The 144179-nt window shown below is 38.5% G+C and overlaps 3 protein-coding genes across 3 annotated transcripts; 2 read left to right on the top strand and 1 right to left on the bottom strand.

Annotated features, from left to right (window-relative positions):
* Positions 1 to 81: 81 nt before the first annotated feature.
* LOC149843638 (homogentisate 1,2-dioxygenase-like) lies at positions 82 to 13669 on the top strand. Its single transcript, XM_089999983.1, has 9 exons — positions 82 to 362; positions 2061 to 2291; positions 6109 to 6188; positions 11791 to 11958; positions 12065 to 12240; positions 12562 to 12631; positions 12739 to 12893; positions 13020 to 13103; positions 13198 to 13669. Exons 1-9 carry the CDS (start codon positions 181 to 183, stop codon positions 13480 to 13482), a joined length of 1431 nt encoding a protein of 476 aa, XP_089856109.1. The 5' UTR covers positions 82 to 180; the 3' UTR covers positions 13483 to 13669.
* Positions 13670 to 26190: 12521 nt separating this feature from the next.
* LOC149843637 (zinc finger CCCH domain-containing protein 40-like) lies at positions 26191 to 36272 on the bottom strand. Its single transcript, XM_089999981.1, has 4 exons — positions 36107 to 36272; positions 28014 to 28283; positions 27519 to 27742; positions 26191 to 27183 (listed from the first exon to the last, which is right to left on the bottom strand). The coding sequence occupies exons 1-4, from the start codon at positions 36209 to 36211 to the stop codon at positions 26373 to 26375; spliced, it is 1410 nt and encodes a 469-aa protein (XP_089856107.1). The 5' UTR covers positions 36212 to 36272; the 3' UTR covers positions 26191 to 26372.
* Positions 36273 to 45464: 9192 nt separating this feature from the next.
* Positions 45465 to 137397, top strand: LOC149843636 (RNA helicase family protein). Its single transcript, XM_089999980.1, has 23 exons — positions 45465 to 45642; positions 45774 to 45918; positions 46575 to 46649; positions 63695 to 63784; positions 64008 to 64087; positions 74911 to 74980; positions 75092 to 75177; positions 76555 to 76624; positions 76794 to 76889; positions 77925 to 78030; positions 79859 to 79905; positions 79992 to 80075; positions 80150 to 80203; positions 96499 to 96599; positions 96939 to 97029; positions 100037 to 100201; positions 118253 to 118342; positions 118451 to 118522; positions 119968 to 120066; positions 120193 to 120279; positions 121878 to 121931; positions 122522 to 122601; positions 137107 to 137397. The coding sequence occupies exons 1-23, from the start codon at positions 45524 to 45526 to the stop codon at positions 137252 to 137254; spliced, it is 2109 nt and encodes a 702-aa protein (XP_089856106.1). The 5' UTR covers positions 45465 to 45523; the 3' UTR covers positions 137255 to 137397.
* The last annotated feature ends 6782 nt before the right edge of the window (positions 137398 to 144179 follow it).

The following is a 144179-nucleotide window of genomic DNA, read 5'->3' as shown; positions in this document are numbered from 1 at the left end:
ATCAAACATCATTTTCGATTCCATGAATAAAAAGCAAGCACAATATATATATATATATATATATATATATATATATAAACCGCTTCATAGCGGAAGAGATCTTTCCCACAATCTCGCTTGCTTGCTACTGCTGTGAGAGAGAGAGTGAGAGAGCAACATAAATTGGAGGAGCTAAAGAAGATGGAAGAAGCCAATAAGGAGTTGGAGTACCAATCGGGTTTCGGGAACCACTTGTCGTCGGAGGCGCTGCCGGGAGCGCTGCCTCGTGGGCAGAACAGCCCGCTGGTCTGCCCGTACGGCCTCTACGCCGAGCAGATCTCCGGCACCTCCTTCACCGTTCCCCGCAAGCATAACCTCAGGAGGTCTCCCTTTTTCTCTCCCACCAACTTTATGCTTTCTTGCCTTCTTCATGACCCACTTTCCTTCTGAAGACGATGATGATGATGATGAATAATCAATGATATGTTGGTGATGAATGCTTCAGCATGCATGGGAGTCATCCTTCTTTTATTAGCGTTGTTGGTGATGCATGATGTTAAATACCCACTGAATTTTTAAGTGTTTTTTATGAATCCCCATTATTGAAGAAGCCCTGAATTGTATAGATTTGAACTTTATTTGGGTGTGCTCGTCTGATTGTGTGCATCTTGAGTATGGTGATTACTCAAGGAACACTCAAAGGGAGAAAAGTCTCTGCCCTCAGTCCTAGATCTTGTTGCCAAAGAACATTTTCAAGTAAAAGCTCCACATTCGTTCAATTGTTCACTGAAAACCAACCATGCATTACCAACTTTCAATTAATTCCAGCTAACTTCATCATGTTGTCAATCTTATAGTGATAGCATCAGAGAAACCCAATCTCTATGTTCTAACTCTTAGCAGTGATGTCCTCAATCTCGCATCCCAAAACCCCTCCTCCCAACCAGCAAGCCTGAGCATGGCCTATTATAAGCCAAATTAAAGATCCTTGAGAAAATTGATTTATGCATCCCTTCAAAATGTGTTCCATCTCCTATTGCCTCTTTGGGAGAGATCTTGTCTACGAAAGCCTTCACCTCCTTCAACCAGCCACTCCATGTGCCTGATATGGTTCTTCATCTTCTATTCATTTGGAATAACTACCATCGATCTTCATTGACTACCAGCCACCAGCATTTTATAATCAAGACCCTGTTTATATGGGACTCAGACTTCTGATCCCAGCTGATAAAAACTATGAGTTGTATAACCTATGCTCAGGCAACCAAGTGCAATCCCTCAGACACTCTGCTGGCCTCCCATAAGAATGGGGAAACGATTTCTACCATTGTTCTCTCTGCCATTTTGGCATTATATATATAGAAAAAGAGCAAGGAGAAAGGAATGAAGAATAGTCACCATTGTTATTGTTACTCTTCTTCTACTTCTTATTCTTCTTTTAGTAGCCACAGAGTTGCATATGCAATAACAGAAAGTGGCCCTGTTGATGTAAATATAAGATATTGATGAAAATAGGTGGACTTTGATCTTGAAAGTTACTCTTGTATGACCCACATGGCCACTCTAATGAAGGGTCCAGATCGGATAAGAAAGGTGATTGGTAGCTTTAAAAAGTTAAGAAAAACGAAAAAAAAATCTTTTTTGCTTAATAGCATATTTTGGAAAGTCAGGATTGAACTATTAAATTAATTTATAGTTAAAAACTGAGAGAAACATAAGAAAGAAAAAAAGAATGTGAAAGAAAGAGTCGACTCGTTTTATTTTCTTAAATTTAGGGAAAATTTGAACATATGTGATATCTCCCTCTCTCTAGCGAGAGACATTCCTCCAATGTAGGTAACTATCCATGATACAGAGAAAAGTTTAAATGACCCTCACCCCATTACCATTGGAAATTTTTATAAAGGAAAGCAAATTTGTACTAGCTATCACTGCATCAGCTGTGTTGGGGTACATTATTAATCTGTTTCATTCTTGATATGCATGATTCATGTTATGGAATTTGATGCATTAGGTGGAAAAGATAGTAGCTTATTAATTTCTGATTCTATCTTATGTATGTGTACAATTTGTTTTGGCAGTTGGCTTTATCGGATTAAACCATCTGTCACACATGAACCTTTCCAACGTCGAAATCCATGCCACAAATATCTGATAAGTGAATTTAACAATTCCTTAACATCTGCTACACCAACTCAGCTACGCTGGAAACCTGCAGATATTCCTGATTCGCCCACTGACTTCATTGATGGGATTTACACAATGTGTGGAGCTGGAAGCTCTTTCCTGCGGCATGGCTATGCTATTCACATGTAATATTTACCTCACAACTCTTTTTCTTTTCCATTTAATGTTTGCTAACTGCTTGTCTCTTAGTTTTGCATTATTGATATTTCTATTTTATTTGTATTGCCAGTTTCTGTTTTTACTTTTATTCTCATAATGTTATTCAAGTCTCCTTAACAAGTTGAAGTATGTATTGTGGGTCCAAGTCTTCTTTCTGTTTAGAGTTAGCACTACGTGTGTGTGCATTTATATATTTATATATATAATATAGATAAAAATGGACTTGATTAGGGTTAATTGAATCTACTTTTGGATAGAAATGGACCTTAGTGTGGTTGACTTCACCTAACACAAAGGAAGTTGTGTCCAAGTGTCGCACCTGCCTGGGTGCGGGTGCGACGCAGGTGCAGCGCCCTGTTAGAAGAGTCTGTGTGACATAGGAAATGATTGGTTTGGGTTTTTTTTTTTAATTTGTTCTTGGTATAGAAGTTGCTTATTCTTCTAGAGGTTATCTGCTGACTCAATCTGAGTTTACTTTAGATATTGTTGACAGGTCTGGTATCTCAAATGATAAGAAGGTTGACACTCCTGAAGTTGTCAATGTCAAAATGAAGATTGTTAATGGAGAACCACTTGAAAATTCAACACCTTATAGACAACTTGTTGGGGCATTGTCATATCTCTCAATTACGAGACCTGATATTGCGTGTTCAGTTCACACAACAAGCCAATTTTAGCATTCTCCTACCTCTATTCATATGAGAGCAGTTTTGCGTATTATTAGATATATTAAAACTTTTATTTTTTTAGGAGTTTTCTTGTTTGCTTCTTCATCCTTAGATTTAATTGTTTATATCGATGTTGACTAGGGAGATGATCCAAATAACCGACACTCAACTACTGGTTTTTGTATATTTTTTGGTGAATCGTTGATTTCTTGGAGGTGCAAGAAGCAACAGAGAGTCTCTTTTTCATCAACTGAAGCAGAATACAGAGTCATGACTACAGCCAATATAGAAGTGATTTGGCTAAGGAGATTATTGGCTCACATGGGTGTTGAGAGTAAATAAGCATCATGACTATGTTGTGATAACAAAAGTTTCATCTACATTGCCAGTAACTGGACCTTCCACGAACGAACCAAAAATATTGAGATGGATTGTCACTATGTACGAGAGGAATTCCTATACGACATTATTGATCTTTTCTATGTTACTTCAGAATATCAATTGGCAGATTTTTTCACCAAACCTCTCGTTGCTCCTAGATTTCACTTTCTCTTGGACAAACTTTCGGTTATCCAACCGTAAGTTTGAGGGAGAGTATTAAAAATGTATATGTGTATATATATATATATATATATATATATATATATATATATATATATATGTGTGTGTGTGTGTGTGTGTAACTAGGTTACTCTAGTTAGGATTAGTTTTTTATTTTTTGTTAAGATAGGACTAGTCAACACTTGCTGACTAGTCAATATTGAGAGTCGTTGGAGGTCCAACGACTCTATTTAGATTTGTTGCTCTTGAAGTCTCTTTCCTTGTGTATAAATATGGGGGCAAAACCCCACCATTTGTAATGCTTCTTTCATGTGTTGAGATCAATAAAAACATTTATTTTTTATCTTTTTGTTCTTATACTCCTTTGTGGGTATTTATAAGTGAACCTATTTGTGGTTCTTTGTGTGTTCATTGTGATATTTTGGTGGAACTCTCTTGAGTATCCACTTTTGGTGATTTAGTGAACACCTTCGCAAGAATTCATTTCCTTACATTACCAACCATGAGTGTGAGGTCACCTTTTCATCTAATGATTGCTTGGTATAGGATCTCCGATCCAAGAAGCCGATTGGACGAGGCCATAGAAGAAGAGACCTCTACTACATGGACAACTTGGAACTATCAAATCAAAATTTTTGTAGTTTTATTGGAAAGAAAAGCATTGAACATTGGCATAAGAGATTAGGACATCAAGTATGGCAAAAATATATTTTTTTCCTTTTTTTGAAAATTATAATGTAAAAGAGTTGACTTGTGAAGATTGCATACTTGGAAAAATGAAATCTCTACCTTTTGGAAATAGTCAATTTATATCTAAAGAATCTTTTGAGTTAATACATTCAGATGTGTAGGGATCGACACCGGTTATATCCAAAGGAAGAGTTTCTTATTATGTAGTTTTTGTGGATGACTATAGTAGGCACACATGGGATCTACTTTCTTAAACTCAAAACCGAAGTATTTGAATGTTTTCAAAATTTTCATAGTTATGTTAAAAATCAATTCGAAACATCTATTAAAATATTTAGTTCTGATTCAGGAGGAGAATTTTTATTAACAGATTTTAAAAGCTTTCTTGATCAACAAGAGATTACTTAAAAAAATCTTGCCCTTACACCCCACAACAAAATGAGTTGGTTGAAATGAAGCATCTGTTAAAATGTATCTCCGAAAATCCTTGTTGTAAATATAAATATATATATTTATATACTTAGAGATACATATACATATAATATATTATATGTATATGTATCTCTATATATATAAATATATATATTTATATACCTCTTTAATTTCTTACCCAAAAAGGGTATTATTGTAATCTTGCGCATATTCCATTTGGAATATGTTGTATTTTTCCTTTTTATTTTCCTTTTGTAATTCTTTTTATTTTTTCATTTTTTATTTTAGTTTTTATTACGGTCACAAATGTGACCGTTGGGGGCTTCCCAACGACTCCTTTGGAGCCCCCCTTTTGCACCTCTTGGCTCTTGTATAAATAGGGGTGTTCCCCCTTGTAATTCTTAAGCTTGAGAGTCTCAAGCATTTGCTCTTTTTTTATGAAACACATGCATTATTGCATGTTTATTATTTTTACGCTTTTTGCGTATTTTGTTCAAGTGTTGTGAGAGTGTCTTCGTACACTTCTTTTATAAAGTATGTATGCTTGTATGCATATTGTCTCTTCATAGACAATTTCACATGGTATCAGAGCTTGGTTGGTGATAGAGGATTGTGGGATTCTCTTCTTTTCAAGTGCCTCGAAAAGCGTGCCTTCGGATCTTTGGAGGTTGGAGTGGTGGATCTTGCTTCTCAAATATTTTAGAAGGATCTTGCTCAAGCTTGCATTTGAAATTTGGTGTTGGTACGCCATTTCTCCCTTTCTCTTTACTTCATAATGGGCGAAAAGGAGTCTCATTTTACTCTTGGCTTCAAATTAAATGGATCCAACTATCATATTTGGGCTAGAAACATGGAGGCTTACATAAAAGGAAATGAGCTATGGGGTTATGTGCAAGGTACAATTCTGGAACCGGAACCCAAGATAACGGTGGTAAACGAAAGTGAAATCAAGATTCTTGAAGGAGAAGAAAGGGTTAAAGCTCTTGAAGAGTATTCTAAGAAGCACGATGAATGGGAAATGAAGAATTTTAAGATTCTTTTTTGGTTCTTTTCATCCGTTGAGACTAAGATTAATGCCAACATTATTAAGTTCAAAAAAGCATCCATGATGTACTAAATTTCCTTCTACTTTTCAGCTAATAGAACTTTAATGTCTTTTTCGACCCTAGTACAATGCTTGAACCTGACAATCTTACTCTCTTACAGTAAGCTATTGAGTTCATTTGTTTTCTCTTGTATTAATAAAATCATTGCTTCATCCATGATGATGCATCTGTTTAATGCTATATGCAGCACAACAAACTGTTTCAGCAACTGTAGGTGCCAGATTTAAGTTTCTTGTCATCTCTAATGGTGTTCTGAGCTCTTTTTCTTTATTTCTTTTCATAATGCACTAATTTCTATTGAATCTGATCCAAGATTCTTCTTACAGGTTTGCAGCAAACAAGTCTATGGATAATTGTGCTTTTTGTAATGCTGATGGTGACTTTCTGATTGTTCCCCAGTTGGGAAGTAAGATGGTCTTTTGTGGCTTCTAATCGATGTTTCTTTTGTTTGATTGACTTTAAGTTGCTCTTACAGCATTTGTGTTGGAATTGTTCTACACTGATTTAGGCCTTATTTGGATATGCTGGGGACAAATGTTTTCAATGACAAAAAATGACATTGTTGTAATATTGGCATACTTGTAACACCATTATAAAAGGGATCCACTAAATTGATCTTAGTCATGATTAGGATATATATATATATATGAAAAGTGGTAGCTGCCTACCACCAGCAAATAGGTATTTCCGGGTTGTTTTTCGCAAATCTGACCCTTCAGATGTGTTTGGCATGGTCAATTTGTTTGGAAATGATACTTGGATCATGTTTTTTTTCAATAAAAGAACATGATTTTTTAAGCATTGAGTATTTATGAAAATTGTAGAGCAATTTTTAAATCTTATAAAAACCTACCCGCATGTCGGAATCGACCGATCCAATAGTCGATTTCTATAAAATCAAGCATGTAGATGTAATGAAGTAAGGAAAGAACCCACAAAGTGCACATGCACAAGCCACTAAGGGCACACAAACACAAGCCACCATGGGCACAAGCACAAGAGCCACTAAGGGCCAAAGAGAGAGCACAATAGCACTTTAAAAAATAAATAATTTATTAATGTTCAAATGCACGAAGAATGCATTGAGAAAGAATGGGAAGATCCCATTCAATATATTCAAAGAGGTCAAATGGCTAGCCTTTAGGCTAGTCTAACAACTCTATTGAATAGCCGTTAGACTAGCTCTAACGGCTAGTCAAAGAGCTGGTCAAACCAGAAAACAATATAAAAAACAGAAAAATAAAAATAAAAAAATGTACAAAAGAATGATAATCCTAAATACAAAAATACTACCCAAAATATGTAATATATATACATAAATACATACATGTAATTGTATATATTTAAATATATAAATACCTATACATAATTATGTACATACATACATATTATAAGAGTATATCACATCTATATGGTCAGATTTTAAAAATAATAGAAAAACCCTTCAAAAGCCTGGTAGGCTAGAAAAGTGGTAGGCAGCTACCACCTACTCTCTCTCTCTCTCTCTCTCTCTCTCTCTCTCTCTCTATATATATATATATATATATATATATATATATAGGGTAAATATTAGCTACTAATGAAGGTAAGGAACTAATGAGTAGAAATCACTCTTCAAAAAACTTCATTTTTTTGTAGATCAAATGTTACGGATCTGATCTACATGGTTTGTTTAGTAGGAAACTTGTTTTGAATCATGTGATTATGACAAGTAATTAGGTTTTTAAAGGAGTCCAAAAATCAACGTCCCACAATGTGCCAAAATTTCATAACTCAAAAGATCAGATTTTTATATCAAAAAACATGATCCAAGGCTTGATCCTTAGTAAGCAAAACATGATGAACACATATATGTGGTTAGATTGAGTCGATACAACTTGCACCTATGATTTCTAGCTCGTTAGCTCCTTACCTTCATTAGTAGTAAATATTTTCCCATATATATATATATATATATATATGAGAAGGGGGATGGTCCACCCCCTGTCCTCCCATTTAAAATCTGTATGTTAGATATGTTTTTTGGCAAATCTGACCATATGGATGTGATCTCCATGGTTGAAAACATATGAATATTCTCTTGGATCAGACTTTTTTGATGTGTACATGGGATTTTAACAAGAATAAAAAAAATCAACGGTTCTAAAATTGTTGAAATTTTCTATGCTATAAATCTTATCTACACATCAAAAAACTTTGATCCAAGAGTGTAATCATATGTTTTCAACCATGAAGATCACATCTATAAGATCAGATTTGCCAAAAAAACGTCCAATATACAGATTTTGAATGGGAGGACAAGGGATGGACCATTTAGTGGGTGGACCATCCTCTCTCTCTCTCTCTCTCTCTCTCTCTCTCTCTCTATATATATATATATATATATATATATATATATATATATGAAAAGTGGTAGCTGCCTACCACTTTTTTGGTTTACCACTAGCAAACAGGTGTTTTCGGTGGTTTTTTGATAAAAAAAACATGTTTTTTAAGCCTTGAATATTTATGAAAATCTTGGACCATTGAGTTTTAAACCTTATAAAAACCTATCTGCGAGACAGAATCAGAAGATCCAAGAGTTGTTTTTTGTAAAATCAAGCATGTAGAACACATCTGTATGATCATATTTAATGAAAACATGGAAAAAACCCTTCAAAGCCCGATAGGCTGTGGCTGTAGGTTAGAAAAGTGGTAGGCAGCTAATCTAATATGCCAACCCCTAGATAATTGTTCTTGGTTGATTTTTTTGTAAATAGTGTGGTGTTTGATCCTCTCTTCTTCTTCTTCCTCTCTTCTAATTCCTTAGAGTACTAGGGCATACTAGCTCTAGGTAGTCCCATATCTTTAATCTCTCTCTTTTTCGTACTCTTCTTTTTGTTAACCTTATTTTCTTTTTTACTCTTTTCCAGTCTCCTTTTTTATTCCTTCCTTGTCGCTATTTTATCCTTTCCTTTTTCAGTCTTTCTCCAGTGACATAGTTGAAAATACTTTATCTATGATTCACATGAGTAAAATGCCACTAGAATTATTGATTAAAGCATCCATTTTATTGTGCATAAATCAATATTCTGCCATGAAAACTATATCAAGGCTTAAGGAATACATTTTCCTTAAAATATGTTCGCACTTGTGGAGGGGTGACAACCAATTTTCCTATAACGGTTGGGTTACATCAAGGATCTGCTTTAAGCCCTTTCCTATTTGCTATAGTGATGGATGAGCTTACGAGATCAATTCAAGAAAATGTGTCGTGGTGTATGTTGTTTGCTTATGATATTGTTTTGATTGATGAGTCTAGAGCTGGGGTTAATGCTAAGTTAGAATTATGGAGACAGACATTGGAAGCAAGAGGTTTTAAGTTGAGTAAGAGTAAGACAGAATACATGGAATGTCGGTTTAGTAAGCAACGGAGTAGTGATGGGAGTGTAGTGAAGCTTGGTGAGCAAGAAATACCGGTGGATGATTGTTTCAAATATTTGGGATCTATCATTCAAAAGTATGGAGAAATTGATGGAGATGTAAATCATAGGATAAAGGTTGGGTGGATGAAATGGAAAAGTGCAACTGGAGTGTTGTGTGATCGTAGAATATCATTGCGGTTGAAGGAAAAGTTTTATAGGACGACTATTAGGCCCGTTTTACTATATGGTACGGAATGTTGGGCTGCCAAGAGACATCATATTCAAAAAATTAGTGTAGCTGAGATGCGTATGCTGAGATGGATGTGTGGAAATACAATAAAAGATAAGATTCGGAACGAGAAGATACGTAAGAAGGTAGGCGTTGCACCCATTGAAAATAAGATGAAAGAGAATCGTTTACGGTGGTTTGGACATATTCGGCGAAGGCCTAATGATGCTTCAGTTAGAAGGATGGAGAAATGGGAAAATATATTAGTTAAAAGAGGTCGGGGTAGGCCTAGGAAGACATGGATGGAGGTGATAGGAAAGGATATGAATGCTTTGAACCTCACCGAGGACATGGCATTGGATAGAAATGATTGGAGGAGAAGGATTCATGTTTTAGACCCAGAATGATTTTCTTTTTTGGTTCATATCGCCGACCCCAATTGTTTTGGGATGAAGGCGTAGTTGTTGTTGTTGTTGTATGAGGTACATCTTGTTCTGGGTTATGCAAATAATTGCAAAGAATGTCAATGCTATAACCTTATTAAAAGATGCATCATTATTTTGTATCACATTCAATTTGGCAAGAATTTTGATAGAAAAGATGCTCAAGAAAGGCATTTTTGTATAAGAACTGCAAGAACACTAAGAAAATATAGATGACCACTATTGCTCCAATGAAACTATAGCAAGGTTTTAAAACCCAGTGACTCATCACTCGACTCGCCCTTGAGTGGCTCGTCACCCAGCCGGGTCAACTCGGTGACTCGGTCGGGTCATGTTAACTTTATATTTTATATAAAATATATAAATATATGTATATATTATCTATATTTTATAGTATTTTACCAATATATTATATATAATATACATTATATGATATTTTTATAATATATTTAATGTATAATTATTTTTTATATATAATATACGTAATATTTATATTATATTTCATATAATTTATGTAACTATATATAAAATATATTATATATGTATATATATGCATGACTAGCCCATGATACGGTTGACTCTCCTATGACTCGGCCAAGTCAACCCATGACTCAGCCGAGTTTTGTAAAAGCCGAGTTAAACCTGTTTTTTGACCCGGTGACTGGGCAATCCGGGCCGGGTCACCGGGTCAACCCGGCGAGTTTTCAAACTATGAACTATAGTACCCATGGTTCATCAAATGGGCAAGATGCTTAAAACAAAGAAATCAAACGGACAAGAAGCAATATACTTAGCGAATGCAGAGAATGTTGAGAAATCAAAATTGTAAATAATTTTCACTTATATGTAAGGACCTACATGTGAAGAGGAAACTCACTGAGGAACAGAAATGAAACTCTACTGCTTAAAATAAGGTTGTGATAAACAAAAAAAAAGTTTAACTTGACAAAGCCTAATAATTAGATAGCTGATTGTTGGCATTGCTGGTGTTGGCTTTTAAGTGTAGGCAATGGGTCAAGCTGCTTGTGAGGACTGGCTTGACTCTTTGGAGTTCAGATTTTCTTCTCAATAAGCCAAGCTCAGGTCCAGGTTCTGGTAGAGCCCTGCTTTACGCCTACTAGGTATACCGTACAGCAGATATGTATCCTTTTGCAGTTTCTTGTAAAACATATGGTGGTTGAATTCTTTTTAGTATGGTTTGTGGTGTGAAGGTCATGGTATCAAAGCTTGTCCCTTCCATCTTTACAACAAAAACAATGAAAAATGTGTTGTTAAAATATTAGCTCGAGCTCAACCCAGCCAAGCTTGAACAGCAGGAGTTTTGGCTCTCCTTATTTATAGCCCTATTGTCCGATGCAGTTCCAGTTTTATTGTGTTCTTATTATTCCAGTTTGTGTGTGTCTATGGACTTCAGCACTTTGTGGGTTTTTTCCTCCTTTAAAATGCACTGATTTTGAATGTTTTTTGTTGATGAAACCATGAATAACTGTTGGACTTTGGTTATTTTGTTCTTTAATAGTAATTTGTAAAACACTTTTAAGCCCTTCAGAGACTCCTCTACATTATCTGCAATGGAGCTTGCTGGCTCCCAAGCCTTTTAAGTTTTCATAGCAAGTTTCAGAAAACTATGAATATCTGTTGGGCTTCAATTCTTATTTGTTCTTTAATAGTAACTCAGCAGGGGTACATAAGTTTTGGTCCTTCAGAGAATCCTTTCTAAACCTCAATTTTTTGTTTGTTTTATTTCGGCATGGAAGCATTTGAACATTCATGTGAAACAACCAAGGCCTTTTTTAGATTTAGTAGCAAGTTTTTTGAAGTATGTATATGTCTGCTTTCTTGCTGATATGAGTGAGTTCCTTGATTTTTTATCCTCTTTTGTTTTTCCTGCTCTATGTGCTAATGCAATTATTATATACTTTTCTTATGTAGGGCTATGGATCACAACTGAATTTGGAAGATTGAAAGTTTCTCCTGGTGAAATAGCTGTTTTGCAGCAAGGTTTCCGTTTCTCTGTTGACATTCCTGATGGTCCATCACGTGGTTACATTGCCGAGGTTTTTGGTACCCATTTTCAGCTGCCTGATCTTGGCCCTATAGGTAATTGGACATTCGTTGTTCTATGACTCGTGGATTCTCATGATCTGTCTACTCTAGTGGACTTTCATTTACCTATGACTGATGATAGTCTCTGCTTGATGTTCAGGTGCCAATGGCCTCGCTTCTGCAAGAGATTTTCTGGTCCCGATAGCTTACTTCGAACAGGACTCTCGCCCAGGATACACCATCGTTCAAAAGTTTGGAGGTGAACTTTTTACAGCCAAACAAGATTTTTCTCCTTTCAATGTGGTTGCTTGGCATGGGAATTATGTCCCATACAAGGTAAAGATAAGTTTTTATTTGTATAGGCAGCTATTTAACCTTGGAAAGAAAATATCATGCCAAATGTTGAAGCTTTTATCTTCTGTCTCATCATTTGGGCAAGCACTGCCCTTCAAGAACAACAGTTCTATTATAACTAAAAGTTAACAAATAAATGTCAAGTTTAGAAGCCTGAAGTTCCTGTTCTTGCTGGAATATTCAGTTATTAATTCATCACTGTATCCGCATTTTAATCCTACAAATCTTTTTGCAGCTTCTTTTATAGTTGGTGATGAATGTAATATTTTGGACATTTTTAAAATGTATTCTTGTTTAATGCAGTTTGATCTGAGTAAGTTCTGCCCTTTCAATACTGTTTTAGTTGATCACGGAGATCCTTCAATAAACACAGGTAGAGTTGAGACTCAAAAAGCAATATCTGCATGTAAAGTTTTTTTCTTTTCTCTTTGTCACATTTACCTTCTTTTAATTGTCTTGGCCTGTATATTTCTATTACAGTACTTACAGCGCCCTCAGATAAGCCGGGTGTAGCTCTGTTAGATTTTGTAATCTTCCCTCCTCGATGGTTGGTGGCTGAGCATACCTTTCGCCCCCCATATTACCACCGGAATTGCATGAGTGAATTTATGGGATTGATTTATGGTGGCTATGAGGTCTGTTCTTTCTGTACCATATCTTTCTCTATTTCACAATTTTTGAACTTTGGCTGAATGATGATCATTGAACAAACAAAAAAGAAGCTATATCTAAATTAACATTTGCTGGTCTGGTGGCAATAGGCAAAGGCCGGTGGGTTTCTGCCTGGCGGTGCGAGCTTGCATAATTGCATGACTCCTCACGGACCTGATACTAAGACCTTTGAGGTACTGTCTTTTCTCTTGCTTCTTTTTCTTTGCCTTTCCTTTATTACAGTTGTCGAACTTAATCATAGACTGCTCTTTGTTCCCATGATAAAAGGCAACGGTGGCACGTGGGGAGCATGTTGGCCCATTCAGAATAGCAGACACAATGGCCTTTATGTTTGAATCATGCTTGATCCCCAGAGTCTGTCAATGGGCATTGGAGTCTCCTTATATGGATCATGATTATTACCAGTGTTGGATAGGCCTGAAATCCCATTTCTCACATGAAGAAGAGGGCACAGTGAAATCAAGCAAGAAACCTATCCTTGATGATACTCATCAGCATGCAGAAAGTGATCCTTTCAAGAAGACTACTACCAATGGGTGTCTTGGTAACTAAGGCACATTCCTGGCCCGTGCTCAGGATTCTTTGATACATAAAGAAAGTTTGTACATGGAATAAATAAATTGTAAATGACAAAACTGAAGTTTTGCCTTCGTATATAATAAGATATTGGGGCATCTCGTGTACATAATCAGCAACAGTAGATATTTACTGGTAAATCCTGAACCCTTATTATTCATCATCATTATGTTTTCGTAGCTGGGGCTTGGCTTTCTTTCTCTGTTGCATGCATGAGGTTCTGTGGACAAAGGTTCTGTGGTTGGACAAGGATTTGAAAATGTCATGTACTTGAGGAAAAAAGGTTCAGTCCTAGCTGCAGTTTTCATATGCTCCACCGTTGCTTGCTAGTGCATTGTGCTGTCAATATGGTTCTTTCAGTGTTGCTTGCAGAAACCATCCATCTTGAGGACAAGTAGGACTGAGTGTGGTGATTTGATTATGAAACACATAATGTGATCTACAAGCTCTGATGTGAATAAAAGAAAGTTTTGTCCTTGATCACACTTTGTTTGCGAGCTCATAGTTGGTGGGTGCTGCAGGGGACTCACCGAATCCTCAACACCCACCACATTTTGGGAGCTTTGTTGAGAATGGCAAGGTTATCACAATGCTTGCTGCAAATGGCAAGGGAATTGAGATCGGGTGAAATGTGATTGCACACTTTAAGTGTGCTGCTGCACCTGATAACCCACCCTGCTGTTGGGCCGCACAGCTGACAGGTTGTACCTCAAAGATGGTGGGTGATTACCAACCATGTTCTAGTAGAATTATCGATTAAAGATTTGCATTTTATTGTGCATAAAATCAATAGGATTCCCATGAAAACCCTAGGGTGCAATGATAGCAGTCGTCATGTGAAAAGTTGAAGGTTTAGAAATGTGAATGTTATGCATACATTGATCAAGGCTTAAGGAAAAAAAAATCCTCAAGAACCGGGATTCATCAAGTTGTCCGATTATACCAATGATTGTAAAGAATATCAATGCTAGAACCTTATAAAAAGATGCATCATCATTTCACTTCAAGTTAAGTTTTTTTTTTTTGAGAATTTAAGTAAAATATTATTAGAAATCTAAATAGACGATGAGAAATCGTCTAGAGAAAAACAGCTTACAAAGGCAAGGTACCATTTGCAGGTTCATGTACAAAGGGTCCTAACAGACGGGATCCCAACTAAGAAATGTCGCTCTTAGGCCAAACCGCGCGAGCAGAATGGTATATGTTTGACTGTATAGCATAGAGCACACTTTGTACATTAGACGTATTGTCATTAAGGAGTTGCCCATCGCGTTCCTTCCAGATTCTCTACCACATAGAGACCAGCCAACACTTCCAAGCCCAGCCCTCAAGCAAGACGCAGCTGGTAGCTCTGTTGCTAGGGTCGGCCAGGCTGACTTGAACAACAGCTGAACGAATGGATAGAACCAGAAAAGATGCGCAGCTGACTCCAATTCTCTTTCACATAAGCAGCATCTATTTGCTAGTTGAATACCCCATTTTTGACATCGATCCAATGTATTATTACCTTTTCATCCTTGTTCTCCCTTAGTAGCAAGAAAGGAGTCTATCCATGCCAAAGGAAGTACATTTATAACCACTTCCATCTCCCAAAATATCTTTAATAAAGTGTCTTCCGTACAGCATTTCCACAATATCATCAATCAATGGGACTTGGCCGGAAAGTCTTATCATTAGCTCCGGCGGTCCCCGTTTATGGTGCTCCATTCACCTTTGAATGGTTCCCTTTAATCTGCGTGCTGGGAAGCTCGCATATGTGCTAACGTCCGAAGTGCCACCGAAGAATAAACCTAAGCAGGCTGGTTATGATGAGTTAAAAGCAGAAGAGAAGAAAAAGTGAGGAGATTCCATTGACTTGATCCAAGGATGAAAACTTCTCACCTCCAAGCCAGCCGGTGAAGAAGTTGATCCCAGCCGGTGAAGAAGCCTGGTTCATGGTTGAAAACAGGCGTCTCTGAAGCCGCGGACATGCTGCTCCAGTTTCACACAAAGGCAGTCTGGTATTGTCGAGGGAGGGTGGTGTATGTTCGCCCCCGATGATTCACTGAATCCCACGTCTGTGTTCGGGGGTCCCAAAAAGCAACACGTATAGAAGCACATGGGGCTCGTATTCCCGTGTATGTTGACATCACTCAGCATCGGAGTCTGGTTTGGTTGCAAAGACTTAAGTACCCTTTCTTGCTATTCTTGTTATAAAACGACGGTTTGAGAAAATAACAAAAATGTACTTCATTCAAAAAAGGAAAACAAATTGTTCAAAAAAAGGACAAACATGTCCTTCATCCAGAAAGTCGAGGATGATGTTGACTTTTCAAAGTCTACACAGTGAAACGAACATTAGCCGACGATCCGATGGTGATCCGGCGAAACGATGGTGAGTCGGCGATTCGATGGTCATCAAGCGAAACGAACCTGAGCCATAAAAAATGTCTGTTTGAACTTTTCATCGTCATCTTCTTCTTCTTCTTTCTCCGTAAAACACTGTAACCCCCCCACCCCTCTCTCTCTTTCTCTCTCTCTCTCTCTTTCTCTCTCTCTAGAGAAGAAATCAAGGGAGGCAAAGAGTTCTCCCTAGAGAAGGCCATGAACATCAACCCTCTCACTCTATCTCCCTTCTCTTTTTACTTTTGTGCACATCCAGCAGACGATCCTATATTGCTCCATCAAACACCGACTGACATGCGCATTGACTGTAGCATCGTTCAACTTGATTCATTGTGGAGCCTGATTCAGAGTTTTTGCCCTTACAGGAGGGGGGTTCAGGGGCTCATATTCTAAATCCGTAAAAAGTAGTGTCTTCGTTATTGAGTCTAGTTACAGGAATGACCTCCGGTAAGGGAGATATGACCCTGACAAGTTGGTCCTAATTCGGTTAGCGATTTACAGCGATTTACTTACTGAATAACACTACAAATCGCTATAGTGATTTGCGGAAGACACTACAAATCGCTGTAGTGAGATCCAACAACACCATAAATCGTTGTGGGGCTCGTTGGAGACCCGAAAACACTATAAATTGCTGTAAGAAGGCCCGACAATACTACAAATCGTTGTTGGAAGACCGGACAACACTATAAATCGCTGTAAATCTCGTTGGAGACCCGACAACACTAAAAATCGTTGTAGGAGAGTCATTGAAAAAAGCATGGGAAAGAAACAGAAAAAGAAAAATAGAAAAATCGTAGGAAAGGGTGTTACGAAAACCTCGAGCAAGAAACAACCGAAGGAAACATGAGCCCCACGATTAAACAAAACGCTTTATTGTTCTTTTTTTATAGTTAAAAGAGGGAAAGAAAATAAAAAATTTGTACAAGGCCCCAAAAAATTTTGGTCCGAGGGGCGGTGCCCCCCGAACCCCCCGCCAGGGGCGGCCCCCCTGGACCCGCTGACCGCGTAGCAGAACCCGCGCCGGGGGGGAGCCCCCGGACCCCCCTCTTGTAAGGGCAAAAACTCTGAATCAGGCTCCACAACGAATCAAGTTGAACGATGCTATCCACGCCGGAAGGAGCCCTCATACCCCCCTTCTGTAAGGGTAAAAACTCTAAATCAGGCTCCACAAATCTTCAAGTTGAATGATGCTACCCACGCTGGGAGGAGCCCTCAGACCCCCCTTCTGTAAGAGTAAAAACTCTGAATCAGGCTCCACAACTCTTCAAGTTGAATGATGCTACCCACGCTGGGAGGAGCCCCCAGACCCCTCTCCTATAAGGGTAAAAACTCTGAATCAGGCTCCACAACAGTCAATGTGCAGGTCAGTCGGTGATTGATGGAACAATGTAGGATCTTCTACTGGATGTGCACAGAAGCAGAAAGATAAGGGAGAGAGAGAGTGAGAAGGTTGATGTTCATGGCCTCCTCCAGGGGAGATTTCTTTCTCGGATAATCCTGCAGTGCAGAGACTGAGTCTTAAATAATCATCTTCAGGGCACTTAAGTCTTTACAACCACTCCTTTTCTAGAATCGTTATTTTTTTTGCACCAATGAAGGAGAGGGTACTTAAGTCTTTGCAATTGCATCAAACTCCAATGCTAATTAATGCTGACAAACATGGGGATACGAGACGCACAGGCTTAAATACGTGGTGTTTTTTGGGACCCCCGAACATGAGATGCCCTGTTCGGGGGGAGAACATATAACCTGCTCCGTGTTGTCGAAGGCACCGACCTTGTATTTGTGGCGCGGGATTGGGCCTGACCTCCCGATTTCGTTGAAGATCACTCCCCTGAAAATCTAGGGGGTGTCATTTTTATTGTGCATGGCCCCTGCCTTGAATCGGAAAGCATTCAGGTCTTGTTCAGCACGACTGGACCCCGATAACTTAAGAGAGGAGTCAGCAGTCGAGCAAGGCGGCCCGAAGGATGCTATGCCCAGCTAAGTAGGATGCTCATCTGACATGGTTGGCAACTCCCCAAGAGACGCCTGCTGGTCCACTACCAGTTAAACAATTATACCATTGGGATTTTGGGTTTTGAACCTGCAACGTCCAAATACAAGGTGAACTAGCCACTCCTACCACCCCGTTGGTAAACTCCATGGAAAAGTTATGCAAGCGTTATGGTATCATTTATATACTCTCGAATATAATTACCTCCCCATCAAAGTATAGGACTTGACAACTTGCTTATTTTTTGGTGTTTTTTAAAGTTTTTTTTTTATTTTTACTGGGAGAAACTATCTTAGGATCATAGACCTCATTGCGCTGGCTTTGCCTTCCATTGCAGTTACTATCCTTCCAGTGTAAAACTCCGAGGGCTTACCCACCACGCTTAGGATTGCACAGGGGTGACGTTCATAGGATTTGAGCATAGACCACCCGCCTAGTGGCTTAGGCCCCATCCCACTACACCAAACCCCTTGGGGTGCATGTGAGAGAAAGAGTGTGTGTGTGTTGTGATCAGCTGAAGAGAATAATAAATTTAAATATATGAAGATAATATCATAAAAATGCATGGACACGAGGACGCATGACGTGGGTTATACTTGGAAGTTGGTTTTTTGGAAAACAGGACATGAGGGCAAGAAAATTTGTAACTTTTTGTCAATAAAAAACTAAGTTTTGATATTTTAATAGAAATGCATTTTTATTGGAATAATACTAGAAACATTATACAAATAAATAATATTAAAAGTATTGATCGTACATGCCAATGCCCATATCCATACGTCTGAGTGTGTCCCATTCATCCAAAAATGTTTGATGAAACTTACATTCCAAAACTGTTTGACAAAGATCCACTTAATTGCATATTCAATCCAGATCACCTGAATACCTAAAGAAGTACTCGAAGAATATTGAAGAGTGTCAACATATGTTACACGAACCCATATATGAAAATATCATGAATACATGATACAGATTCCAGATTTTTTATGAAAATCAGGACAGGGACTTATCACTGTGTATGCACGCTATCAGAAAGAACTAAATCCGCAACTTACCAAAAAAATGTCAATTTTAATGAGGTTCAGTAGCTCTGATCCATGAAACTTTACATTTTCCTAGTCAGTCAGAGATTCAACACCTAGAACATTTGTACGTGGCATCTCCAATAACTTGAAAGAAATAGTGAAAAGAGCACACACTTAAAGTCAATAACGGGAGAGAGAGAAATTTTTTTTTTTTGAAAAGCAAGCTGGGGTTGGTTAGACTCCTACCATTTATACAACGATACCATGGGATTTGAAGTTGCAACGTCCCAACACAAGGAGACGTGCACTAGCTGCTCCTACCAAACAAGCGGAGCCCCGTTGGTGAGAGATCTCAATGCTAGTGTGCAAAGATTTCTTACTATGAGTCTATTCTACAGCCATACGCCACACATTTCCCCACATGCTCCATTATTATATTCAGTGTCACTACAGATTGTATTGCCAACAACCAGGGGTAGGAACCAGTATATTGCTTTAAATTTTTAAAACAGTAAAAAACTGTTTTTTGATATTTTAATATTGAAAATGCAATTCTATTGAAATAATCACAAGGACACGCCATTTTGCTGGTGCAGCCCTTATGATACGACCGGACATGTGGATATGGACACTGACAAGTACAGTAAATATTTTTATTATTATTTTAAAGTTTTTTGTATTTTTTGGTATGATTCCAATAAAATGCCTTTTAATATTAAAATATCAAATAACTAGTTTTTGTCAATAAAAATAAAATAAATCCTTGTCCTTGTGTCCTGTATTCCAAAAAATTTCCGCACTTGCAAGACAAACCAGAGTCCACCGATCTTTGTGATACAGGCTATTTGATCTGCAAAAAAATTAGTTTACTACTCTCTCTCTCTCTCTCTCTTCCTAGTTCTGCCTTGCCATGTAAAAGATCTTTAGAAGAAGCCCCAAGAAATAAACAAGTTGGAAGTTTACAACAATAGAAAAAGAAATATAAGGATTACATCTTGGAAAAAAATATAAATGGAAATAATATACATACATGTGAATCCATGTTATGAAGCTAGCTCAAGTACTCTTGAAACTGATGCTCACGGTATATCAAGAAACAAGAAATAACAGGAATGATGATCCTCGAGCATTTTATGAACAAAGAGAAAGCCCAAGAGAACAATGAAGAAGAATCAATCACGTAAATCAGCTTCATGTATACAAATTCATGGCTTGGGGCAAGAGAAAAGGAAGTTAAGTTCTTTCTTGAAAGTTGAACTTGAAACCGTGGTTCTTAACAGAACTTCAGCCGGATCCGGACGTCGTTAGCTCCATGACCGCTTCCTGCGGCTGCGGCACCGACGTCTCGATGCGCAGCTCCGACATCGGCGGCGTGATCAGGGACGCAGAGGTTGGTGGTGCTTCTCGTTGCCGCCGGCCGTAGAGGCGAACCAGCTTGCTAATTCCAACTCCTCTGTCATCGCTCTTAAGGTACTTCCCATAAAGAAGACGATCACTCCACTGTTTCTCACGATGGTGGCAGTGGAAATTACTCTTTCTTCTTGTTGGTGGAATGGAGGGATGGAAAACGGCGGTGGTGGTAGTGGTACCCTTCCTTCGGTGATGGGCACTGCACTAACAGGTTTGCAGGGTCTTCTTCTCCATGCCTTTTCGTTCCTCGGGGATCAGGACGACGGTTGCTCTCTCTCCATCAGGCGAGTCTGGGATCTTTCCTAGGCGGTTTGTGAGGATCCGCACTCCTCGGGAATTTTCGGACTTTCAGTTATGAAGATCTTGTGTTGGAATATTTGGGGACTGAATTGCCCCACCAAACGTCTTTTTCTGGCGAGTTGGATCCGTCAAGAAAAGCTCGATCTAATTGCACTTTGTGAAACAAAGATGGCAGATATCTCGAGCTTCGTCGTCTCTGAAATCTGATGTGGTGCAGATTTCTTTTTCAAGCCTGCGACTTAATATGCGAGAGGCATCCTCATCCTCGGGAAGCATTCTCTAGCCTTACAACGGGTAGACGAAGGTACGTTTTCCATTTCCATCACTCTTCCCTTACCTCCTAAGACTATTCTAGCAGTGGTCACTATGGTGTATGGTCCCCACCGTCAAAGCCGTCGGGAGGAGTTTTGGTTGGACTTGAATAGGGTCATTGCATCATTTGGGAACCAACATATTATCATGGGAGATTTCAACTGCCTTCTGTCTCCTATTGATTCTAGCATTCTGGTTACCTACTCGGCTTCAATGAGGGGCTTCCAAAACTTTATTCAAATTAACCGGTTGTATCACGTTCCTTATGTAGGTGAAGCTTTCTCGTGGTCCAATCGACGATCTAGATTGTGCTTCCGTCTGCTAAACAGGGTGCTCGTTTCGTCAGATTTGCTGAGTTCTATTAATGACATTTTTTGTTGCCTTCTTCCACCATATGTCTCAGACCATAGTCAGATTGTTATCCGATGGGGTCAAGGCTTCATCCGCGACAGATCCTTTAGATTTGAGCAATAGTGGCTTAAGGAGGCGGGTTTTGAGTCGTTAATTCATCAATCTTGGAGTAAACCTTGTTTTGCGGTCCGGGCGGCTACAAGATGCATGGTTAAGCTTTTTCGACTATCCTGCGATATCAAATCTTGGCTTATCTTCAACAGAATAAGCAAATTCCAAAATATGGGAGATTGGGAGCGAGAGTTGTCTTTTATCAATCAGTCTCTCTTGGATACGACCTTTATAAATGCATCAGATATTGAAAGTCTCAATGCTAGATCGGCTGAGCTGACCCTTCTAGTGCAATCTTGGCGTCTAAAGGATGAGATTCGTTGGAAGCAGCGGTCAAGGGTGACTTAGCTTAAAGCGGGTGACGGGAATACAAGGTTCTTTCATTCTTTAGCGTCTCACAGGCATCGAAGACGTGTGATTCACACTCTGTATATCAATGGTGTCTCCTTTTCGGGCGATCAGGTAATCAATGTTGTCTCCAACTATTTTTTTAACATGTATTCCTGCAACCAAGTTGTAGGTGGCAATATGGGTACAACTTTATTTTGTCCATAGATTGAGCGCTATCCAACTCGATTTAGGGGTTGTTCACCGAAGAAGAAATCGTCTCGACGGTGCGGGATTCGTCTGGGTGGAAAGCTCCAGGATTTGATGGGTATTTAGTGGATTTCTTTCGCATATTCTGGTAATGCGTTAAGAGTGACATTCTTAGTGTCTTCGTCGAGTTTCATCAAAATGTCCGATTGTCGATTTATTCTCACCTAGAAAATGTGTTGCTTATTCCTAAGGAGGAAGCCGCATCGAATATCTCACGGTTTAGACCTATATCAGTGTTAGGGAGTTTATATCGCATTATCGCCAAGGTCTTGGCTAACAGGATGCGGTCGATTGCTCCTAGAATTTTTTCGGAGGCTCAGTTCGCCTTCATTCTTAACAGAATACTTCAACATTCATTCATTTTGGCCACAGAAGTGTTGCACTCTCTCAAGATCAGCGGAGGGGTCTTCTTCACTCTTAAGCTTGACTTTCATAAAGCCTACGACTCGGTTCATTGGTCGTTCCTCTTCAACATATTGGCAAACTTGGGCTTCGGTAGGCGTTTCTCTAGCTGGGTGCATGAGCTGGTAACCAATGCTCAGCCACAGTTTTAGATCAATGGGGTCAAGGGAAAACAGTTTAAACTTGGTCGTGGTCTTCGACAAGGATGTCCTCTGTCTTTGTTACTCTTTAACGTCGTTTTTGAAGGCCTGGTGGTTTTGGTTAAGAGGGCAGTGGAGGGTGGTCTAATTGAGTCTCTCGGTATTCAAGAGTGTCGTAGTCAGATCCTGACCTACGCTAATGACATAATTATCTTCGGAAGGGCTTCCATCCAACAAATGTTAAGATTCAAGCTTGTCCTTTTTTTCCTATTGATGTCAGGTCTATCCTTGAACTATGATAAGTGTTGTCTATCCATGGTCAATGCCCCTCCATCAATGTTGGACATGGGCCAGCGGATGCTCGGTATCGAAAAACTCTTTTTCTTATCTGGGTCTGCCGCTTCAAATCAGTCGTGTATCAATGGCAGCCTGGAGCACCATTATCCAAAGGGTTCAGAATAAAATATCGGGCTGGCAAGCGTCTTACCTTTCTATCGCGAGTAGACTGACTCTCATCAAGCACGTTTTATCTGCTATACCAAAATTTTTTATGTCTATGTTCCTGATGCCTATGGGGATTAGTAAGAAGATAGCTCAGGTAGTGACGCACTTCTTGTGGTCTGGGCGAGGTCCCAACAACAAGCATCACCTAATAGGGTGGGACACACTTCGACTACCATCAAGGATCCCCGGCTGAGAAGTATGATTCTTGTCGTGAAGCAGAGCTGGCTTGCACACCAACCTGGGTCTCCATGTGCAAGCGTGCTTCTAGCTAAATACGGTGGTGTTGAATCATTGGTGGGGGCCACAAGCGTGCGTCAGCGAACAATGTCAAAGCTTCGTCGATCATGGATCCAAGCATGGTCTGCAGTTTTGTCTCATAATGGAAATGTTGACTCGTAGTCTCAGTTCTTTGGACGCAACTTTGCTTCGAATGGATCTTTTCGCTCAAAAGAAGGCTACCTCGCTCTTCTTCCATCGGGGGTGGACCGGTTCCCGACGAGCCTGATCTGGGGCAAGGGTCCCACTCCGAGATCATGTTTCCTGGCTTGGCTAATCTTACACAATCGGGTGCAGACTGACAACTTCCTCAAATCCATCGGATTTCATCTGTCGAGTAAATGTGTGTTGTGCGAGGCGACTGAAGAATCTGTGTTTCACCTTTTTTAGGAGTGCTTTGTTTTTCAAAACATCTTTAAGGTGACTTGGAATAAGTCGGGGGTCAGCGTGCGCCCAGAATCGTTCGCCAACGATTTGTTGTGGGGTCCTCAGCCAGTTCGTCATTGCAACAAATGGCGAATTATTTGGCGAACTTAGCTTCTCTCGTCATGGTGGGCCGTATGGATGACTCGCAACAACGCTATTTTTTTGGCATATTCCGGCAGTGTTCAACAAAATGGTGAACCTTATTTTGGCGGACGTATACGTCATTCTCCGCATCAGCATCCCTGATCTGCAACACCATCTGCCTCCAGGGACCATTCATGATCCAGGGTGATGCTCATCGCCTAACTGTATTTGTTTCTTGTTTCTTGCTTCTTGTTTCTTGTTTCTTTTTTCCTTTTTCCCTTTCATCTCTTCTTTTCTTTTCTTTTTCCTTATTTTTGGGGCTCCTTGGCATGTCTTGGGTCCGTGTTTGGTTATTTGGTAGGTTCAATGTTGGTTGAACCTGCTTTTGTATCGTAATGTTGATGGTTATAGTTTCTCTCTCTCTCTCTCTCTCTCTCTCTCTCTCTCTCTCTCTCTCTCTCTCTCTCTCTCTCTCTCTCTCTCTCTCTCTCTCTCTCAGGCTGCTATTTTTATAATTGGCCTTCTATATGAGCAGTAGAGATGTCAACGAGTCAGATTTAGCCCTATATCCGATCCTAATCCATTAGTCGGATTAGTAACCTAATTTGGATTCGGACTCGGTATTGATTTTGCATTGAAATCTAAATCCAAATGCGATTAAGTGTAAATCTTGAGTTCTAAACTAGTCAGATCCAGATTCAGCTTTATAATTTTCTATCCAACTACGGATCCGATTAGGTCAGATCCAATTAAGTCAGATTCAGAAATGACTCGGACCCATTGAAACCCCTTTTGAGCACAAATCAAGAGCCTGCTTGAGCCTAATTGAGCTGGTTGGCTGGTGTTTGAGCTCATCTCCATAAAAAATGAGCCTTGCGCCTCTGCTCAAGCTTGGCGCATCTACAACCTACATAATCAAATAAGTTTGAGGCGACCTTGGGTTAGCTCTCCGGTCTTCATGCACCCCCTACATACAACTTAATGATGCTAAAGCAATGGAACTCTAAACTTTGAATCAGTTAAACTTAGGGATGGCAGTGGACCGGGGGAAAGTGGGGCCCCGCCCCGCCTCGCCCCGTTTGGACTGGGGATGAAGGGTATGAAACGGGGATGGAGGCGGGGACGAAGGTTAAAATCCATCCCCGTTCCGGGATGGACATACCCTTTTCCCCGCCCCCACCCCGTCCCCGCCACGATCCCTGCCCCACCCCGTCCCTGCCACTTTTCCCCGCCTCATCCCCGCCCCGCCTCGCCTCGCCTCATCCCCGTTTGAATCAGGGATGGAGGACATGAAACGGGGATGAAGGCGGGGGTGGAGGTTAAAATCCATCCTTGTCGGGGATGGAGGCAGGGATGGAGGTTCTAATCTTGAGGCGAGGCGGGGGTGGAGACCTTGTCCCCCGCCCCGCCCCACTGCCATCCCTAGTTAAACTGCATCAGATTTTTTAAACTTGACTTGGAGATGAACCTTTTGGATGCTTTAGATAGGAGGATGACCCCTGTCCAAGATCAAAGCTGCGTTTGGGGTTCCTTTTATCACATTTGGATGCAATGTTTAACCCAATCAGAGTAGGCTGCAAATTTACCTGCTATTTTCAGCTAAAGATAGGACTGTGCGCCCAGTGAAAGGATATTTGACAAGGAACTTCTGATTCCCTGCCCACAAACCAACAGTGCACAGCCTTGAGAACAAGGGAAGAACATTAGCAAGTGAATAATGATATCGATCTAGCTCAACTAAAACTCAAAACGTATCATTGATGCTACAACATGGCCTTGAAACAAATCTTAAGGTACTTTTGTTTGCTAGCACGATTCCACGGCTCTCATCTAAACAGGAGGTGTAAGCATATTAATGGACCAGCCAACGGGACTAAAGGGACATATACTTGGAATTTTAAGATGGTACCAGTTAAGAGAAATCTCCTGTGAATTCGAAATGTACGTAACTGTGAATTCTGACTGGAGAAAAGATGTTTTCATCTCTCAAGAGAGTAATAGAAATAGGACAAAACAAGTATGAGATCCAACGGCTTCTAATGTTAAAGTTCCTAAATCAAAACCATAAAAGGGGACTCTTCACCACCGATCATCCTTGCCATTTATGGTGCAACCCGTACGTGGCCACCTGCATGAGGAATCACAGATATCCAAAGGCGTGCAACGCAAGGCACAAGAATCGCGCACTAGACAGACTGATACCATCAGAACAATTAGCTTCACAGCACATTTTCTTAAAAAGAAGAAAGAAAATGCCATGGAAGCTGCTGCATATTTAGGCCACCTGCATATGTAAAATATAACGTACAGCACAGCTTTCTTACCAAATCAAACAAAAATGAAAATTGTGAAGTATGGGAAATTTTCAGAAACTCCTATCATAGAGTTTTTTTTTTTTCATAACACCTATCAATAGAGTTCCAACGATCATCTCCATTGAATGTCTAAAAGTACAACCTTCGGATCAGTCATGCAGAAACTTGTACAAGATCACAAATTCTTATATTTTTCAATCATTTAGACTAGGAAATAGATATCAAGTTCTTAGAACTGCTGAGCCGGATATTGCTGCACAGGCTGAGGTGGTGGTGGTGCAGACTGATGTGGAGGGTACCGAGGATAAGGTGGTGGCATATAACCATAAGGTGGGTAGAATGGCGGGTATTGGCCATGTTGAGGTGGTGGTGCTGGATAGGCGAAGTGGGAACCATCTGGAGGCCTGTAGGATCCTTGTTGTGGCGGCTGCTGCTGTTTCTGTTGCTCTTGCCCTTCTGTTGATCCACTTGATGTGCTGCTGCTTGCTTCTTGAGAAGGGACAAGGGCTCCCATTCTCTGAGGATCCATTGATGGGTAAAATGTTCTTTCTGGCAAGAGTGGAGCAGGGATATTGAAATAATGCAAGGGGGGCTGTTCCTGAATACCTGGTGGCTGAAGCTGCTGATTCTGTTGTTGAGATACTACTGACCTTGGAAGCATGCCACCATGGGACACCACCCCTGCTTGTTTTGCAGCTTCATCGTCTTGGACTTCTGACTCTGGCTTTGGAGCCTGAGGCTTCCCCCACATTAGCTTTAGCCTCACCCCTTTTATGACAAGCTTGTTTGATAGTTCTTCTGCTGCTTTCTCAGCACCTTCTCTAGTTGTGTATGTAACGAAAGAACATGCCCTCTGGAGCACTAGCCTTATTGATTCAATCTCACCAAATGCATAGAAATTGTCTTTGAGGTTCTCTTCTGTGATTCGAGGATCCAGCCCACCAACATAAAGTGTCCTTATGCTCTCATCGTCAGGAGGAACAAGAGATGGCATTTCTCCTGCCTTGTTTAGAAGTTTCAATGCAACAGGATCATTCACTCTGCAAACATGTTAAGCATGGCAAAGAAAAAAAAATGATGAGGAACAAAGTATTCTTTAGAATATGCGTTAACAACTTCTGGCCCCATAGTTCAAGACTTCAAGTAAATAATCTAGAGGGTCATTTCAATATTGGAAATAGAACAAGGAAAATTGAGAACCTATTTAATTATGGGCAACAAAAACCCCCAAAAAAAGGGTCCAACTCATTTGTTTTGTTTCAGATTTGTCCTCGTATTTACCAAATGCCAAACTGCACATGCTATGGGCTAGAAATTCATATGCAGGCTCAACTAACGAGAGAAAAACAAAAACAAGGTTTACCAAACATAATACCCATAGTAACGATCTTTAATGTTCTGCTGAGATAACTCTCCGGTTTCTGGCATCTCATGCCGATATGGACATTCAGCACCTCTTGTACATTCACCTCGTACATAGAAACTACAAACATGTGCTCGATTCCTTTTATAATATGGAGTGGTCCTTTGAAGCTTCAATATAGTATCATTAGGGCGTGCCTTGCCATAAGAGGATTCATAATCGATGCCAGCCCTGGCCTGTAAAATGAATCAGTGGATTTGCTCAGACAGCTGTAGTATTAACTGTTTTGTACAATTGACACACTAGTATTAGTCCATAGCGCTCTGAACATTCAATTATGAATGAAAACATTAACGTAGATAACATACCAATGTAGGTCCAGGCAGATGCAAGAACAAGATTTTGAAATAAAGATGCAAAGTAGTTTTAATTTGAGACAGTACAGCATTTAAAATGCCCAAATTACATAAGGGGGGGAAAAAAGTCACGATGTTTTATGAAGCAAACCTTACGATCATGTTCTTCTGCAAAGTATTCCCTATTTACATCACTTCTTGGAATAGAATCGTTTGAACTTATGGACAGAGCTGTGTCACGAACTTGCACAGGCAGCCCATACTCAAGGTCCAGAAGGCACACCTGGCACACATTTTTAAGCTTACAACATGTTTGGCAAATTTCTGTCTTCTTGTATCTTGCATCTCGTCCAGGCCTCCATCTGAAAACTGTAAATGGCCTTGTACATATCTTGCACTCCTTGTCAAAATTTGCTTTTGTCTGCAAAGAAACACTCAAATATCATAAACTGCTTGTCAAATGCATGCATGGTTAAATAACCATATTGCTGACAATTTCATGAGTACAAGAATGAACAACAAAATGCAAAAGGGCTCTTACTCCTAGGCATGGCCGAGACTGTCATGTTACATGTGTGCATCACACTTCTCAAGGTGAAATAACCTTGACGCTACAAGTTAATAACATAAATATCACACATCATTTTCAGGGCATACTGGGGAATGCTTAAATCAAGTAACTTAAATATTACTTACTGTTGGAAGATTTATAATCATCCATGTCCCAGATGAAATATGTTGCAAGTACATGGTTCAGAGCATAGTTACTTGTTTGTCAATTTTGCCATGACACAAACAGCAATAGCAACTTATGCCCTAAACCATGGGTCTCTAGCGCACTAGCTCCAGATTCTCCTTAATATGCGAACAATGACCTGAAAAATCCTTACATATGTGCATGTGGATGTGGGAAGAGATCTCAGTTGTCAGACCCTTCATTGAATTCTCTTTAAATGATAGATGCCCAAACCTCCTTAACTTGGCCATAAATAATCTCAGCTGCAAACTGCTAGTCGGGAGAAGGTGCCTGGAATATAGTCTTTAGATGTTCAAGAGATGGGACTCTCACAAAGGAGCTTTTTTTCACTAAGACTCACAAATGAGCTTGCAGATCAGAGAGAGAGAGATTTGGAAAGCAGCATTTTCAAAGTTAATCATAATTAGAATCTTTGAATGCAACTTTGGAAATCTGAGGACTGTGTCACTTGCTGTAGTCTTTTCATGGTTGAGGTCAATTGATAGGGTGCCTTCTCAAAATCATCTTGATGCTTCTATTTGACAAGTTGCTGTCCAATGTGCTCCATGGAGGAGTCACTGTGACGCGAGGGTTTTTCCTTGCTTCAGTGAGGATTCCTCATCACAAAAAAAAAAAGAAATATGTTGGCAACTGGGCTGGAAGACAGATGCATAAAATTTGCATCTATGCAGCCAAAATCTTTGGCACCGTGGCAGTGAAGAAGGGTAAGAAGGGTTCATTTGGAAATGGTAGTTTTTTCTCTCATGACAATATACATGGCAGGAAAGGTATAGGAGATGTTTTTATAATACTAGATCCACACTTGATTCACTTTTTATTTGAGTGCAATTTATCTTTTTGTTGAGCATAAGCAGTCCAAATCAGATCTTAGATGGGTTGGTACTCCAAGGTTAGGACCGTTAGGGTCCCCCCCCCCTCCACCTGGAGTCCCGATCAGATGCCATATGATGGCACAAAATTTGTAACTTACGCATCTGATCGCCCTCCATCAGGTCTTGGGCCCCACAACTGACAGGCCCTAACCCCAAGATGGAGGGTGATCAGGTGCATAAGGCACAAATTTTTGTGCTATCATATGGCACCTGATCCGGAGCGCCCTACCTGATACCTCTGTTTCTTGTGACATCTCATCACTCCTCTTTTAATGAACTTTTTTTCTCTTTTTTCAATAAAAGAATTTGCTATTCCAGTTGTCACACAAGTTTCATACTCAGGAAAGCAGAAATTTTTTATTTTTAGAGAAAAAGAAGTTATATATCATAAATATAAGAAGTGAGAAGTACAAAGTTGCAGCAAGTGATGAGATATGACTTGCTGCGTCTGAAAAACACAGCAAGCAATGACAGTTACTGTCCCACCCATAAAAACAAATTCAGCAGGGGACGAAAAGTGCCAAAACAGAGTAACAGGAGGAAAGAAACATAGCATCCGAAGACCATGAATTCGTTGAGAAATCCGTCCACACGAATAATTCAGGAAAATAGCGTGGGCTAGTTCTCAAGTCATGGATCTGCACTCCCCAATCCAGTCGATGGGAATGTCCGGCCACTTGCTTCGAGCCCTCACATTAACTTCCCAACGCAAGTGATCAAGGATACCTTCTAAATCACATTGTTTACCCTTGAAAATATGTTGGTTTCTCTCAATCCACAATAGCCTCCAAGCGGTCAAAATCCATACATGCTATACGAATTTCAATAGGGGCCCTTCGAGTTTAGATGAGATGCAATCAGAACATCACGGGGAAAGGAAATGTTTTCCCAGTTTGTATAAATATCATGTCAAGCTCGACGCAGCAATGAGCGGATGAAGCTACACTCCCAAAAAAGATGAATTGAAGACTCCTCCACAAAAACAAAATGACGACTAGCAAGGTGAAATCCCCATCTCCTGAATCTTAGTTCTGAATTTACCACGTCATGAATAATCAACCAACCCATAAGAGATCCCCTAAGTGGGAGTCTCACATACCACAATGTATGCTTCGGCCAAGGGGAAGACGAAGACCCGAGTAAACAATACATCAATGACATAGTAAAGAGCCCATTACTATATTAAGCTTCCACCATACCAAGTCCTCCCATTGAGATAAGGAGTAGCCTGACTACACATTCATGAGTGCAGTCCATTGTCGTAACACCATGTCCGATAGATATCTTCTCAAAACAATGTCCCACACCCCCTCCGAACAAGACAAAAAATCACACACTTTACAGTACTTGGCTCTAGCAAACTCATATACTAGCTATGTCACATGGGTGCGGGTGCGGGGGTGCGGCACTTTCAAAAAACTTGGGTGCGGGGGTGCAGCAAAATATATATATATATATATATATATATATATATATATATATATATATATATATATATATATATATATATATATATATATAGTCCAAAAGTTGGACATAAATGACCCTGGGTGTGTTGACCGCACCCAGGGTCAGGTTGACCACACCGGGTGCCGCACCCACACATGCACGCGCACCCGCACCGCGTCGATGCGGGTGCGGCACCCAGTTAGTCGAGTCCCTGTGACATAGTATACTAGCATAAATGAGTCTGTTAGCCTTGCTTCACTGCACCACACATCTTGCCAAAAAAAGGGTGTCATTACCACTACCCACGTTAACCCGAACCACTTCATTGAATGGGTCCAATGCCATTACCCATCCCTTCCAAATACTGTGGACCTTTTTCCATCCATGATTTTTGGACCAGCTCCAAGGCCATCCAACCAAGCCTTATTTTTCTTTGAAAATTAAGCTAAAGCGACCTTCTCTCCTACATATTCATCATAACCATTTGGCTAAGAGCGCGGTGTTAAATCTTTCCAAATTATGAATCCCCAAACCCCCAACTTCCAATGGTTGTGAAATGACCAACCAATTAATGGGCGCACTAGATTTCCCTTACAGGAATCCATTCCAAATAAATTTTTGAAGCAAAGAAACAAGGCATTTTTCAACCTTTTTAGTAATTTTGAAAATTTGTAGGAAGTGATTCACCGAGCAAGAGATGTTAAAGGAATAAGGTTTATACTAGTCGTCCTAGAGAGCAAGCGAGAAGCACGTGACTGAATTTTTTGGCAAATTCTACCCTCCACCATACTCCAATGAGACTCTTGGGAGATCTCCAAGTGAAGTGGGAGGCCCAAATATTTCATTGGGAATGATACCACTTCACAATTGAATAATATGGGTGCCAACGTTTGGGACTCAACGGAGGGATTGTTGAACAGCATTACTTGACTTTTCCCCTCATCAATACGTAGGCCCGAGATTTCTGAGAAGCACTTGAGCACCACCCACAAATCCCACGTTCTTTTCTGATGCTTCCTCAAAAAACAACAAATCATCTACAAAAAGAAGATGGAAAATAGAAACCGACTCAAAGACTTTGCAACCCCGAAAAACCCCCTCATCCTCCGCGTTAGAAATCATCACTGAGAGAGCTTCCATAGCCATAATAAAAAGAAGAGGAGATAGAGGATCACCTTACCTCAACCCTCGTCTAGGTTTGAAAAAGTCTCCCTTCTCCCCATTAATGGACACCGCAATCGAGGTTGCAGACAACATACCCTCTATTCAATGCCCCACTTCTCGCCAAACCCCATATTATGCATACACCCTTGCAAGAATCGCCAATCCAAAAAATCAAAAGCTTTTTCAAGATTAATTTTCAAGAAAAAGGATTTTGTACCTGCAAGCTTGATTGAATGGATAGCCTCATGAGCAAGAACACATGCAACATGTATTTGTCGACCCGAGATGAAGGCGCTTTACGAATCCAAGATAAGGCGACCAATAACTCCCTTGATTCTTAGTGCTAAATCTTCCAACATGCTCGGCTTGGGCATCCTTAGGTATAAGGACAATAGTAGATTTTCTCACGCTTCCAAAAATTTTTGCATTGGAGTGAAAGTCACCCATCATGTGTAGTAGATCTGCGTTGACACACTCCCATATATTTTTATAAAACTCAATAGGAAAACCATCCAAGCCCGGTGTTTTCCCATTGGGAAGGGACCATATAGTTTTCTTGATTTCCTCCAAAGAGAAAACAATAGTAATGCTCACCCTATCCCCCTCACTTAGGGATCTAAAAGCCAAAAAAGAAATATCATAATCCATAATCACCGCATTTGAGAAACACACCTTGAAATATTCGGTAGCACTAATGTTTTGAGAAGATAAGAAGACTCAGAATCAATATTTAAAAGCTCGTCGAGTCAACCCGGTCATGACTCAGTCAGTTTTAATATGACTGCCCATGTACCCATTCATAGTCACAAATATCACCGAGTGAAAAATCTCACGATATTATTGTGATTTAATCATAAAATGAAAAAATAACAATATTATGGCAAGATTTTAAAAATCTCACATTTTAAAAAAATCATGAGATTATCATATTCTTTTTGCAATCTTAAATGTGAAAAATGAAACACTTAACGAGACCAATTTGACACACCTTTTGCAAGAGCATGTGCTCTTTTAAAAAGGTAGCACCACGTGAACCAGTCCAGCCTGTTATCCATGTGAATGGGCAAGTTTGTAGCACGTGACCATGCTTTGAAATTTGAAGCATGAAAACTAAAGGGACACAGCCTTTAAATAGAGGTGGAAGGAAGACCTCCTCCCTCCACCTGATCGATATGGGACTATCATTTGGTAGTTTTTTTCCCTAAAGCTTTATGAAAGGTTTGCATTCATACTAGGATATAACTTATATTACCCATACTACCCACCCAGATGTGATATATTAAGCAAAACCTGTTTTTGTTTACATCATCCACCCATTATAAAATTTTACAAGTATTTTATGCATATTATTTGTAATCAATTTTACATGACGATATTTTTCTGAGATTTTTCCAAAAAAAAAAGTATTTTCAAAATCTCCCTAGAAATTCCCTTGCCAAGAAAATATTGAGAATGATGTTTGTAACTATGATACCATCCATTAAGAACCATGATTTGAAGTGCACCAACCTCACGGTATGATTCATGCTAAAACTAGGGCCTTGTGCGGATATGTCATTTTTTTCAATGACGTGAAAAGCATATTATAACACATCAGAAAGTTCTTTCAAAAGAAACACACACACACACACACATCAGAAAGGTCTAAGATGCAGATTCATCATATCATATTGCATGTCAAACAAAGAATAAAAATAGCAAAACAAAATTTTAAAACTTTATTAGCAGCTCAATAATATAAAATTTTAGAAATACAAGTTTTAAACTTTTAATCAAAAATATGTATTTGAGACTTTTACCACAAAAAAATGATGAACAATTGGATTTAACATACAAGGAAAAAACAAAAATTGCAAATTTTGAACCTTAACATTCATAAGTTCATATTCATGACAGACAGGGTTACAACAGATCCAACTTAAAAAACATTATCTAGTTTTCTAAACAAGCTAAAGTTGGTCCAGTTCTTTTTTTCGTAACTAAGTCTCTAAAGTCTTGTCACTGACTCTGTTCATGACTTCTTCCTATACTTAAGAACCTTTTTTGAACTTCATATGCAAAATGTACATGTTTTATTGGCAATGACCAATGATTGACCTTCCTCACTATCTCGCATTAATGGCTTCTCCCATTAATAAACAATTGGATTAACACATACAAGCAAATAAAGAGAATTACAAATTTTGAGCACAACCTTTAACTCCTAACATTCATAAATTAAAGTTCACATTCATGATAACATAAAAGACAACCTTGTGATAGAAAACAAAGACAGTATTAGAATAGATCCAACTCAAAAAGGATAAAGTATCTAGTTTTCTAAATATACTAAAGCTGATCTACTTCTTTTCTTTGTTCCCATAACTAAATCTCTAACATCTTGTCACTATTGACTAACTCTATTCATGGCTTCTTCCTATACTCAGGAACCTTTTTCCAACTTCTTATGCACAATCTACATGTTTCACTGGTAATGATTGACAGTGCTCACCTTCTAGTGCTAATGGTTTCTCCCTTCAATGTCTTTTACTATGATTTCTGGCAAAAATTCCCGCGCCCAGCCCCCACCCCCCTCCTCCTCCTTGTTTCTTGCAAACTAGCTGTCATTTTTGTATGTTATCTAAAAGATTAAGATAGTAACATAGACCCACGAATCACCACTCACCTGCAAGGTGACATTCAACCTACATATAACACCTTGAATTTTAGTTGCACAGAAAAACACTACCATGTCATGGTCAATGCAATATACATAATCTTCATGCCAGACAATTTTTACATTTTATGTTTCTTACTAAACAACTTGTATGTATATCATCCAAAAGATTACGAGAGGAACATGGAGTTATAAACTGCCTTTCACCAATAACATGACATTCAACCTAGATATGCCACCTTGAATTTTAGTCTCATATAAAATGTTCTCTATCACATCATGATCATCCATCCACATGTAATCCATGATGGATCATTTCTAGATTTTGTCTCCTGCTCCTAATGCCATCGGTATATCAAATATGCATTTTATTTAAGACAAATTAAGCACATTTTTGAAGTCATGTATGTTGCATAATCAAATTATATTTAGTCATAGTAACAAAGGGAAACTGAAATATGTAAACTGGTATGCACAGAGATTTTCATATGTTTTTTTGCAAATCTAACCCTGCATATGCATTCGGGGTGGTCCATTTGCTTGGAATCCACAAACCTTAAAAGATCCTTCTTATACATTGTAAACGGATGATCTAATAGTCCGTTTGTGTAAAACCAAGCATCTAGATCGCATCAGTACAGTGGAATTTTAGAAAAAAATGAATACCCTAGTAACAAATTTCATGTTTTCAAGAAAATGCAGAAAAATTATGTCCTGCCAGCAACTTTAAGCTATTAAAATATTGCAATATATTCAATGTATTGTGATACTCATTTAAATGAAAATATCATCTTCTTACTATGATATACAACTTCTAGAGGAGTCTTAAAAGCATTTACTTTATTTTTTTGCAATTTCATTTTTCTTAACATTTATATATTTGTTTATTTTTCCAATATTTCTTAATAAAACACAAGAAAAACATACTGTAAAAACCAAAATTTATGCAAAAACCAAATCATTTCTCAAGCAATAAGAACAAACCACGACCACCACAAACATCAATCCAACCGTTCGTTCGAGGAAACGGAAAACACAGCGGCCAATGAACCAACATGTCCAGGGGAACCAAATACAACTAAACCATTACGCAAAGAACCGACCACAAAAATCAGCCTCTAAAGATCATCAATCAAATATTGGCAACCAAAACATAGGAAAAAGAAAAAGCCCTTGTTTTCAAGGATCAGATAGGGAATCTGACGAAACAAACACCAAAGTCATGCACAACTCAAGAGAGACGGATGTAGTTGGTTGTTGCTATGTGCACAAATCAAGAATCAAAGAGGGCAAAATAATCAGAATGTGAGAGAGGTAACGAGAAGTGAGGAGTGGATGGGATGTACCATTCGGACGTAAGGGTTGTCGCCGAGGCAGGATTCGCAGATGATGGGGAAGTCGGAGCGCTCCCATCCGTCGGCTTCCACGTCCCTCAGCAAACGATGAGCCATCTCCCTCTCCCCCAAATTGATCTCTCTCTCTCTCTCTCTCTCGTTGCTGATTCAAGCGGATGTAATATGTCGGTCGTTGACCCTTCTTATGAACCAATACAAACGTGGTTCCTCGTACGGTCAGAAATCATTGGCCCTAACTCAACTGTACATCAGGATGACACGGCTAAAGGACACGAGACACGTTCTTTTTTGTGTAAATTTTACTTAAGAGCAGTATAGAAAGCAATACGACACGGCGTGTTGGAGTATCCACGTGACGTAGCTCCTGTGTTACAAATGGATCGGATATGGGTTGAATCATATTAATTCTAAATCTTTATATGCAATGCAAACAGTAGATACAATTCCAGAACTAGAACCCGATATGGATCGGATCTAATGAGGTAGGGTTGAATCACCAAACGTAACTAAGGCAACCGCACATTCCCTCGATTCCAAACCCTAAGCGAAGAGAGAGAGAGAGCATGTGATATGTCTTCATGAAGCCATAGACAAGCTCTATTGGCAATCCTTATGTGCATCAGAACTTAAGCTTGCATTTTATACCCTCAGATCTCAAGATACGGGATATTAAGATACGGGATATGTTCAAAACAGTGACAAGATGATCTGGGGTCTGACCCTCTCTGTTGGGATTTGAGATCTAAAACTTAAAGCATTCAAAAAAATTTAACATATTGAATAATATTTTTTTGTATGACAAATAAATAACAATAAATATAAACAATTGTAGACTTGGCTCTTTAATGTTTTGCAAAATCAAATACTAGTGAAAATTGGATTGTTTGAATTCTATTAATCAACATAATTGTTAAGTATTAATCTATATTATTATTCAAATTGAAACAAATGTTTACATAAAAAATTAACTCATTATTAGTAATTTCTATCAATTTTATAAATCAATCATGTAAAACAAAAAATAATATTTCAAGAGCAGGATGAAATGAAGCTCTCTTTTTTTAAGTTTTTTTCTCATTTAAGGTCATGAAGCCTTTATATAGTATTCATAAAAGTGTTAAAAAATAGCATTTGTTGCCACTAAATAGTACTTAGTATGAAATAAAGTTAATCTCTTGCTTAATATTTTTTTACTCTAGTTAACTATGATAGTTATGCGGCCTAATTATTATATAATGGTGGATGTCAATCATTATAAGAGTTGTCTACTTAAATAAAGCTTGAATATATGTTATCTATGTATTTTATTAATGGTTATTTTTATTTAATTTAATGTATAAATTTATTTTTTATCAACACAAAATTTGATGTTACCATAAGATTTTTTTAAATTTTTTAAATAACTTAAGTTTAACTAAAAAATAAGATCTTAAAAGTAACTAAATTTTACAAAATAAAAATAAATGAACAACTAATTTTTTAAAGTCTTAAGCCTTTCCACATGTAAAAGCTTAAGCCTCTTAAGCCTTGAGGCACAAGAACCCATATGGCCTAAAAGGGGTAAGCCTCAAATATAGCCACTAAAAACCATGCTCCTGCTAGGCCCAAACAAACTGAGAGAGAGAAGAAGAAAAAAGAATTCGATTACTTTTTTTTTATTCACAAGCTAGGGTTAAGCAACCAGATCTCTCTTAAACCCCATGTGTCAGGGCATTTGAACTTGGGCCTTCAGCTTGGTACAGGACCCTGCTTACCACATGGGATACCACCTCGGTGATGAAAAAAAAAATATGATTACTAGAATCAACTGACAAGTAACCTCATCAATATTCCACACCCACACACAACACACTGTTTTCTCAGCATAAGAAGAGCCGAATTGAAAAGACGCAGGTTCACGAAAGATATACAAAAAAAAAGATCAAAATCATAGACAAGATCGACCTGGTCATAAGAGCTCTCCATGCAAATGAATGGTATCTTCCATGCCAAACCTAGAGTCTATTTCTTATTTGATCCATGAGGAGGGCGGGCAGGTTATATGTTTCCCCAGGAACATGCACTGTAGCTGTTCCTGGGTCCCCACTGAGCGCCGTGTGACAATCAGTGGGGTGTATGGGGGAGCTGTACACTGCCGTACATCCTGTAGGATGGCGTACGGCACAGGGCGCTCAGTGGGGACCCTGAAACACACACTTTAGCTGTTTGGGGGTGCACACACAACACCCTCCCATGAGGGGGGCGCCATAGAGGTGCCTTGATTCGGGAAGCCAAGGAGTTTTACACTGTCGGCACGATGACAGTAGGTATGGCATGCTGAGCCAGCGTGATCAGGTCTTCATGCCCGGTGTGGTTTATTCGGGTTATAAATTAAAACAAACAAAAAAAGACCAAGAGCAAGATGAGCATGAATCTTGAATGTCCTCCCTATCGTGATGCTTTGAATTAAGAACCATAATAGATTGATTTGATGCTCTCAGAAGTATCTCACTAGCACTCAATGGTGGTATCATAATGCTGCCAAATCCATGAACTCCAGATTTATTTTGTGGCCCAAACATTGAAATTCCATGATTTTTTTCACGTTTTACTTGACATCGTAAGAAATGCCAATATGAATGCTATGAAAAAATCACCGTGGATGTGGACTATGGCCACAGCCACCAAGCCTTGAGAACCTAATGCGGTAAGGTTTTCATACTTATATTCCAACATTCTCTCATGTCACAAATGGTAAATTTTGATTTGGTTCCATCTAAACATGATCCAAGTCGAGGTTGGGTTGCAACTATTATTTAAATTAAATTATATATAACATAAATAACTTTAATTAGATTCGTTGATCACGGTCTTCCATGTATTCGGCCCAACATACCCTAAGCCTAATTACATGTAATATGGTCAGGTTCAGGCGCAACCTAATGAGTCCAATTTCCTGCTGAATTGCTGGTAGCTCTAAACATGTTGAGAAGTATATTAAAAATTATGAAAAATAAAAAATTATATATTCAAGGTTGGGCTAGCATGGAAAAACTTGATATTTGTTTTAAATATAAATATACTATATCTTAAAGTTAGGTATGTTTTGTATGCAAATAAATACACTTAAAATGTAGCGAGTCACAAAGATCATTGAGATTAGCACTTATTTTTTTTATAACCAATTAATCACAAATTTACTAGGAACTGACTTGATGAGTTTCACCAATTTTTTTTCGATTAATCTCAATCTAGGGCACGTTTGGGAGCCAGATAAATGGTAAGAACAAGCGAGTAGAAAATAAAAATTGATAACTTCCTCAACCATTCCAGTGAAGAGAATTTTTTTGAAATCAACGTTTTTCTAAAAAGTTTAATTTTTTATAGGAAAAAATCCTCCATATTGGGGGGTGGAGAAAATTTTTCTATGAAAAATTATTTTTGTTTAGGGCAATCATTCACCCACAACACATCTCATGTACTGCCACAATAAGAGCTTTCAAAATCATCTTCCTCCCACTCACCACCATTTTCTGCTCTCATCTCTATTATCTCTCTCAGGTGAGGTGGACCATATCTCTCTCTATCTAACCTCTCTCTTCTGGCTGTGGACAATTACCTATCTCTTTCTCTCATTCTCTTGGATTGACCCCCTCTCACATTTTTCAATATGTTTTTCTAATGTTATACAAACAAGTGAAAAAAAAATCAATTAGAAAAGTTTTCATATCAAATCTTTATTTTTTTCTAAATGCGCCAATATTATAGAAGTATATATGTGATTAATTACAATGAAAAGATAGGCTTATATGACTACACCCAACAAGTGGTTGAACACTATAATTTAGGGCACTTTTGGAAGCAAGAAAGATGTAGGAAAATTGATGCAAGATGAAAAATCCGTACAAATTTTTTAACCATTTAAAACTAGTGATAGACTTTTTTCGCTGAAAGAGTTTTTCTAAAAAGTACACTTTTTTATAGGAAACATTTCTCCATGAAGAGGGTGAAAGAAAGTTTCATACCAAGAGAATTTATTTTTACACTATCCACCACCCACCTCACCACATCTCACCGCCACTACCACCATCTTCTCTCTCTCTCTTTCGCATTTTCTCACATTTTTCTCTTGCTACACAAACATGTAGTTTTTTTTTTTTTTTGAAAAAAATCGCATATCAAAAACTCTTGTAGGTAAAACTTTCTTTTCCTACGATAACTTTTTCTCTCATCCAAACGTGCCCTTAGTCACAAAAGTTAACCCCCAATTTGTTGGAGCAAGGGCAACGGAAGCAACTCAAGAAGAAGCAGAGGCATATTGGATACCCGACTATATCCAATCCATTACACAAGAGAGAGAGAGAGAGGGGGGGCTCAACTCAACCACAACCTGTACTAATTGAATAAATATTAAGATGGTGGTTGAAAGGCTTAAGGAAAGTGGTTCTGCTACTCACAAAATTTATCTATAATTAGGTTCATATTGGACAAAGACTGAACATGACAACTGAGGTTCTAACAAGTCAGAATTTGGTTAACAATTAAAAAATCCACACCTAACATTGCATATGACAATAGCAAACCTATAAAATAAGGCTACTTTGATGCGCAAATATATTTTATATTCATATAATAAGTTGTCCTATTGTAGCTCAAAAATCCAATATATGGAAAAGGTCAACATCAATGTGCATGAATTTTAAGCTCACACAACATCAATTTATCTATGACTGTGTTTGAAAACTTATGATGAGAGGGAGCCAGAGCTAAGAAACCATTTACAACCAACCAGTTTCATTTATTCAGGAAGTTCAGTTAATTCCCATACTTGGTTCTTTTCGATGGATTCAATTTCTTCATCCATAGCCCTTTTCATTCTGATGCCTTTTTCGAAATAATTACATCAGCATATGAGAGATTATCGGTCATTTCATCAAGGTCTACAAAGTAGCAAAGTTCCTCACATAAATATATATAGTAGTCATCCAAATCAGATGGAGGAGCTCTAGACCTTTTATGACCACTTAGTCATTGAGAAGTAGAGGGTTCAAAATCTGTCAGTTCATTGTCTAACTGTTCCACAGTTGGTTCATTACCTAACTATTCATCTTGATCATCAAGATCATCCAGCAAAACAAATGGATCCTTAATTGGATCACTGAATTCATTGTTGAGATTTTCTAAAAATACAACATCTCTACTCTCAATCTTTGGTGGTACAACCTATAGTCTTTTGATCCTTTTGGACAACCAAAAAATATACACCTTGCAGATCTGTTATCTGAATTATCCATAGTTTGATCCAAGATCTTCACATGAGCTACATATCTCCATCTTCTAAGATAATTTAAATCAAGTTTCATACCAGTCAATCTTTCATATGGAGTTGTTGGGACAGTCTTGCAGGGCACTCTATTTAAAGTATACGTAGCTGTATTTATAGCTTCACCCCAAAAAACTTTGGGTAGTTGTGCACCTGCCAACATGGATCTAACCATATTCAAGAGGGTTCTATTACACCTCTCAGCAACACCATATCATTGCTAAGATCCTTGCAATAATCACAAAATTCATTTGAGGTATATTCACCACCTCTATCAGATATTATAATTTGAGTGTATCTCTCAAGTTGTCTTTCAATTTCATTCTTGTATTTCTTAAATTTCTCAAGTGCTTCAGATTTGAGTCTGATAAGATACAAGTATCCATATCTTGAGAAATCATCGATAAATGTTATAAAATATAACATGTCACTATGTGTTTGGACTCTAAACGATCCACAAATATCTTTATGAATTATCTCTAATAATTTGGTGGCTCGTATAGCATTAGGTGGAAAGGGGTTTCTTACCATCTTTTCATATATACAGAACTCATATTTTTCCTTGTTGTGTCAGTTTTTTCCATTTTCTTTAGTCTTATATGCCCAAGTCTTTTATGTCATGTATTCATATCAATAATTATGGCACAACCAATATAAGAGAAAAAGTTGTTTTTATTATCGCATAACTTAAATATGCCATGTTCTTTATCAAATTTTCCTTCAAACAGCATCCAACCATATTTTTTCATTATGACATCTTCTGAGACAAAACGGACCTCAAAGCCTTTTTCCAGACAAAGTTGATACAGATACAAGGTCCATTCTCATTGAAGGAACGTAGATAACATCTTTAAGTAAGACATTAGTCCCTCCAACATTGAGCATGTAAGACCTGACTTCTAATACATCACTGTAGGAGTTATTGCACATGGAGTTATTGCCCATGTAGACCTTGTGCTCTCCTAAACCCAGCTCTTTGAGATCCATGGCTCCATCAGTAAACTTGGCAATTTGGTGCGTAGCTCCAGAGTCCACCCACCATCCAGAGAGTTTTTCATTCGTGAAGTAGCATTCTGGTACAACACAACCAACTTCGTTTCCATCGTTCTTCTTGTTTGAGGTGTTGTATCTTCCATTGTTTTCGTTGTTCTTATTATTGGAAAACCTTGTCCTGCAAGTCTTCTGAATGTGTCCTATCTTGTCACACTTGAAACACATGACTTGCAAACTCGTGTTGCCTTGAGGTTTGAAACCTGTATTTTGTCCTTTGTAGAACTTACCATTACCCTTCTTCTTAGAGTTGTTATGTTTAAAGGGTACTCGACTATTGGATGGTGTGTCTTGAGCCACCATTAACTCGACCTTCTTTTATTTAAACATATGTTTTTGCTCTATGACTAATTGTAAAGGAAACTCGGTCAGATTTAGGTTATTTGAGTTCAACCTCAGTGCAGTTGTCATCATTTTCCATGAATGCGGGAGACTACAGTATAATGGACACTTGCATTATGTCTAGAATGACATTTCCAACAGTGGCTAGGTCTTTAGCCATGACCAACATCTTATTCACATGGTCTACTACACTCTCACTTTCTTTTATCCCATACGAATTATATTATTCAAATAGTAGTTGAACATGGACTTCGGATGTGGTATCATACTTCGTGGTGATTGCTTCTATCAACTCTTTAGAGGTTTTATAGTCCTCAAAGACCCTAATTAGGTCATCGTCCATATAGGTGAGCATAATTGTTCTAGCCATTAGGTCATCATTTTGATTTTTTCTGAATTTATTGATATCATCTTGGGTTGCTTTGACACTTGGTTTGTCCATATAAGTGTTCAAGACATATTCTAGACCTTCGAGGGTTAAGGCCAAGGGTATTTGTCTATTTAAAACCGAAAAATTAGCCTTGTTCAGTTTGTCAGTTTTGGCTAGCTCAGAAGCACATACTTGACTTGTCATTTTATACAGAAGTATATTGTTTTATTATTTTATGGCAAGTCAGCACAAAAGGACAAATAAAAATAATAATAAAAGTTTTTTTGTTAGGCTAAAAAATAGAAATAAAATTTAAAACAAGTCTTTGTTCGGGAGACAAAACAATTTCAGGTCTTAAAATGAAATTTAACATAAACCAAGAGCTAATTAGTAATAAAAAAATATTTTTTTGCAAGACTGAAACTGCTGCAGGTATTGATTTGGAATTAAGTCTAATTTTAAATATTTGCTGGCAAATTCAACCGATGCAAGCCTGTTTATGAAAATTAAAAAAAAGTAAAAAGGTGCGGGTTACAAATTTAAGAATTATAACAACCTTTTTAAAAAATGCACAAAATCTCATGGCAAAAAAGTCTTTTTGCCCACTCGGATATAAAAACCCCAAACCCTGTCAAAAACTTTATTTCGACAGGGGGTTCTCTCTCATCTTTGTCGAAGCTCCAGAGTGATCAAAACGACCGAAGAGTTTTCAATCGTTCTCTGGTGGTGACAACCCAACTCTGTGGTTGAGTTTGCTCATCTCGATGCAGTTTTCCTCTACACACAAACCCAGGGCCAAATGATGGATAAAAACCATTGTTTCGGTAACTTAAGATTTATTCTCGAGTTTTTGTTTTGCCTCCTGTGTTCGGTTTCCCGAGTTTCTATTGTTTCTCTTGTTCTGTTTTTGTGTTTGTTATGTGATTTTGTATTTGCAGGTTGCTGTTCGGCCACTGAGGGTTTTACCCTCTGCAAAACCGAGAGCACAATGAATGATGCTGGAAAGGAGAGGGCTTCTGTTTATAGAGCCCATATCCACTCGGTGTTGCTGAAAAAATGGCACTCGACCGACCTTAATATGGCAAAAAAAAACTTGCATAGACAAACAGGAAAAAGACTGCCTCTTTCGTGAAGAAGCCGAACCTTTGTTTGCCCTTTAGGGTTTTCAGAGATAGATAGAGAAAAGAAAAAAATGCCTCTTTCATGAAGAAGTTGAGTTTCTGTTTGCCCTTTAGGGTTTCTAGAGGCAGAAAAAAAGCATAAAGGAACAAACTCACTAGTTAGCGCTTTTCCTTTCTCGCAGGTTGGAGGCAACACAACTTGGAGAGCATCCTCAAACCACAACTTTGATACCACTGTTGGAGCAAGGGTAGCGAAAGCAACTCCAGAAGAAGCAAAGTCATATAGAACTTTTCGAGTGATAAAAGAAAGAAAAAGGAAAAAATGAGGAATTGAGTGGCGTATTTGAGGTTTGCTTCGAAGGCTTGTAGTTACAGAGGTAAATTTCTTTGTATATATTTTTAGAGGCCGAGTCACTTAGATTTATAGCCTTCGGTTTTCCTCTCTCGGCTCAACATTCAGTTGAGAGAATCACGGTGAGACAAAGTTTTTGATAAAGATAAAATACAAATTTTGAAATGCTTTTATAGAACTGACTTTGCTTATCCATGAGCAGGCCTACTCATGGATAAGCATAACGTGCCACACGCACCGACATAATTTAGTTGAAGAAATCGACAAAGCATTCTATTTGAGCTTCAAACAGCCAAGCATATCCCATGTTTAAAAGTTGCGGTTAATCGTGATTTTCAGTGTGTTTCGAGGTTGAGGGGGACCAGGCAATTGCAAATGAAAATTGGCACCTGCTCATCGTGGTTTATGGAAAATTTAGTCGATTACTCTTTGAGGATGAATAGAATTAGAATCAGGTTTTAAATCTTATTGGTCTTCAAAAAGATTAAAAAAATCGTCCCAACTCAGATAGTTTTGTTTCGGTATATTTAAAATTTGTTCTTTTTAATTTAAAAAACAATGTTCTAGAACAGGGGAATTACATAAATGAAGTAAATATATATGAATTATAGAGTTCAGTCAAATTATAATACCAGCATTTAACGGTCAAGCAACATAATAGCAAATAAATATCATAATTATCACAAATAATGTGAATGAGATACGTTTTTAGAAATCGTGTCGTTTCACACAAACACGTAAACTTATACGGCGCGTCCTTGCTACTCGGAGGTCACCCAGAAACCCCCTACTCAAAACGGAGGGAGGGAGCAGCTGAGCAGAGGTACGGTTTCAAAATTCCCCAACACAACCGAGCGGGAGCGGGAGAAGGATGTCGCAGTTCTGGAAGCCAGGCTCCGAGAGACCCACCTCTCGTCTTCTCGACGACGAAGAAGGCGGCTTCCTCTACATCCCCCGCCCTTCTTCCTCATCCTCATCCTCGCACTCTGGGTATTACCTTACCTGAAACCCTAACCCTCTCGCTATCTCCTGAAACCCTAACCCTACCATCATACTCTCTCTTTTTCTTTTTTGTTTTGTTTTTGTTTTTGTTTTACTGACTTCTGGTTTATCGTGGACAGTTTTGGGTATGCGAGCATCGAGAAACAGAGGCAGAGGCTCCCCGTCAACAAGTACCGGACGGCGATCCTTTATCTGGTCGAGAACCACGCGACCACCGTCATCGTCGGCGAGACCGGCAGCGGAAAAACCACTCAGATTCCTCAGGTGTTCTCCCCTCCTAATGTTTGTTTCGTTTGTTTGCCTTTGAATTCCGTCGTATTGCGGCTGCTAGACGGGATCTTTCCCTAGTCTCGTGTTCGATAGTGGTGGAACCTGAACGGATAAGGACTGAATGTTTGTTCTCTAGTGTCAACGCTATGGCCGGAACCGCTTATTGTCGATTTCGTTGGAGCAGTTGTTTGATCTCTACAAGGCATTTAAGTGCATATGTGTATGTTTTTATAAGACTTGGGATCACATTGGATGTTACTTTACTCTGTGCCCTATGTGCAGTAACCCCATTTATCCCACTTTTTGTCCATAAATGGTGCATCTAAAGAAGCCCTAAGGGCATTTTCAAACACCATTACTGAGAAATTCAGTTGAGGCTGCTTTACTAGTTGACTTGAATGCTATGGTGGATAGTTGAACTTTGATCTAACGTATTGGATTTTAAAACCTGGAAGTTGGGAACCATTAAAAAATCTATAAGAAGCAAGTGTTTTCAAAATTTTTACTGACCATTGAAAAAAGGAAAAACATTGTAGAGATTCTTTTGTTTTCTTATGGGTTTTTATGTTGAAGTATGAGCTATCTGAGACTGTTCTTTCAAACGAATATAACGGAAAATAGTCATTTCATTTTTGTATTTTATATTTCAGTATCTTAAAGAAGCTGGTTGGGCAGCTGGTGGACGTGTAATAGCTTGCACTCAGCCTAGGCGTTTGGCTGTTCAGGTGCTTTATAATCCCAATTGCCACTTCAGTTTTAAAAAAACATTCATTATACAGATAGCTGACATGTCCTGTTTGGGTAAAGTATCTACGTAGTCATAAATTATGTTCTGAATGTTCAGTGATTCATTTATTTTGCTTACTCTATTGTTGGTTTATTTTTGTTACTGTACCGTTTCACTTCTATTCTGAAGTTTTCATTATACAAATAGCATTATCTTCTGTACGTAATACATAAACATAAAATTATAGTCTACTTCCTCTTCTACTATCTTCATCAAATCCATTTTCTTTTTCCAAGAAGGTCACATATTTGGATACATAAAGTTTGTTGTTTTTATAGTCAAAACATCTATATCATTTTTTATTTTCTCCATAGCCGAAAACACATTCAATGGCTTTCAGGGATAATTTATCTCTTTTATGTAAAAAAAACAAAACAAAACATTTACATCAAAAAACACATAATCTTTTAAAATCGGGTGTCATTTGGAATATTTTTCGCATGGAGAAATATTTTTTAAAGAAGATGACATTCTATTTATTAAATAAGCTGATGTTAGAACTGCCTCGACCCAAATACATTTTGGAATATTTTTAAAGATAAGAAGGGTTCTATCAATTTTCATAATATGACTATGTTTATATTCGGCTAACCCATTTTGTTGAGGTGTTAAGGATAAATTTTTTGATGACAAATGCTATGTTTCAAATAATTTTGAAAATCATTTGATAAATATTCACCACCCAAATCAGACTTAAGTGTGAAAATATCACTTTCAAATTGATTTTTGACCATCATATGAAATTCCTTAAAGAAGAAAAAACATCTGATTTGAAATTTATGAAGTAGATGCATACGTATCTTGTGAAACATCAATAAAGGCAACATAATATGAATATCCCCCTTTTGATATAACCGGAGAGGGCCCCCAAACATCGTAATGCACTAATTAAAAAGATCTTTTGGAGACAAAAGTTCTATTAGAAAATGAAATGTATTTCATTTTGCCAAACACACGATCTTTACAAATAATATTTTTTTCATTACAAAATTATTTTTCTTAAAGTAAAAAGATATGGATGTCCATGTCTCTTATGCTAAGTTTCAACATCTTTATCTTGGATATAATTACAAAAAGTTTTCATGTGAGGAATTAACGAATCCATGAAGTAGAGATCTCCCCTCCTACGACCTTGTCCAATCTGTTTCCCGGATCGGAGATCCTGCTCCGAGCAACCTTTTTATGCGAAGGAGATTTCACATCCATCATACAAAATTTGAGAAGCAGAAAAAAGATTTAAATTTAATTTAGGAACAACCCTTACTTTTGGAACACAAATTTTTTGAGAATTTTTTAAAGTCCCGATGTTTTTTATTTTCAAAGCAGTTCCATCCGTGGTTTTTGAGTTAGTTCATATGTCAGATAAGGCATTCTCATGAGGCATCATATAAAAAGAGACTCTTGAATCAAGAATCCAAGAGCACATACGTGGGAAAGAGGACGAAGCTATAGTGGCACCCAAAGTTGATGAAGTCTTTTAAGATTTGTTGAAGTACAATAGTAATTTGACTAATTGGATCCTTGAGATCTCCATCTTTGCTTCTTTTCCTTTCTTGGATGTGGATTCTTCTACGGAAGTCACCTTGCCTTTAAGTTTGAGGGATGCCGGCTTGATGTGACCCATCTCATTACAATAATGACAAATCATTCTTCTTGAGCCTCCATTGTATTTTCCAAAGTGGGAAAGCCTATACGTCTTAACATAGTTGCCGGGTCGAAACACAACCAAAACATCATTTTCTACTCTTGTCATGCGAAGTTGAGTTCCTTCTTGGCATATTTGAGTAAAGACTTCTTCTATAAGCAAAGAAGTGGTCCTATGTAGAAGATGAAAAGAAGTGTTTTCTCGGTTACGGGTCATGAATCTGAAGATCCAGGACCCGTGACATCCACTTCTTCATTAATGGCATTATGTAATATTGATTATTGTAATGAGGGGTATTTTAGTACCCTAAAATTTTGTAATCACTTGTTAATATGAAGGAATACACAGCAGCCGACCCTATTGCTAAAGGGGTATCGGTTTCTCCCAACTTCTCTCTCCCTTTCTCTCTCTGTTTTTCAGATCTCACGCGTGGAAGGACCTGGAGATTCAAAATCTAACATGGTATCAGAGCCACGCTTCAGTTGAAACTGGAATCGATCTCAAAGGTACGTCCGATAGATCTATCCTTCTCGATTTCTTCTTCTAAGTCAAGAACATATCCCTCCGTTCCCTATTTTCATTTTTTTTGGTTCACGAACGACCCATTTTTGTCTCCCCACATTCCTTTCTTCTCTATCAGATCTGATATCAATCAGATATGAAGATAATCAGATCTGATTCAGATCTGACTTCTTCTTCCCACAGTCTTCTTTTCGCCTCTTTCTATTTTTCTTTTACCTCGGTGGTGGCTGAACCTCGGTTCCCCCACAACCTTCTTTCTATCCCCTGAGTAACTCAATCCAGATTTGGATTTTCGAATCCACAGCCTTCTTTCTATCCCTTGAATAACTCAATCCAGATTTTCAACCCAAATACCTAGTTTATCGCGGTTGATAACAGCGTGATCTAATCACGCAGGGTCCTATTTCTCACTCTGTCACTCGCATACCTAGTTTATTGCTGTTGGTAGCAGCGTGATCTAATCACGCAGGGTCCTATTTTGATTCACCTGCATCCTTAATCAAGCCGATACATTCATTTTCTGTTTCATTCATATCAAATCAGAAATCTGATTGACATTCAATTTCTGTTTCATATCAGCAATCTGAATTAGTTTCTGCAGTCTGATAGCATCGATCTGAGTTAGTTCCTGCAAAAAAAAAAAAAAACTGCAGGTGTAAGCAGATTGTGCTGAATACTTTCTTAATTCTGTGAAACATGAATTCACTTCCTAGTCAATCAGTTCTTTCTTCCAGTTTTCTCAGTCAACTCGTGTCTGAAAAATTAAATAATGGTAATTTCTTGACTTGGAAGAGGCAAATCATACCTTTCATTAGGAGTCAGGATCTTTCTGGACACCTGGATGGATCTATTCCAGTTCCTCCTGAGTTCTTATCACAAGAAGAAAGGGACAACAAAGGGGAAGCTACTACTGTATATGTTAGAAATCCTGAATTTGTGGCTTGGATGAAAAGAGACCAAGCGCTTGTTGCTTATATTACATCAACACTGTCACAAGAGGTTCTTGTAGCCATTCCAGATGACTGCACTGCCATGCAACTTTGGAACAGACTAGTTCAGACATACTCACAGGTTTCTCTGGCCAGGATTATGTTTCTTAAAAGAGAATTTCAAATGTTAAGAAAGGATTCCATGTCCATCATGGAATATTTGAACAAAATGAAGGTTATCACAGATCAGTTAGCAGTTGTTGGAAGTACAATTTCTGATAAAGATTTGGTACAACAAACCCTCAGTGGATTGGGACACGACTATCATATGATTGTCACTTCTCTATTATGTTTACCTGAGCTGCCCAACTTTGAAGATCTGCGCGCAAAATTGTTACAATATGAGATGAATCTAAAGGGATTTTCTGAAGAATCATCTATGCAAACTGGGGCACAAGAAGTTCTTGCTACAGGGGTTACTTATGCACGAGGACGAGGAAGCTATGATATCAAGGGAAAAGGAGCACAAGGGAGAAGTAGCCATGGCGGTCGTGGATTATTGCCTACACCCAACTCATATACCAACTCACAAAGACAGAGGCCAATCCCTACTTGCTTTCTGTGTAATAAAATGGGGCACATCAAAGCCAACTGCTGGTTCAATACCTTAAATAAAGGAAAATCAACACAAACTGAAGCAAAAAGAGGCACAGACAGTACAAGGACCAATGGAGAAGTAAAAGAGTTGTTGTTGTCAGCCTTAGCAGAATTGAATCTGAAACAGAATGAGCAAGGTACTTGGTATGTGGACTCTGGCGCAGCGACTCATGTTACTGGTGATGCAGGTAAGCTCCTAAAACTTGTTCCTTACATTGGTAGAAGTAGTATAGTTACTGAAGATGGATCACACCACTCTGTCTCGCATATTGGAAACTCCATCATACCCTTGCCCGAATCTTCCATCAATCTTTCAAATGTTCTTTATGCTCCTAATATCAAGAAAAATATTGTTTCAGTTTCTAAACTTGTTGATGATGTCAAAGCCTCAGTTGAATTTACTCCTTCTTCTGTTCTTGTTAAGGATCTCTACACGAAGGAGACGTTCGCTAGAGGAAAACGACAAGGCAATATGTATGTTTTTCAAGAAGATCCTTCAGCACATGTTAGCTCTGCAGATCCAAACTTGAAGCTCCAATCATCGTTGTCTTCTGAAAATCCTACCTGCGTTTTTAGTGTCTCTGAAATCAATAAGCCAAATCTTTGGCATGGTCGTCTAGGTCACTGCAGTAGTAGTTTCATTGAAAAGCTTGTTTCGAATAATCTTATTCCCAAGTCAAGTCTAGGAATAAATGTCAATGACAATAAATGTTCTAGTTGTCTCTTATGTAAGAGTCATGTTTTACCATTTCATTCTATCAATAAAAGAGCTTCAAGACCTTTTGAGACTATCTGTTCTGATGTTTGGGGGCCTGCTCTAGTTGCTTCCATGTCTGGAACTAGATATTATCTTTTATTTGTTGACAATTATTCTCGATATTCCTGGATATTTTTCATGAAACATAAATCCGAGACTTTCAAGTTGTTCCGTAACTTCCATTCCTTTGTCAAAAACCAATTTTCTGAAAACATCCTAAGTTTCCAATATGACGGAGGAGGTGAATTCTCTTCCATTGACTTTACTAACTTTTTTCAAAGTAATGGGATAAGAAAAAAAGTGTCTTGCCCACACACACCTCAGCAGAATGGGATTGCTGAAAGGAAGCATCGCCATATTGTGGAGAGTGCGATGAGCATGATGCATGACAATAATCTTCCGATCACTTTATGGACAGAGGCTTTTCATTCTGCAGTTCATGTGATAAATCGATTGCCCATGACTATTTTGGAAAACAAGTCTCCTTACTTGTCTCTTTTTGGTATACACCCCAACTACTATAATTTGCATGTCTTTGGATGTTTATGTTATGTTCATGTTGATAGTTCAAGGAGACATAAGTTTCAGGACAAGGCTTTAAAGTGCAGGTTTGTGGGTTATGCTGATGACTATAAAGGGTACAGGTGCTATGATCCGGTGAGCAAGCACATCAAAATATCAAGAAATGTCATCTTCGATGAATTGAATTTTGATTGTCGATGTACTAGTTCTTCAAAATCAAAACATAGAGTTGAGGCTTATTATCCTTGGTTGAATTATGAACTTCTCTCAGGAGCTAGTGATGCTTGCTCAAATTGCATTCAAAAGGATAAGAAACTTGTGTCTACTGATGGAATGATTGATCATGAAAATACAGACTCAACTTTGAATCCAGGAAGGTATAAAGGTCTTGTCTACACTCGACGAGGAAGAGAGTCACCCACCATAGTTGATTCAGATATGGACGCATCCTCAACATCCAACATTGTTGATACTATAAGATCCACACGTTCTCGCCATCCAATTGAAAGGTGGGTCAGTTATTGTGATCATCGCAAAAAATTTTCCTCTCATAATGTTCTCTCTCTTCCTTCTCTTCTCCTTTCCAACCTCTTATTTTCCTCCTTTTTGAAGGGAGAAAGATAAAAGACGGAAAGAAAGAGAGAAGAGAAAAGAAAGAAGAGAAGAGAAGATGAACTCTTTTGCGGGTCTCACTTGACCTTAATTTTGAAAAATATTTTGAAATAACTCGCCTCCGTTTTTGAAATATTTGCGGGAAAACTGGGAGACGGGATCCACTCGTCGGTACGAGGTTCGACCGTTCCTGACACCTTTACCAGGGGTAATCGAACCAAGGGTCGAATTAATGCCTTTTGTTTTGCTAAGAATTTATCTAAGTATTCATCTTAAGTCTAAATGCACAAAGAATCATGCTTGTGCAAATGCAAAGATGTATGCTCTTTTGAAAAAATGTTTTGAAGAATTTCCAAGTGAATATGATAAAGTTAAGAAACGATTTCCAACTTAGAACTTAAGATTAAAAGTTCTAAGTCTTTTAGAATAATCATGAGCTTGGGAAAATGAATCTGGATTTTGGAAAATGATTTTGAAGTTTTTGAGAAAAAAAGGAGAATTTTCAAAGTCATAAATGGACTTTAAATTAGAATAAAAATGAAAAATGGAATTGAATCAGAAGGAAATATAGAATTGGGAAATTTGAACAAAACTGAGAAATGGAATTGATTTAAAAGTTGGATTTTCAAGATGAAATCCGAATCTAAGATCTGGATTCTGAATAGAGTTCAAAGTTGAATTTGGAATTTAGGATCTGAAATGAGAACTTGATTTGGGAACTGGAATGAAATAGAATTGGTTTTAAGAATTGGAATTGAAGTGGAATTTGGATTTTGAACTTTAAATGGAATTGGATTCAAGATTTGGAATCCAAGATGGTATTTGGATCTAAAATCTGAGATCCGAGATAGGGTTGGACTCTAGAATTTTGAATGGAATTGGATCTGAAGTCTGAGATCCAGAGTGAAATTGGATTCTGGACCCTAAAGAAATGGATTTTGGATCTGGAGTCTGAGACCCAAAGTAGGGTTGGATTCTGGATCCTAAGAATTGGGATTTGGATCTGAATCTGAGATCCAATGGTAGAATGGGGATCTGGATCCTAAATGGAATTTGGATCTGTAATTGGAGATCCAAAATGGAATTGGGATCTGAAGTTGAAGATCCGAAGTAAAGTTGGATCTTTGGATCCTAGATGGAATTTGGATCTGTAATTTGAGATCCAAAGTGGAATTGAGTTATACTTGGAAATTTGGATCCAAGTTGAGACTAGGATTTAACTTTGGATTCGGATTATGAAGAGTCCAAATAGGACCTTTAAAAATGGATCTGGGTTTTAGAAACCCAAATTTAAACTTGAGATTCAAATCCAAACCTTGATTTGAAGATAAGGGGATGAACTTGATTTTGAAATCAGAAGATAACTTCAAAGTTAAATTGAACTTTGAATTTGAATTTTGAATTGAGTTGGGATTTTGAACATAAAAAATGATTTTGGAATTTCAAAGTCAAATTGGACTTTGAAATTGAATTCTTGAATCTTGAAGTGAGATAAAATTGGATTTGAATTTTGATCTGAGAAGAAGAATTACTTGGAATTTTGAAAAGAAAATTTTGAAAATATGATGCAATTCTATCTTATATGATGAATGAATTTGAATAAGTTTGAAATTTGGAATTTAAAAAAGTTATTTCATTCCTTAAATGAATTAAAATAAGATTGAAAATATAATACATCCTTGACTATGGTCATTGAATGTATTATATGATAATCTATATTTAAATTCAAAAGAAGAATAAAATACATTTTTAGTGCTTTTATAGAATTTAAAATGAAATTAACCCTCAATATACCTATTTTGAATTAATTTTAAGTTAAATTCTAATAAAAGAATGAAATATTTTAGGAAAAATATGATGAATTTTGAAAATGGATCCAGTGTTATTTTGTAAAAGATAAAAATGCTAAGTTTTGTCCACACCCTGACTATGGCCATTGATGTTGATCATCAACTTAGTATTCATTATCTCTTACAAAATGGTGCACATGCCATTCGTGTTCCCATTTGTGAGATTTTGAAAAATAAAGGTAAGAATCATGAAGACAAACAATTCATGATATTTACAGTGCTCATTCATTCTATCTAAGAGTTGGAAACGTAAATTCTTACTTAAGATCTATCTTATTACACAAATCGAAATACAAACCCAAGAAATAGCCTTTCCCACATATTCCCTGTAAAGAAACGAGTTAGCATAATGCAGGAGAAAACACTTTGTTGAGAAAAAAAGAAAAAAAATGAAGGTATTGATTCTAATACCAGATGCTATGCTTATATTGAATGAGAAAAACATATACAATGGATGAAGTCAAAAACCAGGATGGTCCAAGATGAGTCAGTCTGAAATAAGGTAGTTCCTGATGACCCACCATAGAAAAGAAAGGACACAGTGGTTCATTGCGAACCACTATGAAAGGAAAACTATTATAGTAGTTCTTAATGAACTACTATAATAAAGAAGGATTGCAGGGGTTCTTTGTGAACCATTGCAAAGGATAACTACTGTAGTAGTCCCTGATGAACTACTATAAAAGAAAGAAGACTTCGGTGGCTCATGGTGAACCACCATGAAATGTAGCAACTATGGTGGTTCTTGATGGACCGCCATAGAAAAGAAAGAATATAGTGGCTATGTATTATCATGCAAAGCACGATGGGTGCAATGATTAGCAAAAAAAAAAAGTACAACTAAGAATAATTAATGACTAGCAAGATGCACTACTGGATTGGAGAATTTCAGCAATTTAATGAATGTAAATGTATTACTGATCCACTAATAAATTTTATAGCCAATGAATTTAAATACATTGCTAATATACAAAACTGAGAAATACTCAGCAAAATACATTGAATAACAGTGTGAATGTTCACTAGTGGAGACATATTGAAAGTGCTGAATGGGGTGTAAGCATACGGTAAGTGGAAAGGCTAGAAATTGTGATGTGTAGGGGAAAAGAACATACATCCACCATGAACTGATATTACCAGGGTTTACATAATATAAGAAATCAACTACATCTCAGAAATATACGTCATAAAGAATCATAGCTACTCACCTTTTTGAATGAAAGAAAAAGTTAGATCCATATAGACACAAAATTACGAACCTGAGCATCGAAAGGTAATATACAAACTTCAAATATTCCAGCACCAATTCATGAATAACCCGAAAATGCCCTAGAGATCTTTTAGAATTTGAATGCCAACCCTTAACAGTGTATACTCAAATCAGTAGCTCCAGTGTATTATGAGTATAGGTAACATAGACCAGAATCAACTTTTCAAGGTCACATGATCACTTGTATATGGGATGCAATGATAGCACAGAAAAATGGGCAGCTGGGAACTATATAGGGCTGTAAAGAAACTAATCTGGGAGGAACCAGACTTCGCAATCCAAAATGCACGGAACAGAGGAGGGTTATTTAGACCTAAAATTTCAGAAGATTGCAAAATTTGAAATACCTTTCAACAGGAGGGCTATCAGATAGCAGAGGGATTCGTGGTAATAGTGCAACAGCTAGCGGCCGAAACAACCCGAGGCAGGAAAACACAATATTCAGCTAAGCTCATTCATTCTCCTGGCAGATGGCATCTGGTGACATTACAGGTGCTGTTGTTGAACATTGGTTTCATCCTGCGAGCTTTTTGAAGATCTTCATTAAAATAATGCTCCCATTGTATGCGAGCTTTAATCCGTCAACCATGAACTCAACAGATTTCTCCTGAATTTCTTCTTCTTGAAAGATAATCAGATGAGTCTCTTGAATTATGTCAGATTCAAAGATTTGGCGAGTTCAATTGAGACTTCTTATAGTAGCTGTGAATCTTTTGATAGGCCCTGTAACTTTAGGATTGACTGACTCCCCTTAGTCGACCATAGCTTGATCGATCGGGTGATGCTTTTTTTTCGATTCGTTTGCTGAAGGTGCGGAGGTCTTCCCTAATCCGACATGGGAAGAAATGGGGCTGCACAGAGGTTCTAAAGGAGAGAGGTGTGTGAGGGACATTAAACGAAGCAGAGACAGCGAGAATATGCGGTTGCTTGAGGTCCTTGCAGAGGTGGCCGACCTCCTTCAGCTTGCTTGGGAAGAAAATCGTAGATACCAGGAGAAGAAGAAGAATGAAGAAGAAGGGGAATCAGGAGCGTGGTGGGGTGAAGGCGGATCGAGAAGAGGGGTTTCAAGGGTTTTGTAAAAGAGAAACCGAAAAGGGGAGAAAAGGAGAAGAAGAAAGAAAGGGTTTGGAGGGGTTTATTCGTAAAAATTTTTGGTTTTTCCAAAAAGAGGCTCCTTCAAAAAGTTTTTCATAAAAAGGGTTTTAAAATGATTTTTTTAGCAAAATTGATTTAGAAAGCTTAAACTCATTTGTTTTTCTCGTAATTTTTCCAATTTTTTGGTTTTTTGCGTTATTTTCCATTTTTTGTATTTTTAGAATAAAAATCTTAGAGTTTTACGAGAAACCAAAGGTCAAAACTATTTTTTTTGTGTTTTTGTAAAATATTTACAAAAAGGGAGTTTTTCTGAGAATTTAAAAGCTATTTTGAGAAAACTTCTTCAGAAATGGGTTTTGATCCGGATTTTGAAGAAATATGGTTTTAAAGCACTAGATTCAGATCCGGAATTGATTTTGAACATATCAACGTGAATTTTAATCCAGGAAATCTGAAGAATAATTGAAATTTAGCTTTGAAATCGTTTCGATCTTCTCAGAAAATAGAGTCAGGGGCAAAAGGGTCATTTTTACAAAACTTTGAAAAATTTGGGGTGTTCACAGTTATGAAAATTTCTCATTAGATTTTCAACTCTTTCTAACAGCCTTGAATAAAGAAGATGAACCCACAACGTTCTCTCAAGCATCAAATTCTAGAAGATGGATTGAAGCAATGAATGAGGAGATGGAAGCTCTACATGAATGTGGTACGTGGGATGTCGTATCAAGACCACCTGACAGAAACGTTGTTGGTTCGAAATGGGTGTACAAAATAAAGTATAAACCAGATGGGACTATAGAGCGATACAAGGCAAGACTTGTAGCCAAAGGTTTTACACAGGAGCAAGGACAGGATTATGATGAAACCTTTAGTCCAGTGGTGAGGATGGGGACAATCAGAGTCATACTTTCTCTAGCTATTGAATATCAATGGACTATTAGCCAACTTGATGTGAACAATGCTTTTCTTCATGGAGATTTGAGAGAAGAAGTATACATGGAACAACCCACTGGTTACGCAGAAGGCCATCCTACAAAATATGTCTGCAGACTAAAAAGGGTGATATATGGATTGAAGCAGGCATCTCGATCTTGGTTCGACAACTTTTCTCTTGAAATCCAAAAATATGGTTTTAAGAGATCTCTCCTTGACCACTCCTTATTTATATTCAAGAACCAAGACACAATTACTCTGTTGTTGATATATGTAGATGATATCATCCTCACTGGTAATTCCAATGAGCATATTGAAGAAGTCAAACATCTCTTGAATCAGAGGTTCAAAATGAAGGACCTTGGCAAACTACGGTACTTTCTTGGAATTGAAGTCGACAGTTCCTCTGAAAAAATGACTCTCACTCAACATAAGTATACCATTGATGTTCTCAATAAATCGGGTATAAAAGACTGCAAGCCCTTGAGCACTCCTAGCGTTCTTCATCAAAGGCTTAGCTCTCAAGACAGAGATCCATTTGATAATCCCACACAGTACCGTAGCATAGTGGGTATGTTACAATACCTCACTTTTACTCGCCCTGATATAGTCTACTCGGTGAATCAAGTTTCTCAGTTTATGCATGCCCCATGTGAAGGGCATATGGAAGCAGTTAAACGGATACTACGATATCTGAAGGGAACGGTTGGGGATGGTCTCACATATAAGCGAAAGACAAATGGGCAAAGTGCACATGAGATCACTATTTATTCTGACGCGGACTGGGCAGGAGATCCAGATGAACGCAGATCAGTATTAGGCTATTGTGTATTTGTTGGGATGAATTTGGTTTCTTGTAGTAGTAAGAAACAAAAGGCTGTTGCCAGATCCAGTACAGAGGCTGAATACAGGTCAATGACAGCCGCCACTGCTGAGGCTACTTGGGTTAGACATCTACTGACAGAAGTCGGAGAATCGATATCTCGATCACTTCTTTTGTGTGACAACCAGAGCGCCATTAGTATGTCTTTTAATCCAATCCATCACAGTCGTGCCAAACATATTGAAATAGACCAGCATTTTGTGAGACAAAAGGTAGAAGAGAAAGAGATTGAGCCTGAATTTGTTCGAACTACAGATCAAGTGGTGGATATATTTACAAAAGGATTGACAAAAGACAAATTTTGGATGTTAAAAGGCAAGTTCATGATTCAAGATCATGCACAACTTGAGGGAGGGTGAAAAGAAGTGTTTTCTCGGTTACGGGTCATGGATCTGAAGATCCAGGACCCGTGACATCCACTTCTTCATTAATGGCATTATGTAATATTGATTATTGTAATGAGGGGTATTTTAGTGCCCTAAAATTTTGTAATCACTTGTTAATATGAAGGAATACACAGCAGCCGACCCTATTGCTATAGGGGTATCGGTTTCTCCCAACTTCTCTCTCCCTTTCTCTCTCTCTCTCTCTCTGTTTTTCAGATCTCACGCGTGGAAGGACCTGGAGATTCAAAATCTAACAGAAGAGAGGACCTAACTTGCTCATACTCAGGGTAGAGGCCATGCAAAAATTGGAAACAATATTCATTTTCCATTTGCTTGTGCTTTAGTTCAACATCTTTGGGAGCCACCCACTTTGGCTCAAAGAGTGCTGACTCATCCCATAGCAGGGATAAGGCACTAAAGAAATCCCTTACGCTCATATCTCCTTGTTTTGTAATTCTAATTTTGTCTTGCAAGACCTCCTTGAGTGTACATGCCTTTCATGAATTGACATGCTTCATTTGCCTTTTTAATTTTGGAAATATTGACACAAATCTTAAGATCAACATTGTTCATGAACCAAACAAGGATCTTGGCATGATTGTTCTCCCAATCTTCTACTTTCATTTGATAGTCATAAATGGCTTTGGTTCTTTCTTCTCCTGACGTGACTTTTGAACACCTCCTTCAAACTTAGTTAGCACAAGTTGAGGTTCAAGAATGGTGTCCATTACATATTATCATAGCTTTATGTCTTTGAGATAGTTCTCCATTATGGAGGACCACATCATGTAGTTGCTCCCATTGACCTTGAATGAGAGCTCAATTTTAGAGTCTCGGTCCATGGAGAAGGAAAAAAGAGAGATAGAGAAAGAAAGGGGAATAGAAGAATAGATAAAAGATCTAAATCACTTGATCACAAACACGTCCTTTACAATCACCACTAGGTCTTGGTTCCTTGATCAATCACGAGCAACACGTTCCAAGGCTCCTTCTCTCTAATACCATGTAATGAAATAAGCGGAAATAAAAAATGCAATGTGCACATGCACAAATACAAGTTCACTTAATAGACAATACAAAGGCACAAAGTCACTAAGGCACTACACAAAACCAAAGTGCAAATAAAAGCTTCAGCAAGCTAAAAGAGAGTACAACACTTAAAAAATACAAATCTTATTGAGTGGTAGTTACTTGAGACAAGCATACAAAGAATGGGGACAAGAGTCCCTTTATATACAAACATCAAGGGCCATTGGGAGCTCCCAACAACTATATTTATAGCCATTGGGATTGCTCCCAATGTCTATGGTTCAATGACCATAAAGCCCCTAAGATCTACACAAAAGGCCAAAAAAAAGCAGAAAAATGACAAAACTATCCCTAATTATTATTCGCAAAAAGACAAAAATGTCCTTGATGGGCATTACCTACCTATTACAATGATGGAAACACACACACACACATATAATTTAACACACATACACACACACACACACACACACACACATATATATATATATATATATATACACACACACACACACATAACGACCTATTTTAACAATTCACCTGATTCACAAAAATAAAATGGGACCTGCTTTGCCTTGGTAAAACAAAAATCTGTGTGGTGCTTGTATCCTATGAAAGTTAAATGCACTCGTGCCCTATGTTTTGAGCATTGTTTTAAAAGGCTATAGAACTTTAGTGCCTTATGGTTCTATACCTTAGAGGCTGAAGCCCTTTGACATGCAAAGTGGCCAATGCTTCTTAGATAGGCTCAAGCCTTTACCCGAGGCCTAAGCCTCTATGAGAGCATTGTCTAAAAAACTGAAGATTTTATTTAATGTCATGGTGCGATGTACTCATTTTAAAATTTTGTTTGCACTTGAAAATAAAGCTTTTTAGAAGTACACAACCACATTTTAAGCACATATACAAATGTAAGAATGAAAAAAGACATTTATTAAGATAAAAGAAAGGATACATATAAACAATGTGAAGAAGAAAATTGCACCAGATAAACCTAACAATTATCAATCCCAATTTGAGTATTGGTAACTCGCAAGGAGGGCATTTCTTTGCATTTCAACTATGATTAGATTGAACTGTGCGGCCATTAGTTTGATAAACTCATACAATTAAAAATTAAGAAATGACGAGAAAACAAGAACAAAAAAATAACAAGTAAATACAAAAATGCACAATAAATGAGAGTTTGATACGGTTTGTATGATTATTTGCATTTATTACTATTTGGTTTTACAAATAAATGTTTCTTTTAGTATTTCAAAATTCTGGTGATATTTTAAACTTCATGCTCAAAAGTATAGAGGCTTACACCTTGTTTATATTTGTGACGGACAGTCATGAAGGATTATATGGAACCCAGTGTTATTAAAAACGCGCCTCAAGGCGCAAAAAGCGCGCCTCGCCTCAAGGCGAGGGCCTTTGTGCCTTGAGGCGCAGGTATAAAGCGCAACACCCATGAGGCATGCGCCTCATAGGCCTTGAGGCGCACGCCTTGAGGCGAGGCGCGCCTCGGACTGAGGCGTACACGCCTCTTTTTGCTGTAGTTCATGCACAGAAAATGCATTCAACTATTCTTTTGGTTTTCAGTTAATGTGGAAAACCATAAGCCCCCTTAGTAAAGGTGCTGCATCGCGCAAATTTATACCCTCCCGCAACCACGCACCCCAATTTTTTTAAAGTGCCGCAACCACGCACCCACACCTATGTGGCATAGATGATCAACATGGGAACCTGTGGAATTTCTGTTTAGGTCTGTCGACATGGGCTAGGTGACATGTTGACAGGCCTAAAAGAATGAGATAGCTGGATTGTAAAGTAGCACTGTCACAACAAAGAGTCTCATGTTCAAGACCTGAGAGGCTAACCCCAGCCTGCATATCATAAAAAAAAGGAAAATTAAAAAGAAAGGGCTGGCTGACATTTTGCCTTCCTTCAATGGCTTTTGGATTATCAACTTTTAACAGTGTGAAGGACTTTGTTCATTTTAGAGCCTCTGCTACTTAAGGGCATAGTCACCAATCAGTCATGATGATGATTGTGGAGTGCCACAGCTCTTCTGCTTCTGATGAGCCTTTTGACATGATTGACTGCAGTCACCTTGATTGAGTTGCTATTGTTGATCTTGTAGCATGTTTATGCTAAACTTTAACATTTAAGTTAAGGGGATACATAACCTACTGACTAAGATATAATTTTTGAGCTAGTCATGATATCACTATCAATGTTCAGTGAGTCGATTAGATGAGATAACTCAAGCACACCTATTTTCCACGAGAAAAGCTTAGCAATTGTGGATAGAGAGAAAAAATGGAAAAGTCAGGAAACAGAATAGAAATAGGCTGTCTTTCATGCCGAACTATGGAAAATAGAAAAAAGATAATAGATAGAAATAATATGAAATTGAGAAAAAGATGTTAAATCAGAAATCTAGGAAGGGGAAATATCACAATGTTTCATGATAATATCATTGCATGCTTCAAATTTTCATTATTTTGAAAAAATGATGACAAAATACTTTAATAATGTTTCATGAAAATACTGCTAAAACATTGTGATAGTTTGAAAATATTGGAGATATGTGTGTTGTGCTTATGAAGAAAAATCCTAAGGCTTAAAGTTTTATTTTTGATGAACTCACTATTCTTGTTTGGGCTTAAATATTGGAGATATGTGTGTTGTATTTTCAAGCTTATGAAGAAAAATCCTAAGGCTTAAAGTCTTGTTTTTGATGAACTCATTCACTATTATTTTTTATGAACTCACTATTTTTTGAGATTTTTTATCTCCTGTTGGTTGTTGCTTCATCAATAAAGATTTTTTTATTTATTTATAATTTTAGATATTTTTTTTTATAGTTTTTTTAAGTTTTTAAAAAAAAAACTTTGAGGCTTACGCTTTACGCCTCGAGGCTTACGCCTCGCCTCAGATTTTGGTGGAGCGCCTCGCTACGCCTCAACGCTTTTCACAACACTGATGGAACCCTTCAGAGTATTGAGATGAAAAATCAGTTTTGATTTCCAATTGACTGAAGTGGAACCTGATACTAAGTGAGATTTGCACCTACATAAAGTTGCACTTTTTTTTTTCTTTTCTCTTTGATCACAAAGTTCCCGTAATATCTGGGCTTGGGTCACTGACACCCAAGCCCTTATGGAGCCCACAGTGAAATGCACCTGCACACCCGGTGGGAGTCGAACCTGGGAAACCTTCTCCCCATGCTCACGACCACTCGGGCGACCTGGGTGGGTCTTGATATGGTTGCACTGTTATTTGCTGATTTGCAGCTCCTAAAGATTTGAACCACTGCATTAAGTATTGGTACATTTGGACAAAGGTGGTTTAATTGGCGTTTTCTTACTCCTACTATTAGTCACAATGGTCTAAGCAAGTGTCATTTCGTTGCTTTGTTTTCGGCTGTGTTCTGGTAGTTTATTCCATATGAGGTATATTACTGATTTTTTCACTGAATGCTGAGAGCCTAAGATTAGTATTTCTTCTATCTTCCCCATGGAAAAAATCCTTTATAGTTTGATGCAGCCAAATAGATTATCAATGAGGCATGTTTGCATGCAATGCCATTTTTATCCCTTCCAACTAAAATTGTCTGTTGATTTTTGTTCCATTGGAAGGCGTGGGTGTAAATGTAATCACAAAGGGATGGAGAGAGTACTTAATCATGATGATTGAACCTTGCTTCTCAGTTCTCACATGGCCTCTGGATGAGTGAAATTGCACTTTTTGGGAAGTTATAACCATAAAATAATGTAGTGTAGCTCAAGACAGGCATTAGAGAATATCACTTATGCAGTATTGACAACTTTTAACATTGTAAATTAATGTTCTCCAATTCACGAAAGTAATCTTATCTTCTATTTATTAAACATGCCAATTAGGTGGTTGCTTCAAGGGTGGCTGAGGAAGTGGGCGTTAAGCTTGGAGAGGAGGTTGGTTACACAATTCGCTTCGAGAATGTGTCAAAGTCGGTATGTCTATTTGCTTAACTTGTATGTGGTGGATACAAGTTGATCTTCTATCTTAAGGATATAAAGCTAGATTACCTATGATTTCTTGATGTATTTTATGTGCATTTTCAGATGATGTTAAAGACTTTAATATGCATGCTTAGTGGATTTCGTTTAATCTGGATCTTAATATTTTTGTATATATGGTGCATTGAAATAAAAATTTGGACCTTTATATTTGTAGGGTGTGACTATGATAAAGTTTCTGACAGATGGTGTGCTGCTGAGAGAAATGATGGATGATCCTCTTCTATCCAAATACAGGTATGTACCGGAGTTTGTTACTCCAGTCATGAAAACGCTTAGCTGCATAAAAGCATGTGTATGTAGTAGTGTAAAGGCTGCAAACTGGTAGTGGCTGCTGCAAATCAACCTAATCCACCACCAATGCAAGTTACAGTTATATAGTGGCCGCAATGATCAGTATATCTTTTGCCAGTTACACATCTTCGGAGTTGTTTGGGAATGAGAATACAAGGGAATATAAAGTACTTAGGATATGCTTAATATCTTGATTTATATTTCTCAGGATCGAAACCCTTGGTTAGATTTTAAAGACTAATCTAAATTCAAATTTAGAATGTTCACAATTGATAGACTGCACCATGTATGTGTTAAATTGTATTCCATAACTTGTAATCCTACATATATATTTTATATATATAAGAGAGATACATATACATATATATTTCATATATATGTACATGTATCTATCTACTTATATATATATATATACAAATATATATATTTCCTTTTGTATTAACCATAGGGGTATTTTAGTCTTTTCTTCTATTTTACGCATATTCATCTTTTTGAATATGTTTGTATTTTATCTATTTTTTCTTTTTCTTTCTTTTTATTTTTTGTACTTTATGTACCTTGGGGGGCCTACACTCTAGTCGTTGGGCCCCTCTAACGGTTACATTTCCAATGACTAGATGTGGAGCCCCTCCAAGGCTCTTTTAATGCCCTATAAATATTCGCCTTTCCTCTTGTATTTGGTTAAGGTTTTGAGTCAAAGCCATTAATTTTTCAATAAAGTTTTCCTTATTCTTTTATGCCTTTGTGCATTTGTGAGCCATTGTGGGTGGTGCCTTTGTGCACAAGTGTTCTTATTGTGCCTTCGTGCACACTTCATTCATCAAGAACTTATTGTCTTGATCATAGTGTCTCCTTTGATGACACTTTCACATGGTATCAGAGCCGAGGTTATTATTAAAGAGGATAGTGTGCCACTTCTTTTTCATCGTGTGCCTTGAAAGTCGTGCATCTACCTTTCTCTTGAATTTCGGCGCAGAGACTTCTTACAATATATATCGTGAGAATCATACCACATTTAAAAACCCATTGGTGGTAAGAATTCTCTCACTCTATATTCTTTTCCTTACAAATGGGGAAAAAGACTCTCATTCCTCTTTTGGGTTCAAACTCAATTGTTCAAATTATCATGTTTGGGCCGTTTATATGGAAGCCCATATCAAGGGTAAAGGGCTTTGGGGATATGTCCAAGGATAAATACCGGAACCGGAACCGGAACCAAAGATTTTCTTGGTGGAAAAATGAGAAATAAAGATTCTTGAAGGAGAAGAAAGAACCAAGGCTCTTGAAGACTATAGTAAGAAACATGAGGAATGAGAGATGAGAAATTTTAAAATCCTATCATGGATCTTCTCATCATTTGAGACAAGAATCAATGCCAACATTATCAATTTCAAAAAAGCTTCTCAAGCATGGCAATATCTTGAAAAAATGTACACATCAAAGGACTTGTCTCACAAGTACTATCTTCAAAAAAGGGCCTTGACCCCTACAACAAAGTGAAATGACTATTAGTGAGTATTTCGCGGAGTTGTCTTCTATTTGGGATGAGCTTGCCATGCTTTAGCCCACATGGAGTGGAGAAGCCATTGAGCTTAGGCATAAACAATTGGAGGATGATCACTTTTTTAACTTTCTAAATGGGCTTAGACTCGATTTTGAACAAATACGATCTTCTCTTCTGTCCTCTTTTACTTCCCCTTCTCTTGAAGACATAATTACAAAATTAAGTGGGGAAGAGACCCGTATGGGTATAAGCAAAAATAACCCAAGTGTTATTGCAACACCTTCCAACCAAGAAGAAAGTAAAGGTGTTAATGCCGTTTCAAGACCGAGAAACAATTTGAGAACTTACAAACCTTCTCACTTCAAAAATTAAAATCAAGGAGCAAGGGAAAATAGTGGGCAAGGCGGAAAAATATATTATAGCAAAATTGTGTGCCACTTTTGTAAGGAACCGGGACACATCAAATCGGTGTGCCCAAAGTGGAAGAAATTGATAGCCATGACTACCACATCTCAACCTCAAAAGGAAGAATACTCATCCTCTTTCAATGGAGCTCTCTCTTTGCATCAAATTGTGAAAGCACTTTATTCAACCTCTTCTCAAGGGGAAATTTTTGGATCCGTCAAGTCCACTTTTTCTCCTCCCGATAAAACTTTTTGGCTTTTAGATTCAGGTGCCTCTTTTCATATGTCCCCAAGTATTTATTTTTTTTTTCGAATATTCAAAAAATCCCTCTTCATCCTTTGTTTCAGCCGCAGATGAAACTCCTCTTGAAATCAAAGGAATTTGAAACTTTGAAAAACAATAAATTTTTATCCCAAAAAATAGATTTATACCAAAATTAAACTTAAATTTGCTTCAAATCTCTCAACTCTCGGACCATGGATGTGATATAAAATTCTCATATGATAAATGTTGGATACAGGATCGTCGGTCTGTGAGGTTGATTGGAGAAGGCCGAGATCTATACTATGTCGACTTCCTCCAAATTTCAAAAAATCTTTTTTGTAATGTTGTCCAACAAAAAGATATTAATATATGGCACAAAAGGCTTGGACATCCCACATTGTTAAGATTTCTTATTTACTCTTTGTTAAACATCTTTGTAAAAGTGTTTTTACTTGTAATGATTGTACTCTTGGAAATATGAAAAGTTTACCTTTCAATCTAAGATCTATGTTTATAACACGACCTTTTGAAATTGTCCATTCGGATGTACGAGGATCGACAACTATTTTATCAAAAGCGGGGTTTTCATATTATGTGATTTTTGTTAACGATTACACTAGATATTGTTGGATATATTTTCTTAAGCACAAACATGAGGTTTTCACGACATTCAAAACTTATCATGTGATGATCAAAAATTAATTTAATGGAAACTTGAAAATTTTTAGAACTGACTCTGGAGGAGAATATCTTTCTAATGAATTCAAAAGATATCTTGAAAGTTATAGTATTCTCCATCAAAAATCTTTGTCTGAAAATGCCTCAACAAGATGGATTAGCCGAAAGAAAAGACATACATATTATTGAAACCACTCGAACCCTACTTATCTCGCAAAACATTCCAAATTTTTTTTGGGCCGAAGCGGCTCTTACATCTGTCTATCTCATAAATCGGCTTCCATCCTAAAACTTAAACAAAATTTCGCCTTTTGAAATATTGTATACAAAAGAACCTGACTATAATAGGTTAAGATTTTTTGGATGCAAAACATTCTAAATGGTTGTTGAGCCCCCTTAAACTTGTGTTTGATTTGATTTATGTTAAAATTTTTACTATTAGATTTCAAGAAGGTCTCGTACGAGAACTTCGGTTTTTACCAGATTTTTAAAAATCATTTTTAGGTACTGAGATTAAGTGACGGAGAGACCAATCGGCTAGAAGACACGAGGGTTATGATCTGGTGGCAAAGGTTCTGATGTATATGAGATATTTTGTTTTTGTTTTGGGGAACTATGTGAACCCTCAGTAAGGATTGTTTGATTTGAATAAATTCAATTTCAGTTCATAATTTGATTTATATTATGTCTGGAATGATTGTTGGGTTGTGTAAATTAAATCTATAATGTGCCCTGGGTCTCTGCGATATTTTTCACAATGTAAAAAAAATTTTCGCATTTTATCGAGGGTCAGTTTGAGGTCGTTACAATAAGAAAAGCTTTATGATTAGATTTAAATGATTCATAGGATACTAACCTACTAGGTGTCTTAGATATTCTCATGGATCCTCTTACACTAGGATGATCTAACTCTTGACTTTGGGAATACCTCTCGAGTTTGACTAGAATAGACTTGTATTTCATTGTGAGATTCAACTATATCAATATAATTATCATTTTCATGTGCATCATGAATGACATCATTGCCACTCTCATGCACATCTTGAATATCATTATTACCATTCACATTATCAACAATATAATTATAATGCCCGACAATATCACCATCGTGCATTTTAACTAAATCAAACAAGGAGTACTCACAAGGTTTTTTAGATTCATTTTTTTCAAAACCATTTTCCTTTTTAGGAAGTCACATTTCTTGAAACATAGAGTTTGCCCTTTTCTATATCATAATATCTATATCCTTTTTTGTTTTCAGCATAGCCTAAGAAAACACAAGGGATGACTTTCATGGAAAGCTTATCATTTTTTTAGAAAGGACAAAACATTTACAAACCGAAGATTCTTAATCTTTTATAATCGAGAGGTATTTAAACAAATTTTCAATAGGAACAATTTTTTCAAGAATAGTTGAAGGCATTCTATTAATTAAATAGATCGCCGTAAGGGCGACTTCGGCCCAAAACGTTTTAAAACATTTTTGGATATGAGAAGCGCTCTAGTGATTTCAATGTTATGTCGTGTGATGTATATGGACAAGATCTTTGATGAATAATCCCTTGTTGATCAAGGTATTTTTTGAAGTCATTTGAAAAAAAATTCTCATCTGAAATCGGATCTAAAGATTTTAATGGAGGCTTAAAATTTATTTTGACATAACTATATAATTTTTGAAAACAATCGATAATTCAAATTTGAGTCTAAGAAAATAAATCCATGCGCGTCTACTATAGTCGTCCACAAATATGATATAATAAGATAGTCCTCCTATAGACATAATCTATGCCGGTCCCCATACATCCGAATGTATTAACTCAAATGGTTCTTTAGAAACAAAATGACTAGGTCTTAAAGGTAAATATTTCTTTTTTCCAAAAATACAATCTTCACAAACCAAACCTTTTTCATTACAATTTTCAAGAAAACGAAACAAATACAGTTTTGACATGCTTGGATGTCCTAATCTCCTATGGCAATTTTCAATGTCATTTTCAACAAAATTATAAAAAACTTGATTGAAAAATCCTAAGTTGTCGATGTAGTGGGTCCCCTCTGCTATGACTTCACCTATTCTGCTTCTCGAACTAGAGATCCTGCATTAAGCAACCACTAGATGAAAAAGTGGTGGTACATCTGTGGTCAGTAATTTGAGAAATAGATAGAGGATATAGATTTAGTTTATGTACAACTCTAATGTTTGAAATATAAAATTTGGGTTATTTTTAGAAGAGTTTTCCAAAGTACCAAAACCTTTGATTTTTAAAAATGTTCTATCGACAGTTGAAACATGAGAATCATTGGGATTAATGTGACATTCAGATAGTACAAACTCATTAGAAATCATATGTAAAGAAGCACCAGAATAAAAAATCCAAGAAGTTTTAATGGGGTTCATGCATCTAGAGATGACCACATCGGAAAAAGAAAAAGTTTGGCCTTTGAATAGTGGTTGGGGTGCTTTCATAGGTTGAGCAAGTGATATGTCTCCAATACTTTGGGAGCCTTTATTTACCCCACCTTTCTCAAATGATGACCCCATAGAAGCCACTTTCTTTCTCTTTTATCTTCTCTTTTTCTTTTTATGCAAAAAGGCTTGATGTGGTCCGGTTCATTACAAAAATGACATGATTTTCTTTTTGGAATCTTAGTCATTTGTATTTTTTCCAAAATGTAGAGGCTTGTGGACTGTTGTGTGATTTTCGGGCCTTGACATAAGAGTCACCGATTCTTTATCTTTGATAGAGAAGGGGTTCTTCAATCTATTTTCTTCGATATTTAGTTCTTTTAGAGTTTCAACTATGGAAGAAACACCTCATCTATGAAGGAGTGCCGATTTAGTCCCCCTCATAATCGGGTCTAAGCACATTTACAAATTGATGAAAGTGCTCTGTTTTAATTTGTTTTTCACGGAGTTCTATGTCTAGGAACAATGCTACTTAGGGTCTAGGAGAGTTAACTCATCCCAAAGAAGAGAAAGAGCATTGCAATATTTTCTTATACTTATGTGTTCTTTAGTTATGGTCCTCAATTTATTTTGGAGGTAACATACATTGGTTATATATCTTAGGGAATACATATTTTGAATATATTTTCAAGCTTCACTAGCAAACTCAAAATTTGCCAAACTAGACCACCTTTTTTTGTCTAACACTATTAATGAACCATCTAATGATTTTGGAATGACCCATCTTCCACTCCTTCTATCTCTTTTTCGTAATTGGCAACAACTTTATTCATATCAGCTTTATTCATGGCATTTCCTTGAAGTGCTACTTGCTATTTTCATTCTTGGTGAGCATAAGGTTTGGTTCTTTCTCGGTGCCATCCACTAAACCCCATAGACCTTTTTTTCCAAATTTTGTATTTTACTATAGATGCTCACATCACATAGTTGTCATTGAGTCTCACAACAATGAAAAACAATGAAAACGATGACTTTTCATTTATCCTCCATAGATACAAATGGAGAGAAGAGATGAAGAGAAAAAGATAGAGAATGAAAGCAAAGTTTTTTTGGACACCATGTGCCTGTGATCACACGATCCATGATCTTACGTCCACACAAACAGGCTTCACAAGGTTCTCAATGTCGATGACTGATAATAAAACCAACAAAATCTCAAAAGAGTTCCACTAAGGCAATAATGGAATACAAATACAAAGTGGTCATTTATGAAGCAAACACACTCTCACAATGGCGACACACACTAACAACTGACAAAGAGAGTCACAAGTAAAAAAATATAAGTGTATTCTCATTAACAAAATGCTTAGAAAAGCTTAACTTACACAATAGAGAAGGTCCCTATTTATAAGCACAAGATAGAGCAAAGGGGGAGTCCAAAGACTCCAACTAGCCGTTGGACTATCCCCCACAACAACAACAAACAACAACAACTACGCCTTCATCCCAAAACAATTGGGGTCAGCGATATGAACCAAAAAAGAAATTCATTTTGGGTCTTCCACATGAATCCTTTTCCTCCAATCATTTCTATCCAACGCCATGTCCTCGGTGAGGTTCAAAGCATTCATATCCTTTCTTATCACCTCCATCCATGTCTTCCTAGGCCTACCCCGACCTCTTTTAACTAATATATTTTCCCATTTCTCCATCCTTCTAACTGGAGCATCATTAGGCCTTCGTCGAATATGTCCAAACCACCGTAAACGATTCTCTCTCATCTTATTTTCAATGGGTGCAACGCCTACCTTCTTACGTATCTCCTCGTTCTGAATCTTATCTTTTATTGTATTTCCACACATCCATCTCAGCATACGCATCTCAGCTACACTCATTTTTTGAATATGATGTCTCTTGGCAGCCCAACATTCCGTACTATATAGTAAAGCGGGCCTAATAGTCGTCCTATAAAACTTTTCCTTCAACCGCAATGGCATTCTACGATCGCACAACACTCCAGTAGCACTTTTCCATTTCATCCACCCAACCTTTATCCTATGATTTACATCTCCATCAATTTCTCCATACTTTTGAATGATGGATCCCAAATATTTGAAATAATCATTCACCGGTATATCTTGCTCACCAAGCTTCACTACACTCCCATCACTACTTCGTTGCTTACTAAACCGACATTCCATATATTCAGTCTTACTCTTACTCAACTTAAAACCTCTAGCTTCCAATGTTTGTCTCCATAATTCTAACTTAGCATTAACCCCAGCTCTAGACTCATCAATCAAAACAATATCATCAGCAAACAACATACACCACGGTACATTTTCTTGAATTGATCTCGTAAGCTCATCCATCACTATCGCAAATAGGAAAGGGCTTAAAGCAGATCCTTGATGTAACCCAACCGTTATCGGAAAATTGGTTGACACCCCTCCACAAGTGCGGACATTGGTTACTACTCCTTCATACATATCTTTAATTATACTAATGTACTTGAGAGAAACACCTTTCTTCATCATTGTCCACCAGAGAACGTCCCTAGGTACTCTATCGTATGCCTTCTCTAAATCAATAAAAACCATATGCAAATCTTTGTTCCTCTCTCTATATCTTTCAATAAGTTGTCTAAGAAGATGTATAGCTTCCATAGTTGATCTTCCAGGCATAAAACCAAATTGATTCTCCGATATCATGACAACCTTCCTCAATCTAGACTCAATCACCCTCTCCCAAAGTTTCATAGTATGACTCATGAGTTTTATACCACGATAGTTTGTGCAATCTTGTATATCACCCTTATTCTTATATAAAGGCACCAAAGTACTCTTCCTCCACTCATTAGGCATCTTATTTGTTCGCCAAATCAAGTTAAAAAGATTTGTCAACCATTCTAAACCTTTCTCTCCCAAGCATTTCCAAGCCTCGATAGGTATACCATCTGGGCCAACTGCCCTTCTTGATTTCATTTTCTTCAAAGCCTCTGCAATTTCTTTCTTTTGAATCTTGCGCATGAAGTCACGATTTATCTCATGAAAAGGAATGGAGAAGTCTCCAAGATCCTGAGCATGACTATCATTAAATAGCTTATCAAAATAATCTTTCCATCTCTCCTTAATCTCCTCATCTTTGACTAAAACCCTTTGCGTTTCATCTTTGATACATCTAACCATACCGAAATCCTTCGATTTCCTATCTCTCATCTTTGCAAGCCTATAAATATCCTTCTCGCCTTCTTTGGTATCCAACTTGTCATAAACCTCCTTATATACCTTAGCCCTCGTGTTTCGAACAACTTTTTTAGCTTCCTTCTTTGCTATCATATACTTCTCCAAATTCTCATTATCACGACTCTTACTTAGATTTCTATAACACTCTCTTTTAACCTTAATAGCTAATTTGACATCCTTGTTCCACCATGATGTATCCTTACCTAGTGGTGCACCGCCTTTAGACTCACCAAATACCTCCTTAGCTACTTTTCTCATACCACCCGCTATCTTATTCCACATTGATTCTGAATCCTCCTCGAGACACCAATCAACTTCCTTAATTACCCGCTCTACAAACATTCCTTGTTTAGCTTCTTTCAGTGCCCACCACTTAATTCTAGGATCTATCATATGTCTATCCCTTTTGCGGTATTGTCTAATTCTAAGATCTAAAATTAAGACTCTATGTTGTGTAGCTACACTTTCTCCCGGTATAACCTTACAATCGATGCAACAACCCCTATCTCTTTTTCTAAGTAGGAAAAAATCTATCTGACTCGTATTAACCCCACTTTTAAATGTTACTAGGTGAGACTCCCTCTTCCTAAACCAAGTGTTTGCTAAGATCATATCATAGGACAAACCAAAATCTAAAATCCTTTCTCCACTTTCGTTTCTTTCTCCTATACCATAGCCTCCATGGACACTCTCAAATCCATCCCTATTAATGCCTACATGCCCATTAAGGTCACCCAACGATCATAAATATGACTGTTGGAACTAGCCCAACGACTGGTCCCAACAGTCGCATGACATAATAAATAGACAAAAAAACAAAAGCAAAAAATAAAACAGAAATTACAAAAACAGCCCCTAATGGGCCAACCCCTATTGCAATAAGAAAATGACTGAAATATCCCTGATGGGCTATGTCACATGGGTGCGGGGGTGCGACCAAAATATAAAATATTATATATATATAAAGTCCAAAAGTTGGACATAAATGATCTTGGGTGCGTTGACCGCACCCAGGGTCAGGTTGACCGCACCGGGTGCCGCACCCGATGCGGGTGCGGCACCTAGTTGGCCGAGTCCCTGTGACATAGCTGATCGGTATTTCAGTTTACATACAAAATATATTTCAGTATATATATAAGGTTCAATATCTTAACATCTTCTACATCATCATGAAAAATAAAGGTTTCTATGTAGCCATCTCATATTTGTGGATCATAAACTTTTTCCTTAACAGGACATGGATGCAAATCTTTTTTGTATTAGTGCAAAATTTTGTTATGTGGAAGCCTGGTACATGTGGATGACCTTTTATGTATAAGTGGCTAATGTACTATTGGAATTTGTTAGTGGTTGGTTTATAGTATCCAGCCTATTTACATGCATCTTTTCTTGAAGAATAAGATGTCGCAAGATGCTTAGTGTCTCTTCACGGACTTTTGGTGTTTTTCAAAAGTATTTAAGGATTCTTTAGGGATGGAAATATTTTCTCTATCGAATGATCTAAATAGCAACATGAAAAAAATGGGATAGCTTGAACAATAATTTAGTGCAACAAAATGCTATTTTGTTGTAGCCTTGTTAAGAGTCTTACAATGGTTCATACCCTAAAGTTGGTTTTATTTTCATAGTATATGTACATAATTACTTTAAGTGTTGATAGATAACTATTGTTTATGTATAAAATGCTCCCCCGCTTCTCTGTCCTCCCTCTTGAATTACTAGCATTTATTCTTTATTGTGTTAAATTAGAAAATCTTTTGGTAACCTTTTGAGATTCACCTCCTTCCATTTAACCAAAGAAGCAAAGGTAGAAAAGAAAAGAAAAACCTGCAGGAAGAAAGATGGAGAAAGTGCATTTTTTTATATTGTCTTGATCATTTTAGAAATTCATGCACGATAGTGATCTTAAAGACTTATTTTTTCTTTTATTTTCTGAGACAGTTTGATACTTTGATTCACTGATTACTTGGCTGAAGTATTAATTAACTTCAAGCATTTTAATCTAGGGATCTTAAAGGCTTATTTATTCTTTTATTTTCTGAGACAGTTTAATTTTCTGATTACTTGGCTAAAGTATGAATTAACTTCAAGCATTTTAATCTTTTCATGACTAACTCTGCCAAAATTCAAAGCTTTTCACAATCAATTCTGCCAATATATTAAGTGAATAGCTTTGTAGAGTAAGCGTTCTTTTTCTTTCCACAAATAATTAAGTATGGGAAAGGCAGCGCTTTACATCTTTAATTTTCTTTTTTTTAATCAGTGTAATAATGGTGGATGAAGCACATGAAAGGAGCATTTCTACTGACATGTTAATGGGGCTCTTGAAAAAGGTGTGAACTATAAGTAACTTTCCTTCGGTTCTGTATTTATTGTACTTGGTACTATGTCTAATAACTGCTCTATTTGTTTGTGATCAAAGCTAATTAGCATGGCTATCCCAGATCCAACGTCGTCGGCCTGAGCTGCGGCTGGTCATTTCATCTGCTACAATTGAAGCAAAATCCATCGCAAATTTCTTTTCTAACAGGTCTATTCTTTTCGAATTGATGCAACATATCCAACACTTTTGTTCTCCTAGGGCCCTTTCAGTATTTTGGATTGATTTCTGGCACTACACACTGATATGGTGTCTTCTTTTGGTGCTTGCTTCTGGGATACTTTTTCATTTAGCCTGTCTAGGTAGGCTGTCCTAGCTGGAATGAGATATGGCATCTAAATTAGGGTGCTGATAGTTTGTATCCATACATACAGTTTCACATGTTCATGTGTACTTTGTCCAATAATTTCAGTCGTCTACAACTGTGCATTGCATTTTCACTATTAACTGTATGCTTTCTGCATCTCTTCCTTTTGTTTCCAGTGATTAGATTCTTAAGTTTTGCTTGAAATAATTGGATTACAGAAAATATCTATGATGGGCAGGTCAATGGTTCCATTGGCTCATTTAGGCTTTGAATAACTGAATTCCAACTTGAACAGATAAATGGAGCTCAGTCTTTTATCCATTTTATAAGGAGTGTTAAACTGATAGGTATATCGTCAATTATTTTTTTGGATTTATAACCCGAAGAAACCGCACCCGGCACGAAGACCTGGTCACACTGGCTCAGCCTGCCATGCCTATGATCATCATGCCATCAGTGTAAAACTCCGAGACTCCGAGTCTAGGACCCTTGCCCCCGGGGCCTATGCTACACATTGGCTTGAGTAGATGGGCGACTTCCATGTGAATCGAACCTTGACTTCCCTTCTAGCAGCTAAGGCCCCACCCCACTGCGCCAACCCCCTTCAACCTGTTTTTTGGGGGGCTTATTAAACAATAGTGCCAATTTTGGGTATTGACTAGTAGCACAAGGTAAAGCCATAACATAGTTCAAAATGAAGAGGCCTTCAACTGGAAAATATGTGTAAGCCATTCTTCGGTGAAATTTTTTCTCTTGCCTGGTCTGAATGGAATTTGCGGCATAAAAGAATTACTATTTTAGAACGAGCAATTATTGCCAAATGGGCAAGAACTAAAGGCAACAATGGACATGCATTTGGAGATGGCGGCCGTCATTGGCATGGTGGTACATCTGGCTGGACTAAAACAGGAGAACTTTTTTATGATAAAAGCTCAAATGCACCACAATATACATTGGATAATTCAAGTATTCATTCAACTTTTCACAGGAATCATTTTGAAAGAAAATGTTTGCAGTGGGTTAACTAGAATAGGAGCAATTGCTCATTTTATTTTACGTTTTTTTCACCTTTATTTTCTGTACTGTTGAAGGATGACTTTCATCATTGTGCTACAATAATACAATTTCTTGTTTTTGCTCAAAGGATAAAGGATGGTTCCTTTTATAATTCTGGTTTACAATTAATTACAATTTCCTTTTTTATTTTTCTTGTTAACTAGAAAACAGCGTCGTGATCATGAAAGCCAGGATGGTGTACCTAGTAAGCAACCAGCTATCATCTCTGTCGAGGTTTGTTGTGATGTTTCCTTTTTTTATCCTTTTTTAGCATCCTTAACTTGAATATGTGCATACTATACAATCATTCATTGAGGTGGCATTGTGTTATATATATGTATATATAAAGGCATTGTGTTATATATATGTATATACAAACTAAAGGTCCACTTATTTGTTTCAGGGCCGAGGCTATGATGTGAAAGTTCATTTTCTTCAGGCGCCTACTTCTAATTATTTGCAAGAAGCAGTTTCAACGGTGTTGTCTATTCATGGCAAGGTATGGGCCACTCTAGTTGGTTGTAAATAAGTTTTCCCCTGCCAAAACTCTGCCAACTGGTCCACGGAATTATGTGCTGTATGGTCCACACACAATTGAGAATTCTCCAAGCAATCTATTGGCCAATCATCTAAGTTGTCAATCTTGGTTTCCACAGCCTTGAGTACAACAAACTTGTGTTGTTTGATGAAGCTTGCAATGATCATTCTGTGGTCATATTGGTACAAGCCATCACGTTCCATACCTCAGTTATCAATTAAGTCAAATCCTGCTTCAGACCCTTCTTCAAACTTGTTCATCAGTCATTGAGGCACCATCTATGTCACACAGACTCTTCTAACTGGCACCGCACCCGCACCTGGGCGGGTGCGACACTTGGACACAACTTCCTTTGTGTTAGGTGAAGTCAACCACACTGAGGCCCATTTCTATCCAAAAGTAGATTCAATTAACCCTAATCAAGTCCATTTTTATCTATATTATATATATAAATACATAAATGCACACAAATACATGTAGTGTTAACTTAAAATTGTTTATATATATATATATACACACACACACACACACACTCCCCGCACCCAAGTTTTTTTAAAGTGCCGCATCACCGCACCCGTACCCGCACCCGCACTCACATCCGCACCCACACCTATGTGACATAGGGCACCATGAAGAACTCCAGGTTCCTAGGGATTATTAGGTTATCAGGCATGAAAGTGATCTCTTTGAATTTTCAAGTATGATCTATGAGTCTAAGATAAATATCATATGCATTTAAAGGTGCAAGTGGTTGATCTTGCTTTTGTTAGTAATGGAATGAAGTTTTGTGCACAATTTCCGTCTGTCTGTTAGTAGATTTGTGGCCATGGTTCTTTGGCATTGGATTTTGTAGTCAGTGTGAGATTTTTCCTCTATTGTTTTTCTTTGCTAATTCCAAATTAACAAAAGGAAAACTGTTCTGATATTGTTAGTTTTCTGTTAAGTTATTCTCACTAGAAATGTTTGATGGTTTTTTCTGCTGCGTGGTCTTTGAAGGAACCTATGGGTGATATTCTGGTCTTCCTTACTGGTCAAGATGATATTGATGCAGCAGTTGAGTTACTTAATGAAGAATCTCAAAATTTAGGAAACCGGTCTTCAGGTTGGTGCTTGCTAAAATGTATTGCTTTATCCTTTTTCCCTGTTAAACTGTTCTCTTGCTTAGCAGTTTAATTGTTCAGTTTATTGTGGTTAATTATTTTGTTCCTATCAATTTCATGTTCCCGAATTCATGCTAACTACTTCTATTTTTGATGAATTTACTGAACCTCGCATTGGAATTCAATAACTTGAGTTTCTGATGAGCACCAAACATTACCTTTTTGGAAGATCTAGTCCCATTTTCTGGAACTTTAGAAAAAGACACATAATATCTCAAGAATTCTGGAAGAAGTTTGGTCAGGTTGACAGTCTAGATCAGGCAGGTGGTGCATGAAAGATGGGTTTGTCTCGATGAGGGATGTTTTGATTGAAACTTCTTGTTGTGTACATACAAAGGTGGGGGATGCCTCTAAAGTACCTGCGCTAGTGGCTACTCACTTTGTTAGCTTTCTCCCCAAGCAGATAGACATGCATATGTTAAGATATGTATATAATATTATGTGTATATATGTATATATATTGTATATGTATGTACAATATATACATATATTTATATGTGTATATATATATTAGTCTAATGTGTGTTTTACTATATTGTATTCTTGGCTCATGGGACACAATCCGGAGTGCATTGGGATCCGTGTCATTTTGTGACAACATATTAGTCTATTGTGTATGTCTTAACATTACCCTATCCAAGCTCTAGGAAAATCAGTAGTGTGTGTGTGTGGTTAATGAATAATAATCAAGTGAGGCACACATTGTTTGGACTATTATTCTTTTGAGGAAATCTTGAAAATCCTGTGCAATTTACATAAAACAATTTTTTTACTTCATTATGCAGTTTGATTAAATTTATTTTTATTTTTCCTCAGTCTTCCAACCTGTTCAACATATTTTTCTGCTTTTTTGATGATATATTACAAAAACTAGTTTTTCTTTTTAATACCAAGGTTCACTTAATATTACAAAAAGTTGAGCATCTTGACTAATTGCCTTATTGGTATTGGTGACTCATACGCATGCACAGAGATGTATGCTCTATGCAGTGTTAAATACAATGTATGCTTCATGAGTTTAATGGGTGAACAGACAAAGATGTTTTGCATGGGAAGAAAATATTTGGTATCATAATGAATTTAATTTTTAAGAGCTTTATGGGAAACTCACCTAAGAAGCATGCATGTTAATATGTGACTTATGAAAGAACGTATTTAAAGTTGATATGAAGAAATATCATGAGGAATATAATGGGGGGAGTAAAAACATAATCTCGAGTAGGATATTCTGTGATTCATGAGCTACTTGCCTCAAGACCATTAAGTGATGAAAAAGAGATTAAATGGAATGTGCTTTGCATTTGATGTGGCATATAGGAAGTGTTGACAATTCTGGTTAAGATTATTGAAGTTGACAATTATAGGTTGTAATAAGTCTAATTTTCCCCTCTATGGTCTTATTCCTTTTTGAAGCATAGGAATGACTATACTTAGAAGGTTCTGGGCTTGATGTTACTCATACACCCAGTTTTGGTGATTTGGGAGTTGGGACTCTTTCCCCTTGCCATGCTTTCTTGTTGGAAAAAAAGGTCTAGGTATATTTCTAAATTATTATTGCTCTCATAGGGTGAGTGTATAGAATATTGTTGAAACTCTGCTCATTTTGCCTCTGATACTTTATTTGCCTGTCTGTGTTGCTGCTTGTTTGTTTGATCGTTACCTTTGACTGATTTGGCTTGTGATTGAATAAAAGGATATTGGAAATTTCATAGTTGATTTCCTTTATTTTATAAAGTTGGACAAAATTCTGATAGTTTTGTTTGACTTCAGGACTTGTAATTTTGCCCCTATATGCTGGCCTTTCACGTGCTGACCAGGTCATTGCTGACATTTGATTTTAATATGTTAATAGCCTTTTACAGAATCACCTGTCGAACTTCTCATGCTTTTTACTTAATTTTAGGACTTGGTATTTTCTCCCACTCCTAGGGGAAAACGTAAAGTTGTAATATCAACAAATATTGCAGAGACTTCACTGACACTTGAGGTACCTTAATGGACTGAACGTAGCATCCATTTCGGTATTTATGGTATACTGTGATTCATTTGTGGATGATGTAGGGGGTGGTGTATGTCGTGGATAGTGGGTTTTCAAAGCAGCGTTATTATAACCCGGTATGGTTGTATCTCTTTCATTATGCTTCAAACATTTCCGATGGTATAATTTGCTTTTTTCCTCAGCTGTTGTGATCTGCTCTCTAAGTTCAAATGAAGTATTCCTAGAGGGTAATTGCCTTTTTATTTCTTTTTAGTGATTTAAGACTTGTTTCTCATCTATCTGATTCTATACTTGAATTTTGTTTTTTCTCTGAGAGAGGTGTTTGTGATTGTCTCTACTGTTTTTAGTTGTAGCTTTGAACTATGAAAAACATAGTAGGTTTGCTAAATGACTCCTTCAGTCCTCTGATCTTTTTATATTATGCACACAATGTACTAAATTTACCGGTACTCTTAGAGACTCTCTTAAAGGAAGTTGAGGTACTTGAAGAGGAATTCCAGAAAAAAAGTTCTCTACACCAACAATAACCATTGTGATGTGGAGTTATATGCAGATTTGAATTGTGCCAGATCCTTAGATGAATACAAGACATACCATTAGTTCTTGTGCTTTTGTGGGTGGAAACCTTGTCTCGTGGAGGAGCCAGAAACAAGATGTTGTATCTACATCTAGGCAAAGTCTAAGTACAGGGCTATAACTCAAAGTGCTTGTGAAGGAATACAAATAAAATCAACTTTTAAATGAAATGGGTATTAAGGGTGCTCTATTCCTGACCCTTATTGTGATGACCAATCTGCCATATTATTCTTACAAAGTCAGTGTATCATGAAAGGACAAAGTCACAAAGCATATTGGAATAGATTGCTATTTCACTGGGAATAAAAATTGAAAAGGGGATGTTTAATATGCCTAGTGAGAACTCAAGATCAACTTGCTAGCATTCTTACCAAGCTGTTCAACAAAATGAGGTATATGAGCCTTCTAATCTAGTTGGAATGATAGGTGCTTTCCACTCCCAACTTGAAGGGAGTGCTGACAAAGGATCATATTTGTCCTTCACGGGTTGACTTTTCTGTAAACATGTAATATGAGGGTATATGAGGGTTTATTTTGTTATCATGTATTTGTTCAATCATTTTCTTAAGAGGCCTTTCAGTCATCTTAACACAAACATGCTTTGCGTCAAAATGATCTCAAAGTCGTCCTGCGAATGAGTCAAAAGTTTTCCAAACTTATTAAGGGCATGTTTGGAAGCAAGAAAAAATCTCATAGGAAAAAGGAAATTTTGCCTATGAGAACTTTTGATATGATAAGTTTTTCGAAAGAAAAATTTTCACTTGTTTGTGTAGTATGAGAAAAATGGGCTGAAAAAGTACGAGAAACATTTTTGCTTGTTTGTGTATAATAAGAAAAATAAGCTGGAAAGGTGATGCAGCGCTCTTCGAGGAGGAAAGAACTCAGATGCCCACCGAGAATCGGTGGCTTAAACTTCTTTTTTTATTTCAATAAGTTTTCAGTAACAATGGGAAGACAACGAACAATAGGGAATAAAATGAAACATGGAGTAATTGAAAAGGGGAAAAGGAATACGCAATATAAAAAAAAACAATAAAGAAAGGTTGCTGAGTCTTTAATCTACTGTGTGTGCACAAAGCCCTAGGAGAGGGTTTTATAAAGTCAGTTGAGGATCCCGGGTCCCATTATGGACCCGAGATGGGATCCGAACCGTCTTCCTGCTGGATCTGGGTCATCCGGGTCGGCGTGCCTCGTGCTTGTCTGGAGTAGGTACGCAGGGGCGCCACGTCCCCGTGTCTCGGTGTCGTGTGCTGGGTCGCATCCTCTGCTTGGGTCCGATCCTCACTCCCATCATGTGGATCTGGTCTGCTGCCTAGGTCAGGCTGTATGGACCTGGGTCCATCCTGCTCTGCATCATTCTTTCCTGGTTGGAAAGAAGTCGGCTCTGACGACTTGTTGTCTCCACAGTAAGCATATAGATCAGACACATTGAAAATAGGCGAAATATGCCAATCGTCAGGCAACTCGAGGAGGTAGGCATTCAGACCCAGTCGCTGAAGAACCTTAAAAGTACTATACTTCTTAGGACTCAGCTTGCTATAGGTACCTACAGGAAAACGCTTGGGACGCAAGTAGACCCAAACTAACTGGCCGACCCTGAATTGGACATCACAACGACATTGATCTGCTGAGGATTTGTAGGCTTCGTAGCTTTCAACAAGTTTGGCTTTGACCTGTCTGTGGATATCACGCATATATTCAACCGCATCAAAGGCGTCTGGGGCGGGATCGGGCATACTGGACACAGGGGCTAGGTCAACGACATGGGTGACCGACCGACCATAGACCACTTGAACGGAGATTTGCCTGTAGACCGGTTGATGGAGCTGTTATAAGCGAACTCGGCTTGAGGCAATACAATGTCCCAAGTTTTGACATTTTCCCCCATAAGACTCCGTAATAGGTTTCCTAGGGTGCGGTTGACAACTTCAGTTTGGCCATCTGTTTGAGGGTGATATGCACTGCTAAACTGGAGCTTGGTTTTCAGTAAGGCCCATAACGATTTCCAAAAATGACTCAAAAAACGGGTGTCACGATCCGAGGTGATCGTGTGAGGCAATCCATGAAAACGGGCCACGTCCTTGAAGTAGTATGAGGCTACAAACGAGGCATCGATGATCCGTTTACATGGGATAAAGATAACCATCTTCGAAAATCTGTCAACTACCACTAGGATGGAATCAAAACGATGCGAGGTTCGGGGAAAACCCACAATAAAATCCATGGACACATGCTCCCAAGGTTGCTCAGGAATTGACAATAGAGTGTACAAACCACTATTTTGACGACGACCCTTGGACACTTGACACACTCGGCAACTTTGAACAACTGGACAACATCTTTACACATTTTGGGCCAAAAGTATCGTTCGTTCAACAGTGCGAACGTTTTATCATGTCCAAAATGCCCATCTAGTCCTCTTTCATGCAATTCAGAAATCAATTTTAGTCTAAGGGAGAAAGCAGGCACACACAACTTATTACCTCGAAAAAGGTAACCGTTATGGATAATAAAACCTGAGTCAGTTGTGCCATCAGGGGAGATGCACTTTTCCCAGACATGTTGGAAATCCGGCTCTGTAGGGTACAACTCCTTGCACTGCTCGAACCCAATGACTTGTACTGACATAGTCATCAGAAGGCTATTCTTCCTATTAAGAGTGTCAGCCACCTTGTTCAGAGTACCAGACTGATGGCGAATCGTAAATGTGTACTCTTGCAAGAAGCTAACCCACTTGGCATGACGAGCACTTAGGTTCTTCTGACTATTCAGGTATTTCATTGCCTCATGATCCGTGTACATGACAAACTCCTTATAGATGAGATAATGCCTCTAATAACGTAGGGCTTATACCACAACATAGAACTCAACATCATAAGTGGAATACTGGCACCTGGCCTGAGTCAACTTCTCACTAAAGAAAGCATAAGGTCGGCGGTTTTGACTCAAGACGACACCAATTCCCACTTTTGAGGCATCACACTCAACCTCAAAGACGACATTGAAATCAGGAAGAGCTAATATAGGGGCACTAGTCATTCTTTCTTTGATGAGCGTAAAGGCTTTTCCCGCGGTAGGAGTCCAACGAAAACTAGTACCTTTTAGGCACTCTGTGATAGGGGCCATGAGGGTACTGAAATTTTGCACAAAACAACGGTAGAAAGTAGCTAACCCGTGGAAACTACGGATTTCTCCGATAGTTTTTGGGGTAGGCCAATCTACGATCGCACGGACCTTCGCAGGATCGACTTTAACTCCATCGGAAGACACTATAAAATCCCAAAATACGACACTGGACGTCATGAACTCACACTTTTTGGCATTGACATACAGTTTTTCTCTCAAAATTTCTAAGACCTGACGCAGGTGACTCAAATGATCGGACAAAGACGAACTATAAATCAAAATATCATCAAAATAGACAACGACAAACTTCCCTATATATGGACGCAACACTTGGGTCATCATGTTCATGAAAGTACTTGGGGGCATTAGATAACCCAAACAGCATGACTAACCACTCATACAACCCATCACGTGTTTTGAATGCCGTTTTTCACTCATCCCCTTCCCGTATACGAATCTGGTGATACCCGCTTTTTAAATCTATTTTGGAGAAAATGGAGACACCAGATAACATATCAAACATATCATCCAAACGGGGAATGGGAAAACGGTATTTGACCGTGATGCGATTGATCGCACGACTATCAACACACATGCGCATGGACCCATCTTTCTTTGGAGTGAGCAGGGCGGGTACTACACAAGGGCTAACACTCTCGCGAATAAAGCCCTTTTTCAGTTACTCTTGGACCTGCCGCAATAACTCAACATGCTCGGATGGGTTCATGCGATATGCGGTGAGGTTAGAGAGGCTCGATCCTGGCACAAAATCAATGGCGTGCTGGACTACTCTCATCGAAGGTAATCCATCAGGCAGGTCATATGGCATAATGTCGCGAAACTCCTCTATAAGAGGGGCAATGTCCGCAGGAATGGACACAGACGAACTCGTCAACGGCTTCGCCACCAGGGCATAGCAATAGCCATCTTCCTGACAATGGTTCAAGAAGTGCTAGTACGATAGGCCCGCAAGCCTGGGAACTCGCTCAGGCTTATCCACGGTGGGAAAACCGGTCTCCTTGATAGGGAGAAGGACAATCTTATGACCTTTAAAAAGCAAGGAATATGTGTTCTTGCGCCCATCGTGAATGGTTTTGCGATCAAACTGCCAAGGACGCCCGAACAGAATGTGACACGCACTCATGGGGGCTACATCACACCACACCTCATCGTGGTAATACTTCCCCATAGAGAATCGAACGGAAACCTCGTTCCCTTTCTTGAGCCACGCCATCTTGTATGGTTGGGACAATTTCTCGGTTTTCAGGTTCAAGGTAGATACAACGCTCTCAGACACCATATTCTTACAAGCACCGGTGTTGATAATAACATCACACGCGTGACCCTCACGGTTGCACAAAGTTCTAAAAAGTTGTTTCACAACCATTTTGCAGGGGTCGACTCGCGGGGTGCGGTCAAAGCATGACGGATAGACAATAAATTTTCAACATTGGCGTCGAACTCTACGACTTCCCTCTTATCTTCATCCTCAACCGAAGATTCACTCTCACTCTCTGATGTTGATTCTACAATACCTTCAACAAGATGGGTGTTATTATTCACAGTGGGACACTTAGATGCGACATGTCCTAACTCTTGACACCTAAAACAATGAATGATCGACTCATTAGGTTTGGATTTGGATCGGGTATGGAAGGTTGATCCTGACTGGTCAGGTTTGCTATTGTCTGCTCTAAGCTTTGGGTCCTCCTTTCTAGGGGAGCTTGCTCCCCTGGTTGGGAAACTCGACTTAGGTCGACTGGATGGTTCACTACGGGCGGTCCTATACTCCTGCCTCCTTTTCAGCTTTTCCTCGATATTTATGGCATAACTGCTTGCCTGATCTAATGTCTCAACTGTGATACAACTAAAGTCATCAGAAATATCAGGACGGAGACCAGAAGCGTACCTCGTGACCTGCTGGCGGGCGGTTTCCTCGATATGCACACGTAGGGAAAGACGATAGAACTCAACAGTGTACTCCGCCACAGTTCTGGTGCCTTGACGCAAGGTCATGTACTCCTTGTAGGTTCTCTCGGCGTGATCTGAAGGTACAAATTTTGACTGCATCAATCTCTGCATCTCCTCCCATGTCTGTACGCCCTTGCGTCCCTGTCGCTCTCTCGACCGCTGCAATTCCACCCACCATGTCTGTGCTAGGCCTCTCAGCCGAGTAGACGCAAGAGAGACACGACGGTGCTCAGCGACGATGTGGTAGTCAAAAAAGAACTGCACGGCATAAGACCAGTCGAAGAACTGCTCCGCATCGAACCGCCCCGCAAACTCAGGAAGTTCCAGCTTCACCCCATAAGTGGAAGGGTGCTCTGGTGCTTTCTGATGACGAGCCTTCACCATTCCTGCAGGATAATCGTTCCAGAAAGCATCGTCGTCCCATACAGCTTCATCGCCCTCTGTGCGGTACTGCTCGCCTGGATGTTGGTGCTGACGAACTCTACCGATGGGTGGTCGGCGCTCAGGGCGCGCCGGTCCCTGCTGGTTCTGTCTCGGTCTGGCTTGCCCGTGGGCGGGAGCCATCTGCGGCCGGCGTTGGGGCACCGAGATGACGCAAAGTTCAGGGTAAGGTGGATGGGTCTGGTGGGTCTCGGGTCCTAGGTGGGTAGGGATGTCATAACATGGGTTTGGGTTAAGATACTGGTGTTGGATTGGATATTGTATTGGATTCTGGATCCGGGTTGGGTACAGGGTCTGGTTGATATATGATTGGGTGGATTCGCCCGATGGGATGTGGATCGGGCCTATTCCTAAACTACTCGTCGGACCCAGATATGTATAGGTTGGATCGAGGGTCAAGTTGTGGGGATAAGAGGCTTGGTTTAAACTCGATCCATGATCCATATGATTATGGGTCTAGTTTTGACCCGGCTCAAATCCAAACTAGAGCTCTGTCCGGGCTCGATATGGGTTTGGGTCGACATGGGGTCTATTTTGAGGATAAAAAATAATAGGTTGGGTCTGGTTCGGGGCAGCCCGCGAACCGGACCCAACTAAGTAGGTCGGGTGAAGGGGTTCTAGACCCAGACCCGCTCTCTGAGACCCAACAGTTGGTCCCAGCGAACCGGGCCTATGCCCTGCTGAATCGAAGACTGGATCGGACCCTCGGGTTCGGCCCAACCAGAAGGGCCTCACCTGTTCCCGCTCGCGGGGGTGCGACCACGAAACCTCCCCGCGCGGGGTCAGGAGGGAAAGGTGAGTCCTTCCCGGGTCGGGCTGACGAGCCCGGGTCTGCGGCAGGGCCCAGCGTGACGTTGGGGCCCTGCGACCCAGCTCGACCTGCGGCGCAACCCTCGTGAAACATGGCCGCGAGCCAGGGCCTGCAGGTGGACCCAGCGTAACGCTGGGCCCTGCTGGCTCAGGTCAACTTGCGACGCGGTCGCAGAGACTCGTTGCCACGAGCCCAGACTTGCAGGTGGACCCAACGTTCCGCTGGGGTCCTGCAGGCTCGGTCCGACCTGCGATACCAACGCAGGTGCTCGCTGCCTGGGGTGGGGTACCCCCACATGGGGGTTGTTGCTCGTCGGGGCCCCTTGGTACCGCTGGAAAGTGCCCGGATCAGAGGTGGGTACTGGAACCGGCGGGAAGGCAGCAACACAACCTTGTTAGAGTTACGTCGGATGATAGGGTTCTGAAACATTGGGACTCAAGCTTGCGGACGCGCTGTCAACGAGGTCTGCGCACAGTTCTTTGTGCGACTCAAGGGCTTTCAAGTGCTCATCAAACCCATCCAGTCGTTTCGACAGGCCAACGGCATCTCTATTCAGGCGCAACATATTCTCCTGGATTTTCATCAGCACGTCCATTACGCACAACATTGGATCTTCACTGTCAGTCTCCTCACGCTCCTCGCCTCGTACCGGATCGGTCCCTGCTTCAAGAGCCATCTCGCTGATGAAGGTGGATGCCTGCTCTGATAAGCGCTCTTCGAGGAGGAAATAACTCAAATGCCCACCGAGAATCGGTGGCTTAAACTTCTTTTATTTCAATATGTTTTCAGTAACAATGGGAAGACAACGAACAATAGGGAATAAAATGAAACAGGGAGTAATTGAAAAGGGGGAAAGGAATACACAACAACAACAAACAACAACAAACAATTACAACTACGCCTTCATCCTAAAAAAATTTGGGTTTGTTGATATGAACAAAAAAAGAAAATCATTCTGTGTCTTCCACATGAATCCTTCTCCTCCAATCATTTCTATCCAATGCCATGTCCTCGGTGAGGTTCAAAGCATTCATATCCTTTCCTATCACCTTCATCCATGTCTTCCTAGGCCTACCCCGACCTCTTTTAACTAATATATTTTCCCATTTCTCCATCCTTCTAACTGGAGCATCATTAGGCCTTCGCCGAATATGTCCAAACCACCGTAAACGATTCTCTCATCTTATTTTCAATGGGTGCAACGCCTACCTTCTTACGTATCTCCTCGTTCCGAATCTTATCTTTTATTGTATTTCCACACATCCATCTCAGCTACACTCATTTTTTGAATATGATGTCTCTTGGCAGCCCAACATTCCGTACCATATAGTAAAGCGGGCCTAATAGTCGTTCTATAAAACTTTTCCTTCAACCGCAATGGCATTCTACGATCGCACAATACTCCAGTTGCACTTTTCCATTTCATCCACCCAACCTTTATCATATGATTTACTGATGCAGGGCAGGATGGACCCAGGCCCTACTCCAAGACCTGTGACCCGGATCCAGATCCATCAAGAAGAAGACCCGGATCTCGTCTCGGGTCTATGACTGGACCCGAGACCCGGATCCATCAGCTGAATAGTTAAAACCCTCTCCTAGGGTTTTACGAAGGACAGATTACAGTTTTCTCTGACAGCAGCCTTATTCTTCAGCAGTTCCTTTTCTTTGTTTTCTTTATCAGTGTTTATTCTTTATTGCATTAGTTCACGTATTTTTTTTCATTCATTCAGTCTAATGTCTTTTATCTATTGAATCCATTATTTTCAATAAAAAGAAGCAGGCTCACTGATTTCCAGTGGGCATTTCTCTCCTTTTCTGAATATCGTTCGACCACCCAAATCAGATCAGTGCAATCAGTCGATTGGTGTTTCGCTGCCAGCATCACCACTGCGTCAAAGTGGTATCAGAGCCAGCGCCTTTCCCCTCGTACGCAAGATGGCTTCGGAGGTGAGGGGCGATCCGGCGACGACGATCGAGCAGGAAGATGCCGGCAACGCAGATCCGATGCTGCGGATGATGGAAGTGATGACGAAGATGCAAGAGAATGTGTTGCGTATCAGCCGTGACGTGGCCGGAATATCACGCCGACTTGATGGGGTCGAAGATAGGGTTGCGAGGATCGAATCACCGGCAACGACTCCCACGCCTTCTACACAGCAAATGGATCTGGTTAGGGGCGGCAGCTCTGGCGTCCTCGTGGGAGCGATGGCTGGCGATCCAGCCCAACCAGCTGTACAGACTGCCGCACCACCAGAAAATGCAGGAAGGGAGCTGCGCAGGTACGCCAACCTCACGTCGCCCCACCCCGAGGTACTGCTGATGCCCAGTAGTGGGGTAACCACTCGGTTGGGGGGAGAGGGGGGTCCCAGTGGCCATTTGGGTGTGCCTGCCTGGCACCGACCCACGCAGCAGGGGCTGCAGGTCGGGCACGGCACGCGTGGCCCGAGCATGATGCCGGACCAATCTGAAGAGGGGCTCCCCAATTGCAGTTTGGGTGCGCCTTCCTGGCACCGACCCACGCAGCAGGGGTTGCAGGGCGAGCACGGCCCGCGTGGCCCGGCTGTGCTACCCAGTCAGGCAGCCGTCGCACCAGACGTACCCCGGGCGGGGGAGGGTCTGTCGACTTTCCCAGCACCTGCGCGCGGGGGAAATGTCGCAACCCAACCGCAGGTTCGGGGGGCTGATTTTGCTTGGACTGGGTCTGACCTCTCTGGGTCCGGTCTGGATCCTATGTTAATTGGGTCCGGACCCGGTTATCGAGGACCACCCTTTGGGTTCTCGGGAGCGGGTCTGGGTCTCACACCCTCCTATCCAGCCTACCCAGTTGGGTTCGGTTCGCAATTTCCTACAAATCCGACCCAACCCGTTACTTTTGAACCCCAAAATGGATCCTATACCGACCAAAACTTGTATCGGACCCGGGCGGAGCTCCAGCTTGATTTTGAGCCGGGTCAAAACCAGACCCATAATCGTATGGATCGGGGATTGAGTTCAAACCACGCCTCTTACCCCCACAACTCAATTCCTGATCCAACCTATCCAAATCTGGGTCCGACGAATAGTCTAGGATTAGGCCCGATCCATATCCAGTCGGGCGAGTCATCTCAGTCCAATACCAACCCAACCAAATACCCGAATCAGAACCAACCCGGTAACCCAACCCAGATCCAAAACCCAATACCATACCCTACCCAATACCATTATCCTAACCCGACCTATAACCCAAACCCATACTATCCAATTTCTACCCACCTAGGGCCCGAGACCCGACCGACCCTTCCACCTATCGCAGGACCACCTGTCATACCGGTTCCCAAATGTGGGACACAGATGGCTCCCGTCCATGGGCCAGCCAGACCGAGGCAGATTCAACAGGGACCGACGCGACCTGAGCGCCGTCCACACGTCATTGCAGTCGCACAACACCAGCAACCAGGTGAGCAGAGCCGCGATGATAGAGCAGTGTGGGACGATACTTTTTGGGATGAATGCCCTGCAGGCATGGTGGAGGCCCGTCAGCAGAGAGCACCAGAGCGCCCCTCCACGTATGGGGTGAAGTTAGAGCTTCCAGAGTTCGCAGGCTGGTTCGATGCAGAGCAGTTCTTTGATTGGTCATATGTCGTCCAATTCTTCTTCGACTACCACGATGTCGCCGAGCACCGTCGTGTCTCCCTAGCCTCTACTCGATTGAGAGGCCTAGCGCAGACATGGTGGGTTGAGATGCAGCGGTCAAGGGAGCGACAGGGATTGGAGCGTGTACAGACTTGGGAAGAGATGCAACGGTTGATGCAGTCTAAGTTCGTGCCGTCAGATCATGCCGAGAGAGCCTACAAGGAGTACCTGACCCTGCGCCAAGGCACCAATACCGTGGCGGATTACACTGCGGAGTTCCATCGTCTTTCCCTACGAGTGCAGATCGAGGAGACCACCCGCCAGCAGGTCAAGAGGTATATTTCTGGTCTCCGTCCTGCTATTTCTGACGACTTCAGTTGTATCACAGTCGAGTCACTGGATCAGGCAAGTAGTTATGCTATGAATGTAGAGGAGAAATTGAAAAGGAGGCAGGAACATAGGACCTCCCGTAGTGATCAGTCCAGTCAACCCAAGTTGAGTTTCCCAACCAGGGGAGCGAGCTCCCCTAGGAAAGATGACTCAAAGTCCACCCAAGGAGTCGACCCTAGCAAACCCGATCAGTCTCGACCCGCGTACCACACCAGATCCAAGGGTAAGCCCAATGAGTCCATTGTTCGATGTTTTAGGTGTCAAGAGTTAGGCCATATTGCGTCCAAGTGTCCCACCATGAATAAGAACACTCACCTAGCAGAGGGCATTGTTGAGTCTGCGTCCGATAGTGAGAGCGAGGGTGAGTCGCTTGTTGAGGGGAATGACGAGGTGAAAGTCATAGAGTTCGATGGCAGCATCGAAAATTTGTTAACCATCCGTCATGTGTTGACCACATCCCGAGAGTCGGCCCCCACAAAATGGTTACAAAATAATATTTTTAGAACCCGGTGTAACTGTGAGGGGCGTGCGTGTGATGTTATCATTGATACTGGAGCGTGCGAGAATATGGTGTCCGAGAGTGTCGTGTCCACCTTGAACCTAAAAACAGAAAAATTGTCCCAACCTTATAAAATGACATGGTTCAAGAAAGGCAACGAGGTGCCCATCACCCTGCGTTGTCTAGTTCGGTTCTCTATGGGGAAGCATTACCACGATGAAGTGTGGTGTGACGTGGCGCCCATGAGTGTGTGTCACATCCTATTGGGACGTCCCTGGCAGTTTGACCGCAAGACCATCCATGATGGCCGTAGGAATACGTACACATTTGTCTTTCAGGGTCATAGGATAGTTCTCCTTCCCACCAAGGAGACCGGGTTGCCCCGGCTAGCGGGCCTATTTGAGCAATCTTCCCTCCTTGAGCTGCCCGAAACTTGGCACTTTTCTCCTACATTTAAGATGTCTGATCTATATGCTTACTGTGGAGACAACAAGTCGTCAGAGCCGACTTCTTTCCCACCAGGGGAGAATGATGCAGGGCAGGATGGACCCAGGCCCTACTCCAAGACCTGTGACCCGGATCCAGATCCATCAAGAAGAAGACCCGAATCTCGTCTCGGGTCTATGACTGGATCCGAGACCCGGATCCGTCAGCTGAATAGTTAAAACCCTCTCCTAGGGTTTTACGAAGGACAGATTACAGTTTTCTCTGACAGCAGCCTTATTCTTCAGCAGTTCCTTTTCTTTGTTTTCTTTATCAGTGTTTATTCTTTATTGCATTAGTTCACGTATTTTTTTCATTCATTCAGTCTAATGTCTTTTATCTATTGAATCCATTATTTTCAATAAAAAGAAGCAGGCTCACTGATTTCCAGTGGGCATTTCTCTCCTTTTCTGAATATCGTTCGACCACCCAAATCAGATCAGTGCAATCAGTCGATTGGTGTTTCGCTGCCAGCATCACCACTGCGTCATTTACACAATATAAAAAAAATAAATAAAGAAAGGCTGTTGAGTCTTCAATCTACTGTGTGTGCACAAAACCCTAGGAGAGGGTTTTATAAAGTTGGCTGAGGATCCCGGGTCTCGGGTCCCGTTATGGACCCGAGATGGGATCCGGACCGTCTTCCTGCTGGATCTGGGTCATCCGGGTCGGCGTGCCTCGTGCTCGTCTGGAGTAGGTACGCAGGGGCGCCACGTCCCCGTGTCTCGGTGCCGTATGTTGGGTCGGATCCTCTGCTTGGGTTCGATCTTCACTCCCTTCATGTGGATCTGGTCCGCTGCCTAGGTCAGGCTGTATGGACCTGGGTCCATCCTGCTCTGCATCAAAAGGTATAAGCTTGTTAGCCAAATATAGGACTATTTTATGCAGAAATGATCATCTACCTCTTCAATAAGAAGAAGAAGCAAAGAGAAGAAGAAAAGAAGCAAAAATGAGAAGATGAACTTCATTAGGTAAACCAAATAGGGTTACTACATAAAAGGTGGAGTCAACCCCCACAAAGCACACAAATATACAAAACTATTAAAGTGTAGATGCTATTTTATGGAAATACCCCTATATAAGAATTGTATGTACAAAATACTTAATAGAAAAAGGGGTATCACACAAATTTGTACTATGACATTTCCTCAACACTCTCCCTCAATTTTGAGGTGATGAGAACACAATCAACCCAAGCTTGAAAAAAATGATTGGAAAGCCTTTAGCAATTTTTGTAAAACAATCAGCAATCTGAATCTGAGTCCCAATATATGCCAAAGACATGACTCCATCTTGATATGCTTAACGTGTAAAGTGACAATCTGTCTCAATATGCTTAGTCCTTTCATGAAATTTTGGATTTTTGGCAATATGAATAGCACTTTGATTGTCACAATGCAAAGTAGTTGTAGTTGCTATGTTTACTCTCATATCCTGCAACAACCACCTCAACCACATAACCTCTGCAGTCACTTAAGCTATAGCACGGTATTCTGCCTTAGTAGTTGTTAGAGAAATCCTTTGATGTTTCTTGCTTTTCTATGATATCAAAGATTCACGTAGGAATACACAGAATCCAGAGGTGGGATGCCTATCCTGATAAGTCCCTCCAAAATTTGCATCATACTAAGCTTTCAACTCCAATGATGATGTAGCAAAAAACAACAATCCATAATGCATAGTACCCCTAATATATCTGATAATTCTCAGAACTGCTAAGTGAGATGACCTAGGAGTATTCATGAATTGGCTTACCATGTGAACTACAAAAGTAATGTCTGGTCGTGAGATAGTCAAATAAATCAAACTCCAACCAGCTGCCTATAAACCGTAGGATCACTGAGTAATTCACCACCAATGTGCTTTGATTTACAGTTGGCTTCCATAGGAGTGTCCACTTGCTTTCTATCATCAACAAGTCTTGCTTTACTAATCAAATCTGCTGCATACTTGTGCTGGGTCAAAAAATATTCTCGCTTAGAGTATGCAACTTCAAGACCTAGGAAATATTTCAATTTTCCAAGTTTTTCATCTCAAAGTTTTGGGCTAGTTGTGTCTTTACTTTGGCAATAATTGCCCTGTCATCTCCAACGATGATCATATCATCTACATACAACAAAAGAATGACCCCTATCAGAAGATGTCACAAATAAAGTATGCTAATGATAGCTCTGTCTAAATCCCAAGCTCACCATTGCTGCAATAAAATTTTCAAACTAAGCCTTTGGGGCTTGCTTCAACCCATACAAAGCCCTCTTTAATTTATATGCTCTGCCCTCCCCATCAATCCCTTGAGGTAATTCTATATACAATTCTTCCTCTAGGTCCCCATTCAAAAAGATATTTTTAGCATCCTTCTCATCCCCTGACTACTGCCACTGCCAACAGGTCCTCTACCCCCCCCCCCCCCCCCTGAGGAATGTTTTACATAAATACCCCTATATAACAATTGTATGTACAAGATACTTAATAGAAAAAGGAGTGTCACACAAATTTGTACTATGGCATTTCCTCAACACTACCATCCCAATTATGAATTACCTAAGTCAGAGACACAATCCAACAACCAAAAAGCATATCACATCAGTAGCAAAAACCACTTGTTACATAAATATAGGACTATTAACCTCTAGGTAGCATTTTATGCCTGCTCTAGAGAAGTCCCATGGTGGTAGTGAGTTGGTTGGTATATAACCACAGTGGCAAAGTGGTGTGAGTGGAGGATATGTACATGGGGGTGAGTGTAAGTTGTTTTTGGAGGTGGGGGTGAGTATAGACGGTTTAGGGTGGTGGTGGATGTGTGTAGTAGGGTTTGGGAGGGGAAAGGTGTGGTTCCTTGATCACGGGATGTGGGACAGGTTTAGGTGCATAGACATATGGGGAGGTGATGGTTTGCGCTAAGCAGGCACTTCCCCAAGAAATACAGAGTCTATGAAGAAGGCCAGCTCTAGAGGGAATCTATGCTGGTTTTCAATGAAGAAGAGTGTTGTGATCATACCCCAATCCAAGCAGACCCAAAATGATCGAGAGATTTCCCCCTTTTTTTACTCTCTATGAGAGAGAGAGAGAGAGAGAGAGAGAGAGAGAGAGAGAGAGAGAGAGAGAGAGAGAGAGAGAGAGAGAGAGAGAGAGAGATGAAAACAAGTGGAGGACGGCTGCAACGTTGAGTCTCACCGTAGGAGGATGATGGGTGAGAGCTTTGCCCTAACCTAGAAAGATTTGATATGAAGAATTCTGCACCCCCTAGGTGGAGGATTTTTTCTTATCAAAGGGCACGTTTGGAAGCAAGAAAAAGTGAAAAACTCTTATAGGAAAAAAATGCCCTATGAAAAGTTTTGATATGATAGTTTTTGTAAATGAAATTTTTTCACTTATTTGGGTAGCATGAGAAAAGTAAAATGGAAAATCTTAAAAAAATGAGAGAGGGTGGTGGTGAAAAATCATGGGTGGTGGAGCTTCTCTGACACAGTTTTTTGGGAGGTGGGTGGTAGTGGTGGTGGTGATGGACGGTGGAAAATCATCGTGGAGAGGGAGGTTTTTCGGGAAGTGAGTGATGGTGGTGGAACTTCTCCGGCGCCGTTTTTTGGGAGGTGGGTGGTAGTGGCGGTGGTGAGATAGATGGTGAAAAATCATTGTAGGTGGGTGGTGATGTGATGGATGGTGGTGGTGAGATGGATGAAGATGGATGGTGGTGGGTGGTGATGATAGTGAGATGGAGAGAGGGCTCGCAAATTTTTTCTGGAAACATTCATCCACACCTCCCCTCCATGGAGGAATGTTTCATATCAAAAAGTGTACTTTTTTGAAAAAACTCTTTTAGAGAGAATTTTTCTCTCGATTGGAAGGGTCGGAAAAACCGTATGGATTTTCCATGTTGTATCACTTTTCCTACATCTTTCTCACTTCCAAACGTGCCCAAAAAATCAGTTTTTTAGAAAAAAAATTCTTTCATAATTTTTCTCTTGTTTGTGAAAGATGCAAAATTGTATATATTTTCTTTCTTACCTCCACCTTTCCCACTTCCAGACGTGTCCTAAGTGACAAAAACATTCATGTATGCTATTGTGGGAATAGATCATTATGCATTTGTTTTACAAACTACAAACACATTTCCTATGCATTTTCGAATTTGTGATGTAAAAACAGGCTGAGAATAATAACTCATAATTGATAGGGATCTAAGCGCAATGATTGTTTCAGTGGTTAAAATTCAATCCTAGAAAAGCATGAAGTGAATATTTGAACTGGGAGCTTTCCAGTTTACTTTTGTTGTTAGCTGTTTTTGAGTATGGTCCCTTCATAATTCCCTATCGATTCGTGGTATGGATATATTCTTTTCTTTCACAGAAAATAAAAAATGAATTGTTGGAATTTTGGGGGGAATTGGTGAAATTAAAGAACTGCTGCTTGATTATAACTTTGCAGTTTATATATTTGTTAGTTTTATTGAAGATAGTGAAGATTTATTCTTGATCCCGTGGCTCCATTTTCACATATAGATTTCAGACATTGAAAACTTGGTTGTGTTGCCAATTTCTAAAGCATCTGCAAGACAAAGGGCTGGTAGGGCTGGGAGAGTGTGCCCTGGGAAATGTTACAGGTATTTAATTTAATCCGGTTGATTCTAATGTCTCATCACATCGTTATTGCTTCTTATATTATGGAAGATGTCTAGTGTTTGTGCTTTTCCTGTGTTAGAATATGCTCAGGCTTGCATTGCCTAAAATACTTAATTTTCATCCATCAGTTGATGAATTTATAAAAGTTCATGTTTTTCCCAAACTTCTCTTCTATTTTGAAAATAGAAATTTAAACTCTAAAATTTGGCAATTTTATCCTAAATCTACAACCATCTCTCTCTCTGTGTCTTTCTCTAGTCTGTTATGAACATGCAGTTTTTCTCATACTTGAATTGCACAAATGCATCTTCATTGAATAGGTTGTATACTGAAGAATACTTCATGAAAGAAATGGCACCAGAAGCAGTCCCAGAGATGCAAAGATCCAATCTTGTTTCATGCGTCATGCAAGTAAGTTATTTGCGTGTCATATTATGACTGAACTTATTTAGCCATCACTTATTTTGGTTATATTGGACTAAGTAATGCCCCTTGGTTGGTTTTCATCATAAGGATCTACAAGAATTGCGTTTTTTCTCATACTTGCCTGTTTTAGTATTTTGAGGTTCCATTTGTGAAATCTATCAAAAGTTTTCTTGGCAACTGTTGAAATAGGTGCTGTCTTTTAGTACATCCCGTATCAGAACTGCATCATTAATCCAGAGATAACTATCTGCATGCATGAATAATTATGGATACCTGACCATGCAAATTGTTGTTATTTTGATATGTATCTTATGATCTTTTTTGGTAATGCTTTTGGCGATCTGCTTTGCATCACTGATTGCAAGGAATGCTGGCCTTCCAAAGACATAGTGTTTTATTCACTGTAAACATGCAGTTTAGTGTCTTCAACCTATTGTTCCCTACTCAGTATATGAAAACCCTAAATAGGGGTTTATATGAAAACCCTAAATAGGGGTTTCTGGTAACTCTAGTTTAGGATAGCAAAGGGGCCAGTCTCTTGATAAGAGGAGTGAACCCATTTCCCGTTAGTCTTATGCCTCACCCCTTTTTGTAGGTTTTCAGTAACTGAAGGGTATGGTGATCCTAATGCCTCCTATAAAAGCAACCACAGCCATTATAGGTGTCTCAAACTGCCTCAACTTGGCTTATGTAGCCTAACCAGTGACTCTAAAATCAATAGCAGGGACTCATTTATTTATAAAAATAATGTGTATTTGAATTTCATTTCTGGGATGAACTATGACCAAGTTGAATAATCTGTTATTTGGATTGAGTACCAAGTTAAGCCTCATCAACTGGTCTGAAACGAATTATCAAGTAGGTCACAACCAACCTGGTCCAGAATTGATTCAATCAAGTTGGGAGCCAATTTTGATGCAATAATCGAATCCAGTTGTGGGTTGATTGCTATTGTCATAAAATAGATTGTTACAATAGTCCGAAAATCTTTTAGGATTTGGGTCTGGCTTTACATTACAATCAATTTGGATATAAGTATCTGCTATTGATCTATATGGTGATAGTTGAAAGATATTTGGTTCTGGCTTTACAATTAATTTGGATGCATGCCTTTCTGTAAAATAGTTGAAAGATATTTGAAATCAATGACTTTCAATATTTATTCAATCGTATTTGGATCAAGGTGTGATTTGAACATTGAGCATTTAGATCTTTTTATATTATTGAAGGATATGAAGCAAACCATGATTAATGATACCATGTCTTCCTAGTTGACGTGAATTGGCTTGGTTAGATTTCATGCCCCAACTCAATTTCCTGTCGTCATGAAGTGGCACAGAATTCGATACAAAAAACAAAATAAAAATGAAAATAATTTCACTACAAATGAAATCCAAACGCATTATTATAATGCATTTGACTAAACCAAACAAACAATATATAGCAAAGAACATGAACAAGAAAAAAAAAATAAGTATTTTTATTAATAAAAAATATTGACATAATTTACAAGGCAACATCACTACACACCCACACACACACACTTAACCATACCCACCACTCTCTCAACTATACAACAAAAAGAATGAGCAATATATCGATGAAAACACCTGACGTCAAACTAGCCGTTGGAACAAATCCCAACAGCTAGTTTGACTATTCAAACTGGCCGTTAAAGTAAATCCCACCAATCCCAATGTCTAGGTGGTTATTCAAAAAGACCAAAAATAGAAAATAACAATACAAAAATAAAATATTTAATCATTTCAATGATGACTAAAAAAAGGAAAAAAACCAATCTAATCCGAAGTATACATTATGTGTAAACTTAAATCCTGAAAGGTACACATAGAATGTACCTAAACTACATATTAAAATCATTAAATACACATAAAGTGTACCTCTGGTATACTTTTGAATACATAGATAAATAAAATAAAAAAGATATACAAAAGAAAAAAGCTATACTTAGGTATGTACAACATATACAATGATATATCTTAACATTTCCCACCCAACCCTCAGCCAAATGACCTCTAAGCTAAAGTTGGTTGAGCTTGAGACTCGTTAAACCAATGCCGGAGCTGATAATTAAGCACTGGTTCACAAAGTTTCTGAATAATTCTTGGTTCATAGAATTAACTTACACCTCATGCATTGTAACCAATGTACACGATCTTTTTTCATGTCTTGCTGAGTAGACAACAATTGAGTGGTGCTCGTAACCACTTGTATTCCATTGCTATTGCAACTAGAGACTAACCAGGTGACAGTCCCACACAGATATGATTGCCATCAACTTTTCCGCAATTACTTGTATTCTGGTGATGGGTCACTTGTAGAGCTTGTTAATGGATCAAATGAATTTTGTTATCTATCAAATACATCATTGAGGTTCGACAAAACACATGTTTATCTTTACTGGCACTTAGCTAGTTTGACCTATGAAAATAGGTGGATAAAGGGCAAACGACCCTCACAATCACTAAGAATGATCTTTATAGTACTCTTTGTATGTCCTCTTTTTCTGTTGTGTACTAATATTGTTTTAGATATTCTTTCTTTGTAGTACAATGCCTTTATGTTGCATGAGCAAAGAATACTAGCACATATATGCATTACATGTAATCAAATCTATACACAACATGACACGGAGCGCTAAGTGGAACAAGAAAAAGAAAATTGCATGGATAAATGCATGGCATTTCCCTTTCTTATAGATTTCTAAAGATGTGCAACATGGGAAGAAGAGAATCATTAGTTGATGATCGTGCATTTTATAAAAGATTATTGTATTGTCTTCTCTAACTGTATCACTGGTTTACATAAATAAATATTCATGTGAAAGCATGGACCTAAAAATTATTCTAATAATTTAGCAAAACTGTTAGCTAGATACCCTTAATGGCTATTTTGCGCCTTATTTTTTGATATCTTAGAGGCTGTCTTGTTTGGAGATCAAATCCTTTTAGTTGAATGTTCTACTTTGCAGCTAAAATCCCTGGGCATAGACAATATCCTGGGGTTTGATTGGCTTGCTTCACCACCACCAGAGGCCATGATTAGAGCGCTTGAAGTTCTTTACTCGTTGGGCGTCCTTGATGATGATGCAAAACTTACAATACCAACTGGGTTTCAAGTTGCAGAGATTCCACTAGTAATGCCTCAACCAGCTAAGACATTTTTTTCTTGGTTTGTGAGATTTAATTATGGATTTTCAATGCATGCATTGCTGTAATGAACTTAATTCTATTGGTTGTTTAGTTATGGATTATTTTTTTTTCTTTTGATATTAAATTGCTGTCATAGTTTGGAATCTGGATGCTTATTGTTATATATGCATTGCCTTTTCATGTATGTTTTTTTAAGGGTACACTTTCTTTTTGTCATTTTCTCTTTTTTGTATTTGCTTTATTTTTTGGTTATACAAGGGAAATTTAGGTCATTTGGCCCCTCTTCATATTGTTTTGACGTATATACTAGTGTTGAACTCTTCCATATAATTAACGCGAACAAAGTTTGATCACTTTTTAAATGTATTTCTAATTTAATGGTATTAGAGCTTTGAGTCCTTTCACATTGATCTCTAGGTTTTTCTTTCATTAATGTCAACATTGATATGTGATTCTGGTACATCTTCTGAATATTATTATTTTTTTCTTTTTTGAAAATGTGGTGGCATGAGCACTTGATAATTTGTCACTTTGAAGTGTTTAGACGGGGGGGGGGGGGATCGTAAGCATTCTCTTAATCTATTTCTTCTGTTGCTTCTTTTGATGCAGTGATTGCAAGAACTGGCAAGTTTTTTGTTTGTACACTCACCACGAACATTATTTGGCAAATTCTTGGGTGACCTCACACAATTGTTTTCTTGAATTGTTCTCCACAGTTTCCATAATTGTGAGAAAAACAATAATGTAGTCGAAACCATTGCCATTTTCTTAATAATATAAAGAGGAAAGATGATAATGTCACGATATGCTAAATATTTCTGGTACTTTAAAATGGTTTTCGAAGTATCAAATGTTTTTAGATATTGGAGATGTGGTAGTATGTATGCATTATATATCATCGAATCTCATAAGATATTGAATCTTGTGGATTTTTTTTAGATTGAAAATCTTGTGGATTTAAAGGTATTATTTTGAAAAAAAACTGGGGGCTACCCCTCACATTGCCTAGTTAAAAAAGATTATTGTAAAAAATTTCAATAAAAATCCAAAATCTTGGTAGAAATTCAGTGTCTCAACATAGCTGAATTCATGAATATATTTTCACTATTTTCTAATAAATTGGTTTTTAATATTTTTTTTTCAAATTTATTTTTCTTGTTTTTAAAAGGATAATAAGATTTTCCTGATGAAGCTTTTCCCTTTTTTTTTAAAAATTTACTGATGCATTTTCTATCCAGTATTGTGTTTTCTGTGAACAGTCTTGCCTAGCCTCAAGATAATATAATCCTATGACTTCATTTGAATTCTTCCAACTTTTATCATTGTTTTTTTTATTTACATTATGATCTTAGTTGTTAGGGAAACCAACCGCTCTAGTCATCTTGGACATTCAAATTACCACGATTTACCTTGCTTTTACTTGTAAGGGTATTTTTGCAATGTTTCTGTTGGAGATGTCACATAACATAAGGGTATTTTTGCAATCAAGTTATGCCATCTTATTATAATAGCGTTCTTGTATTCTTATGTATTTTGAGTGCCACCCACAGTGACATATGTATGTAATATTGGTTATTTATCGTGCAGTTTGTTTTTGACCTGATTAAGGCACCTCTTATGTTAATAAAATCAGTAAGGTGCAGCCTTTCACCTTAGAGAAAGCATTAGAGGCCAATTTGTTAGATTTTCACTGTTCGAGTTCTTCCACGCGTGAGAGCTGAGAAACAGAGAGAGAGAGAGAAATTGCAGAGAAAACCGATACCCCCAATACGCAGGGTCGGCTGCTGTATATGCTACTTTATGTATTAACATTAGGGTACTAAAGTACCCTTATTACAATAAGATAATTTACAAAAACTGCCATTAATGAGTGTGTTAATGTAATGATCACGGGTCTGGATCTCCAGACCCGTGACCCGTAACAACAACACACTTCTTTTCACCCTCCCTCAAGTTGTGCATGGTCTTGAACCATGAATAACTTGCCTTTTAACATCCAAAATCTGTCTTTTGTCAATCCTTTTGTAAATATATCCGCTACTTGATCTGTAGTTCGAACAAATTCAAGCTCAATCTCTTTCTCTTCTACTTTTTGTCTCACAAAATACTGATCTATTTCAATATGTTTGGTACGACTGTGATGGATTGGATTAAAAGACATACTAATGGCACTCTGGTTGTCATACAAAAGAAGTGATCGAGAGATCGATTCTCCTACTTCTGTCAGTAAGTGTCTAATCCAAGTAGCCTCAGCAGTGGCGGCTGCCATTGACCTGTATTCAGCCTCTATACTGGATCTGGCAACAACCTTTTGTTTCTTACTACTCCAAGAAACCAGATTCATCCCAACAAACACACAATAACCGGATAACAGTGATCTCATGTGCATTTTGCCCATTTGTCTTTCGCTTATATGTGAGGCCATCCCCAACCGTTCCCTTCAGATATCGAAGTATCCGTTTAACTGCTTCCATATGCCCTTCACATGGGGCATGCATAAACTGAGAAACTTGATTCACCGAGTAGACTATATCAGGGCGGGTAAAAGTGAGGTATTGTAACATACCCACTATGCTACGGTACTGTGTTGGATTATCAAGTGGATCTCCATCTTGAGAGCTAAGCTTTTGATGAAGAACGCTAGGAGTGCTCAAGGGCCTGCAGTCTTTCATACCCGCCTTATTGAGAACATCAATGGTATACTTTGTTAAAACATATGTAATAATACCATAATACCCGATAGGGGTATTATGGTCATTTCACAAAGTACCCCATAGGGGTACTTATTTTGTTTCTTTTATTTCACCATTTTTTATTTTTCTTTTTATTTTTATTTTTGTATTTGTTGGATACCGAAAAGGGGCCCCACAATGGAGTCGTTGGGGCCCCCAACGGTCACATATGTGACCGTTGGGGGCTCCCAACGACTCTATTGGGAGCCCCTTTGGTCTCCTTTTCTTATAAATAAGGGGAACCCCCCATGTATGGTGCATTGCTCTTGAGAGATCCTCTTCAATAATAGTGATATTATTTTTCATGTGTGTAGCCTTTTTATAAGGCCCTTTGTATATCCCTTAGTGGATTTTCTCTCTTGTGCTTGTTGCACTTGTCCGTGTGGGACATAGTGAATGCTTTAGCATTCTTGGTTTCTTCCGCTTATTTCATTACATGGTATCAGAGCCATAAGATCTACTAAAGGTAAAATCTTGTCTCTCTCTACTTCTTTTTGTTTCTCACATCTTCATTGTGTAGCAATGGAAGTCAAGATCGATCTATCATTCATACTCAATGGAAAAAATTACATGATGTGGGCATCCGCAATGGAGAATAATCTCAAAGGCAAGAAGCTTTGGGGTTATGTAATGGGAACCGTTCCGGAACCCCAACTTAAGCTCACAAAGATGGAAGGAGATCAAGAGAAAGCACTTGAAGGCGATGCTCGTCTCAAGGCCATTGAAGATTATAATCATCAAATGGAAGATTGGGAGAGCAACCATGCAAAAATCCTAGCATGGTTTATGAATAATGTCGAACTTAAGGTATGTGCAAATATTGCAAAATTCCGCCGGGCAAATGAAGCTTGGTTTTTTATGAAGGGTATGTTTACCCAAAAGGATCTTGCAAGAGCTTATTTCTTGCAAGAAAAAGTAAGAACCACAAAACAAGGCGACATGAGCATACAAGATTACTATAGTGCTCTAAATCCTTTGTGGGATGAATTGGCTCTTTTAGAGCCTAAATGGGTATCTATGGAGGATGTGGTTCTAAGACAAAAACAAATGGAACAAGATAGATTGTTTCAATTTTTATTTGGGCTTCGTCCCGAATTTGAACAAGTGAGATCCTCACTTCTCCATAGATCCACGTTTCCTCCCTTAGAAGAAGCTATTGCCGAGATTACTCAAGAAGAGACTAGGCATAGCATGGGTAAAAGCATAGAGGAAGTTCTTGCCGTATCTAAACTCGGCAATCATGTTAAAACATACAAACCACCTCATTTTGGTAAGCAAGGGAGTGGTGGAAGAAAAATGATTATATGTCACCATTGTTATGAGCCGGGACATATTAAACCCGTTTGCCCAAAGCTAAATGGGGCATTCAAGCCAAAGGTGGCTTCCGTTGAAGAATCCACCACCAAAGAAGATGACGGCAAGAACAGGGATCTCAAAGACACTCTTGGACAAATCTCCTTGGCTCTTCAACAAATCTTAAAGGTCACTTCTTCCACCTCCGGTGCCGCCATTGCCTCATCATCACCTCCCGGTACGTACTCTTGGATTTTAGATTCCGGAGCTTCTTTTCACATGACCCCTCATGAAAATGCATTAACCAATGTGCACACCAATTCAAAAATGTCTTGTGTCTCTACGGCCGATGGAACTTTTCTCAAAATAAATGGTGTTGGAACTCTTGATTCTAAAAATGTTCAAAATTTCCTTGTTCCAAAAGTTAGAATAGTTCCAAAATTAAATCTTAACCTCTTTTCCGTTTCTCAAATAGCCGACCATGGATGTGAAATATCTTTCTCATCCCAAGGGTGCTTTGTGCAGGATCTCCGGTCCGGGAAGCGGATTGGGCAAGGCCATAGGAAGGGAGACCTTTATTTTATGGATAATTTAATGCTTCCAAATACCTCATTTTGTACTTATGTCCAAGACAAAAATATTGAAACTTGGCATAAAAGGCTTGGACATCCAAGTTACTCTAAAATGTATCTTTTTCCTTTTGGAAACAAGTTTTGTAAAGAAAAAGATATCAATTGCAAAGATTGCATTTTTGGCAAAATGAAGTCTACTCCTTTTCCTATTAGATCCTTTGTGACAACAAGACCTTTTGAATTGGTGCATTCCGATGTTTGGGGGCCATCTCCGGTTCTATCTAAAGGTGGTTATTCATATTATGTTACTTTTATTGATGATTATACTAGATATGTATGGATTTATTTTCTTAACTTTAAATCGGAAGTTTTTAACTTCTTTAAAGAATTCCATGCAAAAATTCAAAATCAATTTCAAAGTCAAATATCCATTCTTAGATCCGATTCGGGTGGAGAGTACTTATCAAATGATTTTCAATCATATCTAAAACAACATGGCATTTGTCATCAAAAATCTTGCCAAAGAACTCCTCAACAAAACGGTCTAGCGGAAAGAAAACATAGGCATATTTTGGAAACCACTAGATCCTTACTCATTTCTAAAAATATTCTTAAAAATTTTTGGGCCGAAGCCGTGTTAACCTCCACCTATTTAATCAATAGGATGCCATCTTCAAAATTGAATAATATCTCTCCTTATGAAAAACTTTTTAATATGACACCCGACTACAATCGTCTTCGGATTTTTGGGGTGTAAATGCTTTGTTCTGTTACATAAAAGAGATAAATTGTCACCTAAAGCAATAGAATGTGTATTTTTAGGATATGGTGAAAATCAAAAAGGCTATAGATGCTTTGATCATAAAAACAATAAGTTATTTGTCTCCAAAGATGTAACCTTTTTAGAAGATGAAAATGGATTTGACATATTGGAAAAATCAAATGAAATTGATTATATGTTTATCAATGATCTTTTAGAAGATTCAAATGATGACTCTTTGAGTCATCCGGAAATTTTAGAAAATACTCATGACTCTCATGATAATGATGTATCACCAACTAATGGTGACAATCTCCAAGTATACACTCGGCGTGAGGAAGCCCAACCTATTAGTGCTTTAGAAAAATTCTTGCGGCTTAATGAACCCCTAGAACAAACCTCCCTTAGGCGTTCTTCTGGAGAATCAATTCCACCTAATAGGTTTGTCTCATATGAAACTCTTTCACCTAAATATCGAGCTTGTCTAATAGCCTTGCATTCTTACTATGAACCCTCCCATTATAATCAAGCAAAAAGTATACCTCATTGGGTTGAAGCAATGAAAGTTGAACTAGATGCTTTAAATAAAGCTAAAACTTGGGAAATAGTTCACCTTCCTCCAAATAAGAAAGCTATAGGATGTCGATGGGTCTACAAAGTCAAAACAAAAAGTGATGGTTCCCTAGAGCGTTATAAAGCTAAATTAGTTGCTAAGGGATACTCACAAGAATATGACATCGATTATGAAGAAACTTTTGCTCCCGTGGCTCGCATGACAAGCGTTAGAACTTTAATTGCGGTAGCATCATCTAAGAAATGGCCTATATTCCAATTAGATGTTAAAAATGTCTTTCTTAATGGTCAGTTGAATGAAGAAGTATATATGGACCCTCCGCCGGGAATCAGTGTTAACCAAGGTCAAACCCTTCGGTTATTAAAAGCCTTATATGGTCTTAAACAAGCCCCTAAGGCTTGGTATGATAGATTTAGTGCTATCATGTTACAATTGGGATTTCGCTCCTGTTATACTGACACACATGCAGGTAATAGTATCATCATTCTTCTGCTTTATGTTGATGATATGATCATCACTGGCAATGATGAAAGCGGTATTCTTAAAGTTAAAAATATGTTAAAACATAATTTTGATATGTCTGATCTGGGTTTTCTCAGGTACTTTCTTGGTATAGAAGTTGCATACTCTCCTCGAGGGTATATATTGTCACAGATGAAGCTTGCTGCAGACATATGTTCCAAATCTGGGATTTCAGATGATAAAAAGGTGGAAACTCCCGAGGTTATCAATGCTAAACTACGATTGGAGGATGGAGTTCTGCTGGATGATCCTACGCCTTACAGGCAACTCATAGGCTCCCTCACCTATCTGACTATCACCAGGCCCGATATTGCTCATGCTGTGTACTCTGCAAGCCAATTTCAGCATGCTCCTACATCTGTGCATATGAGTGCTGTGCTCCGGATCATTCGATATATTAAAAATACTTTGACTAAAGGGCTATTCCTATCCTCTCTCTCTTCTTTAGATTTACTAGCTTATACTGATGCTGACTGGGGAGGAAACCCAAATGATCGAATCTCAACTACTGGCTTTTGCGTGTTCCTAGGAGATTCGCTAATTGCTTAGAGGTGCAAGAAACAACAGAAAGTCTCATTGTCTTCTACTGAAGCAGAATACAGGGCTATGGCAACTACTACAATGGAGCTGATGTGGCTTCGAAGTCTTCTTCAAGATATGGGAGTCGAAATTACCGGGGCTTCGAAGCTTTGTTGCGATAACAAAAGTGCCATCTACATTGCCAGCAACCACACTTTCCATGAGAGGACGAAACATATTGAAATGGACTGTCATTATGTACGTGATGAATATCTTCGTGGGACAGTAACACTGCCATATGTCACTTCAGAATATCAACTTGCCGATTTCTTCACCAAAGCCCTGCCTGCTCCTCGCTTCTTGTTTCTCCTTGGAAAACTTTCGGTCATTCCCCCATAAAGTTTGAGGGGGGGTGTTAAAACATATGTAATAATACCATAATACCCGATAGGGGTATTATGGTCATTTCACAAAGTACCCCATAGGGGTACTTATTTTGTTTCTTTTATTTCACCATTTTTTATTTTTCTTTTTATTTTTATTTTTGTATTTGTTGGATACCGAAAATGGGCCCCACAATGGAGTCGTTGGGGCCCCCAACGGTCACATATGTGACCGTTGGGGGCTCCCAACGTCTCTATTGGGAGCCCCTTTGGTCTCCTTTTCTTATAAATAGGGGGAACCCCCCATGTATGGTGCATTGCTCTTGACAGCTCCTCTTCAATAATAGTGATATTATTTTTCATGTGTGTAGCCTTTTTATAAGGCCCTTTGTATATCCCTTAGTGGATTTTCTCTCTTGTGCTTGTTGCACTTGTCCGTGTGGGACATAGTGAATGCTTTAGCATTCTTGGTTTCTTCCGCTTATTTCATTACATACTTATGTTGAGTGAGAGTCATCTCTTCAGAAGTACTGTCGACTTCAACTCCGAGAAAGTATCGTAGTTTGCCAAGGTCCTTCATTTTGAACCTCTGATTCAAGAGATGTTTGACTTCTTCAATATGCTCATTGGAATTACCAGTGAGGATGATATCATCTACATATATCAACAACAGAGTAATTGTGTCTTGGTTCTTGAATATAAATAAGGAGTGGTCAAGGAGAGATCTCTTAAAACCATATTTTTGGATTTCAAGAGAAAAGCTGTCGAACCAAGATCGAGATGCCTGCTTCAATCCATATATCGCCCTTTTTAGTCTGCAGACATATTTTGTATGATGGCCTTCTGCGTAACCAGTGGGTTGTTCCATGTATACTTTTTCTCTCAAATCTCCATGAAGAAAAGCATTGTTCACATCAAGTTGGCTAATAGTCCATTGATGTTCAATAGCTAGAGAAAGTATGACTCTGATTGTCCCCATCCTCACCACTGGACTAAAGGTTTCATCATAATCCTGTCCTTGCTCCTGTGTAAAACCTTTGGCTACAAGTCTTGCCTTGTATCGCTCTATAGTCTCATCTGGTTTATACTTTATTTTGTACACCCATTTCGAACCAACAATGTTTCTGTCAGGTGGTCTTGATACGACATCCCACGTACCACATTCATGTAGAGCTTGCATCTCTTCATTCATTTCTTCAATCCATCTTCTGGAATTTGATGCTTGAGAGAACGTTGTGGGTTCATCTTCTTTATTCAAGGCTGTTAAAAAGAGTTGACAATCTAATGAGAAATTTTCATAACTGACCCACCTTTCAATTGGATGCCGAGAACGTGTGGATCTTCTAGTATCAACGATGCTGGATGTAGATGACATGTCCATGTCTGAATTAACTATGGTGGGCGGCTCTCTTTCTCGTCGAGTGTAGACAAGGCCTTTATACCTTTCTGGATTCAAAGATGGGTCTGTATTTTCATGAGCAATCATTTCATCGGTAGACACATGTCTCTTATCCTTTTGAGTGCAATTTGAGCAAGTATCACTAGCTCCTGAGAGAAGTTCATAATTTAACCAAGGATAATAAGCCTCAACTTTAGGTTTTGATTCTGAAGAACTAGAACAGCGACAATCAAAATTCCATTCATCGAAGATGACATTTCTTGATATTTTGATGCGCTTGCTCACATGATTATAGCACCTGTACCCTTTATAGTCATCAGCATAACCCACAAACCTGCATTTCAGGGCCTTGTCCTGAAACTTATGTCTCATTGAACTATCAATATGAACATAGCATAAACAACCAAACACATGCAAATCATATTAGTTGGGATGTACACCAAAAAGAGACAAGGAGACTTGTTTTCCAGAATAGTCATGGGCAGTCGATTTATCACATGAACCGCAGAATGAAAAGCCTCTGTCCATAAAGTGATCGAAAGGCTACTGTCATGCATCATGCTCATCGCACTTTCAACAATATGGCGATGCTTTCTTTCAGCAATCCCATTCTGCTGAGGTGTGTGTGGTCAAGACACCTTTTTTCTTATCCCGTTACTTTGAAGAAAGTTAGTAAAGTCAATGGAAGAGAATTCACCTCCTCCGTCACATTGGAAACTTAGGATGTTTTCAGAAAATTGGTTTTTGACATAGGAATGGAAGTTTCGGAACAACTTGAAAGTCTCAGATTTGTGTTTCATGAAAAATATCCAAGAATAGCGTGAATAACTGTCAACAAATAAAAGATAATATCTAGTTCCAGATATGGAAGCAACTGAAGTAGGTCCCCAAACATCAGAACGGATAGTCTCAAAAGGTCTTGAAGCTCTTTTATTGATAGAATGAAATGGTAAGACATGACTCTTACATAAGAAACAACTAGAACATTTGTTGTCATTGACATTTATTCCTAAACTTGACTTGATAATGAGGTTATTTGAAACAAGCTTTTCAATAAAACTACTACTGCAGTGACCTAGACGACCATGCCAAAGATTTGGCTTATTGATTTCAGAGACACTGAAAACACAGGCAGGATGTTCAGAAGACAACGATGATTGGAGCTTCAAGTTTGGGTCTGCAGAGCGAATATGTGCTGAAGGATCTTCTTGAAAGACATACATATTGCCTTGCCGTTTTTCTCTAGCGAACGTCTCCTTCATGCAGAGATCCTTGACAAGAACAGAAGATGGAGTAAATTCAACTGAAGCTTTGATATCATCAACAAGTTTAGAAACTGAAACGATGTTTTTCTTGATATTAGGAGCATAAAGAACTTTTGAAAGGTTGATGGAAGATTCAGGCAAGGGTATAATGGAGTTTCCAATATGAGAGACAGAGTGGTGTGATCCATCTCCAGTAACTATACTACTCCTACCAATGTAAGGAACAAGTTTTAGGAGCTTACCTGCATCACCAGTAACGTGAGTCGCTGCGCCAGAGTCCACATACCAAGTGCCTTGCTCATTTTGTTTCAGATTCAATTCTGCTAAAGCTGACAGCAATAACTCCTTCACTTCTCCGTTGGTTCTTGTACTGTCTGTGCCTCTTTTTGCTTCAGTTTGTGTTGATTTTCCTTTATTTAGGGGATTGAACCAACAATTAGCTTTGATGTGCCCCTTTTTATTACACAGAAAGCAGGTAGGAATTGTCCTCTGTCTTTGTGGATTGGTATATGTGTTAGGTGTAGGCAATAATTCACGACCTCCTTGACCACTTCTCCCTTGTGCTCCTTTTCCCTTGATATCATAGCTTCCTCGTCCTCGTGTATAAGCAACCCCTGTAGCAAGAACTTCTTGTGCCCCAGTATGCATAGATGACTCTTCAGAAAATCCCTTTAAGGTCATCTCTTATTGTAACAATTTTGCACGCAGATCTTCAAAGTTGAGTAGCTCAGGTAAACATAATAGGGAAGTAACAATCATATGATAGTCATGTCCCAATCCACTGAGGGTTTGCTGTACCAAATCTTTATCAGTTACTGTACTTCCAACAACTGCTAGCTGATCTGTGATAACCTTCATTTTGTTCAAGTATTTCATGATGGTCATGGAATCCTTTCTTAACATTTGAAATTCTCTTTTAAGAAACATAATCCTGGCCTGAGAAACCTGTGAGTATGTCTGAACAAGTCTGTTCCAAAGTTGCATGGCAGTGCAGTCATCTGGAATGGCTATAAGTACCTCTTGTGATATTGTAGATGTAATATAAGCAACTAGCGCTTGGTCTCTTTTCATCCAAGCCACAAATTCAGGACTTCTAACATATACTGTAGTAGATTCCCCTTTGTTGTCCCTTTCTTCTCGTGATATGAACTCAGGAGGAACTGGAATAGATCCATTCAGATGTCCAGAGAGATCCTGACTCCTAATGAAAGGTATGATTTGCCTCTTGCAAGTCAAGAAGTTACCGTTGTTTAATTTTTCAGCACGAGTTGACTCAGGAAAGAAGAAGAAAGAACCGACTGGCTAGGAAGTGAATCCATATTTCACAATATTAAGAGAGTGTTCAGCACAATCGTTCAGCACAATCTGTTTCTGTAAACCCCCACCCTTTTTTTTGGGGGGAGGGGGGAGGACTAATTCAGATCAGTGGCTATCAGATTTCTGATTAGAAACAGAGATTCAGATTTCTGATTTATATAAGAAATTGAATATTGGATATGAAAATCCAAAAAAAAAAATATCGTGAATATGAATACCCACTCGGTATCGACGCAATGCTTTCAAGCTAGAGAAGATAAAATGATAGTAATGAGGATAGCTGGATCAAAAGTAGGGCCCCTATTGCGTGATTAGATCATGCTGTAAAAAAAAATAAATATTAAACGAGGTATATTCAACAAAGGGTTTGTGAAATTGTCTACGAAGAGACAATACATAAACAAGCATAAAAACTTTATAAAAGAAGTGCACGAAAGCACTCTCACAACACTTGAACAAAATACACAAAAAGTGTATAAATAATAAACATGCAATAATGCATGTATTTCAATATATAAAAGCAAATGCTTGAGACTCTCAAGCTTGGGAAATACAAGGGGGGAACACCCCTATTTATACAAATGTTAGAAGGTGCAAGGGGGGGCTCCCAAAGGAGTCGTTGGGGGCCCCCAACGACTCTATTGGGGGACCCCCAATGCACATAAAATAAATCAAAAAATAAAAAGAAAAAAAAAGAAATTACAAAAGTAAAAATAAAAAGAAAATTACAGCATATTCTAAAAGTGAATATGCGCAAAACAGGAAATGACAGAAATGCCCTTTCGGGTAAAAATATATAAATATATATATTTATATATATAGAGATATATGTACATATAATATATTATATGTAAATATATCTCTATGTATATAAATATATATATTTATATTTACAATGATTTTAGGAGCTACATTTTAACACCCCCCCTCAAACTTACGGTGTGATAACCGCAAGTTTGTCAAGAAGGAAATGAAATCTGGGCGAACATAGAGCTTTTGTGAAGAAGTCGGCAAGTTGATACTCAGATGTCACATATGGCAGATCAATGACCTTCTTCAAGTATTCCTCTCGGACATAATGACAATCCATCTCTATCTGCTTTGTTCGCTCGTGAAATGTGTGGTTCTTGGCAATGTAGATGGCACTTTTATTGTCACAGCATAGCTTTGTTGGTTCTTTGACAACTACTCCCATATCTTCCAAAAGACGTCGAATCCATACTATTTCCATGGTGGTAGATGCCATGGCTCTGTATTCGGCTTCTGTGGATGATAAGGAGACCTTCTGTTGCTTTTTACATCGCCACGAGATCAAGGATTCTCCTAAAAAAATACAAAAACCAGTGGTGGAGTGACGGTTACTAGGGTCACCTCCCCAATCTGAGTCAGTATAAGCAAGCAATTTTAATTCAGAAGAAGAGGATAGGAATACTCCCTTATTCACTGTTCCCTTCAAGTATCTGATGATGCGAAGAACAGCACCCATATGGACGGTTGTAGGAGCATGTTGAAACTGACTGGCGATGTGTATAGCATGTGACAAATCGGGTCGAGTAATGCTTAGATACATTAAAGAACCTACCAACTGTCTGTAAGGAGTAGGATCAGTTAGAGGAACACCGTCGTCAATCTTCATTTTGGCTCCCACAACTTCAGGAGTTTCACATACTTTGTCATCAGAAATCCCTGATCTGTCAATAATCTCACAAGCAAGTTTAGACTGAGATAGAAAATAACCACGTTGCGAATAGGCAACCTCAATTCCAAGAAAATATGTCAGAAAACCTAAGTCTGACATCTCAAATTTTGAAGTCAAGACGGACTTAATACCCTTGACTCCTTGTATATCATCACCTGTGATTAACATGTCATCAACATATAATAACAATATTACAATCCCTGCTTTAGATTTTCTAATAAATAGAGCAGTATCAGTATAACATGAGGAGAAACCATTTTCCAGCATTACACTGGTAAATCTGTCATACCAGGCTTTGGGGGCCTGTTTCAAACCATAAAGGGCCTTTCGAAGACGAAGGACTTTATCTTTGGGGATCTCCATGCCAGGTGGAGCATCCATATACACTTCTTCATTAAGATCACCATTTAAAAAGGCATTTTTCACATCCATTTGAAAGATATTCCAATTTTTGATAGATGCAATAGTGATAAGACACCTAACTGTAACCATTCGGGCTACAGGAGCAAAAGTTTCTTCATAATCAATCCCATACTCTTGCCCATACCCTTTTGCAACTAAGCGAGCCTTATACCTTTCAAGTGATCCGTCACTCTTAGTTTTAACTTTAAATACCCATCGACAACCTATAGTTTTCTTTCCTATAGGTAGAGATTGAAAATCCCACGTTTCAGCCCTTTTAAGAGCACTAAGTTCATTTTGCATAGCTTCTTGCCATTCTATACATTTCTTTGCTTCTTCAAAGTTTCTTGGTTCAAAATAAGAATGAATGGCACTAAGACAAGCCCTATATCGGGGCGAAAAGGAATCAAAGGAGACAAAACGAGTGGGAGGTCTCCTATTCCTCTCAGACCTTCGGTGATCGAGAACAGGAATATGTTCACTATATTGGTCAATAGCATTTCTAAAGGTGTCTTGGTTTCTACGAGAGTATGTTATAGGATCATTAGAAATCCTGTCTTCTTGTTGGTTATGCTCTTCGATATTACTTTCAATGCTCTCATCATGGTTTGATGACATATCATCATCACTGGATGTATCATCATTACTAGATAATAAGTCAAAAAGGAAGGAATAATCAAAATTTTCTTGTTGAGAAACATTTTTTTCAAATCCACTTTCATTTTCCAAAAAAGTTACATTTCTAGAAACATATAATTTATCTTCTCGAAGATCATAGCGTCGAAATCCCTTTTGAGTTTCGGAATATCCAAGAAAAGCGCAGGGGATAGCCTTTGGAGAGAGTTTGTCATTCTTATCCGTAAGAATGAAACACTTACACCCGAAGACTCGTAACCTATTATAATCTGGTTCGAGTTTATATAAGATCTCAAAAGGGGATATTTTTCCTAATATTCTAGAAGGCAAACGATTTATTAGATAAACAGAAGCAAGAACAGCTTCAGCCCAAAAATTTTTTGGTATGTTTTGAGAAATAAGAAGGGTTCTAGTGGTCTCAATAATATGTCTATGTTTTCTTTCGGCCAACCCATTATGTTGGGGGGTTTTAGGACAAGATCTTTGGTGAATGATTCCTTGATCTTCAAGATATATTTTAAATTGGTTGGAGAGATATTCTCCTCCAGAATCACTTCTAAAAATCTTTATGTTACTATTAAATTGATTCTTGATCATCGAATGGAAAGTTCTAAAGCATGAAAAGACTTCATGTTTGAATTTAAGAAAAAAGATCCATGAATATCTAGAGAAATCATCCACAAAAATAACATAATAAGAAAAACCTCCTTTTGAGACAACAGGTGCTGGTCCCCAAACATCGGAATGAATAATTTCAAAAGGTTTTGATGAGAACATAGTTCTTTGCTCAAAAGGTAAATTTTTCATTTTTCCGAGAATACAGTCATTACAAGAAAAGGAACTTTTACATAGGTCTTTTGCAAAATGTAAGTAAGACAACTTGGTGATATTAGGATGACCAAGTCTTTTGTGCCACATGTTTATATCTTTGTTTCGGGCAACATTACAAAAAGATTTTGGAACTCGAAGAGATTCCATGTAGTATAAATCGCCTTTTCTAAAGCCTTCCCCAATCAATTTCCCGGACAGGCGATCCTGTATTAAACATTTATCACATGAAAATTTAATATCACAACCATGATCCGAGAGTTGAGAAACAGAAAGAAGATTTAAATTAAGTTTAGGTATAAATCTAATTTTTGGAATAAAAAAATCTTGAGTTTCAAAATTACCTATTCCTTTAATTTCAAGAGAAGTTCCATCCGCAGTGGAAACAAAGGATGGAGAAGCATTTTTTGAATAATCGGAAAGTGAAAACATGTTTGGGGACATATGAAAGGATGCACCTGAGTCCAAAAGCCAAGGGACTTTACCTGGAATGGAAGAAGTAGACACGGCGGCACCGGATGTAGCTCCCTTGAGAAGAGGTTGAAGGGCTTCCATTATTTGGTTCAACGAGAGTGACCCACTTGATGATGCCTCTTCCTTTTGTGGTGTGCCGGTGGTGGCCATAGCAAGAAGCTTCTTCCATTTGGGACATACTGGCTTGATATGCCCCGGTTCTTTACAAAAGTGACATATAGTCTTGCTATAGTCCCGCTTCCCTCTTTGTCCACCATCTCCTCCTTGATTTTGGAATTTAAAGTGAGGAGGACGATAGGTCTTTACATTATTTTCGGGTCTTGATACGGCATTAACCTCATTATTTTCTTCATAATTACAAGGAACCATAAGAACACTTGGTCCTTGTTTACATAAATTCATACGAGTCTCCTCACCACTTAATTTGGTGAGAACATCTTCAAGAGAGGGAGGAGTAAATGAGGATAGAAGTGATGACCTTATTTGCTCAAATTCCGGTCTCAACCCATTCAAAAAATTGTAGAAACGATCTTCTTCAAGTTGCTTGTGGCGGAGTTCAATTGCCTCTCCACTCCATTTTGGTTCAAGCATAGAGAACTCATCCCAAATAGAGGAAAGATCGGCTAAATATTCCCTAATAGACATTTCACCTTGAGTAAGGGAGAGGGCCTTCTTTTGAAGGTAATACTTATGAGATAGGTCTCTTGATGTATACATCTTCTCGAGATAATGCCAAGCTTCCGATGCCTTTTTGAATTTGATAATGTTGGCATTAATCTTTGTTTCGACGGATGCGAAGAACCAAGAAAGAATCTTGAAGTTCTTCATTTCCCATTCGTCGTGTTTCTTTGAGTATTCTTCAAGAGCTTTGATCCTTTCCTCTCCCTCAAGAATCTTGATTTCACTTCCATCCATTATGGTTATCTTGGGTTCCGGCTCCGGAATTGTTCCTTGCACATAACCCCACAATCCTTTTCCTTTTATGTGGGCCTCCATATTCCCGGCCCAAATATGATAGTTGGACCCATTCAATTTGAAGCCAAGGGCAAAGTGAGACTCTTTCTCACCCATTAAGACGTAGAGAGAAGAAGAAAAAAGACGTACCAATACGATGTTTCAACTTCTTCTTAGCACAAGATCCTTCTAAAATATTTGAGAAGCAAGATCCACCACTTCAATCTCAAAAAATCCGAAGGCACGGTTTTCGAGGCACTCGAACAAAGGCGGATCTCACGATCTCCAATCACCAACCGAGCTCTGATACCATGTGAAATTGTCTACGAAGAGACAATACATAAACAAACATAAAAACTTTATAAAAGAAGTGCACGAAAGCACTCTCACAACACTTGAACAAAATACACAAAAAGTGTATAAATAATAAACATGCAATAATGCATGTATTTCAATATATAAAAGCAAATGCTTGAGACTCTCAAGCTTGGGAAATACAAGGGGGGAACACCCCTATTTATACAAATGTTAGAATGTGCAAGGGGGGGCTCCCAAAGGAGTCGTTGGGAGCCCCCAACGACTCTATTGGGGGACCCCCAATGCACATAAAATAAATCAAAAAATAAAAAGAAAAAAAAAAGAAATTACAAAAGTAAAAATAAAAAGAAAATTACAGCATATTCTAAAAGTGAATATGCGCAAAACAGGAAATGACAGAAATGCCCTTTCGGGTAAAAATATATAAATATATATATTTATATATATAGAGATATATGTACATATAATATATTATATGTAAATATATCTCTATGTATATAAATATATATATTTATATTTACAATGATTTTAGGAGCTACATTTTAACAGGGTTTGGGTCGAAAATCTGGGCTGAGTCACTCAGTCCTCTATGAGATAACTCAGATTAGGTAGGGATTAACGTCCACGCTGTGGTTTGATCAGATCTGATTAACGTCAGATCTGATCGACTTCGATACTCCAGTTCCAGACAGAAAAGAGTAATATCGAGAAAAGAAATCTCGAGAGATATCGAGAGAGGAAAAGAAAGGTATGAGATTGAAAAAAAACAGGGAAAGAGAGAAGAAAAAGGAACAGACGAGATTGGGGAGACAGAAAATGTTTTTCTTGACTTAGAAGAGAAAAATCAAGAGGAGATAGGTCTTTCAGACGTACCTTGGAGATCAATTCCAGTTTCAGCTGAAGCGTGGCTCTGATACCATGTTAGATTTTCACTGTTCGAGTTCTTCCACGCGTGAGAGCTGAGAAACAGAGAGAGAGAGAGAAAGGGAGAGAGAAATTGCAGAGAAAACCGATACCCCCAATACGCAGGGTCGGCTGCTGTATATGCTACTTTATGTATTAACATTAGGGTACTAAAGTACCCTTATTACAATAAGATAATTTACAGAAACTGCCATTAATGAGTGTGTTAATGTAATGATCACGGGTCTTGATCTTCAGACCCGTGACCCGTAACAACAACACACTTCTTTTCACAACTGTGATTCACTCCTCTTTCATCATCTTCTTGCATATCCTCAGCAGTGATAGCAGATTTCGAAAAGAATAGGATAACCATATTTTCAGTTTTCTCATGCCTTCTGAATTTGTCATGCCACTGTCAACTCTTCTCACGTTCTTTCTTTTTCTTTTCCTTTATTTTGTGGATGTTGGAATTTGATTTCCAGGACCCTATGGTTGGTAAAATGATCTTATCAGCAAGCTCACTAGGCTGCTTGGAGGAGATAATAATAATAGCTGCAGTTCTCTCCATTCAGGTAAGAACAAATCTCCTTACCTATTTTATAATAAATCTTCCTTTTAATCTTACTATAAGTTGGAGACATGTCAGTTATTTTGGTATCATTTTTTTTGTTTCTTTGCAGTCTATCTGGGTTCTTGGTAGAGGGGCACGAAAAGAGTTGGATGAGGCAAAGAGACGATTTGCTGTTGCAGAGGTTCTTGCGTTGTATTTGTGTTCTTTGATTCCATTACAGTGATTCACGAGTTGGCTTTGTTCGGGCCTTAACCAGGTCAAGAAAACAGAACAATTCGATTGGGACCAATCTGAGCCGAGTCAATATTTTGACTCGGCCAAGTCGCCATGACTGTCTTGTTTGCTTTCTTGAAATCGTTCGAGGTTTTGTATAAAATCAAACCACTAACTGAAGGGATTTAAAACTTTCAATTTTCCAAAGCTGCTTTCCAAAAGCTTTTTCTACTCTTAACACTTCCAGTTGTGGATTTTCTTGAAAACATTTTCTATTCTTGGTGTTGGTAATTGGTGGATGAGAAGGAAATTTATTAGCATTCCATGAGAGCGAGAGAGAGGTAATGAATTAAATGATAATGTTTAATAATTAGAATAATGGTAATAAAGGTAAATTTTACAAAAAATGACATTATTTTAATGCATCTTAAATAACTTTCATGCAATTAACTATCTACCTTATTGAAAAATTTCGTGTTTAGAACATAATAGCATGATTAAATTGTGATCTTTACATTTTATGAAAGATATCATGATATTTTGCAAATATTGCACTATTTTATAATTTATAATAGTTAACTAACATATCATTTTTTTTGCGAAATTTTGAAAATATTTGGATATTTGTCACTATGTACACATTTATCTAATTGATTAAGTTGTATGTATGATTATATATAATAAATCACTTATATGTCATTTTTTTGAATTTTTATCATAAATTATATCTTTGTCATTGATTTTGAATAAATTAAATGAAAAACCATGACTAGCCCAAGTCACTGAGTTGACTCACCTGAGTTCGCCGAGTTGCATGTGGCTGATCTGGTACCGAGTCTCAAGAGTGCTATGTAGTAGCCTACTTAAGTGCCGATCAGGGGTGAGATCCAAATAGCTGGAGATTGGATACAGGTTTTGACGTATATTTTGGGCAGACTTGGTCTCTTGGTTAAGTGACAATGGTCTGTGACCCATTCTAGCACAAAGGCTGAGTCCCATTTTTCTACAACAACAACAACTACGCTTTCATCCCAAAACAATTGGGGTCGGTGATATGAACCAAAAAAGAAAATCATTCTGGGTCTTCCACATGAATCCTTCTCCAATTTTTCTGTTATAATGAATATAAGATCCATTCATTATATTCATGTTTTATATTTGTTCATTTTTCTGTTCAGCTTGAAAATTATGTCAGGTTACATTTTTGGCCCAAGTACTGCTTGCAGCAGGCTATATTTGCTCTTTTATTATATTTCTTATCTTTCTTCTTTAAAGATGCAGGGGTCCTTGCATGCTTTCTCCTATTGGTTTTTACTTGAGTCAGATGTCTTCAAATGACTATCATAATCAGATATGTTGCCATTTTGGTTTTCTTTTAGTTAAAAAAGTCATATATTCCTTGGTTCCTCACAGGGTGATCATGTGACTTATCTCAACATATACAAGGGATTCATACAATCAGGCAAATCTTCTCAGTGGTGTTATAAAAACTTTATAAATTACAATTCCATGGTGAGTGTTGTTTGAATGATATATGAGGTAGTTTCTTTCTTTTCTATGTTTCTCTGATGACCAAAAATAAAATTTTGGCATTGTCTTGGAATTCCAAGAATACTAAATCGCAAAAACCATATGCAGAAAAAGGTTATAGAAATTAGAGAGCAACTAAGCAAGCTAGTGAAGCGACTTGGCTTAATAATTCAGTCATGTGAGAGAGACACACAGGTGTGTTTTGCAAACATTTTGGTCTATTTGGTTTGTTTAGTTTCTGTCCGTTTGCAGTTTTCACCTTCTATTGCTAAATCAAAGCAAATTTCGTAACATGAATATTTGTCAATTGCAACATGTCGATGACTAAGGAAAAAAAAGACAGCCCATGATTTCTCTTTCATCAATTTAAGGCGAGTTTTGGGTTACAGTGATATTGTATATTGCACTATTTTACTGTTCACCCATCCGTGAAACTGGGGGAATACTTAAATAGAACCTAAGTATTTGAGACATGATTCTACTGTATGCAAAGTTTTAATATTTGGAAACTACTGATACTCCATTTTTTCTCTTGTACTTTTTTGATAACTACAAACTAGTTAGCCCTTCTTCTACTCTAAAAACAGGAAACCACGTTCTTTGCATTTTCTTTCCTTCCCATATGATAAATTTTTAATTACTTGTTACAATTCTGTTTTTCTCGAGAAACTATGAGAAACACCCTTTAAATGCTGTTGGGATTTTTTGGAATTCTAGAGAATCTGCTAGGTGTCTTTAAACTCTCCACGTTATTTCTATATATTCCAAAGTTTTGTATTTGCTCATGTATTTTGTTTGATTTTACTTGTCTCATCATCAAATTTTAGATGAGACTGTTTTAAGTTCTTGATTTCTTAAGAAGTTGGTGAGATTATTGGAATTAAGCTAGTTGCTTATGAGAGAGCTGATTTAGAAACTAGAGGGAGTTGGATTCTGTTGCTCTTGAGACCGGACCCAAGATGACATTTCATTTATCTTCTGTACCTCAAAGATATTTGAGTGGAATCTCTTCCCAAATCACTGGTGAAACATTGAAGACTATTGAAGGTTGCAAAATTTGCCAAAACTGAATATTCAACTTAGGAGCCTCATTTTTTTTTTCCGAATTGGTGAGTTATTCTTTGGATGTATTTTTCATATTCTACTGCACAGCAACTAATATTAGTTTTTTTTTCTTGAATTATTATATGCTTTTTATCAATATAACTTCACGACACATGGACTTCACCATACAATCACCGGAGATTCAATTTGTCACCTATCTTTAGTGTTATGTGGTTTCAGCAAAAATTATGGTTTTTGTTTTGTTTAATTTTAACATTTTAAATTCACCCAATTTCCCAATATTTGTTGAAATAAAATCTTTAGACATTTCGCTTATGAAGCAAGTTTTTTACATTGATTGAATAAATGCTTTTGATAGATTAAATGTGAAAGTCGATCTAATATTTGAATGTGACTGACATTTTCTCTGTTGAACCATTGTTTGGATTGAGTGTTGCCAACTTGCCTGTTAGCTGTTAACAAGGTCATAAGACTCATAACTAAATGCCATATTTATTGTGATGTGAAAGCTAATACTTTCTGGCTCAGCTTAGTTATCTTAACACAAACTTTATACAGTGATAAAAAATAAATATTTACACATCCATTTAGCACTTTTTAGAACTTTTCTATTCCATTAGAAGATATTTTCTCTAATCGTGATGCTCTCCCATTATATTTTACCAATCTCATTTACAGAACGTTTCTTCTTTGGTTCTTATGGTTTATGGCATTTCTTGTCACTTCAGGTCATCAGAAAGGCAATTACTTCTGGCTTTTTTGCTCATGCTTGCCGTTTGGAGGTAGTTTGCTTTACTTGTTTTTTAGTGTAATAGGCTCCTAAGAGTAATATCAACGATCATACTGATGCAAAATATTATTGAAAGTCATTTCAAGATTTTGATTTTCTTGAAAAGGGAAGTATGACAGCATTTCCCTTTTGCTTCCTCTGTGGTAACCTCAAACTGTTATATCATGCTGAATGGAAGTATTGCGTGACTTACATGTGCTGTCTTTTGCTCAAGGTGTAAGAGAGAGCACGATAAATATTCTTATTCTTTAGTTCTTTTCAAGGGTATTTTTATCTTTTAACTAATACATTTATATCATTTTTTTGTTTCTCTAGGGACTTTTTTGTCTAGTGGACATAAATATGCTCCATGTGGCTGAAATGAGATTTATCAAGTTGCCCTACTCTTCTCCCTCTTATTGTTTTTCTCTCTTCTCCTCACAATCACATGTTAGCTTTTGCAATAATGTTTGGTCATGCATGTGATGTACAGTCTTAAAGGTTCTTTTAGCTGCAGTATGAATTTTCATTTGTTGATATAGATAAAAATCTTCTATCACCTTACTAATGTAGAAGTTTGTTCTTTTTCTTGATTTACTGAAGACATTTGGTCAAGAAGGAGTTTACAAAACCATTAGGGGTTCTCAAGATGTTTATATCCATCCATCCTCTGTTCTTTTCAGGTAAGTGGTTTTGCTTCCATTCAAAGTCCTTGTGTTGTTTATATCTTTACGTGGTTGTAATGATTTTCAGACCATTGGTGGCCTACCTGCTATGATAACAAAGTACTAAAAAGTGATATTAAAATAGGGATAGCATTTGCTACCCTCGTTGGTAAGGAACCCCCTAGTTGGAACTCATAGGGGAGGCTGTTTTGACCAAATCTGACCTCATGGATGTGTTCAGCATGGTGAAATTGTAGGATTTGACCCTTGGATCATAGTGTTTTTATGTAAAAATTTGTTTTTTTGAAGTTATATAATTTGGTACATTGTAGACCGTTGATTTTTTGGGACCCTCAGAAAATCTGACATACATCATAAGAACATGATCCTAAAGTTATTTTCTACTAAACTCAATGTGTAGATCACATCTGAAGGGTTAGATGTGTAAAAAACTTAGAAAAATAAAAATATTACATTTTTCACTTGGGGGTTCCTTACCCACGAGGGTAGCAAACATTATCCCATTAAAATAATGTCCTTGTAAATGGGAAACCTCGTGTTCTTATACTGAGAGAGTTTTGTTAAACCTCATCCTCTTATACCTCAATATAGTCTGCATGCCCTTATTTAGGCCTATAAAATTATTGTCACATTGTCAAATGTTTCTTCTTTGTTATACTTGTAACTCAACATTTGACAACTGGCAAATGATGCATCACATCGAGTATAAAACTATCCATCATTCACAAATATAGTGCAACATGCCAATAATATTAAGTGCATACAACAAACAACAACAACAACTACGCCTTCATCCCAAAACAATTGGGGTCAGCGATATGAACCAAAAAAGGAATTCATTTTGGGTCTTCCACATGAATCCTTTTCCTCCAATCATTTCTATCCAACGCCATGTCCTCGGTGAGGTTCAAAGCATTCATATCCTTTCTTATCACCTCCATCCATGTCTTCCTAGGCCTACCCCGACCTCTTTTAACTAATATATTTTCCCATTTCTCCATCCTTCTAATTGGAGCATCATTAGGCCTTCGTCGAATATGTCCAAACCACCGTAAACGATTCTCTCTCATCTTATTTTCAATGGGTGCAACGCCTACCTTCTTACGTATCTCCTCGTTCTGAATCTTATCTTTTATTGTATTTCCACACATCCATCTCAGCATACGCATCTCAGCTACACTCATTTTTTGAATATGATGTCTCTTGGCAGCCCAACATTCCGTACTATATAGTAAAGCGGGCCTAATAGTCGTCCTATAAAACTTTTCCTTCAACCGCAATGGCATTCTACGATCGCACAACACTCCAGTAGCACTTTTCCATTTCATCCACCCAACCTTTATCCTATGATTTACATCTCCATCAATTTCTCCATACTTTTGAATGATGGATCCCAAATATTTGAAATAATCATTCACCGGTATATCTTGCTCACCAAGCTTCACTACACTCCCATCACTACTTCGTTGCTTACTAAACCGACATTCCATATATTCAGTCTTACTCTTACTCAACTTAAAACCTCTAGCTTCCAATGTTTGTCTCCATAATTCTAACTTAGCATTAACCCCAGCTCTAGACTCATCAATCAAAACAATATCATCAGCAAACAACATACACCACGGTACATTTTCTTGAATTGATCTCGTAAGCTCATCCATCACTATCGCAAATAGGAAAGGGCTTAAAGCAGATCCTTGATGTAACCCAACCGTTATCGGAAAATTGGTTGACACCCCTCCACAAGTGCGGACATTGGTTACTACTCCTTCATACATATCTTTAATTATACTAATGTACTTGAGAGAAACACCTTTCTTCATCATTGTCCACCAGAGAACGTCCCTAGGTACTCTATCGTATGCCTTCTCTAAATCAATAAAAACCATATGCAAATCTTTGTTCCTCTCTCTATATCTTTCAATAAGTTGTCTAAGAAGATGTATAGCTTCCATAGTTGATCTTCCAGGCATAAAACCAAATTGATTCTCCGATATCATGACAACCTTCCTCAATCTAGACTCAATCACCCTCTCCCAAAGTTTCATAGTATGACTCATGAGTTTTATACCACGATAGTTTGTGCAATCTTGTATATCACCCTTATTCTTATATAAAGGCACCAAAGTACTCTTCCTCCACTCATTAGGCATCTTATTTGTTCGCCAAATCAAGTTAAAAAGATTTGTCAACCATTCTAAACCTTTCTCTCCCAAGCATTTCCAAGCCTCGATAGGTATACCATCTGGGCCAACTGCCCTTCTTGATTTCATTTTCTTCAAAGCCTCTGCAATTTCTTTCTTTTGAATCTTGCGCATGAAGTCACGATTTATCTCATGAAAAGGAATGGAGAAGTCTCCAAGATCTTGAGCATGACTATCATTAAATAGCTTATCAAAATAATCTTTCCATCTCTCCTTAATCTCCTCATCTTTGACTAAAACCCTTTGCGTTTCATCTTTGATACATCTAACCATACCGAAATCCTTCGATTTCCTATCTCTCATCTTTGCAAGCCTATAAATATCCTTCTCGCCTTCTTTGGTATCCAACTTGTCATAAACCTCCTTATATACCTTAGCCCTCGCGTTTCGAACAACTTTTTTAGCTTCCTTCTTTGCTATCATATACTTCTCCAAATTCTCATTATCACGACTCTTACTTAGATTTCTATCACACTCTCTTTTAACCTTAATAGCTAATTTGATATCCTCGTTCCACCATGATGTATCCTTACCTAGTGGTGCACCGCCTTTAGACTCACCCAATACCTCCTTAGCTACTTTTCTCATACCACCCGCTATCTTATTCCACATTGATTCTGAATCCTCCTCGAGACACCAATCAACTTCCTTAACTACCTGCTCTACAAACATTCCTTGTTTAGCTCCTTTCAGTGCCCACCACTTAATTCTAGGATCTATCCTATGTCTATCCCTTTTGCGGCATTGTCTAATTCTAAGATCTAAAATTAAGACTCTATGTTGTGTAGCTACACTTTCTCCTGGTATAACCTTACAATCGATGCAACAACCCCTATCTCTCTTTCTAAGTAGGAGAAAATCTATCTGACTCGTATTAACCCCACTTTTAAATGTTACTAGGTGAGACTCCCTCTTCCTAAACCAAGTGTTTGCTAAGATCATATCATAGGACAAATAAAAATCTAAAATCCTTTCTCCACTTTCATTTCTTTTTCCTATACCATAGCCTCCATGGATATTCTCAAATCCATCCCTACTAATGCCTACATGTCCATTAAGGTCACCGCCGATGAAAAGCTTTTCTCCATAAGATGTCTCTTGTACTACTCCATCTAAATCTTCCCAAAATTGATGCTTAATGGAATCATCTAAACCTACTTGAGGTGCATAAACACTAATAATATTAATAATATCCGTACCTAATACTAATTTAATAAGTAAAATTCTATCACCCTTCCTACGGACCTAATACCAATAATATTAAGTGCATATTTTATTAATAAATTTGAAAAAATTAAAGAAATTGATGAGTCACAATATGTATAGAACAATAATTGTAATAGAATTCCTTTGCAAGCATTAGGTTCAAAAAAGGGAAAAGGGCTCAATCTATATCGTATAATCGATAAAAGACAAAAAGAAAATCCTTTATTCTCTATATTGAAACATTTTCAGTTTTTGCACCAATCAATTTTATATCCGCATTATTTAGCACGAGAAGTAGCTTGTATTACAATCTCTTCATTTGTTACCACGAGAAGAGGGACTGGACTCACATAGTTGACCTTGGTTTTAAATAGTTTCATTTGAAGACTAGATCTCTCTCTCTCTCGTTCACATTGATTATTCTTGAACTTTATTGATTTCTTCTGGATGAATTTTTCAACTCTTGTTGATTTTTTGTTATCAATTAAAAAAATCTCAAATGGGTCTCGAAGCCTCATCCCTAGTGTGAAATCTCCAGTTGTTGCCTTGTCCCTGAATGGGGTTCTTCCCCCATGAATTGACCTCTCTCCCACTTGACCCCTCATTTGATGTTTCACCTACCTTCCAAGCCACTATTAATCCCTTGAACGAACTTGTTGTTGAGTAGAACGTGGCAGTCAGCTAGGGGTAAAATGGTAGTTTTTACCGGAAAGGATGAAATCATAACTTTTTAATATTTTGTGGTTGGAGAGCTTTGGGGCAACTGAGACTATCCAAGTTTCTGCCGGATCCACATCTAACTATAAATCTCTGTTCTTCCGAAATCATGAATCAACTCTAGGCCCTTCAAGATGTGGGCCTGGTTTCGAGTTGCCACACCATTGTTGGAGCAAGTTGGAGACCCTTCAACAGGGATGTCTGATGCTCAAGAGTGGTCAACCAACTCCATGACACAAAACACAATGTCATGGCTTGTAACAGGGATGTATTTCGGAGCATCAACAGTAAAGTTGATGAGATCGACTCAAGTACTCTGCAAATTCAGGTACTTTTGGAGAGTAGTTCTATATCTATTTGGAATCTGTGCTCTGCTCAGAAAGGTTCAGTTTGCTTCTAGTCCAGGAAGAACGCTTTTGGAAGCAGAATTCTGGGGTTAGATTGTCACAAGAAAGGAATTCTAATACAAGCCGTCTTTGTTGCACCAGTGAGAACTAGACAGAAATTTAACTATATCCACTAGGTTAAAGTTGGAGGCCTACTCTTTATCGATGCAGCAGCCATTGTTAAGATATACATATACGTGTATATATATGTATATATACGTGTATATGTATATATGTGCTTATTGTTAATTGAAATACCCATTAGGGGTATTTTGGTCTTTTCTCTGTAATAGGTGTCAGCCCATTAGGGGCTGACATTTCTGCATTTTTATTCATGTATTTATTTTTGTCTTTTTCAGATTTGATGGGACAACTCCATATAGCTGTTGCAGCTGCCCCAACAACTATATTTATGATGGGACAGCTCCATATAGTTGTTGAAGCTGCCCCAACATCTATATTTATGACTGTTGAGTGCAGCCCCAACAGCCATATTGAGCTGCACCCCATTGGCTCCATTGTATTATAAATTGGCCTCTTGTGGCCTTGTATTCCTAACTCATTCTTAAGTGCTTCTATGCAATAACAAGTTTGTAGACCCTTGTGTGGGTGGTTTCGTGATTCAGTCAAGTATTTTTACTTGATTGAAAGTGTGTTCTTGCATGTGTATCAGATTCAATCCACTTCATTACATGGTATCAAAGCTTTGGTGGTCCAAAGGCAAGCTTTTTGAAGAAAGTTCGTGACAATATCAAGAGAAGAATCGTACGCTTAGGAGATACAACAAATCGAGGATTGTTGCATCGGGAAGCATGCCATCTCTCAAATAAGTGCTCGTATTTCACTCTTTTTTTCTTTCTTCTTCGTTCTCTACCCTTTCTCTTAGCCTTGTAAGGAAATGGAGAATGAAAGAGAGGTAATGGTCTCCATTCCCGTACGCCTAAACGATACAAACTATGTGATGTGGGCATCCATAGTTAAACACAAAATATGGGAAAATGGATTATGGGGTTTGGTGGACGGTACCGAAAGAGAACCCAAGCTCATTCTTACGAAAAATGAGAATGGGAAAGAGATTGTTCTTCAAGGAGAGAAAATGGGTAAAGCCGTTTTCGATTACGAGAAAAAATAGAAAGAGTGGAGGATGAGTCACTTCAAAATAATTGGATGGCTCATCAATAGTGTGGACATTCACAAATGTTCTATCTTAGCGAAATTTGATTTCGCTAGTGATGCATGAAAATATCTTAAAGACATGTATAGTCTTAAAGATATTGCACACATATGCAATGTCCAAAAAAAGGTGAGAACCATGACCTAAGGAGAAATGAGTATTAGAGAATATTACAATGCACTTTCTCTCCTTTGGAATGAATTGACTCTTCTTGAGCCAAAATGGCATTGTCCTCAAGATATAGAACTCCGTGAAAATCAAATTAAAACGGAGCATTTCTACCAATTTATGAATGGGCTTAGGCCCGAATTTGAGGGAACTAAATCAGCTCTCCTTCATAGAGGAGGTGTGCTATCCATAGTCGAAACTCTTGAAGAATTGACTATGGAAGAAAATAGATTGAAGAAACCATCGACTTCAAAGGATGAAGAAACCGTGCTTGCTATGTCAAAGCCCGATAATCATACTAGGAGTTATAAATCTCCTCACTTTGTGAAAAATGAGAATGAGAGAAATACTAACTATGAGAGGAATGACAAAAAAGGTGGCAAAATCATATGCTATCATTGTTATGAACCGGGACACATCAAGCCGTTTTGTCTAAAAAGAAAGAAAGAAGATCATTGAGATGATAAGAGAATTGCTTTGGTGGAAAGGAATGATGTTGACAACTCCAAATGCATTGACTCCCTATCTTTAGCTCAATTAATGAAGTCGCTACAACCAATGTTCAAAACTCAAGCTTCTTCCTTTTCGGGGGTGGTCGTATCCACAAGTGGTGATCCTGGTAAGACTTCTTGGATCTTGGACTTCGGTGCCTCTTTTCATATGACTTCAAATGAGTCAATATTATCCGAATGTCATTCTAACTCAAATGATTTTTATGTTTCAACCGCCGACAGAACATCCTTAAAAATCAAAAGTCTTGGAATCTTTAAAAAACAACCAAACTTTCACATACCAAATGTTAGGGTTGTGCCAAAATTAAATTTGAACCTTTTATCGGTTTCACAAATTACGGGTCATGGATGTAAAGTTTTATTTTCTTCTAATGATTGTTTAATACAAGATCTCCAGTCTGGGAAACCGATTGGGTAATGCCATAGAAGAGGAGATCTCTATGTAATGGACAATCTTGAGTTTTCAAAACATTTTTTTTTGTAATTTTGTGGAAAAGAAAGATATAGAAAATTGGCACAAAAGACTAGGACATCCTAGTGTGACCAAATTACACTTGTTTTCATTTCTTACTTATTATAAAGAAAAGAATTTGGTTTGTGAAGATTGCATTCTTGGCAAAATGAAAGCTTTACCCTTTGGGCAAAGACAATTTATATCCAAAAATCCATTTGAGTTAGTACATTCGGATGTATGGGGACTGACTCCAGTTGTATCTAAAGGCGGGGTATCTTACTATGTTATATTTGTAGATAATTATAGTAGACATTCTTGGATCTTTTTTCTTAAGCAAAAGTCAGAAGTACTTGATTGTTTTAAAAGATTTTTCTATTACGTAAAGGCTCAATTCAAAACCAATATTCAAATTTTTAGATCCAATTCTGGGGGGAATTTGTATCAAAAGAATTTAAAAATTTTCTTGATTCAAATGACATCATTCATCAAAAATCTTGCCCTTACACTCCTCAACAAAATGGACTAGCTGAAAGAAAGCATAGACATATTGTTGAGACCACTGGAACACTTCTTGTATCAAAAAATGTTCCAAAAATGTTTTGGGCCGAAGCTGCACGTACGGCAGTCTATTTGATAAATAGAGTGCCCTCAAAAGCTATTAAAAATATATCCCCTATTGAAAATTTGCTTAAAATCCCCCCCGATTATAAAAGATTGAGTCTTTGGATGTAAGTGTTTTGTTCTTACCCATAAGAACGACAAACTTTCTCCAAAAGCAATCCCTTGTGTTTTTTGGGGCTATGCCGAAAATCAAAAGGGATCTAGATGTTATGACAGGGAAAGGGACAAATTATATGTTTCACGAAATGTTACATTTCTTGAAAATAAAGATGGTTTTAGCAAGGAAAAACCCAAGAAAACTGTGATTATTCGTTTCTTTTTTATCTCATCAATGAACATGAAGGATATGAAAATCTTCATAATGAGCATGAAAGTGAACATGAAGACTCTGACTCTCATGATGCAAGTGAAAATATAGACAACAATCTTAACAATATCGACCCATCCCATAGTAACATACAAACATATACTAGGCGGATCGAAGGGCACCCACCATGTGCTTTAGAAAGATATTCTTAAAATCAAGATATTGATTCTGCTAGTATTAGAAAATCGGTAAGAATTTCAAAAGCCCCTAGTAGATTTGTATCCTATGATTCCTTTGAACCAAGATACCGAGCATGCTTAATGATCATACACTCAAATTTTGAACCATTATCCTACTATGAAGCTAAAAAATCATCAAGAATGGATTAAAGCCATGAAAGATGAATTAGAAGCATTAGAAAAGGCCAAAACTTGGAAAATTCAAACATTACCTAAAGGAAGGAAAACTATAGGATGTAGATGGGTTTACAAAATCAAAACCAAATAGGATGGGACATTGGAAAGATATAAAGCTAGACTAGTAGCTAAGGGATCCAGTCAAGAATATGGAATTGACTATGATGAGACCTTTGCCCCAGTTGCTCAAATGACGACTGTCAGAACTCTCATCTCTATAGCATCAATCTAAAAATGGCCAATTTTTCAAATGGATGTGAAAAATGCATTTTTAAATGGTAATCTGGATGAGGAGGTCTACATGGATCCTCCACCAGGTTTGAATTTAGCACATGGGAAAACTCTTCGTCTACGAAAAGCCTTGTATGGGTTAAAATAAACTCCCAAAGCTTGGTATGATAGATTTAGTAATCTGATGACTCAACTGCATTTTAAATCTTGTTTTACTGACACTGCATTGTTTGTTAAGTCTTCCAATGCAGAGATGGTTATACTGTTGCTTTACGTAGATAATATGATAATCACAACAGGTGATAAGTAGAGAGTAAACCATATCAAAGATGTGCTTAAAGACAACTTTGATATGACAGATCTTGGCTTTTTATGGTATTTCCTTGGAATTGAAGTAGCTTACTCACCTCGTGGTTATTTTTTGTCACAGACTAAGTATGCCACAAAAATCATAGAGAGATCAGGACTCTCAGATGAAAAACGGGTTGACACTCCAGATGTCATAAATGCAAAAAATGAAGAAGGATGATGGAGAACCTCTACTAGATCCAATCCCATACAGACAAATGATTGGAGCTTTGTCCTACCTTTCTATTACTCGTCCTGATATCTCTCATGCTATTCACTCTGCCAGTCAATTTCAGCATGCTCTCACTACAGTACATATGAGTGCTGTAATGAGAATTATTAGATATATTAAGAATTCTATAAGTCATGGATTGTTTTTATCATCTTCTTCTTCATTAGAAGTCATTGCATACTTAGATTTTGACTGGAGAGAGGATGTGAATGATAGACGCTCAACTACTGGTTTGTGTGTTTTTGTAGGTGACTCCCTAATCTCCTGGCGATGCAAGAAGCAACAGAAGGTGTCTCTCTCCTCAACTGAAGTTGAGTATCGCGCTATGGCAACGACTACGTCTGAGTTAGTATGATTGCGACAACTACTAGAGGATTTCAGAATTCACACCATAGAACCTTCTAGATTATGCTGTGACAACAAGACTGCTGTATATATCATGAGCAATCATACGTTTCATGAGAGGACAAAACACATTGAAATGGATTGCCACTATGTTCGGAAAGAATTTCTGCGGAAGACTATCACACTGCCTTATGTTCCATAATAGTATCAACTCGCAAACTTCTTCACCAAAGCACTTCCTTCACCCAGATTTCACTTACTACTTGACAAACTCTCGGTTGTTGCACCATGAGTTTGAGGGGGGTGTTAAGATATACATATACGTGTATATATATGTATATATACATGTATATGTATATATGTGCTTATTATTAACTGAAATACCCATTAGGGGTATTTCAGTCTTTTTCTGTAATAGGTGTCAGCCCATTAGGGGCTGACATTTCTGCATTTTATTTCATGTATTTATTTTTGTCTTTTTCAGATTTGATGGGACAACTCCATCTAGCTGTTGGAGCTGCCCCAACAGCTATATTTATGATGGGACAGCTCCATATAGCTGTTGGAGCTGCCCCAACAGCTATATTTATGACTGTTGAGTGCAGCCCTAACAGCCATATTGAGCTGCACCCCATTGACTCCATTGTATTATAAATTGGCCTCTTGTGGCATTGTATTCCTAACTCGCTCTTAAGTGCTTCTATGCAATAACAAGTTTGTAGACCCTTGTGTGGGTGGTTTCGTGATTCAATCAAGTATTTTTACTTGATTGAAAGTGTGTTCTTGCATGTGTATCGGATTCAATCCACTTCATTACAGCCATATCGTAGGCTAGATTCTTTAAAGGGTTTCTCTCAAGCTTAAAAAGATCACTTCTTCCCCTTCCAATCGAACCCTGTGTTACTGTTGCACTTGGGGTTGATCTATTCTTTTTAGAACCTGTTTCAGATTTGAGAGGTAAAGAGGTAATGTTTCAAGCTGATGGGTTTCGAGCTTCTTCTGCCAAATATACTGACATAGAATGTTCTATTTTGTGCATAGTTGTAAAGAACTTCTTCCACACATGTAAGATATTAAAGCCAAATCAACTCCCCAGCATCGTGCTCATTCTGAAGAAAGATAAGCTTCTTTTGATGAATACAAGCAAGGTTCTTTTTGCGACTTCATTTATGAAATAATCAGTCAAGTTATGTTAATACCTTGAGGCTTATCCTTTAGCAAATTGTCTTAGCCAACCAAGCTGCTTTCCTTCAAGGCCGAGGTGTCAAACAGAGCATCTTGCTTTCTCCTGAGATGGTTCACTTGGTGGACTTCTATGAACATAATTTTCTTTACCAAAAAGTTGATTTATCCAAAGTATATGATCTTATTGAATGGTGTTTCATCAAGAGTATTCTTGTATGCCATGGTTTCCATGAGCCATGGATTGGTAAAAGTGGTGGCCTGCGTTAGGGATGGCAGTGGACCGGGGGGGAAACGGGACCCCACACCACCTCGCCCTGTTTGGACCGGGGATGGAGGAAATGAAACGGGGAATGGAGGTTAAAATCAAAACTCATGCGGGGATAGACTTACTCTTGCCTCACACCACCCCGCCTCGCCTCGTCTCGTCCCCTATCCCCATTAAGGAAATTGCTATTATACCTTTATACATATTATAAAATCCTATATATATATATATTCTTAACCCTAACATAAATTCCTTTCTCGAATCTCTACTCTCTCCTTCTTCTAAAGAGCTGCCCGAGCTCCCATCTCTCTTCTCCTTCATCTAACGGCGGAAGGCGGCAACGGCGGAATGACTGGAGAAATGGGGCACCACCTCCCCCTGCCTCGTTTGGACCAGGGATGGAGGACATGAAACGGAGGATGGACCGGGGATGGAGGTTAAAATCAAAACCCGTGTGGGGATGGAGGGCGAAATTTTCAGACGGGGCGGGGGTGGAGACCTTTTTCCCCGCACCCACCCCGGTCCACTGCCATCACTTGTTTGCATCACAACTACTTTTGCTATCCTCATTAAAGGGGTTCTAGGAGAGCAATTTCAAAGTTCTAGTGGCTATGGTAGTGTGATCCAGTTTTACCTCTTTTGTTGTGTCCTTGGGTAGGTCATCTCTTAGGGTATGTTTGACGGCACGTCTTGCGCGTCGTGCGGAATAGAAAACCCAAAATTACATATTTTTTAACAAACGTGGGACACAATAGACGCGCAGAACGTTGTCCACCGCGTCCATTATATACTGTTATTTACGTTCCACACACCCCCTATTACGAGGACGGGGGAAACAATAAAAAAAACATCGACGGGTGTGCCGCATCTCTCTCTCCTGTGCAACGACGGTCAGAGGAGGGGGAGGCGTGGATGGCTAGCAGAGAGGGGAGGGGAAGCAAGGCCGTCGCCGCCACCGTCGTCTTCCTCCTGCGTCCAAAGCTCCACCACAAGTGAAAAAGGGTTTCCCATCTTTCTTATTCCTTTTGTTCTTGATTTGTGTGTTGTTTTGTAAATTTTTTTGTGTAAATTTCTCTGTGATTCTTCTATTTGTTTTGGACATTCTTTCTTTGTTGGTTTTATAAGATTAGGGTTTCTTGGGTGTTTCCTAGGTCAGGGTTTCGTTCTAGTTTTTTTTAGTCTGGGACTATGATCCCTTTTCTCTTGTTTTTTTTTCAGTGTTTTTGGACCTAGTTTTTGCTTTTATGATCTGAAGATTCATATTTCTTGTTTTTTGTCTTGGCAGTTTTTTTCTTATGTTGTTGGTGAGGTCAAACTTATTTTCATATAGGCTTATGCTATGGTTTGGGATATTGCGTCTTGGATGGGTGGTATATGTTTGATTACACTGGTCGATTGAGTGTGTGGTTGCCTCTTGATTTAGAATATTTAATTTTAATTTTTATGTTTTTGGGCCATTTTTTCCTGTCTGAGCATGGTGTTGCTTGTTGCTATTATTTTTATGGCTCCTCCTTGCTTGTTTGGTACTGTGTTTAAGATCGCAGACGTTTTATTCACTGTTATCGGTTGAATCACAACTGTCCAAGTTGTCCGCACATTGTCGTCAAACAAAGGACATTTGGAACATCGTATCTAAGTGTGGTCCCAAAGTTACAAACGTTGGATTTGGTACAGTTGTTACTGAACGAACACAACCAATGTTCTGTTTTTTTTTTGTTCATTTCATCCAACCCTGGACAAACCATCAAACATACCCTTAGGGTGAATAAAGCAGTTGATATGAGAGAGATTTCAATTCCTCACTTTCCTAGAGGTATCCCAATCTCCTATCCTGTTTTTGCGAGCAATCTGCTTCCTTTCAGCCAAGCAACTGGGCGTTTCACCAACAAGCTGAAGTATTCTCTCCTGCTTTGCTGCAATCTCTGATTTGATGTTTATATTTAAGTTAAACAAATCCACCATTATCCGTTTTTGGGTTCCACCTTGGAGGCTTATCTGCATTTAGGGGATTCTTGATGGGTAGTTTGTCTGTCACCTATTTGTGATTGCCTCTCTTTGCCAAGTCAACACACCATGTTCCAGGAGATAGTTCTCACAGTCCTCAGATTTAATGAGTTGAATTCTAATCTGTTTGTATGCTGCCTGGCTTATCCTCCTATGATCTGTCATGTCCAGCTTACCTTTACACTGTCTCATGGCATTCAAGCTTCCAAGTGGGACCATCCATGCATTGGAAGATTGCAGCATAACTTTCTATGGAATTCAGGAGCAACCATCAAGGTTGCCCACCTTATTTGCTGAAATTGCTTTTAAAAATTCAATTGGATGGTGGAGAAATTATTAGACATACCACATGTATTGTCGTATGAATGCACACGTATTAAGAAATGGAGCATTAAACTTGAAACCTAGCTATATCCTCTTCCTTTCCAACTTTTTGACTTCAAAGTACTTGTTGCTGAAACCTTTGTGGCCTTTTCAAAAAAAATCTGGGATTCTTGGAGCTAGAAAGGCATCATCAGGGGACCAGCAACACCTTGTACATGATGTTAGAAGGGAAGGCAAGTTGGTTCAATTGCAAAATTCATGTTTGATCCTATATTGGTGACCCGTCTCATTTTCATTCTTTCTACAAGCTAAAGCAAGTGTTAGGGAATGGGGTGTCTGTATGCTTGGGTTTTGCCAATCAGGTTGTAAATGATGCACCTTTTTTGAACATCACCAGCCAATGGCATCATCTAGGGGGCTTTCCTTGTGGCAACTAATGAAAGTTCAATTGTTTTTGCAAGATAATATTCCAACCTTTTGGAAACTATGGGAGACAATCCACAAGCATGGCCAGGTGAGGCCTGGGCGAAACTGGTTGTCTGCGGGCTGCCTACCTTGAGCCCAATATACAGTTGTCACCAGTGACCTCTCCCTACCAACCAGCTTCAGCATCTCGGTGTTCAACTATCCTGTAGATGCAACTTGTGCAATTGAGCTGGACCAGCACATCAGTCCAGTAGAAAAGATTAAAACCAAGCTCTTTACATGTAAAAAATGCGATTAGACAACATTTTGATCTGAATTCAAATTAGATCTACCTAAAACTCATAATGGATCCGATCCAAAGTTGATCAGGATTCACATTCAGATTTTACTTTAAGGATTGAATCCGAAAATAATGTCTGATTTGGCTTGAATATCTGACTATCTGATTCATCTGCACCCCGGTATCTTGGCATGTAGAGATTCCCAAGCCTTGCCTTTTGGTTTTTAAAATCTCTAAGCTTGAAATTCACTTGGATTCTTTGTTTTGGAGTGATAAAATACTGGATTGGAATCCAGTTATGTGTCCCTCACATAGTTTTTAGGCACAGTTGACCTATGTTAACACTTATGGAGTGCTAAGGTATTGGTGTTAGACACTTCTGGACATCGACAGTGATGCTCCTAGACTAGTCACGAAGCCTTGCCCATCATCAAGACCTTCATGAAATAGGTATGGATAGATTGTTCGACCTACAGACCTCTCTCTCTTGATGGGTTCTAATCTCACAAGGTGATTGGCATGCCTCTCTCTCTCTCTCTCTCTCTTTGTTGATACTTAAGGAGGAAAGACTAATGGCCAGTTTGATGCAAGGACTCTCTCTCTCTCTCTTGTTGTTACGGCATCACCAGTTTAGCTATATTGAACTTTTCATCTTGTTGGTTTAACCTTCCTATTTTGGTGTCATTTGTGTTTGCAGGGTCAATCCAAAGTGGGTGATTTATGATTCTTTTGTCTCCACTGAGAAGAACTATATGCGTAACGTTATTGCAATCGATCCTACATGGCTTACAGAGCTTGCTCCTCATTTTTTTCAAGTACAAAAGCTAAACCCTGTTATTCATTGATTGCCATTTATGAGGTCACAAATGAAGCAATTTCTTTTAAAGTTGTAATTTTGATGTGAGCTGAGAGTAATTAGAGGATTTAGCTGACTTACTCTCTTTCTGTTGTAGCATACAAACATATTTTTGTGGCAGCTTTCATATCAGACTTACGGTGCAATCATTGATCTAAATACGCAAATGGAATGAACATGGAAGAGAGTGCAACGGTCCTGGGTATTTGGCAGGTCATCCAATTGTCTTGGTAGTTACATTTAGGCTTCGGTTTGGTTGCCAGTGTCAAAGAGGAGATCGGAGGGGTGATGGGAGTAGATATGAAAATGGGTGGTGCGGCTGGAGTTGTCAACTGCATCCTTGAGAGGATGTAGTTGAAAATGGCTCATCCCCTTCCCTTCACTCATAAACACCATCCTCATCTCTCAAAACAGGGTTCCCAAACACCTGTGGTGGTCGGTGGTATTAATTGGAAGGTGATATAAATTAAACCCTCAGTAAGTTCCATCACCCCTCCCACCTCTGGCTCTCAAGCTGAGCCTGACAATAGGTATTCAGGGAATATTGCATATCTTGTGGCTATGCTGTGAAAAAACATTAGTCTCAGGGGTAGTATGGTAATTTTTTGTAAGCCTTTTTAGCCATGAAGTCCTGCTCTTAATCACACATAGAGGTGCACTCACATGCGACCTTGTGCATGTGCACCACACAACTTTGAAGGCATGCGAAATCCCGCACTATGGAAGAGTTTAGCTCTGTTTACCGTTCAGATGTGTAGCCTAGTAATGTGCCATAGATGACCGCTCATATGGAGGGAAATTGTGCTTGTGGGAAAGGACCCATCAATTTGTGCGTTTCATTCATGGGACACAAGTGTCCTGCTTTTTTAAGCCCCAAGGTGCTTGGCGTAGTGGGAAGGGGTTTTAGCTGTTACACGAGTGGTCAGGATTCCACTCCTATGGGCATCAGCCGCTTGCATATAATAAGGGGCAATGGCATTTTGTCTCTTGCCCGTGCTGAAGGTTACTCCCTGGGGGCAAGGGCTGTGGTGCGAGGTAGGTCAGAAAAGCAACAGTAAGTACGTCCGGCGTAGCCAGCACGGTTAGGTTTTTTATTCATAAAAAAAAGTGTGTTCTGCTTTTTTACGTAACCTTGTCTCTTGTTGGGACTATACCAGCTGCTTTCTGAATTGTGGCCCTAGAAAAAGCGTTCTTAGCTTTATGCTCATGAAATTGGGCAGACTCTTATGACAGTTGCAACACACTCTTCCTTGTTGTGCATGTCACATACTTTATGAAGCTCAAGGTTGTATATCACGAATCTACCCCATGTTTAAAATTCTAGAATAGTTGCATAGACGCCCTGTATCTTCTCAATGATGTTTCTCTAGCATAATCTTGCAGTAGCAGCCTGGCAGGGGATAGTATTTATGGGCACAAGTTCTATGGTGTGCCCTGTTTTCTTCGTGCCAAATTAGAGTTATCTTCAAATCTAATAAAAAGGTAGCAGAGGTTTTGTAAAAAAACATTTTTTTTTAATGACGAGAAACCCTCCGGAGCACCGGGTCACTTAATGAGCTCATCCCCCGAAAAAAGTTGCATCTTTTAAGAAATAATTTTCATTTTCCCCACTTTGTGATATTGAAATAATCTTCCTGTCCATGTCACGTGAACACAGCTGAAAGAAAACAAATACGCAATAATTTTTCCATAGCTTTGGATTCAAATTTCAACGCACGTTAGGGTTTCTGCAAAAATATGCGAGCATTTTTTATAGGCCCCAATGTGGCAATGCAAACATAGTGACTGCTTTTCATGCAGTAAGTAGGCCTCAAATCAACGCCCCTCTCCATTTCCAGTGTGTAGAAACAATCCGTGGCTCTAAGATTTTAGTAGAGGTAGTATCATTTCATAGGAAACTTTAGGCCCTGTTTGGAAGCTACAACTCATAGATAGCCAGAGTGGAATTGTGGATTGCTCAGCACCAAAATCGTTTGGAATGGATGCAGCTGTAGAAAATAATGGAACTGGAGTGGTATTTGACATCTCCAGTTTCACGTTTCGCTTCCCACCTAATTTTTCTTTTTGGGGGGCGGGGGCGGCGGGGCGTGTTTGTTTTCATAGATAAAACTATGACCCTGATTGGAAACTGCTGTGGCAGCTGGGATTGCAAAATAAAGAATCTCCAAATTTTTGTAGTTTTAACAAATCCACGTAGTTGTTTGGGATAAGTGGAACGGTTCAGCTGAGGATTTACCACTTTCGCGTGTGCAGCTGTTTGGAATACAGTTTTTGTTTTTCAGATCCAAAGGCGAATTATGTTGTTTTAATCAAATATTGTAAATGGTTCCTTGATTGCAGCCGTACTATTGATTTTAAAGGAAATTTTCCATTTAGAGTTCATCTAGAGCCCATCCTAGTATGAGCTTTGGGATTATTATAAAAATTAGTTGGATACAAACCAGGATATAGGGATGCAAACCCGGATAAGCTAAATACATAAAAAAGTAGGATCTGGATCGGGTTGGTTACAGCCACGAATCATAGAATGCCCATACTGGATCCGGTCCGTTTGCATCCTTAACCTCAGATCTCTGATGTGTGCATCTTTAGTTTATGGGGCCCATGCTGTGATTGGAAGTAGTACAAATGTCGAATCGAAAATGTGCACCAAAAATGTATGTTCCAAATTCACATTTTAATAGCATACGAATCTCTAGCTCGCTATGGTCAGTTAAAAGAAATGTGCATCTATAATCCTCGGTCTAATGTAATTTAGTGATGAGAGGTACCAATACCCAAATCCTTAGGGCGCCCAATAGTTAAAGGCACCTACCTGCAAGTCCTGTGAGAGTCGAACCTGAGAGGAAAGGGTCAGCACTTTCTCCCCCGAGCACACTACCACTCCTGCTGATATGTTATTCTTCAACCAAATATATATATTTTGATATTTACACGGAGAAACCACCCCCAGGATCAGAGACCTGGCCGCGCTGACTCAGCCTGCTGTACTTATGGTCACTGTCTTAATGGCTTAAAACTCTGAGGGCTTACCCTTTGCCCCTCAGGGAGCTGCCATGCTTCTGCTTCTACCAAATACTTGCTTCAAATAATGGAATTGTTCATTAGTCACAGAGAGAGAGAGAGAGAGAGAGAGAGAGAGAGAGAGAGAGAGAGAGAGAGAGAGAGAGAGAGGATCACCTCAGAGGCACCTCTGCCGGTGCCTTGGTCGTCGTTAGTCTTAAAAATGAACGGCACCCATCAAAACAATGAACAAACTCATTGTGAGCTGTTTTTAAACCATTAATCCGATGCCATCCATCTGAAATAAGAACATCGGAAAAAAGAGTGGGGCCCATCCAAGTGATGGGCATCCCATTCGTATAGGTTTTGGAGCCATTCATCTGGAGTTCGAACTCCTGTGATGTTTGAACATATGACCCAAGTGACAGGATGCACCATCTACTAGTCAACCGTCTAAAAATGGATCCCTTGAGGTTGGTGCAGTCACCTCATATTTTAGACCATGACAAAAATTTTAGTATGATCTTATAATTATTATTAGTTCATTATTCACATGCATCTTATCATAAGTACCTTCAAGTCCATCCTTGGGCGATTGGGTTTGAACCTCCTTGAGCTGCCCGATGATTGGCATATTTCGCCTATTTTTAACGTGTCTGATTTATATGCTTATTGTGGAGACAACAAGTCGTTAGAGCCGACTTCTTTCCAACCAAGGGAGAATGATGCAAGGCAGGACCCGATTGGATCCATCGTGCCACCCGATCCACCACAAAGGGCAGACGATCAGACCCACGTGTCCGATCCCATCGCTGGTACGGAGACGCGACGCAGGGACGTACTCCTGCTTACCTACTCCAGGCGTGGTCCAGTTCGAACATCACAGAGCCATTCATCCAAGTGATGGGCATCCCATTCGTATAGGTTTTGGAGCCATTCATCGGAAAAAAGAGGGATCTCTCTCTCTCTCTCTCTCTCTCTCTCTCTGTTTGTTTGTTCAATCCGATTGTTTCAACCCTAATCTAATTTGAGGGTTAGTCTTTCTTCCTGTTTCAGTGATCTTGTGGACATGCATAGTATGGTTAAATTGGTGTATATATGTGTATTGTCTTTGTGAATGAAAGAACATAGTTTTAGCATCTTACAAACAAATTATAAGAGTGGTTTTCATCGTGGTGTGTTTTACATGCCATTGTAAATTAGTTTACTATTGGGTAAATTAAATGCTAATTATTATTTGATTTAGTTATATGAAACTCTTATGTTTTATAATCATATATACGCACTAAATATCCATAGTAGTTTGCAAACAATATTTCCTTTCTTTGCATGAATATTTATTTAGAAATCTAAGTTGAGTTAGATTAACACAAGAACAACCCAATGCTATTTTGTGACTGAGGTCATTTATTTAACCTAAGTAAAATCTTTGGTGGGCATTTGTAAAGTTTGAATCGTTTGGTGTGCCCATGAATTAAAGCAAAACATTTGGGGGTATTTGAACATTTCTCAAACTAATATCATGTTACGTACCATGTAAAGAATGAATGAAGAATTATGTGCAATGTGATTACACATTTTTAATGTAAACTAATCACCCTTCATTTTTTGATGTACAACCTGCCGGCAATGATGAGGGTGTTCAAGTGAAACATTACACTAAAAGTATACTATCACATTGCACATGATCCACTCTCATAATGGCGAGGGGTACCCACGAAGTTTTAGGCTACCAAGACAGTGATTGTAAGTACGGCAGGCAGAGCCAAACGCGAGTAGATCTAGGTGGTTTCTCTTTGTAAATATCAAAAAAAAAAATAAAAATCTCCAAGGTGCAGGCCCCACCACCAGCCACACTCATCAAAGGAATTCCTTCCCACTATGTAGAGCCCGCAGCTTACAAACCAACGTGGCACACCCTTTAGAAAATAAGGTTTTCACGGTTGATAGGACTCATTTATTTGAATGGTAAGTGTATCTAAAGGTGGAGTTGGACCACCATCCCCTAAATATCATTCATGAGTTCAAAACCGGGATTACATACATTATTTTTATTTATTTTTTGTCTTCTTGGGTTAGGCGAGGAGAAAAGCTTCCACGAAAGGTAAGCTTTCTGCCCGACTAAGCAGAGCCGGGTAGTGTCTGCTCCCCGTGTAAAAAAAAGAGCCACCCTATTAAAGAGGGAGTCCCAGTGTCCTCTCCCCCTCTCCCAATCCCAATTAAGAGGGCCCAACACTTTTTAAGTATAAAATTTCTGTGGTAAAAAACTAGAAGGTAAATTTTTGAATATTTCAAGCTTAATTCCTACAAAGATACTAGAATCATCAACCTACCTAACATAAACCACAACTCTAACCACTATAAAGCTTGTTATTATTGCTTGATTTTTGAAAAAAATTATATATTTATATTGTGATAAGCTTATCAACCCAACAATTACTCGACCCACTATAACACAATTGGGTCTGTTTGGTTCCTCAATAATTGATTCGATAAATATCTGAACACAAACTAAGTGCATTTTTATTTGACCCGAAAACCGATATGGTTATATATAATTGACAAAAGTTTTACTACTTCACGAATCAATATCGATTAGCTATTGCTATGATAATAACTATCTTTGTTTTAAGGTTTTCGTTTAGATCTGACAACTTAATCTACTTAATTTTGAGACTATAAATTTGGAAAAAGTGGTAGTTGCCTAACACTCTTTTTTAGCCTTTCACCAGTAAATAATGGCTTCAGATTGTCTTTTGCAAATTTGACCTTGCATGTGTGTTCAACATGATTGATTTGTTTGTTAGAAAATGACACTTGGATCATGTTTTTTGATAAAAAAATATTTTTTCAAGCATTGATTATTTTTAAAAATTGTAGAATGTTGATTTTCAAATCTTATAAAAACCTAACTAAGTGTCATAATTGTAAGATTCAAGAATCTATTCATATGAAATTAGTCATCTAAATCATGATCTTAGTGAGTCGAGTAATTGTTGGGTTGATTGGCTTATAACAATCTAAATATGTAATTTTTTTTTGAAAAATAATTAACAATGAGTTTTGTGGTGTAGTGTTTAGAGTTGTGGTTTATGTTAAGGAGGTTAATGATTCAAGTATAATTGTAGTTAATATAAGCTTTTTGCTAAATATATTCAATTGATTGCTTTACACTTTTTATTTTCTTAGTTATAGAGGTAAAATGGTAACTTCACAACATGAGTTAGATTAACACAAGAACACCCCAACAGTGGTTTATGATTGGGGTCATTTGATTAACCCAAGTAAAAAGTTTGGTGGGCATTTGCAAAGTTTGAAACTTTTTGTTGTGCAAATGAATTAGGCCCAAACATTTGAAGGTATTTGAAAATTTCTCAAATTAAAATCATGGTACGTACCATGCAAAGGCGAAGGAAGGATCATGTGAAATGTGATTTACACATTTTTAGTGTAAACAAACCACCCTCCATTTTTTGAGGTACAACCTGTGGCTTCTAGCCTGTGGGCCCCATGATGAGGGTGATCAAGTGAAACATTACACAAAAAGTATGCTATCACATTGCACATGATCCACTCTCATAAGGGCGAGGCCTTGTTGATATTCTAAATTAAAATGATAATTAAAATAATTCTAGATTTTTTTTTTAAACGCAAGCTGGGGTTGAGCGTGAAAAGATCAGGTGCAATTGTACAAATATTTGTGCATTAAGAACTTGATTACCCTCCATCTTGGGACAGAGCATGTCAGGTGTGGGACCCAATACTTGAATGGAGGGCGATCAGATACTTAATACACAGTTTTTGTGCATTCATATTGCACCTTATCCGGACTCTTGTTAGGCAGACCCCACCCGTTAAACCTACCACTGAGTTTTAAACCACCAAAGTTCCACCTCAAGGAGACATGATCT

The sequence above is a fragment of the Nuphar pumila genome, chromosome 3 (assembly GCF_984573655.1).
Source record: "Nuphar pumila chromosome 3, dmNupPumi1.hap1.1, whole genome shotgun sequence".
Taxonomy (NCBI): Eukaryota; Viridiplantae; Streptophyta; class Magnoliopsida; order Nymphaeales; family Nymphaeaceae; genus Nuphar; species Nuphar pumila.
The sequence above is the reverse complement of the archived record's forward strand: the minus strand, read 5'-3'. Positions and strand labels throughout refer to the sequence as shown.

What these genes read in the sequence shown, in the direction of transcription:
- LOC149843638 (XM_089999983.1), top strand. Translation starts at nt 181, where the DNA reads ATGGAAGAAGCCAATAAGGAGTTGGAGTACCAATCGGGTTTCGGGAAC. An exon ending in CGCAAGCATAACCTCAGGAG is followed by an intron (nt 363 to 2,060) that starts GTCTCCCTTTTT and finishes TTGTTTTGGCAG; the next exon opens with TTGGCTTTATCGGATTAAAC. An exon ending in GGAATTATGTCCCATACAAG is followed by an intron (nt 12,241 to 12,561) that starts GTAAAGATAAGT and finishes TGTTTAATGCAG; the next exon opens with TTTGATCTGAGTAAGTTCTG.
- LOC149843637 (XM_089999981.1), bottom strand. Translation starts at nt 36,211, where the DNA reads ATGGCTCATCGTTTGCTGAGGGACGTGGAAGCCGACGGATGGGAGCGC. An exon ending in CAGAAGAACATGATCGTAAG is followed by an intron (nt 27,743 to 28,013) that starts GTTTGCTTCATA and finishes TTCATTTTACAG; the next exon opens with GCCAGGGCTGGCATCGATTA. An exon ending in ATTAAAGATCGTTACTATGG is followed by an intron (nt 27,184 to 27,518) that starts GTATTATGTTTG and finishes ACATGTTTGCAG; the next exon opens with AGTGAATGATCCTGTTGCAT.
- LOC149843636 (XM_089999980.1), top strand. Translation starts at nt 45,524, where the DNA reads ATGTCGCAGTTCTGGAAGCCAGGCTCCGAGAGACCCACCTCTCGTCTT. An exon ending in CCTCTTCTATCCAAATACAG is followed by an intron (nt 64,088 to 74,910) that starts GTATGTACCGGA and finishes TTTTTTAATCAG; the next exon opens with TGTAATAATGGTGGATGAAG. An exon ending in CAGCTATCATCTCTGTCGAG is followed by an intron (nt 76,625 to 76,793) that starts GTTTGTTGTGAT and finishes TATTTGTTTCAG; the next exon opens with GGCCGAGGCTATGATGTGAA.